Raw genomic sequence first — 127400 nt, 5'->3', positions numbered from 1 at the left:
ATTTTTTGGTGTCTGGCTTTCACTTGATTTTCATTAAAAATATTGTTTTAAAAAGCGTTTTCATAAAACTCACACCACCAGTAAAATCATATTTTTTATCGTTTTTACATTAAAAAATTACGGGTCTTTTGTAACATCTAAAAATTTTATCAAAAATTTTTAATGATTTTTTTTTAAATTCAATTTATCTAACTGCAAACACAGTAAAATAGAAGATTAAAAACCAATTCAAACTTTGGACGGGTTACAATAACACATTAATACACACATCTAGATATAAATATCTTAATTAAAAAATTAATTCAAACCAATACTCAATTAAATTCAGAGTTTAGATGTTTCAATAAAAATCCAACTTAATATAAAAATATCTAAAAAGAAGTTGGATCCCCCAGAAAAGAGGACGATGATGATTCGTAGGATGTTGCAGAGCAATCCGCCATTACACTTGCTCATACACTTTATGGAAAATATTAAAGTATGGAGCATTAATCCACAGCCCCAGTAGGATATACCAATACACATATACATGGATATAACCAAAACATAAGAGATAAGCATTGATACATCTTTAAATAAATAAATAAAATATACAACGCAATATATAAAGTTAAGCATAATTTACACATTCATAATCGGTCATGCTTGCAGTCAAATTTCAAGATAATTATCTTACAATGCATAAATTTGAAAGTAAATAAATAATTCATCTTAAACCCTACAATCATGCACAAACTGTAGTAATGTTAGTGATTCAATACTTAATGTTTTGTTTCTCTCTTTTCGCCCTAAAGGTTACACACTTAGAGCTCTTAACTCTGATTCAACCAATCCAATGAGGTGTCTCTTATGTAATTTATTAGCCTCATTTATTAGAAGAATATGCCAACTTCATTTAGAGTTTTTTACTGGAGCAGTTCGTGACTGAGAGAACTTCCAGTGGTCCATACAAAATTGATTTCTACAATATAGAATTTCAGAACATACCACCTAGGCCACACGGTAGTCTGACCCCTCTACGACCGACGACTGAGGACCAACAAAGATGTCTAGCTTTCCAAAAAGAAACCATGGTCGATCGGTCGAGTGTACCACCACCCTCTCCAATGTGGTCCTGGGTTTCAGTGGGTTACTAGGTGTTATTTAAGTTTGGGCTCATAGATTAATTTTAAGTGTTGTTAGCACAATGGTTCATTAACCCAAGCTCCACTCTTGGGAGACTCCATAACACAAGGTTGCTTTTAACTCATTCAAACTGCTCACAGTTCAAACTCTATCTCTAAGTAACTTTGAGCATGACCTTCTTGAGTTTATTATGTGATTATGTGCATGTATGTCCAGTCTTTTCATTCTTTGGTATTTCACCAGTACCCATAGGTCCCACCGAACTCATGCTCACTCATGAGCTATGTTTATGCTCATACCACATATTAATGATCATCATGCATATACCATATTATATGCTCACATGATTACATACAAGCTTCATACATAATTCATTCGTGACTATGCTCATTCAACAAAATTATATGTGAATTTATATCTATCTTAATGATCATAACTCATGATGCAAAATACACATTATCATATATTTTTAACCTTTATGATTCAACATGAAGAACATGTAGTTAACATGCATATCAAATTACAAACTAGGTTTTAAGTATCACTCATCATGTTTAGTAATATAAAAAACAATTAGGCATTAACACACATATTTGAAGAAATTTGTATCCCTATTTATCTCATTTTAAAAAAATCACAGAGAATAGTTTTGAACTCCAAAATTTAACTAGAGTTGCCCTAACATGTCATAAACACAACCTAAGAAATAAAACTTCAAAATCATTTATAACAAAATTATAACAATTTTGTAACCAAACCCTATTCTGAAAAATTATAGGATGGATTATGTAAACTGCAAAAAATTTTCTCAACTTTGAGAATTTTCTGGGATTTACTGCAAACTCTTTTGACAAAATCATTTTTATAGAATCTTCTTCTATGTACTTTCACTCAGATTTTTCACAATTTGTGTTAAGTCATTTTGAATATATTTCTATCATTTTTAAAACGACAACTCAAAACAATATTACAACTAGGACAAAAAAATATGCTCTGTCGAAACAATCATTTTGCCCTTAATACTAACTCAAATGAGATCAAATAAGATTCTAAAGTCAAGACCCAAATGTTTAGATTATCTCAATATTTTATGATTAATATTTTAGGACATATAATTTTTTTTCAAAACTTGCCGAATTAAAAATGGAAAGAACATAACAGAGATTTCAAAACTCATAATGTGTTCAATATTCAAGATCGAGGATGATATCAAAACATGATCAAGCATAATTACATATATTCTCTATTTACATTGCATTACATCAATTATTTGGGCTTTGTCGTGCTATCAACAATTAAAATATCATCTTGCATGATCCCTAAACCATGGATCTATTTGAATAAACATGTACTTAACCCTTAATAATATGAAATCAATCAAAGCAAACACATCATGAATTTACAAATGTATTAACATGCTGATTATCATTACTAACTTAAACCATATTAACTAACATGCTCATGTGAATTCATTTTAATGATAAAATATCAAACCCCAAATCGATTTTGCCTAATTCTTTCTATAAAATGGTTTTACCTGATTTAACATAGATTTAGGCATAAATAAATTTTAAAATTTAGAACTCATGATTGCACCATACTAATCTAATATTTATACATTAGATATGCTGAAATTAATCAAGATCTATCAAAAATAAATAAAACCTAAGCCTCTACGCACTGATTTTCGTTTAAAGATTTAAAAAATCTAGTTTTTACAAAACCAATTTTTCTCAAAAACCCTATGGTGACATGGATTCACCAAAGAGTTTTTTTAAAAGTGAAAATTCTCTTTTTAAAAATGTTCCAAGGTCTGATTCATATTAGTGCAAATATGAAAATCAATTGTATGCATAACTCATGCGTTTGAATTGATACACATTTACACGATTGATGCACCTACTTCATAAGCAGTTATGAACCGGTGAAACCCTTTGTCTCAATGCGAAAGCAACCTCCAAGCCTCAAACAACTTCAAGGTGCAAGCTTTAATGGCGGTTGGACTAGCCTCCTTGACGAAGACACAAAGAAGAAGGAGATGTAAAAGAAGAAGAAGACTAGAGATACCCCCTTAGGGGTTCCCCTTTTTAGCTTCATGGGCTGAGCCAAAGTTTGTAGAAAGTCAATTCTTTCTTTACACTTACTTTCCAGAAAAAAAAAATTATCTACCTTCTTTCATTCTTTTTATTTTTCTTAATCTTATTTTTTTCTTCTATCTTTGACTTTCTTTGTTCTTTGTTTTATAAATTCTAGAATTCATACAAGTAGGTAGGGACATCCCATGTGAGTCCCTCTACATGCCTTGCTAGCCACATGAGTCCAACTTGGACTCACCACATGAGTCCAACACGACTCCCTTGCAAAGCCTTGACTTCACTTTTTTGGTAAGTTTTTGACATTTTCATTTCTTTCTTTTTCATATTATATTTTAAATGAATTTCAAATAAATACAAGGTTTTAGAAAGTAATGTCCAGCCAAGGAAGTGTGGGCCAACCTAGGAAAGCGTCCCACCCTCTTGAATTAGCTTAATTAATTAATTAATTAGGTTTTATTTAATTTATTAAAATCTCTAATTTCTAATTTGAATTTTAGATCTATTTTAAATCTTGGATTTCATACCTAATCCAAATTCAAATGGTTTCAGACCTAATTTGGATCTAACTCTACATACTAAATCCAAATTCATTTGTAATTAAATCTAAATTTCATTTAAATTCTAATTTGTTTGAATTTAACCTTGTGTTAAATTTGAATTTCATTTTAACTTTAATTAAAGTACCAATTTCTTTGAGATTAAATTTTCAAGTTAATAATACAAATAATTCAAATCCCAATATCTACTTGAATAAATAAAAAAATCATAAATGAGACATAAAAATCATCTTTATTTATTAAAATAATTGCCAAAAAATTACGAGTATCACATCTTAATCAGAACTCGGGTCGGGTTCGAGTCTGATATAAAATTTCACAAACTATACCTCGGTCCATGTATTAATCAGAGCTTTTGGGTCCATACTCAGATCTTCTTCTCCTTATTTATCACGATACCCGAACACTGTAGGGTTTGGTTCGGGTTGGGTCAGGTCCGGGTAAACCAGTCTCATTGACACCCCCTACTTGTAGGAGTGTTTGATGGGACTAATAGCATATGTGTTTGTGTTTTTTTTTTTTTTGAGAAAATGAAAGAAACTTTATTCAGAAATGTGAGAAACAGCTATGCAGGCGTAACAAGAGGATGAGGTATCTTCTGATACTTACATAGTGAAACAGAAGTCTTCAATGCTCAACCCTGATGAAAAGTCAATCCTGATATGATGGCCTGTAGAATCCTGATATGATGGGAAGCTTCGTTACGAAATGTTCTGTTGTTTCGCTCTTCCTACCAATGTTGTCAGTATCGGTAGAAAATTGATACGACAATAACCTGAATCAGCTATTCTTTAATAAATGTAAAAAATGCTTAAAATTAATTTTTAAATATTATTTTAATGGTTTTAACACATGAAACGTCGTGATTGACAGAAAATATTTTTTTAGTATTTTTATTTTATTCAGAACAATTCACCTGAATCATTGGCCAAACTATTTTGACAACATTGCTGATTAGTCTTGGCTATGACAACACAAGAGTCACATATTAACTAATGGCATGTGTTTTGTCATAGTTTGTTTTACTAAAATTCTTGCTTTGGTTCTAATTTATGTGATGTAATTTTTTTTCAATTATTGTTGGTGCACTGTGAGATGACTATTTTCCAGTGTGAAAGCTTGAACAAATAAATAGTTCACTCTTCACTCAAAACATGCAGTATATAGGAAAAAAGCCATGGCGATTTTACCTGTATTTTTAGATTAACAAAAACTTCTTCAATGAAAATATTAAAAAATCAAGTGGGCTAGTAGACATTATACTGCCATCAATAATGTTAAAGACAAACCTATATATATTTATGGGATCACTAGAATATGTCAACTGGAAATATGTGAACTGGTGTATGAACTGAGATTTTCATTTTTTTTTCTTGAATTTCACATTACATATGTGATCTAGATGTTTCTTTTTTTTATAGAAATAGACTCTTGAATCATCCTATTAAGATGCATAACGAGAACCTTTAGGGCTTGACAATCAATGGCTTAAAATTTGTGTAAATATTCAAGCATCCAAAAATCACATTTTATCATCGAAAATACATGATCCAACAATGGATTTCTGCCAAATAGATCACGCCCAATGCATCTGAAGGCTTGAATTTGCAAAAAAACAGGGTCAGAAATGCCTAGTTCACACTCCAGTTTGTTTCCAGTTAACATATTACAGTGACCCAACATTTATGTATGTGAAAAAAATGTTTTTTAATCGCATACATATACCTATTGTTGGACCATGATATCTTATTGCAATATACTCTTGATTTTTAAAGATATGGTCTCCAAAAAAACAAAAAAGCCCGTTTATGCCATGTTTGAGGTGTTTCTCTTAACTATGCTCATATGTTAACTCCAACATTTTGACGGCCTAGAAATTAAATCTTATTACATAATGGTGATGAATAAACTTATTACACAATAGATAACAGTAGCAAAGGTGTCTTCTATATGGTAACCTCTAAACTTTGGTTTCCATGTATGAGCAAACAAAAGAGTGTTCCAACCTATGGTGTAGAAGCTTAAAACGATAATAGACTCTCTCAGTCTCTCTCTATCTGTCTTTTTCCACACACACACACACACACACATATATATATATATATATAAATGTTGTCAAAAATCATTGCTGAAAAAGAGGTCAATTCTACCCCCCCCTTAAAAACGGCAAATTTTGGCTCCAATTGTCTGAATGAGGGTCAATTTAAAGTAGAATCAGCCTGGGATATTTTATTTAAGGTGTAAAATGTTTTTTATTTAACGAGTCTTGAATTGTGATGTATGAACATTCTTTTAAAATTTCATCTTTAAGAATGTTTTTTATATTGACATTTATTATTTTGTTATTTATGCATTTATTTTTCTTAGAAAACCTGTTTTTTTCTTATTTTTTGCTTTTTTAATTGTTTGAATAAAAATCTTCTGATTCGAAAACAATTTGATTCGTTTCTTTGGTCTTTTAAAGAAACTCATTCAGCTAGTGAACCGATTTTAACATTGAGAGAGAGAGAGAGAGAGAGAGAGAGAGAGAGAGAGAGAGAGAGAAGATCAACATTATCACGCATGAAGATCAACAAGATGTTGAACCCATGAATCGAACAAAATAGAAAACAAAACTAAAATATAGAAAAACAAAAGCTAAAGAAAAAGAAACTACAGACAGCTAACAACAAACAACAAAGCCAAGCTCAATCAGGATTCGCTGGATTAGAAGAAACCACCGATGAGTGAACGTTGTTCAGACGGAAGGAGAGGTCTCTAAGATGCATACGGAGAATCGCATATACATCAACCAAGATTTTATGGACAAGATTATTAAGGATGACCGGAATTTGATGGAAAGTAGTATCATTGTGTGCCATCCAAACAAACCACCAAGTAGTAAGCAACCATGTCTTTTAGATCAGTCTCCACCGCTTGCATCGTCTAATTTCAGTAGGGCCCAGGAGCAGATCAAGCACAAAAGACTTCTCTTTGACAATTACGTTCGTAAATCTCCACGTCCTATTAAATGGGGCCACAAAGATTGGGCAAGACCAGAATAAATGAAAATGAGTTTCTTCAGCAGCTTGACACAGTACACACCAACTTGAAAACTGAAAGCCCAACTTATTTAAATAACTGTGAGTCTGAACCCTATCATGCAAAATTAACCAAGCCAAGACCCGAGATCTTGGGGAAGGGCCCTTACCCCATAATGCACACTGAGAGAACTAATCAGTCTCTGGAGGGAGCAACGATCTATACACTTTGTGAGTGTGGAACACACCATTTGGTGCAATCGCCGATTATCATAATTTTTTGCATCCCCATTTTGATCTTTGAAGGACAATAAAGCTCTCAGCCACATGCTTTGCAAGTGCGACGTCGTCAACCCCCGAGTTCCATGACAAAAATGGCATGAAGCAAACAAGCTCAAACATGAGAGAGAGAGACTAATACACTTGCACCATTTCCGGCTGTAACAAGTCTTGAGAAAAAATGAGAGCTCAATGGCCCTGCTGTCACTTTTAGCATTTTATTTTCTGCCAGACAATATATCACCCCCACAGATATATATATATATATATAGAGAGAGAGATCTGATCCCAAGTGTAGTAATTTTAAAATTTTTGGTAAACGTGAAAAAAAGGAACGCTAGCTAAAGGCAGGTCCGGCAGCGAAGGCTGCGACAGTGATATCTCAATTCCCCCTGAGCCTTAACTTGCAGACCGTATGCCGGCTGCCTGTACAAAAATTTATTCTCGGTCCCCTCCAATGGAAAGAGGCGACCCTATATATGTGTAATGGAGGAGATTGAAGGGGAAAACGTCCCCCCAGACTCACTGCCCTTCCCTTCTTGTTTCTTTCTTCTTGATTCCAAAAACCCTTGGTCAGAAAATTCAGAGCAAACCCCTCCCATCTCTCTCTCAAAGAATTTGTTTCTTTCTTGTTCCTTTCTTGAAGACTCTCTCTCTAAAAGAATTTGTTTCTTCTTCCTCTCTCTCTCTCTCGCTCTCGGAATGAAGTTACCATCGACGCTCTGTGGCCGCTCCAGCACCGCCACCGCCCGCACCACGGTGGAGGACTCGTCGCAATCCTTCTTCCCCCACAACCTCACCAAGCAACCGCCGCCACCCAACTCCTTCTCCCACCTCCGCTTCTCCCTCTTCCAATTCTGCTCCACCACCACCACCAGCGCCGCCACCGACGCACCCCTCGATGACCGCCCATCCATCTCCGGCACCACTGTCACCGGCACCTTCTACGGGCACCGCCGAGGCCATGTCAGCCTCTGCCTCCAGCAGGACCGCCTCTCCACCACCCCTCCCCTCCTCCTCAACCTCGCCATCCCCACGAAGCTCCTCGCCAAGGAGATGCTTTCCGGCATTGTCCGCATCGCCCTCGAGTGCGATCGCCGCCAGGAAGGTCCCCCTTCCGCCGAATCTGCCGACGAACCGCCCCTGCACTCCGTACCGGTCTGGACCACGTTCTGTAACGGCCGGCGGCTCGGCTACGCCGTGAAGCGGCGGGTATTGGAGAAGGACCGGCTCATCCTCAAGGCCATGCAGTCGACGTCTGCCGGCGCCGGCGTCATCCCGTCGAAGGACGGCGAAGTCACATACATGAGGGCCGGGTTTCGCCGAGTCGTTGGCTCTTCCGATTCCGAGTCGTATCACCTCATCAACCCGGACGGGACTCGCGGCCAGGAGCTCAGCGTTTTCTTGCTGAGGACAGGGTGACAGGGTTTCACGGAAAGGTGAAGGGCATATCCGTCAAGGAATTTCTCGGTGGCTTCCCTTTTTTTTGGGTTAATTTTGTTACTTTCTTCGTCTCCTCTTGTTGATAAACTCGTTTGCTTCTCTCCTTTTTTTTCCCCCTTTTTCTATAGTCAAGAAAATCAGTGCATATAACTGTAAATGACTATTTTGCCCTTGGAAAATGTGATAGCCTTTTGTATCTTTTGTTCCAATAATAAACCACCGAAAAATGAGCTACTCTGGATCATATTCACAAACTGCATTCTAGGGAAAATATATATAGTCACTAAAATATTTAGAAAAGATGAGTTTCTCTTTGAAATATAATAGTCACTAAAATATGTTTACCTGAGTATGAAATAAGATTTTCGTGAGTTTTTATTTTCTTAAATCTCACCACACGGTGCCAAGCTGAAGGCCTAGGTTCGAATCCCTCTGCCACATGGGGGCTTAAGAGATATATGGTAGGCCTGCTTCATGTATTTTTTATTGTCTCTGGGTATGATTTTTCTTATGGTGGGTCTGATTAAACCTGAGTCCAAACCCGATACGAAACCCGAAAATCAGAGCCAGTTCTAGTTCCACTTGGGTCTGAACCAAACCTGACCCATTGACACCCCTAATCATGATATATGTGAATATGAATTAAGGATAACTGTGGATTTATGGCCGACTTGATCGGTAGGTTTTGGTATGAGTCCAGGCCAAAAGCTGGAGCCCAGTCCAATCATGGCTACATTCATGCCCATCATAATGGACCAAGTACAACAAAATTGGGCCTTAGCTTTGCACGATTGTCTTGGCCATAGTGCCAGATGTGGAGAGATTTATATGAATTTAGTTAGAAATTGATATTTTTCATAAAAAACATTGGCAAAATCACCATCTTTTCTAAATATAATCATCATTTGTTCATTTCGATGAATGCATATGGTATTTTTATGGGCAAGCTTGGAGATAGCCCCATTTGGATTGGAACCCTTATGAACAAAATAAAATTCCAATCGATATATTCACTAATCTTTATTTTTTTTTTTTTTTTGTATTTTTCAAGTTCTTAAATTTGTTTGTTTTTGTGAGGTTTTACTATAACTTAATAAGTCCAAAAATTTTCAAATTACCTTACAATTTCAGGGTAGATAAATTGCTGTTTTAAACTGTTGTCACTACAATTTATACTAGGGTTACAAACTTTTTTTGAGATTTTGAAAAATATCTTGATATTTTTGTGGAGTTTCAAAAGTGCCTATATTTCCAATGCATCTTGATATATTGGAATACAAATATGGCCTAAAACATGGATCTCATATCTTCCAATTTCTTAAAATAAAGTTGGATGATTTGCGAGCGTCCATGGACCTCCTTGGAGATCCATGACATTCAAACACCTCCTTAAGTTTTCTTAATATATTTTTTCAACAAAATTCAATTATCGTGAATCTTCGCCACAGAGAAAAACCCAAGAATGTTTTTTTTTTTTTTCGATTTATAACCTGAAGAAACTGCACCTGGCACAAAGACCTGCTTGTGCTAACTCAGTATGGGGCTCAGCATGCCATACCAATGGTCATTGTGCCGTACGTAGTGTAAAACTCCGAGGCTAGAACCCTTGTTCAAAGGGCCTATGCTGGGCGTCAGCTTGCGCAGAGAGCCGATGGTCGTCGTGGGAATCGAACCTTGATTGCCTATTAAGTGGCCAAGGCCACATCCCACTACGCCACCCCTTGGAGCTAAACCCAAGAATGATATTTCTGACTATGGAACTGATCCAACCCACCTTGATGTTTACCTTTAATTAGCATACTCAACATTTAGATGATCCAACCCACCTTGCGCAAAGCTGGGTGGTCGTGTCCTCAACCCTAAGTTTTACTTTGCAGGTAGGTGAGAGTTCATTCGTCATAAAAAAAAAAAACATTCAGATGGTTTGTGGGCCCTTGATCATACTACCAATTGAGTAGTCTTACTCTTTGAGTTAATGCTAATTGGCAATAAGTATTGCTTTTCTTTGGTATTAAAGGTGTGCAAGTAGGGGCATGTGCAACTGCAGAACTTGCTGTGACATGTGTCCAAGCATTTGCACACATCGTACACCAAGCACACCCAACACAAAGCAAAACTTCACATCAAGCAATAATTATTCATGTTTATTGCCCTTATCTCAATTTTCATGGTTGAAAAAGTTGATGTGGTGGTCTTTGTTAATGGCATAAATGCAAATCTCTTTGGGATACAACATTAGAAAAGTTAGCAGATCCATTAAAAGATATATATTTTCTTTAATGAATGATATATATTTTCTTGAATGAATGAGATTTTTGTAAATAAAAAAAAAAAACTATAAGCCCTCTTTAGAAGGGAAAACATTGATGTAGGTTGAAGAGCAATATGACAACCAGGAGATAAAATATGAGGTTCAATGGAAATCTAAGGAAGGGTTTTTAATGAGAAGTGTATGGGACCAAATTAGAAGAAAGGGTTGGCATTTCAAAGAGGGTATGACACATAAAACCCCCCACCAAGAGCAACCATCACCCTCAGATTTGCAATTGAAGGTAAGTTGCTAACACAGACTCGACTAAAAAAATTAGCCTATCAATTGCTAAGTAGATGTGAATTGTGCAAAAGGAAAGAGGAAACAGAGGAACACTTATTCCTGAAGTGTCCGTGGGTGGGGAAGGTAGGAAAAAAGATGGCCAATTATTTTGGCAAATCTTGGAGGCCAATATCTTGTGTGAAAGTTATCACAGAGGTGGTATCCCATGTGGTAAGCAGGGTCCTGTATCAAGCTGAAGGCCAATGATCGAATCCCTCTGCCACATGAGGTGGTATCCCATTGCAATCGGGGTATGACCTGAAGGGTTCAATTAATATATAGAGCCAAGTATGGTTTGTGAAATTTCATACCAGACCCATGACCAACCCGAGTTCCGACTAAGATCCACAATTTTTTAAAATCGAGTATGGTCGGGTTCTAGTCAGGGGCGGAGCCATTTTATGGGGAGGGTGAGCACATGGCTGACCCTGATGCCCAATCCAAAGGTTCCCCCACTATACCATAATCTCTATCTCTCTTTGCTTTCCTTGAGAGGCTTATCGATCCCACCTCCTCTCTCTCTCTATCAAGGAATTTTCATTTTTCTTATCAAAATAGAGCTGTAAATAGTGTCAGTTGGAGATAATCAAGGTTTTTCTTTCTGCTATCCATTTGTTTTTTTATATAACAACTCCATTTCCAAACAGTGGTATTAGTTTTTCTTTTTGTGGGTATAGTTTGTATTTTTATCCCTTTTTTCTTTAAAACCTTTCCCCCCAAACATGGTTTGTGGGTTAGCATAGAGGGTCTTTATTCTTTTAATTTTCTTTTTTTTTTGTTCTTTGGTGGGTTGTAGTTTTTGAAATCAAGGAGGGTGTTTTTTTTTTCCTTTGGTTGGTGTAAAAGTTTCTAGAGATTTTGTTTGGGGTTGTGGGGTATCTTGGTATCTTTAGTGAGTTTATTTTTTTTGTTGGTGCCAAGATTCTAGAGATTTGCTGTAGGAGGGTGGGGGTCTAGACATCTTGTGTGGGATTCAGAGTGAGATTTTAGAGAGTTGGGTTACTCAACCTTTCTTGTCAAAGTAGTAGAACCATATGTTCTTCCATATTTTTAGTGCCTTCCGATTATTATTTTTTTTACTGTGCATTTGTGGCCACCCTAGCTTAAATTTTTGGCTCCTTTCGTAGTTCTGGTTCATGTAATCCTTATAAGATTCAGCTATGGTTTCTCTTATGGTGGGTCTGATCGGACCCAGGTCCAAACCCGGTACCAGTATCTCAATCAGGTCTGGTTCTACCTGGGTCCAAACGAAACCTTGACCTATTAAGGGTGTCCAACAGTGGAGTTGTCAGCTTCAATCACTAGAGGTTCGAGCCAAAGCTGGGAGACATGAGAGAAACATGATTTGTGACTATGATGAGGATGAACATGTTAAGAATGTCCAATGTTGGAGTTGTCAACTGCAATCAATAGAGGTTGTAGCCGGATTTGGGAGATCATGTAAGAGATTAGTGACTATCAAATTCCGGTCAATTTTCAAGGATTTATCATATCCAAGCTCCCAAACAATGGTGGATGTTGGGGATTTGTGAATCTGCTCAATAATAAAAATATGTCATGTCAATCATCTTCCTTCTATTGATCTTCAATTTCGTAAAATACTTAACCATTGTTAATAAAATCTCTCTTGTTACGTACCAAGGAAAACAAAGGGACAAAAAGCATGTGATTGATGGAATTTTAGCCTTTCAATGTCGTAGGAAAAGGAGCAGCCTGTTCCAATACCCACAGGAAAATCACCATCTTGCTTACCTACCTGAAAAGATGAAAAAGGTAAGAAAAGGACCCTCTCATTAAAACCTTATACTTTTCTTTATCACGTACAGTTTTGAGTAATTTTGGTATGGAGACTGACTGATGATCAATCAAAGTAAATTAATGGTAGAGACCCTCTCATTAAAGCATGTGTTTTTGGTTTGAGAAGCAAAAAAAAAAAAAAAAAGAGAAAAAAAAGTAAAAACTACTGGCTTTTCACATGTGCACATCCTCAATTGGTCTTTCATGGAGACAAATATCTCTATATTTAAAAAAAAAAATACAGAAAACTAAAGTGGTAGTTTGTCACTCATTTTAACTGCTTAGTACATGAAGATATTTTGAAAATATCAAAATATTGTCGATCAAATGAAAATATAGCCATCTTATCACTCCATTTAAAAGTGGGTGATACAAGTAGAGTTGTCAATTACATCCTTGTGAGAGGATATGTAGTTGTAAAAGACACATCAGCTTGATAAGAAGAATTTCGTGTCTTATTTGAATAGCCTTGTATTTATTTTATTTTATTTTATTTTGACCAAATATTTTTTATTTTTAATTGTTTTCTTCTATCATTAAAATGTTTACTATTTTTAATGCAGGTATTTCCCCAATAATGGCCCAAAAGAATGATTTTTTTTTAAAATTATCTCATGAAAAATTCACAACAGAATAATTGTTGTTATAAAACTTTGGTCGCATTGCGGTCCTTCACTCCTTATACTGAAAAGTAGAACGTGGACGGGGGAGAGAAGGGGTCCGGTGGTATTCAAAATCACCACAGGTAGGTGATATTGAAACTCAACCGTTGGGCATTGACATCCGCAGGCTCGGCCCTTGTTCAGAAGAGCTCGTGAGGTGAGTGGGCCCTATTGTGTTATCAATGGTTGAGATTCAATATCACCACTGGTTGGTTGGTACATCGGGTAATGATTGAGACGTGGTAATGGGAGCCAAAAGATCAGGTGCAATATGATTGCACAAATATTTATGCATTAAGCACCTCATCACCCTCCATGTTGGAGACATGCCTGTCAGTTGTGGGGCCCAATACCTGATGGTGGGCCATTAGGTACTTATGCACAAATTTTGTGTCATGCGATTGCACCCGATCCCGACTGGCCAAGCCAAAACATTTTGAGATAAATGAGATTAATGACCATAATCCTGACGGTTTGAAAATAGGACAAAAAGGTCCTTGAACGGTTACTCACCTTTGACTGTCAATCAAAGGCCTTCAAAACCGTCCAACAGCCACAAAGCGCCACAAACTCAATATAAATGCTATTAAAACTTTTCAAACGATCAGATATCTCAAAACCGAAAAGGAAAAATGGACATTTGCGCCTCATATGCACCTTGCACTGCTGCGAGCGTGCGAAGTGCAAAGTGCGCCATCAAAATGTCACATTGCGCCTCAAGCGCCCTTGCGCACATACGCGTGCGCACGCACATGCGCGCGAATGACATATCCGTTGCTGCACGATACACAACAACGTCCGTAAACCACCTAAAGACTTAAGGCATACCAAAGTAAAGAATAGATAACAAACTCTCTATTTAAACCTCTTGAAAAACTTTTCTCTCTTAGATACGAGACTAAACATTTTCAAGGCACTTTTGGTAGTAAACAAAATCACCAAGATTTTAATTTTAAAACTTTTCTAACAATCCTCCACTAGTTTTAAAATATATTTGGCTTGCATAGAAACTTATGCATCAGTGAGAGTGTCTGCAAGACTTGAACCCTCACTTTTTGAAAGAAAATCTAAATTAATCAAGGTGCTAAGTGGACTTACCTTGAACTTAGCTCCTTATATTGTTAACAGAGTTTTTCAATCATACATAGGTTTCCAAAAGTTCAATTGTGTGGATTTCATGTTGGCACATTTAGAGCCTTGTGCTTCCCTAGATTCATGAGTGCTCTAGAGAATTGCCAATTCTCATAAGAAACGACTCACACTTTTATACTCATATAGGTGAGTTTGTCCAGGTGTACTGTAACACACACCCTAGCCTTAAGACCTACAAACTCATTAAGAGCTATTAGCTCAACCCCCACATTAGTTACAGCTCATGAGCATACATCAGTAATGAGCTTACATAGATATGCTCAATATCTGTCATTCACCAATTTATTTTCCATTGAACCTATGCATGTGGGATCTCCAGCGCTCTAGGTTGGGTATCCTTAGGTGATGACTTAATTGACTTAATTACCATTTCCCTCGATGTTTTACTGATGACATCTCTCGAAAGGCCTTTCGTAAATAGGTCTGCCAAATTTTGACATGACTTCATATATTTCAATGATATAATATTGTCATCAATCATTTGTCATATAAAACTGCGCCTTACACTAATATGTCTAGACTTCCCATTGTATTTCATATTACCTGCTTTACATATAGCTGATTGGCTATCACAAAACATTGATATAGTAGGTATAGGCTTCTCACCTAGTGGAATATCCACTAGCATATTCTTAAGCCATTCAATTTCTCTACAAGCATATGCCAAAGCAATAAACTCAGATTTCATTATAGAATGAGTTATACAAGTCTGTTTCTTAGACCCCCATGCAACCCCTCCTCCACGAAGGGTAAAAACCCAACCACTCGTAGACTTGGAATCTTTAAAGTCAGTATTTCAACTTGCATCACTATACCCTTCAATAATAGCAGGAAACTCAGTATAGTGAATTTCATAGTCTAAAGTATGCTTAAGATATCTAAGAATCATGTTTACTGCATTCCAGTGTTGATGACCATGATTATTAGTGTATTTACACACCTTACTCATTGCATAGGCAATATCAGGCCTTGTGCAGTTCATTGCATACATAAGACTACCTACAACACTGGCATATTTTAATTGTTAAACACTTGCACCAATATTAGGAGTCAATTTCATATTCGGATCATATGGGGTGCATGCTGGTGAATTATTAAGATATCCATACTTTGTAAGAATTTTCTCAATATAATGTGATTGACATAATACAATGCCATTATTATTTCTTACAATTTTGATTCCTAAAATAACATCTGCAACACCCAAGTCTTTTATACAAAATAAAGAAGATAAAAAAAAATTTGTTTGATTTGTGCATTCACTATTGTTACCCAAAATAAGCATATCATCAACATATAAACAAATAATAATAATTGAGCTACTATCTACTTTACTGTAAACACATTTGTCAGCATCATGAATTTTAAAACCATTATGTATCAGAGAACTATCAAATTTTTCATGTCATTGCTTAGGGGCTTGCTTTAATCCATATAAGAATTTCTTAAGTTTGCAAACTTTGCTCTCTTGCCCTAGCACTACAAAACCTTCAGGTTGCTCCATATATATCTCTTTATCTAATTCTCCATTCAAAAAGGTTATTTTCACGTCCATTTGATGGATTTGAAGCTTATATATAACAGCCATGGTAATCAGAATTCTAATAGTAGATATTCTGGTTACAAGAGCAAAAGTATTAAAATAATCAATACCTTCTTTTTGTTTAAAACCTTTTGCAACCAAACGAGCTTTAAATTTATCGATTGTACCATCAGCTTTTATTTTTTTTTTGAAAATCCATTTGCAACCAACAGGTAAATCCACTAATTTTCAAATATTATTGGACATAATTGATTTTATTTCATCATTAATAGCTTCTCTCCAAAAGACATCTTGAGAAGACATCGCCTCTTGAAAAGACACAGAATCATTCTCAATTAGAATTGTATAAAAGTCAGAACCAAAATTGGTTGGTTTTCTAATGCGTTTACTGTGCCTAACTTCAGTTTCAGGTTCAGCAGCACAATCATTAAAATATTCAATCATGTCATTAATAAGATGCTCATCTACTATAATATGACTGCCATTAAGAAGAGAATCAAATGCATTTTTATGTTCTATGAAAGATGCATCTCTAGATTCAACAATAACATCATTAACAATGTCTAGAAATCTACATGCTTTACTATGTTCAACATATCCAACAAATGCACATTTAAATGCTTTAGGTCCAACCTTCTTTCTTTTATTTTCTGGAATTTTAACATATGCTAAACAACCCCAAACACAAAAATAACTAAGATTAGGTTTCTTACTAAAGCACAATTCATAAAGTAATTTTTTAGATTTAGAATAAGGAACTCGGTTAAGATTATAGCAAGCAGTAAGTATAGCCTCGCCCCACAAGTTGGAATGCAAACTCGTATTAAGAAGCATAACATTCATCATTTCTACAAGTGTTCTATTTTTTCTTTCTGCTACTCAATTTTGTTCAGGAGTTCTAGGCGTTGAAGTTTGATGGATAATACCATTATCTCTACAGAATTTATCAAATTCTCTTTCTAAGTATTCACTTTTTTTATCTGTTCTTAAATGTACAATCTTTGTTTTAAACCTATTTTGTACTTCAGCAAGTTTGGAAAATGCTTCAGATTTATGTTTCATCAAATAAACATAACAGAATTTTGAGTAATCATCTATAAAGATAATAAAGTACCTATTGCCACCACGACTCAAAACATTATCCATCGTACACACATCAAAATGCACTAATTCAAGCAATTTATAATTTTTTTCTACACTAGGAAACAGGAGTCTAGTTAGCTTTGTTTGAATGCATGTCTCACACTTATGATCATATTTTATTCTAACATGACAAGGAAGAAGAACAAAGTTATTCATATTATGAATGCAAAAAGAATTTATATGTCCTAATCGTGAATGCCAAAGAAAATAGGAGTTAACCATATAAACAGAAGTAGTAGCTTCATTTATGCTCATCTTGAACATACCACCAGTGGCAAACCCTTTTCCTACAAAGATTTTTCCTTTGGTCACATTTACAATCTTAGACTCAATAACAATCATAAAACCATTTCGTGATAGTAGATCTGGAGAGATTAAATTTTTTTGAACTTCTGGAGCATAGTGAACATTCTCAAGTGTTAAGACTTTCCCGGATGTGAACTTAATTTTCACACTCCCTTTTTTCAGCACTTTAGTTGAGGAAGAGTTTCCCATAAAGAGATTGCATCCCTCCCCCACTACTTCATACGACTTGAACAAGTTCTTGTCGTTAGCCACATGAACATTGCTTCCAATATCTAGGTATCGGTCCTTATTTGCAACCACCGTGAAGGTTTTAGAGATTACAGCAACATGCCTCTCCTCTGACTCATTTGGCTTAGGAACAATCATCTTTCTTTCTCTGAATTCTCTAGCAAAATGGCCAAATTTGCCACAAACATAGCAACTAATTTTCTTTTTATCAGTTGGCTTTTTCCCTTTCATGAAATTCTTTTTAATTTTCTGGGTTTTTATGATTTTGCCACCCTTGTTACTAACAAAATTCACTTTAAGATAACCCTCTTTAGGACTCAAATTCTTTTTGTCACGAAGAAGAGTCTTCTTCTCAATTCGGATGTTTTTAAGAAGACCATCTAAAGTGATTTTCTGATTTTTATGTTTTATATGATTCCTATATTCTTTTCAGGAATCCGATAGTTTTACAATGATGACAGCAACTTGGAAGTCATCATCAAGATACATACATTCTCCTTTGATCGTATATGCTAGTATTTGCATCTCATAAATTTGAGCAAGTATAGGCTTATCATCAACAATAGAAAATTTAACATACTAATCTACGATAAACCTTTTATTACCAGCATCTTCTATATTATACTTGCTCTCGAGAGCATTCCACAACTCTCTAGCCGACTCCAATGGAGAATATAAGTTAAAGAGAGAATCAGCTTAAGTGTTCAGAATATGTCCTTTGCATCGGTAGTTGTCAGTATGCCACTTCTCTCGCTCTTTCTTCTGTTCTTCTGTCTCAACTTCTCCAGCAACGACAGTGGAACATGCTTTTTTGAGGACATAGTCGATATGCAGCTCGAACAACAAGAAAGAGACCTTTGATTGCCACCGCTTGAAGTTTGACCCATCAAATCGATCTAGTTTTTCAAGGTCACGGCTAAGCAGTTTGATGGAGTTAGATGTTGAACCAGAGGCCATATTGAAGTTTTAAAATTGTTATTCCAACCTTGTGATAAAATGAATTTCAGTAAACCGATCTCAAGACTAGAGGCACGTTTTTAAGATCACTATCTTTAGAACTTCAATCGCCCCACTCCGGGAATTTTGAAGATGCGAAAAAGGGTTTTGTTACGACTGAGTTCCTAGGATACAACTAGGCTTGAACCTCAAGAGAGTCATTGCTTCGCAAGAACAGATGACCTCTCCCACACATGAACTCTGCAAGCCAAACCAGGAAGAAAGAAAGAAGAAAACTGGAGAGTCAGAAATTCTGATGATCCAAAAGACGAAAAAGAAAGAGATTTATAGACTAGCATGCCAAAATGTTTTGAGATAAATGAGATTAATGGTCATAATCCTGACGGTTTGAAAATATGACAAAAGGTCCTTGAATGGTCACCCACCTTTGATTGTCAATCAAAGTCCTTCAAAACCGTCCAACAGCCTCAAAGTTCCATAAACTCAATATAAATGCTATTAAAACCTTTCAAACGGTCAGATATATCAAAACCGAAAAGGCAAAATGGACATTTACACCTCATATGCACCTTGCACTGTTGTGAGTGTGCGAAGTGTGTCATCAAAATGCGACATTGCGCTTCAAGCGCCCTTGCGCACATACGCGTGCGCGCGCGCATGCACGCGAACGGCGTATCCATTGCTGCACGATGCGCAGCAATGTCCATAAACCACCTAAAGACTCAAGGCTTACCAAAGTAAAGAGTAGATAACAAACTCTCTATTTAAACCTCTTGAAAAACTTTTCTCTCTTAGATATGGGACTAAACCTTTTTAAGGCACTTTTGGTAGTAAACAAAATCACCAAGATTTTAATTTTAAAACTTTTCTAACAAAAACAATATCTGATTATAATCCAGTGCAGATATGGTTTTGAGCTTTTTACCATCCGAATCCGTTTGGACAACATCCAATTAATCGAATATGGTATTGGCCACATCCGATTTGAATCTGATCCGCTTATAGACCCAGTGTTAGGACCCGATCATCGAATTTGCTCTCATAATTGTCAGCCTCACAGCTGAATGTTGTCATCTAACTTGTCGTTTGAGAATTCAAGTCATTGGGTGAATGCAAGCCGTTGGACACCACGAAACTTATCATTTGAGAATTCTTTAGTAAGTTAAGGATCCTTTCAAGAAGCCTGTCCCTCGCCTTTTGCCTATCCAGCCAAGCTTTCGAGGGACATTGATAGAGGACTCATTACCTAAACTCATAAACTATGGATGGAGCAAAGCTTTTTTCTTTTTAAGAGTTAGACCCTCATATCAATCAGAAGGAATCAGTTGGGATGTTTTCAAAACAAAATAAAAAAGCTGAAGATTGTCGAAAAGAAGCCCACAACTTGACATGTGGTGGCAATGTCCTCTAGGATTTATTTTCAAATTCATGATGTGGCCAGAGGGGTTTTAATATGTTGTCGGACATTTCAGGGAAGCAGATCAAGCCCCTTGGATTTTTTTTTGCTTGGAGAAACCGCCTCATGAGCATAGACCTAGCCGTGCGAGCTCAGCCTGTCACACTTACGGTTTCTGTCCATGTTGGTGTAAAACTCCAAGGGCTTACCCTTCAACCCATTTGAGACTCCTGTTAAAAGATTGTTTTCGATCGGATGCCATATATAAAATACCTTGTATTTCAAAATATTTTTCAGGACCAAAGCTTAATGATGGGGTGACTTGTTACATGGAGCCTGTGAGTTTGCGTGACATATTCTGATGTTCTTGATTGGGTGGCTCTGTGTTACAGACTATTTATTTATGTTTTTATGAAATTCATTATATTAGTTAATAAAATTGATTATTCTTTTGATTGATTCAATGCACTATCTCTTGTGGTTTGGTTTATATTAAATTTGTGAGACCCTAGATTCTTGGGTTTTGTTTATGCAATTATTTAAAAAAAATCACTTTTCACGATAATAAATTTGGATCGTTACAGAACCAAACCCCATAGGGTCCGAGTATGATGACAAATAAGAAGACCCGATTAAGATCTGGGTCCAGACTAGAAGGTCCGATTAATACATGGACCTAGGTATAGTTTGTGAAATTTTATACCATACCCGAGTTTTGATTAAGACTCACAAATTTTCAATGTAAAAATGATAAAAAAAATATTATTTTATCAGGTATAATTCGAGTCTGGTTCATGTAGTTCGGTATGGTTTCTCTTATAGTCGGCCCGATTAGACTCTGGTCCAGACCCGATACCATACTAAAAAATCTGGTTGAAGTCTGGTTTGACCTAGGTCCGAACCAAACCCAACCCGTTGACACCCCTAATTGCCGGGTTGCTAGGATGTGCTTAAGCTAAAGGACATCATGGTACTTATTCGTGACAAGATCAAGGTTATAACCTTTATTTTTTTGGATTAACGGGAAACCAGCATGGCTGACTAAGTTCATTGGCGTAAAACCCCTCGGTCTTTCTTGCTCATTAGAGAGTACACCCAGTGTCGGCCTAGTGTGCACCTGTGGGTTTCGAACTTTAATGTTCCATCAGCTTAGTCGTATTCATGATTCATCCCTATCAGATGAGCAAAGTTCTAGAAGGCATGAACATAACCATTTGAGGGCAATGGTGTTTGCTGCTAAATAAGCTTTACAAAGTTTAGAATTAACAGAAAACTAATATTGACAGAAATGACCAAATTGACCAATAGACAACTTATGACCATGGAATGGTTAAATTTTGTGTTTTGACGTATCACCTGAACCGATCTCCTGTCATTGTTGAGCCACCCTACCAGTTTTAATTAGGCTAATCTGACAATTAAATGGTTTTAATAAAAATATTTGATATCCTCAATACTCATCTGTCACTATAAAGGAGATGATGCCTTTTAAATATGAGGGCAGGCTCACGAGCAATCACGTTGTACAAATACAATGTGCCGCTTCTTCTCATCTTCCTCCATCTGGGGTCAGAATAGGCCCAAGATGGAGGATGATCAGGTGCGGCGGCACATTTCATTTGTGCAATGTGATTATACCTGATCCCAAGATGGTGCCGACCATATCAATATCGGCATCACAATTCATGAAAAATGTGGTAAGTAAACTTGGCTATAGACTCAAGTGTACCAAGCCATGTGCACCCATATAGGGATGGCAGTGGACCCCAGGAAAGCGGAGCCCCACCCAGCCTCGTCCCCTTTGGACCGGGGATGAAGGGCATGAAACAGGGATGGAGGTGGGGATGAAGGTTAAAATCCATCCCCGTGTGGGGATGAAGGCGGGGATGGACTTATGTTCCCCTGCTCGTGGGGATGGACTTATGTTCCCCTGCTCCACCCTGTCCCCATCTCGATCCCCACCTTGCCCCGCCCCATCCCCAATCCTTCTAAAGGATGACACTAAACCGAGGGAAAATGGGGTCTCCCCTTGCCTCGCCCCCGTTTGGACCGAGGATGGAGGACATGAAACGGGGATGGAGGCGAGGGTGGAGGTTAAAATCCATCCCCGTGCGGGGATGAAGGCGGGGATAGAGGTTCGGATTTTGAGACGGGGTAGAGGTGGAGACCTTGTCCCCCACCCCGGTCCATTGCCATCTCTACACCCATAGGTTTAGGATGGCAAGTCAGGTGGAATCACATTACACACCTTAGTGTACCACTTTACCCTATCTATGATTGCACAAAAAATTGTGCATTAAGTACCTGATCTCCCTTCATCTGGTCTTGGTCTCACACCTGACAAGCCCTGTTCCCAAGATGAAGGATCTGCACTCCATTTTCTGTTGGGCCCAATAGCTGACAGGTTGTTCATAGATGGAGGACTGTTAGGTGCAGCTGCACACTCAAAGTATGCTATTGCACCTGATCCACCCTTTAGGTTTCAAACTATGACATTCGGTCAACTTGGTGGTGTTACCAGATGAGCAAAAACTTCTTTTTTTTATAGGCAAGCTGGGGTTAGGCAGACCCTCACCAGTTAAACATCCATACCATTTGGGATTTGAACTTGCAAAGTCTCAACATAAGGTTACGTGCACTCACTGCTCCTACCAGACAACTGGAGCCCCCATTGGTCAGATGAGTGGCCAAGGATTAATAGATTTGTGACTTAATGACGGTTGTCCATTTCTAAATTATAGCAATTTGCCTGGCATGTTTCTAATCTCAATAATTTTCTTTATTTAAAACTTTATGTTGTAACCATTATTACCAGCTGTAGTCAAAAATTAGTATCAGGTCCAAAAAAGACAGGAGACCTGTTCCAAACGAGGCAGAGTTTCGAGCGTTAGTTGCCACGTGGCAGGGTCTCTTACCCCCTCTCCACTCACTCTTTGCATCGTCCATCTCCACCCCAATCCTACCTTCTCCTTTCTGCAAAAAATAATACATCTCCATCCCATTCCTACCTTCTTCTTTCTGCAAAACCATCTCTCTCTCTCTCTCTCTCTCTCTCTCTCTCTCTCTCTCTCTCTCTCTCTCTCTCTAGATGTAGAGAATCCTGGACAATGAAACTCAAACATGGTTGCCACAATCCTTCCCCATACATCTTTCTTTGCATTATAGTTGAACAAGGTGTGAATACCATCAAAAGTTTTTTTTTATACAAATACCACATCTAACATGGAACCATGCAATGACAATCCTTCATGCATGCCTTCTTCATCCTCACCTTCTTTACTCTTCCAATTCTATAGAAACCCATTTCTAGTTTCATCTTATATACCACAATTATGATATGGAAAGAGAGCTCATTAATTAAGTGACTCGGTTCTTGGTGAGGGTTTTCCTTAGTGATTAAAAAAAGAAAAGATGAACGACCTATTTTCCGGATCCTTCAGGCGTTACACTGACCTGAAAAAGCAGACAGAGTTGGAGGATGGTCTTGGGATGGAGGTGGGTGCCAAGGATGAGGCCAACCTCGACCACTTTTTCGAGGTGGTGGAGAACTTAAAGGAGGACATGAATGCCATGGAGAGGCTCTACAAGCAGCTGCAGGACACCAATGAGGAGACGAAGACAGCGCACAATGCCAAGACCGTCAAGGCGTTGCGCCAACGGATGGACTCGGACGTGGAGGACGTGCTCAAGCGGGCCAAGCTCATCAAGTCTAAGATCGCCGCGCTCGAGAAGTCCAACGCCGCGCACCGAAACATTCCCGGGTGCGGTCCGGGGAGCTCGGCAGACCGCACCCGCACCTCTGTCGTGAACGGGCTCGGCAAGAAGCTGAAGACTATCATGGATAACTTTCAGGTAGGGATGGCAATGGACCCGATATTCCAAGAGAGCAGATCAAGTAATCTGCCAAATCACTTTTAGAAAAGTGATTTGGCATCTTCACTGTCCACAACGTACACGAGGACCAATGGACGGTCAAGATGTCGAATCACTTTCTTAAAGCGTTTTCTTTCGTGTCATACATGAATTCCAAGCAATCTGAATGCAATTTCATATAAAGTTGGTCATGTGATCCTCCATGGAAGATTCTTCCATGACCTCATATAAGCTAGGATTTTTTGAAGTTTTTTTTAATGGTTTTTTAAAATCAAACCATGTTCTACATGCTTCATTTTTTTAAAAATTAGCCTAGAGATTGTGCAATTATGACATGTATATAGGTTTTTATAAAGTTTGAAAATCAACGTCTCAAATTTGGTGTAAATATTTAAGCCTCAAAAAATCATAATTTTTATTAGAAAAACATAATTTAGGTGTTTATTCATAGCAAATGGATCATGCTGAATACATATACAGAGTCAGATTTGCAAAAAAAGTGCGAGAAATGTCCAGATAATATGCAACATGGATATTTGCATTACCCCATATAAAGTATATCTGATTAGCTAGTTGATGATGCAAATAAAGTATTGTCTTTCTCCATCCCACTTCAATTCCATGTTAGATCAGATTGAATAATGCTTAGGTATGAACCAAATCCCACTTGTTTATGTCACCTACTTTCAGGGCCTCCGGGCGAGGATGGCCGCAGAGTACCGCGAGACAGTCGAGCGGCGCTTCTTCACAATCACCGGTGAGACACCGGACGAGAATATGGTCGAGCGGCTCATCGCGACCGGCGAGAGCGAGAACTTCTTACAGAAGGCTATACAAGACCAAGGCCGGGGGCAGATCATGGACACCATATCAGAGATACAGGAGAGACACGACGCGGTAAAGGAGATAGAGAGGAGCCTGCTGGACCTGCACCAGGTGTTCCTGGACATGGCCGCACTGGTGGAGGCACAGGGCCAACACCTCAATGACATAGAGAGGCAGGTCGCACACGCACACTCCTTCATCGGCCGGGGCGTGGAGGAGCTCCAGACGGCGAAGGAGTACCAGCAGAGCTCCAGGAAGTGGACGTGCATAGCCATGGCTCTTGGTGCTGTGCTCATCATCATCATACTCCTGCCATTCTTAACTTCTATCATGACTTGGTTGTGATGGTAATGGCTGGAGGTGCTGCTGCATGCAAGATTGTTATGTGATGGTGGTACATTGATTCATGCCTTCATGCATCCATCCATCTACGATCATTCGTGCATATTGTAGTAGTTGAAGTGGTCATTTGGATGATGGCGCATCCATTTTGTATGCACTCATGTAACATTATTGTTGTTCTTTAAAGGACACGAAATCGGTGGGGCGCAATGTTGTGAGACTATTTCTGAATCGAATTGGTTTTGCAGAAAAAAAACGTGAATTGTTCCAAATCAAATGGAAGCAAATTGCTTTGAATTGGCCTATTTGAATAAATGGTTTTTTAAATAAAAAAAAAAATCAGAAACAACATATAGAATTAACATTTGGTTAAGTTGACATGACATCTGAATGAGTTTTTTTTTTTGTTTATGAAGTAACTTGCAGATGTGTTCTACATGTTTAGTAAGTAGGACTTTGAACCGTCTGATTACTTCATGTAGGGCATGACTTTATGAACCTTGAAAAATCAATAGTATAGTGTGTGATTTTTTGTTCACTCTTATTTTTTCATTGAAAAAACACAATCCAAGAGAGAGTTGATAGCATTTGGAATATGTTGAATCTAGAGTTATCAGAAGCGCCTATGCTGTAGAGGAAGCATGCTTCCTCGATACGCGTTTCAGAAGCACGAAACACGATGCTTTTGAAATACATGGGAAAGCGCATGTTTATGACATGAAGAGTGTTCCCCTTTCATGGGGTACGCGTACCCCATTAAAGAGAGACTTGTACCCTTCTAATGGGGGTATGCATAGGCGTTTTACCATTTTACCCCTTTTTTAAAAGAAAGATTTTTTTTTATTAAAGGTAAAATGGGAAATTTTAAAAAATCATAAAAAATAAAACTCGAAAGCGGCTTAGGTTTTTTTTTTCAAGCCTCTCTTCCTCCCTCTCTTACTCAGCCGATTTTCGATGACCCTTTACGACGACCTTTCCAGCAATATTCTTGACGTTCGACGACCTCTACCGACCGGTGGTGACTATATTCAGGTACAATTTCTATCCTTACTCACTGTCGATCGCTCCTATCGATTAAATGGTTGGTCCGGTGTCGGATCGCGGTGACGGAGGCGGTTCGCCGCCTACAACATCACGGAAAGTTCACTGAACCTTATCATTTAGAGAAAGGAGAAGTAGTAACAGGTTTCCATAGGTGAACCTACGGTGTTGGATCATGTTGGCTAAGGCTGGCATACTTATGGTTGTTGTTTAGAGGGTGTAAACATGTGGTGTACCCCTTGCCTTAGGGAGTCGCCAAACTTCAACCTAAGCAAGGGACTTCCCTTACCCTCATTTAAGTCAAGGGGCTGATGCCCTTGGGGCTATTCTATTTCTTCGTTTGGAACATGTTGGATTCACCAACAGGGAGGCTCAGGAGCAGTTAGTTCACGTTACATTGTGTTGGAACGTTGTAAGTACAAATCCCAATGGTACGATTGTACATAACTGGTAGGGGTCTGCCTAACCCTAGCTTTCTTTGTCCAAAAAATACATGTTGGATTCAAATAACAAACATGCCCCTAAAAAAATGTCAGAACCATCTTAAATCTTGCGGTGTCTGCATCTAAACTAGGCACATGCCACCAAGGAGATGGCACAAACACACTTTTTGTGCAATATTGTTATTTGTATTTTGTACTAATAACTTGACATGTCATTGCCTAGTCAAGCATTTGCTTCTTGATCAGACCAAAATAGCCCTAACATTGCAGATCCATGAGGCATACCTGTGTTGACCTGTTCATGCTCAAGTATTTGAGCCTGAGCACGGGTCTGCGACTCTGCAAAGCTCACTTCACCTACACCTATTGGTTCTTGAGAACCGAACTACATATTTTTGTTTTGGTCTGGGTTCTCAAAGCTTAAAATTGTTCACAGTTGATTGCTTTGCCCTTTTCCTCAAACAATTTTGAGGTTGTAATCTGTCTTTTGGAATGCATCTGGTTTTATATATGTTTGCATTACTTTGTCAGACTTTATAGATGATTTCAGCATGACATAAATTGATTTTTTAGTGTGTCTAGATTCTAGATTAGCAAAAATGTATTTGTTGAGCCATCTCAGTTTTTTGTTTTCACTTTGTGTGTTTAGAATCTTTAGATTGGTAGCCAATTGTTTGATGGAGACTTCAAAAAGAGTAATTAATGATTCATATTGTTAATTTCTATGAAGAAGTAATGCATTTGCTCCAACAACTTTGCTAGTCAAAGTTTTTCATATTTAGATGAATGACTTCAAATTAATTACAAGTATTAGGTTGAAGGTAACTTGTCTATGGCTAGTAAGAACTGGTACTTGATGTGCTGCACAATCGAGCCCTTTTGTTATCTACATTCTTTTTTATTGTCATCCATTTATCCTTGCGAACTTGTCTCTTTATAAAGACAACCATATATGTTTTAAATTTTAATGGTCTTAATCTGTTGAGACTTGAGATGCATATTTCTGTCTCAAATTACATTTACCGCACCTAATTTCCATTCAGTGTCAATCTGAATTTTGTCTTTCTTCATTGTGATGTTGTCTTTGTTTAACATTTTTTCATAAATGCAAACTTTTGAAAGAACTTCATTTCTTTTCTCTTTTTCTTTTTTTAATTTTGTCTGCTTCATCATAATATATTATAGATCGATTTTTTACCTTTATGAATGATGTTTATCTAAAATTTTAAAGTGTTTTATAGGCTGATTCCTATACTTTTATGATGCAGGTATATTTGTCTGTTATTTGCTTCATTAATGACCATCACAAGCTATGATCATGACAATTATGATGACGATAATGATTCTTTGTATAATTTGGACTTGGAGCATGAATCATTTAGTGGTGTTGGGAATGACAATGCAAGAAAGGGCAAGGGATCTTCTGATTGTCCATATCAGTTTGAGGACAGAAAAGAAAATTGTTTTGATGAGGAAGATGAAGAAGAATATAACTTGGATGACTACTATTCTAAAGATGACCAAGATGATGAACCACCTAACATGCATAAAACAACAGTGTTATGGTGCCATATATTGAAACAAAAGAAAAATGAGTAAGGAAAGCAAGGTGAAACAAAGGTTTTTATGTGTAAGCAGTGCAAAAATATTTATCATGGGTCATATACTCGAGTTTTTACACATCTCATGGGAGCTCAAAAGGGATAAAGTGTTGGGATTACCTTTTATCTCATAGTTGCAAAAAATACAGAATTCACAAGAAAAATTAAGAGGCAAGTTCGACGAGTGGAGGTTTCATCAAGTGCATTTAAGTTGAAGAGATCAAGAATTAATAAACCAAAGCCTATTAGTATGACTACATCTTTTAGTGGAAGCTGAAACATAGTTGATATTCGTGATACCTTTAAAAAGGTAGAAAGAGATGATGTAGATCATAAAATTATCAGATTTTTGTATATAAATGGCATATCATTCAATGTGCTTCTATCATCGTATTGGAAAGAGATGATATCTACAGTTAGTAAAGTGCCAGGATATAAACCTCCATCATATGAAAAAGCACGAACAACGTTGCTTGACAGTGAAAAAGAGTGTGTTTACAAGAAGTTAAATAAATTTCAAGAAAAGTTTGAGGAGTTCGGAGTTTCCATTGTCTCAGACGGTTGGACAAATATAAAGAACAAACACTTGATAAATATACTTGCATCAAATTATTTTGGCTCGATGTTCGTATATGCAAGCGATTTTTCTAATATGCAACAGTCAACTGCAAATATTGTCAAGTTTTTTAATACAGGATGTAAACTTGTGGGGCCTTTTAATGTAATGCAAGTGATTACAGACAATGTAGCAAATTGCAAGTTAGCAGGTAAAGAATTAAAACAAACGTATAAGTATATTTTTTGGTCACCATGTGTTGTGCACACACTTAATTTGATCTTCAAGGATTTGGCATATGAGTTTCATTGGTTGATAGAAATATATTTGCAGAGTAAAAAAATTGTGAAGTATATCACAAATTATTTAAAAACACTAGCAATCTTTAGAAGTAATAAAAAATTAGAGCTAATAAAGATTGCAAAAACAAGGTTTGCTCCACATTATACTTCTTTGAAGCGCTTTCTTGATGTGAGGGAGAACTTGAGGCTCACAGTCATTTTAGATAGATGTAGTAAATGGAAGCAATCATGCACTGATAAAACTATAAAAAAAGGGCCGATACAACATAAACAACTGTTCTTGACGAAGAATATTGGGATTTTGTACGTTTAGCATTATTGATTACAAAACCCATATATAAGATGATTAAATTTTGTGATCAGGAAGGCCCTATAATTGGTGAAGTGTATGAAGGCATGGACAACATGTTGGGAGAAATCAAAGACAATCTAAAAGAACAACCAGATTTGTATGAAAAGATTCATAAGATTGTCTTAAATAGATGGGATAGAATGAATGTGCCTCCCCATAGTCTAGCCCACATGCTTACTCCAAAATATTATGAGTCGGAGTATCTCAAGATCCCAGCAGCAGGAGGGGTCAAACGAGTTTCTCCTGGTAAAAATTTTATTCTATCTATTTAATAAAGTTTAAAGTTTAATGATTTTATTATTTTATTTGCATTTTCTTGTTATAGTTGTTAAACATTTTTTTTTTGCAGAAAAGGATAATGATATCTTAGATGGTGCAATGCTCATGCTTATAGTCATATCTGGTAGAAATGAAGAACTCTCTACACTTTATCGGTCACAACTTATAGCAAGAATAGATGCATTGAATCCTACAATGACGGTCCTTAATTGATGGCATTTTTATGGTGATGATACACCTGAGTTGAGAGCATTAGTCATTTAGGTTTTATCTCAACCTATTAGCACATCTTCTGCAGAAAGAGTGTGGAGCACCTATAGTTATATAAACAATGTTAAACGAAATAGACTCAATGAAGATCGTGTTGATACCTTGGTGTATATTCATTCTAATCTTTGATTGATTGACATATATAATTAAAGTATTGTACTTTTGTTTTGGTATTTTCTTTTTCTCTTTTTTTATCATTGATTATTTATTAACATTCATATTTTATATTCTTGTTATAAAAAGATGCACCAATCGCTACAAAGAAGGACCTAGTCGAAAATGAGATATCAATCTAGAACGTCCTATTGTAGAAGAAAATATATTGAGATTAGATGACATGCACTGGAGAGATTTGAATGATAGTCACAACAATCAAGCACTATTTCCAAATCTAAACCCAAAGATGCACAACCGAGAGCTCTATTGCCTCCAATAATCATTCGTACAAATGAGGTTGAAGATGATACAAATCAATCTAACAGATCTAGTAAAACTTCAGTCTAGTTGCTTAGTTCTTGTAACGAATTTCGCGGATGAAATTCTTTTTAGGGAGAAAGGATGTAAAACCCGCAAAATTTCGACAATTATCAAACTAAATAAAGAATAAAATCCTTTGAAATAAATACAATAAAATGATATTGAGTCGATCCAAATGGATCTTGAATCCAAACTGGATAGAATGGATCCAGTATCTGGATTCGGGTACGACGAACAAATTCAGATCCTGGATGGATCCGAAACTCAATTAGAATCCAATTGGATTTTAATGGATCCAAATATGGTCGAATTTCGATCAAGAGACAAAAATCTAGTTAGAAGGTTCAGAAGATCTAAAATACATTTTTTATCCAACTCGTAATTGAAATTCGTCAAAAAATCAATTCGTATATAAAAGAATTAAACAAGGCCAATATTGCAACTAGAGGTGATGTGGTGTAATGGCAAGAGATCTTGCCCTGTTAAGAAGCAACCTGAGTTCAAATCTCAATAGTCAACCTGATAGATTTTTGAAAGAGGATGTGTCTTTTTGTTGAGAACGTTCGTTCTATGGATTTAGAAGTACTGTCATAAGTGGATAAGAGAATTGAAATTTCAAGAAAGGGCATCTAAAGAAGAGTTGGCACAATGGTTAGGATGTTGCAAAACCACTAGTTTTTTTTTTTTGAAAACACAACACAGAAAGAGAAATGATGAGTAAATTTCGTTGCAAGGAATTGCAATGAAATCACTTATGGTGCAATGGTGATGCTTATTGCCTCTTAGGGAGAAGAACTCTGGTTTGAATCCCCTTGTGCGCCAAATGGATTTGCCAAAAAAATGTCATTTTAGCCAAACATGTAAAAATGTTAATAGAGGATAAAAGAAATAATGTTGCTAGAAATTTCAACAAAACATGCAATAGCATACTTGTGGGACTTGTTACCCCTTGGGGAGGAGAACAACAGTTCAAATCCCCTTGCGCCAGAGTGATCTTTTTACCAAAACATTATTTTGAAATAGGGTTTCGAAATACGAAATACACCATAAATCATGTATTGAAGAGAGCATTAAAGAGTGCATTTTTTTTAGAAAAAAGGCTGGCCGAATTCCCAAATAAGAAACCCAACAATGGCAAATGAAAGGTGGAATGGCCTCTTGATTTTCGGAATGAATGGAGAAGGTTACAAGAAGGCTTCAACGAGGGTAACAGTTGCAAAGAAAAAAAAAACGGATGGAATTGAGGGTTTACAAAAAAAAAGACAATTTTTTTTGGACTCTTTCCCTTTCTCTTCCCCATGCCTACCCTCTCTCAGCCCAGCCATGAGACCTACCTGTTTGCTTCCACCATTTTTCCTCTCTCTTGCCTACCCTCTCAAGTCAGCCGTATGAGCCACTTGAGTCGAGCTTTCCACCATTGCTTCCGATGAGATATTAGTGCGGAAGGATTGAACGTCCACCAGGGAAAAGATCTCACCGTCGGGTTCATGCTCTCACGAGGTAAGGGCATAATCTCCTTATGTTTGGGCATAGCGTTATGCATTATGTGTATATGCTGGATCATCAAATTACATATACCATGAAACCTATAGTTTTGGTTGGCGCAGAATTTCTGTAGATGGCTTCACGAGCATTTGAACTCTGCACTGCATGTTTTCTGAAGTATATGTAATGGATGATATGCATATTTTGTTTTGGATATTATTTCTGCATGTATGATTAATGTTAGAATCTCTAACCTGCGCATTTGAACTCTGCACTGTGTTTTAAATTTTGTTGGGAATAAGATATACAACCTGTTATGAAACTGCGTTTATTGATTGAAGAATGTGGGGCTTGAGATCTTAAAACAGAGGTTGTAATCTAAATTATAAACTCTGAAAGAATTTATGTTATGAACTTATCACGTTTCCAAATTTTTAACATGAGTTTGATTTAATAGTTATTAAGGTATATCTTTCTTTGTATGTTTTAATCGATGGGTATGTAATGACAACAAACCCCTGTATATATATGCCTCATTTGAGTCATTATGGTGGGTGTTTTAAAATCCTTGTAGTAAACATCAAATTAAAAATTTCTGTGATGCTATCAATATAGTCTGGTATTAGCCACTTCATTTTTTTTCCATTGACTGGTTCAGCCCTACCGCACTGGACCAATTCGGTCCAGTGATTAATGGGTATAGGTTCACTGGCTGTTTGAGCAAGTATGTTTTTTTTTTTATAGATTAAGCAATTTCCTTGGCCCACTAAATGTTGTTAGATAACCTGTTAGTACTTGATTTGCCGCACTGGGTCTTGACTGGAATTAATGTTTGGAATATGTTTTGTTGTGACATGGATCACACGTATCTAGTGTACTATATGTATATATGTACCAAATACATATATCCTACCGTGAGTTTCAACCATGACGTGTGTTTCAGCCATGACAGATGTGAGATCTAGTTGGCCTTTAGTGTGTGATTAACAAAATTGCATATATGGCAGTTAGAACTCATGTCATGGGGAATCGATCTAAGCTAATTAAAGGGACCATAGAAAATCTACAAGTAGCAAGTTCGTGTTAATGGATACATATCATAACGTAGAAAAAAATAAATAAATAAATATACAGATGTGTAATGCTAGTTTGACATTTTTGCCATTTTTAATCAGATATCCAAAGTCGTTGAGAGATGCTTGGATTTCTCTTCTCGACAACATGTAGAAAAAAATTCTGGATACATAGGCCGTCTAAATGCTGAATGTTTTTGTCAAATTTTTATGGCATTTAATACCCAAATGTGTGATATGAGAAAGGAACGATTACACTCATCTTAAATATATATATATATATATATATATACATAGTTGGACAGTTTTAGATCTGAATTTCAGTGCACTCAGACTTCATATTAACGTTAAATTTCAATACAAATGTGATGCAAACCTTCACTAACAGTTGAAGCTTGGGTTCTATTAAACTCAAACTTAGCATTAATGTTATCTACCATTATGTTTTGCTACTGGATATGAACACCCTGATGTGAAATCGTGATACTCAAACTCTACCATGAACCGATTAGTTTTCCCTATTGAAGTAGCACATCTCCTTTTTATGTCATTTTAGATGATTACATGATCAAGAGTTGTCTTAGCATCTCTATTGTGACAAGTGAGAAACATGTAAGCATATCCCATGAATCACATGGGTAAACCATAATGCTCACCAACGAAAGTAAGCCATGTGTGTTGTGATTTCTTTTACTATACCTAGAATGATAAACACATTGTGGCATCCAAAGGCAAACAATTTTTTTTTTAGTCCTGTAAAGTATGTCTTAACACAGAGGAGCATAAATGACTGTATCCCTTGAATCTTCTCTCTTTGAGCGACGGAGGTCTAGTGAAATCTTTAGATCATAAATGCTTGAATTTGAAAGATCTCAATTCTTAACATATCCTCATTTATTCGACTACCTAAATTAATATGGGAATTCAAATGGGTGTTGCTATCACCGTGGACACACACACTGGGACATGGTTGTACGTATTGAGAATGTACGTATTGAGGATTAAACGAGATAATAATGATGTAGTCATATTGCCTATGGTTTTGTATGTGGCTTGTTGGAAACACACATGTTTGTTATAATTGCACAATTGAGAAATATTATGAAGGCACGATAAAACAAATTGAAACTGAGCAGGACAATTCTTTGTGGTGCCAAATGGGCACATATAATGCTAAGTGAATTGCATATAATTGAGTCATGATCGATTGTAAATATTATGACATGTCTTGTGCCGATCGATGTATGCTTGTTCTGCAAATAAATGCCTAATAAAGGGCAGTTGTCATGTCATGATCATGTAAGAGCTTAAAATCGAGCTTGCGGTCTTGCGGGACCATCGTAGTGCCATACAAGCACTTAAGAATTGATAAAGTGGAATAATGTTATGTTGCGACGTAACCAGTGGGGTACAATATGTATACCCTAGCACAAAAAAACAAAGGCTAAATTAATACAGGGTGACATAAAGGAAAATTCAGGACTCTGGGTATACCTGAAAGACGGTATATGTTACCAGTTTCTATTTGGGATTCTAGGTATACCTGAAAGAGGGTATATGTTACTGGATTTTCTCCAAAGTTCTAGGTACATTTGAAAGACGATGTATGTTACTGGACCTAAAGAAAACAATAATGAAAATATACGCACATGTAATATAATATGGGAATTCTGGGTATATCTGAAAGATGGTTTGTGTTACTGGTTTCCCGAGATACTGGGTATACCTGAAAACAGTATATGTTACTGGTTTCCCAGGGCTCTAGGTACACCTGAAAGACGGTGTATGTTACTGGACCCATGGTCTACCTTGGAGAGGGTAGATGGTACAAGCTCCGTGGGACAATTTTTGTTTTGTGAGAGCGAGGCATCTCACCCGGTCCCCAGTCCTCGGAGTTAGGGGGTCACGACTACCAATTTGTCCTAGGTGGTAGATCCAAGTCTTCTGCAGAAGTACAGGGTGCATCCTAATTCTTGTTCTAGCCATTGGGGAGTACTCTCTCGGTCGTGAACCGTCCCCTTTGGATATCCGTACGGCTAGTCACACTGATTATAAAATAACAAACCCCCGTGTGGTCTCGGTCCGCTACGATGTCGAATGCTTGTGCGTACCCACATGGTAATTAACAAGATGAAACATAAAGTTAGTGCATTAAGAAAGATCTTCAAGTAGATGCATACTGCTCGATGTTGAAAATGTTGGAGTAAGTTGTGACTCCTGCATGGCATGCTTCAAATTGGTTTTTCCTTTACATGGAAATTGTGATAACTTATAAATGATGTGTTGAACATTGGTTTGTATTTTATGCAAATTTTACAGGGAATGCTTTACTTAAGTCAGATGTACATCCACATAAGTCTAGAGTTGTCATTACTTATATAAATATGGTTTATGGATTGTGCTTTAATGTTGAAGGAATATATCATGAAATGCTTGACTTTAGTGACCTTTACATTTATCAATTGTTAAATGGTTATTAGTTCTATCTAAACATGTTGCACATATACTTGTACACATGACACTGTGCACATTCATATGGATATTATGCTTCTTACTCAGACGTGGTAGTCTGACTCTTTTTGATTTAATATTTTCAGGAAATGGTATGGCAAGCAATTGTGGTCGTCGCTGCAGACAGTGCTATGTGACCATATCTTCTTCGGATGTCCTGAGGATTTCTGACTTGTAATAAATCTTTAAGTTGTAAATGATAACTTGTAGTATTTCAATGCAAGAATTTATTTTACTTAAATGCCTTGAGTCTATGCTATTACTTGTAACCCGCCCAAATAATTTGACTAAGGATTTAATAAAGTTTTTACGCTGTTGTTTAGAAAAAAAAATTATTCTAAAATTTTAAAGCTAAAAATTTGGGACGTTACAAATTATTTATTAGCATTCATATTTTATATTCTTGTTATAAAAAGATGCACCAATCGCTACAAAGAAGGACCTAGTCGAAAATGAGATATCAATCTAGAACTTCCTATTGTAGAAGAAAATATGTTGAGATTAGATGACATGCACTGGAGAGATTTGGATGATAGTCACAACAATCAAGCACTATTCCAAATCTAAACCCAAAGATGCACAACCGAGAGCTCTATTGCCTCCAATAATCATTCGTACAAATGAGGTTGAAGATGATACAAATCAATCTAACAGATCTAGTAGAACTAGTGCAGATATACAAGAGCAACCATCAGTTCCTCAAGGTCGAATTAATCATTTCTTTAGCAGGAGACCTAGGCAAGGTATGCTGATCTTGATACTGTGTTTTTTTACTTTTACTTTCTTCTATATATGTATTTTTTATATTTTAAATTAAGGTTTTTGAATATTTTAATTTTTTAACATATTCATTATAGGAAATGAAGGAAGGAGGATAAGGCATGGTCGTGAAGGACAAGGACGTGATGATGAAGAAAATTTTTGATCTATTGCCGACCTAAAGGAGAAGAAAAAGATGACAAATTATTGATTGTTGACAATGAAATGAACTCTTGATTTCTTAATTATTCTTTTGATGATGTAGTTGGAGTAGTCTAACTTAAAAACTTTTATGTTATTTTTTTTGTTATGGTCTTATAATATTTTGTTGGTTTGATATATACTTTTTATTTTTAATCTTGCATGATGAAGTGAAGTAGTGAATTATGTTAATTTTAAATTTACATTTTACAATTTTGAACTTTATACTTATAGTTTACAGTGTAGGACTTTATAGCTTAAAAATTTAATCATATCTCTATGTAATCTTTGAGTTTATTGATTTCTCATTTTCTACGTTACAGAGATCAAAGGATTTACAACAATCAAGTCATTTGATTCTTTCATTGAAAAAAATATGTTTTTAATCAAATTTATTAGTTTTCTTAATGCATTATTTAGTACTTGCATGCATTTGTTAGATGGTTACAACAAAAATGTGAATTATGATCTTCTCTTGATGTATTATTTTTTAAATGTTTAAAAGTTACAATATGATGCATTTATTAAATAATTGCAACTTATATTATTTATTGTCTTAGATACATATTTTATTTTGTCAATGATGACATAAATCTTATTTTTTGATAAAATAAAGATATATAATTACATTTTTGCTTCCCTTTCAATTCTTATTTGTTTTTCACTCAAATCCTAAGTCACCTCCTTCTTCGCTTCTTAGGTCGCTTCTGGTTCGCTTCCTAAGTCACTTCCGAGACGCTTCCTGATTTGCTTCTAAGTCGTCCCTCGCTTTCTGCTTCCTAAAATTTTAGAAGTGCCTCACTTCTCGCTTTCGCTTTCCGTATCGCTTCCCGCTCCTGCTTCCTCGACTGGCAACTCTATTTAAATCCATCTATGAGTTCGGTTTGGGTTGACATGACTTGTACCTATGATTTCTAAATCATAAAAATGGTTAGGTCAACATGGCTACACATATATACAGTAATAGGCAGGTGCTAAATGATCCATGCCAAATGAGTTTTTTAAAGTTTCTTTGTTTTATTTTTAAATTCTGTTAGCTCTTGAAGTGTTTGATTTTGACACATGGGTGAGTTTTTATAAATTTCAAAAAATCAACGGTCCAAAATCTTTGTAAAATTTTTAGGCTCCAATTATCATTTTTTTCAGTGAAAACACATGATTCAGGTGTGGATTCTTCGTAAATCGACCATGCCTAACATATTTATGGGGTCAGAACTACACAAAAAATACGAAAAGGGCAGAACAATCCATTTAACACGTATCAATTTTGCACCTACCATTACTCTCTCTCTCTCTCTCTCTCTCTCTCTATATATATATATATATAGAGAGAGAGAGAGAGAGAGATTTCTTAAACAATTTGTCCAAACTGTCTTGAGTGCTTAAAATAAAAACAATTGCATATGTTTTAAGTTAATCCTAACCTCTAGATGAGTTCATCATTTGTTTCATTACTTTTATTAAAGCCACGCTTCATATCAGAACAATTTGTTGAGAAACTTTAACTTGAGCTTGTGCAATATGAGAGATTGGTTTTTTATCACTTTAAATACACATCTGAACACAAAAGGTGCTATACATCTCTGAGTTGGGACTAAGCAAACTTTCTTAAAGCGTATGCTTTTGTGTCATACAAGAGTTCGACGTAATCTGAATTCTAGTATATATAAAGTTGGTCATGTGATCCTCCATAGAAGACTCTTCCATGATCTCATGTAAACTAGGATTTTTGGAAGTTTTTTCTAATGATTTTTTTAAAATCAAACCATACATGTGTGTTCTACATGCTTCATTTTTTAAGAATTAGCCCAGGGATTGTGCAATTATGACATGTAGATAGGTTTTTATAAGGTTTGAAAATCAATGTCTCAAATTTGGTGTAAATATTTAAGCCTCAAAAAATCATAATTTTTATTTAAAAAAACACAATTTAAGTGTTTATTTATAGCAAATGGGTCATGTTGAACACATCTACAGAGTCAGATTTGAAAAAAAAGTGTGAAAAATGTCCAGTTCATATGCAACATGAATATTTGCATTACCCCATATAAAGTATATATGATTAGCTAGTTGATGCAAATAAAGTATTGTCTTTCTCCATCCCACTTCAATTCCATGTTAGATCAGATTGAATACTGCTTAGGTCCAAACCACATCCGACTTGTTTATGTCACCTACTTCCAGAGCCTTCGGGCGAAGATGGCCACAGAGTAGTGTGCTTCTTCACAATCATCGGTGAGATGCCAGACGAGGATATGGTCGAGAAGCTCATGGCAACCGGCGAGTGCGAGAACTTCTTACATAAGGCTATGCAAGACCAAGGCAGGGGGCAGATCATGGACACCATATTAGAGATACAGGAGAGACACGACATTGTGAAGGAGATAGAGAAGAGCTTGTTGGACTTGCCTCAGGTGTTTCTAGACATGGCCGCACAGGTGGAGGCACATGGCCAACACCTTAATGACATAAAAAAAACATAAAAAACAACATATATATACATACAAAAAGAGGGAAAACACAATGGGTCATCAGAATCAGGTGACCCCTATTCTTAAATAAAAAAAATCTAGGGTAGGAAGAAGTTTCGAGGCTACCGTTTTCCTCTTTCCATCGACGTCGCGTCTTCCACTACTGCAACGTGAGTGAAGACGCACTGGCAACCCTTCGTCAGCCCTCTGGTATGGGGGTTATTTTTTTTTTCTTTCATCGTTGGCTCATCACTGTAGCCATTATCGTCATTGACTCGTCGGCATCTTCCTCGCCATCTGATTTTTTTTTTACAGAACCACCAAAAGCTTTCTCGCGAAGCTTCTGTTTTTTCTAGAAATGCCGTGCCTCTATACGGTTTAACATGTGATATTATATCTTTGCTCCTGGTCTTTTTCGGTAATTCTGGTCATATTCTTACCAGGTTATAGTACTTTTTACCTCTGGTCTTTTTTAATATTACCGGTCAAGCCCATGCACAGTCAAGTTATAAGTTTGTTCATGCTCTTTGATGTTAATGCTTGTTTTATCCTGCTATAATTAAATTATTGTTTTGCCCTTGTTCTTTATTATTTTTTATGTCTGTATCCCTCAATTACAAAATAGGTCCTTAATTTTTTGGTAATTTCTTAAAAATGCCTGAACTTTGAAATATATCTAAAATAAGCTACATTTTTTATTCTTTATAGAAAACCCCCTGAATTTGTTTTTAAGTCCCATTTTTTGAGGGTTCAAATTTTTTTTATAGTACTCTTCTTTGACTTTTTTGAAATTATAGAAAAGTGCTCAGAGATTGTAGATTGACTCATTTTTAGTTGAAAAAACAAGAACTTGATTGTCATATATTTTTTTTAGTATTTGCATGACACAATAAGTTTGATATCATGAATTTGCTGATTATGAACATGATATTTTATGAGTTGATGGCTAATATTCTCTTATTTATCTACTTGTTGAATGTTGAACTTATATTTATCATGTTTGGCCATCATAAAATACCTAAATTCAAAAAAATGCCAAGTGTGGCTTATGTAACTGAAGTGGCCAAAACTGATAAACTTAATGAAATCAATTTTCATATTTGGAAGATGAGGATTCTTCTTGTTTTGACCTTAGAAGGTATTGAGAATGTCCTCACTACTTAAATGAGGGACCTTGGTAACGAAGCTATCGAAGAAGACAAAATAACTTTTTTCAAATATGAACGAGATAACATGTTGGCTAAAACCATTATACTTACCTACATGGATGAAGATATAATTAGGGTGTTTGAAGATTATCCTACAACAAAGTCAATGTTTGATGTTATTTCAAAAAAGTATGATACTACCTCTGAAACACGCATTCAATTGCTTTTAGCGAAATATAATTCTTCTAGGATGCAAGAAAATGATAATGTAGTTGATCACATGAACAAAATGCTATTAACGGCAAAGGATTTGTTGATAGTTGGAAATATAATTCCTGATCATGTGCAGATATCGACAATTCTGCACAGTTTCATATCTTCATAAAAGATGGTGCAAACTGTTCTTAAACTAAACTCAAAAAATCTATCTCTGGAAGAGCTTCCTGCCCAATTTAAAATTGAGTAGAAACATATAAAATAGGATAAGAAAAGTAAATTACGTTTTTTAAAAGATGCTCCCAACTACAGTGATAGCCCTTCTAGACGCCCACATTTTAAAAGAATTTTTTTAAAGGTAATGACAAATTTGATTAAAGAAAAGGTCCAACATTCTGCATGCCATAGACAGTCGCCTCCCAGGTAAAGTGCTTCAAGTGTGAAAAAACTAGACACTTCAAAAAAGATTGTTAGTCAGACGAACAACAATAATGACAGGAACTACAAAAAATGGGCAGCAAAAAGATAGGCATGATCTAATTTGTGTGATATCAAAATGCTCTTATGCGGACCAGGTTCTTTCTGGATGGTGGGTGGACTCTGGGATGGCACGTGATATAGCAATGAGCAAGGAAGGAATGGTGGACATGATCGAATATAAACCTCGTGAACATCAGGTGTATATGTGCAACAACATCAACTCTGATGTTATGGGTATCCAGACTTATCACATTGAAACCTCTAAAAACAATGTTTTGTTGTCAAATGTCATGTTTGTACCATCCATGAGATGCAATCTAGTATCTGTTTCAGCCTTGTTTGCCAAGGATTTTGAAGTTAGATTTTTACCAAGAAAGGTTATTATGGGGAATTATGGTCAAGTCCTATTTGATGGAGTTTTTAATAAACAAGAGGGTCTGTTCAAAATTTATGATTCTGATTTGAATAATTTTTTTTTTTTATTTCTACTTATATTGGCATTGTCTTTAATGTGGATGTAAATGTCTGGCACCAAAGACTTGTATATATTAACTTAAAGAAAATGAAGAAACTTGTTGAATTAAATCTAATATCAGACTTTAATAAATTTTCATTTCATAGATGTGAACCCTGTATTTATAAAAAATGATAAGAAAACCTTTATCACATAATGTAATTAGAGCATCTAAATTGTTGAAAGTCATACACACTCACATTTGTGGCCCCTTCAGGACTCTAACACATAAAGGAATACAATTTTTATATCTTTTATTGATGACGTTTCTAGATATAATTATGTTTACCTTATAACTTATAAGTATGAAGCATTAGACAAATTTAAAGAATATTGTGAAGAAGTCAAAAACCAACTTGGTAGAAAAATTAAAGTTTTACGGTTTTATCGAGGAAAATAATATGCCTCAAATGAATTTTCTAAATATTGTAAGGCTAATGAGATCAGACCTCAAACTACCTGAAAGATTCAATAGGATCCTTCTCGACATGGTTAGATGCATGTTATCTAATGATTCATTACCTAAAATATTTTGGGATAAAGAAATACATACAACAACATATGTTTTAAATAGGGTTCTTTGTAAAGCTATTGTCTTTACACCTTATAAATCATGGACAGAAAGAAAACCTAACCTAAGCCACCTTCGAAAATGGGGTTCAATGGGTCATATAAAGGTTATAGAGTGATCTAGAGATAAATTTGATACCAGATCTATAAGGTGTATCTTTATTGGATGTCCCAAATGATCCGAAGGTTATATATTTTACCATCCAAATATGGGTTTAATCGAAAGCATAGATGTTATCTTCTTGAAAGATCAAAACATGGAAGAAATTGTTCCTAAAATAAATAGAGACAATCATCTTAATTTATGTTATAATTCTGATGACTCGCAAGAACATTTAAGAAGTGACGAACCCTCAGCAAATTCTTCATTTTCTTCTCATCAGTCTCAGGTTGGGTATAAAAAGTCTAGAGCTCTTCCATATTACTTAGATGAGTATTATGTCTACCTATCGAAGTAACTGTATTATGCTTTAGACATAGATGACATGAAAGATAACCTATCATATAGTGAGACAATAAATTCACGTGAGTCAACAGACTGAGTAAAAGCCATGGATGAGGAATTTGAGCCCATTGATTAAAATCAAGTCTGAAAATTGACTAATTTACCTAAAAAAAAGTCATTGGATCTAAATAGATTTTAAAGAAGAAATTCAAGTTCGATGGTAGTATTGATAAATTTAAAGCAAGGTTAGTAGTTAAGGGTTTTCCTTAGAAAGAAGGATTAGATTATGTTGACACATATTCACCTGTTGCAAAATTTGCCTCGTTAAGGATAATTCTCACTATCGTAGCTTACTACGACCTAGATTTACATCAAATGAATGTTAAAACCGCTTTTCCTAATGGTGAGCTTAAGAAAACCATTTTCATGAAATAACTTAAAGGGTATATAATAAAATGTAAAGAAAATAAAGTATAATACAGACTCAAGCAATCACCACGTCAGTGATACTTAAAGTTTTATAAGACAATTAAATCATTCGAGTTTGTGACAAATAAATTTGACCATTGTGTTTATGTCTAAAAAAGTGAGAGTAAATTTGTTATTCTCTCACTATATATGAATAACATTCTTTTGACTAAAAACCACAATGATGTGATTGTCAAAATAAAGTCATGGTTAAATTCTCAATTCAAGACGAAAGATATGGGAGAAGTATCCTATGTTCTTGAAATTAAAATCACTCAAGGTAGCAACTCTAAACTTTTAAGCTTGAATCAAGAAAGCTATATAAATCATATACTAAAAAAACTTAAAATGAGTGATTGCAAGCTTGTTAGAATACCTATAGTAAAAGGTGTCAAATCGAGTAAGAATGATAGTCCTGGTGATAGACAAGAAAGACTGGATATTTCTTATACACAAGTTGTTGAAAGCTTGATATACGCTATGCTATGCACAAGGTCTAATATCAGTTTTATTGTTGGCCTCGTTAGTCGCTACCGAAGTAATTCTAGTTGATCTCACTAGAAAGCAGTAAAAAGAATATTTTGATATTTAAAAGAGACTATAAACTTGAAATTACGCTGATGCTTTATAATTAACTGAGTATGCTGATGTTGACTTTGCAAGCAACAGAGATAATAGTAAATCCGCTTCTGGATATATTTTTCGCCTTGAAGAAAGCATAGTTTTTTGGTCTTGCAAGAAACAAGGTTGCATAGCTCAGTATACTCAAAAAGCAGAATATATTGCATGAAATGCAATTGTCACATATGTCGTTTGGATAAGTTGCTTCATTAATGATTTGAAGCAAGATATAACCAATGGGTTAGTCCAAATTTATTGTGATAACCAGGTTGTCATCTCTCTTACGAAGAGTGGAGCGAACAATTCTAAAAGTAAACATATAATGGTAAAGTACCTAAAAAATCAAGAAAGATGTTATGGATAATCTTTTGATGAATTTGGGGGCAAGGGGTAAGTGTAATGTTCCTAAAAAATCTAACATTTTAAAACTTTTCCCAAAACCCAAAATTCTCAGAAAATCTAAAAATTTTCATTTATTATAAAGTTTTACATGACTCTTAAAAGTAATGTATTAACGAGTTCATTTAGGGTAACGTTCAAGCTGTTTCAAATACTAGACGGCCTACATAAGTGTAAGCGTAAGCATATATTAGCCTCCCAATATCAGATACAATATGAAACCATTTGTAGGCCCAACTCGACTGATGTTATTACTCTAAGAGAACTCACATATAAAAATAAAGAAGACAAAATTTATTTAAAGATTAAGACAGTTGAGGAGTTATGTAAAAGTTGAGATTTGCAATCATATTTTAATTATTGCTTGAAAGAAAAGACAACATCCATGAGTTTATCTCATTCTTTAATATTTATAAGTCATTAAAATGGTAATGATCTAGAACAAAAGTTTAATGTTTAAAGTCTAAAAAAGAATAAAGTTTGGATTTCCTCTCAGGGATTGTAATGGGTAATAGAGTTTTTCTGAGTATGCAGCAACCCATCGTTCACTCTAATCTTCAAGTATGATATTTGTAATGTGATGAAACATTAATAATGTGCTCGTAGAAACCCCAAAACCAAACTTGAAGAATACAAATTAAGTTTGTAATGGTGTAATTCTCATCGTTTATAATATGAGGGTTAAGGGAATTTACATCATAGCAATCACTCATATTTCATACATTCATGCATTTGTGACATTCATTTATTTATTCTCATGGTATTAATTTATTCTCATGACATTTATTCATTCATTCACATTCATAACATTTATTCGCATAAATGAATAATCATCAAGCAATTAGCATATAATTGCATAAAGTAAATAGGTCAAATCTCATTGAGCATATCTAACGTGAAACACATACACATGTTTTTCAAATAAGTCAGGCATAAGAGTCACTCTCAAACATAACATATACAATTATAAAGTTGCATATGACAAACATGTCAAAATTATATTCGACCATTCCAGCATACTTTATACATGTATGTTTTCAAGTACGTAAAAATGCAAGTCTATGAAAAATAAAAACATTCACATTATTTTCTTAAATGAGCATAAACATAATCATTTCATGACTATAATATGCATTCCTACATTTATGTAAACAATGGGTCAGTTCTTAGGACCATTTATAAACTTTGCATTTTATCATATGGAAAATAGGTCATTTCTCTCGACCTTTCCCGTGTGTCACACATTCATGTAACTCATGTGCATATCTATCAAGTTCATGATTTTAATTATTATGTCAATCACATGACCCTATACATGTCATTTTCATTCACATATATGCTCATATGCAATGATATATGTAAACATTAAAAATTATACATGTCTACTTCTATATATTTATGTACTTGATATTGTAATTCTATGAATCTAATGCATTATTTTTCTTTATTATTTTAAACTCATCTGGTATAATAAATGGTATAGCTGCGCAAAAATAATCATAGGAGTATTTATTATTCTATATACTTTATTTTTCTCGCTTATGACTTTACTAGGTCTATCACAGGCGATCAATCCTATAATGCAATGATTGAGAGATAGATACAAAGTTCTTGTACTAGCATATGTCCGTGTATGTCACCCGAGCTAAAAATAAAAGGAACATTTTTTCTTATTCTGCAAAGTTTATGCCCCTACCCTGTGAATCTTTGGGTGAGCTTGTCCCCATAATCTACATGGGGCAAGGATAAGACACATGTAATCTTCCAACATCATAATACCCTACGAGGTTTGTACCATCTTTCTATCTTTAAGGCATACATGAGATCAGAATGAACTCAACTATCTCTAAGACCCAATTTCACTGGCACCTTATTTAGACCCGTGGTCATAGGATTATCTTTTATTAAAGTCATAGGTCACATTTCAGTGTCATTGTCTCACAGAATAACCCTCTCGTGCCCTTACATATTATTCATGTCATATTTAATTTATTTCATTATGCATGATACATGACTCATTCAAATATGCTTTGATGCATGATATATGTCATTTTTTATTCTTACCCCTACACATGAATCATTCAATTAAAATCCATATGCATAATACATTCATCACATACATGACATGCTTCACATACAAATATTACACAAACATTTAATTCATCCATGCATTCATATACCTGCAAAAGCACTTCATATTTTGCTATCTAAAATCATTTCAAGCATGATCTCCTGAACCTCGATAAAATAATACTTCTATTTGCTTACATTCAAATCATGCTCAACATTATCTCCAAACTTTAATCAATATATTGCATGATGCTTTGCATTATTTTCACTTACTATAGGTAATTACCCAATTTTCATAAATCATTACATATTTAATGTGCTTTGGCTTTTAGTCGCTTGTAATACTTAACATTAAGTATAATTTTCTTTGTGGTACTTGCATGACTATTTATATATTCACAAGGTGCATACATTTAAGCATTCATATAATTGTAAACTGAATTGACATGTGCCTCTATGCACTTTCAATTGCAAATATAAACAATACATGAGTACGTGAACAAAGCTACATTGACGATGTGCGTGTTAACATAGTTAACTATGCACATTCGTACTTGCTTGCATGCATTTTTATGATGTATTTCATACATAATCATACTCATGATGTAATTATGTATAAAAACCTCTTCAAAACCGATTTTCAAATACACATGATTTATATTTGAAAATTGATTTTAAATCACGTTTGAAAACACTTTTAATTTTGAAAAATTTGCTTTCTTAAGCATTTTACCGAACACTTAGTGTGCAACACAATTTCCAAAACATAAACTGGATTTTCAGAATTCTAAATAAGTATTACAAATTAAGTAAACTAATTTAATCATTCTTATTACATGTTTAGTATACAAAATAATTAGATTATAGCATAATCACTTAATTAGGTACCTAGTTTGCTAACACGATGCTACGCTACATGAATCAATCAACATAACCCTAAAAGACACTAGATTGTGATCAAACAACCTAGTTAAGCATTCAACAATTTCAGTTTATGAATCCTATCTTTGTAGACACAAAAATATAATGTTGCAAAACCCAAAAAGCTAAGTGGTTTCACGAAAACTCCAACGAATTGCCGCTTTGGTAATTCATCGAATACTTGGTGTGTGCATTCACCACTAAGGGGAAAACAACAAGTAGGGCTCTACTAGAGCACACTCTCGCTAATGGAGAGTGTACTATAGGACTCTACTAAGATTGATAAAATGTTGAGAAGCGAATCCGCACTTGAATCAACACCGAACAAAGATCGAGTAGGATGATTTTCTCAAAATCAACCCAAATAACTTCACCAATGGCAACACACGACTGAACCTCAGTGGCTAGATGACCTCCACATTTTGCACACATCCCAAGATGTCTGCTATATTGTTGCATAGTTCTCGAGGCACCCAATTCTCAATAAGAACTTGATTTCCTTAGGGAATTCAATTGAAAAACAAGTAAATGGAAGAGAAAAGGAATGGTGTGAATGAAGATGGTGTTGCTCTACATAGAACACAGCATAAATCACGTGGGCATCATTCTTAATGCTTCACAAAAATTGAGAAATCCTACTTTAGAGGGATCAACTAGAAGGGAGAATGCTCAAAAAGCGAGAATCGATGGCTAAGATGATGGAGGAGAAATACATATCTCTACATGTCGAAGGGGTTGTGGGTGGCGCATATCCCCAAGCACAACATGCATGAATCCCAATGCTAGTCGGATAAGGTAGAAGAAGAGGAGAGAAATGGTTTTTTCTCAAGGCCAAAAGGAAAATGAGAGAGGGAATAGGGGTTGTCGACTAATGGGATGAGAAAGAAAAAAAAAGGAGGGGGTTGGGAGTCCTAGTGAACCCCACCAAGCCTCACATTAGTCTGCCTATGCACCCCTTCTAAACTGGATCCAATTTGGGTCTGGTTTACTCTTAACCCTAAATCAGGCTATATAGGAAAAATAAAAAACTATAAAAAAATAATAACAATATTATTTTCATATCTATACATGACATTGCAATTCAAAAATAAAAATAAATGTAAATCTCATTAATCATTAAAAATCAATAAGAACTCAAATTTGGGTCAACCCATTGGGTCCAAACCCATATGGACTATGGGTCCATAACGGAAGTTTGGTGTTACTACATAAAATCATGAACTTTGCTAGATTAATGCAAATTTATTATAATCTTATTAAATTATTGTTTTAGATATTCTTGAATTAGTCAATATCAATATTTTAAATACTCAAATTATTTTTGACCAAAATACTTTTTTGATAAAATTTCTTTCATCAGCTATCAAGATACATTTAGTTAAGCTCAAAACTCTTTAAAAACCCATTGATAAATCTAAGACACACTTAAATCTATAGTTTTAATTATAAATTAACTTTTTTTAATAGTTATTTGTTTGAAATAATTATAAAATACTCATTATACCCTTATTGGCCATAAATGAGTAAATGAACACAAAATTCATCTAAAAGCTAAATTTAAAAGCCAAAAACAAATTTCTAGCTTGAAGATAAAGATGTTTACTTTATTTATTTACAATCCTAAAAAATTACAGGTTTTATAATAAGCCCATAGAGTTTTATGCCACCAAGACAGCACCCGTAAGTATGCCAGTCAAGGCCAGCTTGGCTAGGCCTCTGATGTTAGGGATGGTTTCTTCGTGTAAATATAAAAAATGTTTTAATGAAGATATAACCAAGCTCACCTAATTTTTTGAAGTCAGTCATTGTACATGTATTTAGGCCAATCTTCAAAACTGTTTGGGTGCCTTGAATCCGGAGGTGCGTTGCGGCTTTCTCAACACCCACTCTTGTTTGAGATCATGACTTGTGGTTTCCTTAATATCCTCCTTTGTTTTAGAGCAAGAATACTGCTATAACAGTGTTTCCACGAAGAAGCTTGTTTACATGAAGAACCGAGAAACTACCCATCTGATCAATATTTTTAGATTATTTTATTTTAAATGTGTTTTGTTATTTCAAATAAATTATAAATTTTCATATTAAAATATTAAAAATTAATTTTTATTGGTAAAAATAAAAAATCATGTCCTAGTGTCCTGTTTTTTCAAAGAATTCTTGAATTTATGAGTTGAACCCGTGTTACAAGTCCTCGTATCCACGAATCTTTGTGACATAGTTCTAGATCTAAGTCCGATTCAAATCTCATAGTAAAGTTCATTTGCATGAAAAAAATAATGCCCTATGCATCCACTAAAAAGGGTGCTGAGCCTATTGTTTCTCAAGTTAAAATAAAAAGAGTCAGGTCAGTCCCAATTATGATCCAAACCCAAGAGTATATCTTCACCAGACTTTGATCCGAATCCAAATAAATCTTAATATGTTTGTCTGAGATCCAATCCACACTTTGGAATATACTATCTCGAACTGATAATATGGGTCAGAGCTTTGACCCATTTGCATCTCTCTCTCTCTCTCTCAATAAAAAGCTTCAAGTGGGTCTGTTTGGGCCGTATCTAGACCCAAAAATGGGTCCACGGCCGTTTTTGAAACCAGCTCCAGTCTAGCCATCATTTCTTCCAGATATTTGCCTAACCATAGCCACAAATATCGCCAAGATTTGGAAAATCTCGCGATATTATCGTAATATATTCACAAAACACAAAAACCTCGATAATATTGCGAGATTTTTCCAAATCAGGCATATTTCAAATATATTGTGACATTATTGCAAGTTCATAACTCTTTTAATGTGATGTCTAAACTCGCAATTATGAAAGAAGTTAGAACCTCAATTTTCCTGATTCTTTAAACAAAATAAAATTTTTTAATTTATCGCCAGATTTTCCATTTTGAGAAATCCCACGTTTTTTTTCAGTGTTTTTCCTACGTTCATGAACCAATAATGGAGTTTTAAGGTCTATGGTAAGTAGTACCCAAATCCAGAACCCAAGTGCATCCGAACCGAATCCGAACTTGAATGAGTCTCCAAAATGAACAAAGTGCAAACATCCCAAACCACCCGGGGCTGGCCACCCTTCTTCGTTGCCAAAACCCGCGTTTGGGAAACTCTAAATTTCGTGAAATCCGTGAACTTTTCCCCCAAAAGAGCCCCGGTAGATCGGATCTCTCTCTCTCTCTCTCTCTCTCTCTCTCCCTGCAACTTCCCTCCTCCCACATGCCCTAGATCTCCACCCGGTGAAGCCCATCCGATGGACGAGAACTCTACCTCCAACCCTCCTCTAAACCCTTCCCTCCTCGCCACCAACGCCACCACCACCACCGTCAATCCCCTCCCCATCGCCTCGCCCACACCGTCGATCGACACCCCCAACCAGCAACAACAACAACAACAACAACAACAACAACAACAACAACAACAACAGCTCTCCCTCACCCAGAGCCAACTCCTCCTCGCCCAAGGCCAGCTCCCCACCAACCCAACCGACCCGACCCAGCAGCAGCAGATACTCTCGTCTCAGGCCTTCCAGGTCCAGCAGAGCCTCGCCTCGCCGCAGCCCGCTGGCGCCCATCTCCAGCGCACCGCGTCGTCGTCGCTGTCGCGGATGAACCTCGCCGCCGCGCAGTACGGGATGCGGCAGGGGATCTACGGGCAGCAGCAGGCGATGGGCATGAACCTCGCGCCGCACCTCCAGCAGCAGGCGGCCGCTGTCGCGGGCGGGGGCCTGTCGCGGTCCGCGATGATCGGCCAGGCTCACCTTTCGATGCTTCCCGGGCAATCCACGCAGTTCACCAATTTGCAGTCGCAGCTGCTCTCTCAGGTATACCCTTTTTTCCCCACCCCTGTGGTTGCTCTTGGATCGTGTTAGATTTCGATAATTACGTGTTCGTCGGTCGATAATTACGTGTTCCACTTGTGATTCGGCCAGTAGAGTGATCGTGATTGCGTGCTTTCTTGTTCGATTTGAGTCCAATTCTTGATGTTTGTAATATCTTCAGCATCTCCCTTGTAGTTGCCCTCATCCTCTTTCAGCTTCCTGTTAATTGCTTTCTTGTTTATGTTTATTCCTTTGCCCTAATTCCTTTTATGATTCTTGTGCATCTTGTTATTCATTTTTTTTTTACTTTTTTATTATTTGATTTCTTGTTTATGTCACTCATTTGCCCTAATTCCTTCTCTATTGCTTGTTTAGGTTTTATGTTTATGATTTATGAGTTCATTGAATCAATGCCATTAAATGTGTTTTTTTTTTAATTTTTTCATTAGGTTGAAATGTTATAAAACATGTTTGAATTTGAGTTGAGGGAAATGATGCATTACGTCTGCAAGATCAACATGGGTGATATTGGTCTTAGTAGTATGTCCTTTTTGATCCAGTTTAAACCAATTTTCTCATTTTTATTGATTTTGGTATGTTGGTAGGACCCACCCTTTTGCATCTCATCACTATTGGAAGGCCTTGGCCTCCCTTGCCTATCGGAGTCTGGTCCAGAGGGATTCCATCCACTAGGCACCTTCCACTATTTTAGATAGTATTTATGGTCCTACCTTTTACTTAGCAACTGCCTTTCATGGTTTTCATGTGACAATAGGACTCTCCTCGACCGATTCTTCGGAATAGGGCATGTCTAGTGGAGAGCTCTATTGAGTGGAAAATGCAGAGCGTAGGAACGTGCAATATGCATTGGCTTGATGAGTGATGTGCGGTGGTAGCATGGCATGCGATAGGCAACAACATCGTCGTTGGTGCGACGGTGTGTGGCGGCATAGACGTGGAGCGTTGTTTGGTTAAACAGTGTCAGCGGATCAAAGGATGTTGCCTTTCGGGATTTGATTAAGGACCTTTCGACCTGGATGAGTTTTTCATTCGTAGCATTTGGATGCACGGGGTACGTATGGGTTAGAGCTAATTCCCTCAGGGATCACCTTAGGTGGTTCCAATCAAGTATGATGCCTCGGAGTTAAGCGAGTGAATGCCTAGGGGTTGGCGAACGAGTCTGGGTGGTGCTCTTCGCCATGCCATACAATCATCAACTGATTTTCGGACTGAGGGTCGCAAGGCCTTGTCCCTTTTGTGGCGAGGTTATGCTTTGGAGTGCCCATGGAGTCGCAATACGCTCCATGGCACATGAGGCTAAAACATCCGTTCGCTTGCTAGCTGGTATGTGATGACTATGCACATAAGGGGCATGAACCAGATAGAATACATATTTGGAGATGCGCTTGATCAACTTCTGTTAGGCTGCTGTGCACGAGGTGGTGGGCAGGTCCAATGGAATGATTTAGCACATAAAAAAGTATTGGTGCGCGACCTTTGGCCTTTAGGCTAGCCAGACTGGGTTGTTTGACGTGTCGCAGGTTTGTGAAAAATTCTATGCCTGTGACAAATTGGCATCAAAGCAGAAAGATTCACGAGATCTTGTTGTTCAATGAGTGTGACACTGAAGAAGGCAGTGATGGTTTGTTCTGTTTACTCGAATTTGCGCAGCTAAAGTGTAGTTGACCGAGTGCAGAAGCAAGTTGTTGATAGGGTGGTATAGGTCATCTTGTTGATGGTAAGCAGAAGTGTAAGGTTGTTGTTCAGTTGGCTAAGATAATATGGATAAGCCAAATATTCCTACTGGTTGTGCGTCAGGCTCGCAGGTGGAGCGTGACGTTTGCCTTGTACATGTAGAGAATGCACGTTGGATTTGGCTGGATAGATTTGCACCTTTGAGATGTTAGACTCAATTCAACTTTTATGTTTTCTCTCGAGATTGTGGGTTAGCGGAGTGCCTATCTTGAGCATAATACTTGTTGTTTTGGTCTCTTGAGTTTGGCAGTTCCTACGTGGATTGTGTGTGCGGAAAGAGTCATCGTTCGTAACTCGTTTGTTTGGTTCCTGCGGGAATGTGTTTGCTGGCTTAGGATGAGAGTTGCAGCGTGTTGGCTCTGGATGTGAGTTGCAACATTGGGCAGTGAGTTGCCCCTTGTGTGGACAAGTGACCAAAAAAACACTTTGAAAGACCGCTTTGGGGTGATACGCAAATAGGCGTTATCTACTTGAAGACTAGTTTGGACCATTGGAAAACCGCAAGTTAGTACTTTAAAGGAGTTGATATCACTGCGACATGCATTGGTGGTCGTGCTCTGTGAGAATTACGAAAGGATTGAAATTGCCTTTGTTGGGATTAGAAGGCGCCCCAACCATGAGCATGAAGACGACAAGTTTGCCGTGCAAGCGAGGATGATCCGCTTGTGTATGGGATAACACTGGGGCCCCACGAGCAAAGAATAATTGATGTTAATGGAGTGAAAGATTGTTGTCTAAGTGATTTGAGGCGCGTTGAGGAATGAGACTTAGCGTTCTAAAGGTTGCAGCGATGACGGATAAAAACCATAACAAGTTGAATAGGGTGAAGAAAAGAAGACCAAAGATAAGTGCAAAGGAAAACTGACATATTAGCAAATGTTGTGTTTTTACGTGCACCGACATTGTCGAGGACAACAATGGTTTGGGTGGGGGAGAATTGTTAAAATGTATACTCAAGAACATTATTGTAAGTATAAATATATATACTTATATAGATAGAGATACGTATACATATGTTATATGTATACGTATCTCTATATATAAGTATATATATTTATACATTTTTCTCTTTTTACCCGAAAAGGGTATTTTAGTCCTTTTACATTTTGCGCATATTCCATTTGGAATGTGCTGTAATTTCTCCTTTATTTTTACATTTCTTTTATTTTTTATTTTTCCTTTTTGTATTTACAAAAAGGTGCATTGGGGGTCTCCCCAATAGAGTCGTTGGGGAGCCCCCAACGGTCACAATTGTGACCGTTGGGAGCTCCCCAACGACTCCTTTGGGGAGCCCCCTTGCACCTCTCCTTTCTTGTATAAATAGGGGTGTTCCCTCTTGTTGTAGCACAAGCTTGAGAGTCTCAAGCTTGAGAGTCTCAAGCATTTGCTTTTATTTATGAAATACATGCATTATTGCATGTTTATTATTTATACGCTTTTTGCGTATTTTGTTCAAGTGTTGTGAGAGTGCTTTCGTGCACTTCTTTTATAAAGTATTTGTGCTTGTATGTGTATTATCTCTTCGTAGACAATTTTACATGGTATCAGAGCTCGGTTGGTGATTGAAGATCGTGGGATCCTCTTTTGTTCGAGTGCCTCGAAAACCGTGCCTTCGGATCTTTAGAGATTGAAGTGGTGGATCTTGCTTCTCAAATATTTTAGAAGGATCTTGTGCAAAGTAGAAGTTGAAACATTGTATTGGTACATCTTTTTTCTCCTTCTCTTTACGCCTTAATGGGTGAGAAAGTCTCACTTTGCCCTTGGCTTCAAGTTGAATGGGTCCAACTATCATATTTGGGCCGGGAATATGGAGGCCCACATAAAAGGAAAAGGATTGTGGGGTTATGTGCAAGGAACAATTTCGGAACCGGAACCCAAGATAACCGTAATAGACGGAAGTGAAATCAAGATTCTTGAGGGAGAGGAAATGATCAAAGCTCTTGAGGAATACTCCAAGAAACACGATGAATGGGAAATGAAGAACTTCAAGATTCTTTCTTGGTTCTTCGCATCCGTCGAAACAAAGATTAATGCCAACATTATCAAATTCAAAAGAGCATCGGAAGCTTGGCATTATCTCGAGAAAATGTATACATCAAGAGATCTATCCCATAAGTATTACCTTCAAAAGAAGGCCCTCTCCCTTACTCAAGGTGAAATGTCTATTAGGGAATATTTTGCCGATCTTTCCTCTATTTGGGATGAGCTCTCTATGCTTGAACCAAAATGGAGTGGAGAGGCAATTGAACTCCTCCACAAGCAACTTGAAGAAGATCGTTTCTTCAATTTTTTGAATGGGTTGAGACCGGAATTTGAGCAAATAAGGTCATCACTTCTATCCTCATTTACTCCTCCCTCTCTTGAAGATGTTCTCACCAAATTAAGTGGTGAGGAGACTCGTATGAGTTTATGTACACAAGGATCAAGTGTTCTTATGGTTCCTTGTAATCATGAAGAAAACAATGAGGTTAATGCCGTATCAAGACCCGGAAATAATGTAAAAACCTATCGTCCTCCTCATTTTAAATTCCAAAATCAAGGAGGAGATGGTGGACAAAGAGGAAAGAGGGACTATAGCAAGACTATATGTCATTTTTGTAAAGAACCGGGGCATATCAAGCCCGTATGTCCCAAATGGAAGAAGCTTCTCGCTATGGCCACCACCGGTGCACCACAAAAGGAAGATGCATCATCAAGTGGGTCACTCTCGTTGAACCAAATAATGGAAGCCCTTCAACCTCTTCTCAAGGGAGCTACATCCGGTGTCGCCGTGTCTACTTCTTCCATTCCAGGTAAAGTCTCTTGGCTTTTGGACTCAGGTGCATCTTTTCATATGTCCCCAAACATGCTCTCACTTTCCGATTATTCAAAAAATATTTCTCCATCCTTTGTTTCCACTGCGGATGGAACCTCTCTTGAAATTAAAGGAATAAGTAATTTTGAAACTCAAGATTTTTTTATTCCTAAAATTAGATTTATACCTAAACTTAACTTAAATCTTCTCTCTGTTTCTCAACTCTCGGACCATGGTTGTGATATTAAATTTTCATGTGATAAATGTTTAATACAGGATCGCCTGTTCGGGAAATTGATTGGGGAAGGCTTTAGAAAAGACGATTTATACTATATGGAATCTCTTCAAGTCCAAAATCCTTTTGTAATGTTGCCCGAAACAAAGATATAAATGTGTGGCACAAAAGACTTGATCATCCTAATATCACCAAGTTATCTTATTTACATTTTGCAAAGGACCTATGTAAAAGTTCTTTTTCTTGTAATGACTGTATTCTCGAAAAAATACAAAGTTTACCTTTTGAGCAAAGAACTATGTTCTCATCTAAACCCTTTGAAATTGTTCATTCCGATGTTTGGGGACCCGCACCTGTAGTCTCAAAAGGAGGCTTTTCTTACTATGTTATTTTTGTGGATGATTTCTCTAGATATTCATGGATCTTTTTTCTTAAATTCAAACAGGAAGTTTTCTCGTGCTTTAGAACCTTCCATTCAATGATCAAGAATCAATTTAATAGTAACATAAAGATTTTTAGAAGTGATTCTGGAGGAGAATATCTCTCCAACCAATTTAAAATATATCTTGAAGATCAAGGAATCATTCACCAAAGATCTTGTCCTAAAACCCCTCAACAGAATGGGTTGGCCGAAAGAAAACATAGGCATATCATCGAGACCACTAGAACCCTTCTTATTTCCCAAAACATTCCTAAAATTTTTTGGGCTGAAGCAGCTCTTGCTTCTGTTTATCTGATAAATCGCTTGCCTTCTAGAATATTAAGGAAAATATCCCCTTTTGAGATTTTATATAAACTCGAATCGGATTATAATAGGTTACAAGTCTTCGGGTGTAAGTGTTTTATACTTACAGATAAGAATGACAAACTCTCTCCCAAGGCTATTTCCTGCGCTTTTCTTGGATATTCTGAAACTCAAAAGGGATTTCGATGCTATGATCTTCGAGAAGATAAGCTATATGTCTCTAGAAATGTAACTTTTTTGGAAAATGAAAGTGGATTTGAAAAAAATGTTTCTCAACAAGAAAATTTTGATTATTCCTTTCTTTTTGACTTATTGTCTAGTAATGATGATACATCTAGTGATGCTGATGTATCATCAAACCATGATGAGAACATTGAGAGTAATGTCGAAGAGCATAACCAACAAGAAGGCAGGATTTCAAGTGATCCTATAACATACTCTCGTAGAAACCAAGACACCTTTAGAAGTGCTATTGATCAATATAGTGAACTTGTTCCTGTTCTCGATCACCGAAGATCAGAGAGGAATAGGAGACCTCCCACTCGTTTTGTCTCCTTTGATTCCTTTTCCCCCAGATATAGGGCTTGTCTTAGTGCCATTCATTCTTATTTTGAACCAAGAAATTTTGAAGAAGCAAAAACATGTATAGAATGGCAAGAAGCTATGCAAAATGAACTTAATGCTCTTAAAAGGGCTGAAACTTGGGATTTCCAAACTCTACCCATAGGAAAGAAAACTATAGGCTGTCGATGGGTTTTTAAGGTTAAAACTAAGAGCGACGGATCCCTTGAAAGGTATAAGGCTCGCTTAGTTGCAAAAGGGCATAGGCAAGAGTATGAAATTGATTATGAAGAAACTTTTGCTCCTGTAGCCCGAATGGTTACAGTTAGATGTCTTATCACTATTGCATCTATTAAAAATTGGAATATCTTTCAAATGGATGTAAAAAATGCCTTTTTAAATGGTGATCTTAATGAAGAAGTGTATATGGATGCTCCACCAGGCATGGAGATCCCTAAAGACAAAGTCCTTCGTCTTCGAAAGGCCCTTTATGGTTTGAAGCAGGCCCCCAAAGCCTGGTATGATAGATTCACCAGTGTAATGCTGAAAAATGGTTTCTCCTCCTGTTATACTGACACTGCTCTATTTACTAGAAAATCTAAGGCAGGGATTGTAATATTATTACTATATGTTGATGACATGTTAATTACAGGTGATGATGTTCAAGGAGTCAAGGGTATTAAGTCCGTCTTAACTTCAAAATTTGAGATGTCAGACTTGGGTTTTCTGACATATTTTCTTGGAATTGAGGTTGCCTATTCGCAACGTGGTTATTTTTTATCTCAGTCTAAGCTTGCTTGTGAGATTATTGACAGATCAGGAATTTCTGATGACAAAGTATGCGAAACCCCTGAAGTTGTGGGAGCAAAAATGAAGATTGACGACGGTATTCCTCTAATCGATCCTACTCCTTACAGACAGTTGGTAGGTTCTTTAATGTATCTCAGCATTACTCGACCCGATTTGTCACATGCTATACACATCGCCAGCTAGTTTCAGCATGCTCCTACAACCGTTCATATGAGTCCTGTGCTTCGCATCATCAGATATATGAAGGGAACGATGAATAAGGGAGTATTCCTATCCTCTTCTTCTGAATTAAAATTGCTTGCTTATACTGACTCAGATTGGGGAGGTGACCCTAGTAACCATCACTCCACCACTGGTTTTTGTATTTTCTTAGGAGAATCTTTGATCTCATGGCGATGTAAAAAGCAACAGAAGGTCTCCTTATCATCTACAGAAGCCGAATACAGAGCCATGGCATCTACCACCATGGAAATAATATGGATTCGACGTCTTTTGGAAGATATGGGAGTAGTTGTCAAAGAACCAACAAAGCTTTGCTGTGACAATAAAAGTGCAATCTACATTGCCAAGAACCACACATTTCACGAGCGAACAAAGCATATAGAGATGGACTGCCATTATGTCAGGGAAGAATACTTGAAGAAGGTCATTGATCTACCATACGTGACGTCTGAGTATCAACTTGCGGACTTCTTCACAAAAGCTCTTTGTTCGCCTAGATTTCATTTCCTTCTTGACAAACTTGCGGTTATCACACCGTAAGTTTGAGGGTGGGTGTTAAAATGTATACTCAAGAACATTATTGTAAGTATAAATATATATACTTATATACATAGAGATACATATACATATGTTATATGTATACGTATCTCTATATATAAGTATATATATTTATACATTTTTCTCTTTTTACTCGAAAAGGGTATTTTAGTCCTTTTACATTTTGCGCATATTCCATTTGGAATATGCTGTAAGTTTTCCTTTATTTTTACATTTCTTTTATTTTTTATTTTTCCTTTTTGTATTTACAAAAAGGTGCATTGGGGGTCTCCCCAATAGAGTCGTTGGGGAGCCCCCAACGGTCACAATTGTGACCGTTGGGAGCTCCCCAACGACTCCTTTGGGGAGCCCCCTTGCACCTCTCCTTTCTTGTATAAATAGGGGTGTTCCCCCTTGTTGTAGCACAAGCTTGAGAGTCTCAAGCATTTGCTTTTATTTATGAAATACATGCATTATTGCATGTTTATTATTTATACGCTTTTTGCGTATTTTGTTCAAGTGTTGTGAGAGTGCTTTCGTGCACTTCTTTTATAAAGTATTTGTGCTTGTATGTGTATTGTCTCTTCGTAGACAATTTTACAAGAATGTCTCAGACCGAGCCTTCAGAATGTGAGATGTGCAGTGTGGAGATCTATTGAGTGGAAAATGCATCGAGTGTAGGAACATGCGGTATGCATTGACTTGATCGGTGACATGTGGTGGTAGCATGACATGCGATAGACAACAATATTGTCGTTGGTGCGACGGTGTGGCGGTATAGACGTGTAACATTGTTTGGTTAAGCAGTGCCAGCGGATCTGAGGATGTTGCCTTTGAGGATTTGGTTAAGGACCTTTCGACTTGGATGAGTTTATCATGCGTAGCGTTAGGATGCACGAGAGTGCATGTGGATTGGGGTTAATTCTTTCATGAATCACTTTAGGTGGTTCTAATCGAGTATGATGACTGAGGGCTAGGCGAGTGAATGCCTAGAGGCCGACGAATGAGTCTGGGTGGTGCTCTTCGCTATAATATACAATCATTAACTGATCTTCAGACGGGAGGTCGTAAGGCCTTGTTCCTTCTGTGACGAGGTTATGCTTGGGCGTGTCCATGGAGTCGCGATACGTCCATGGCATGTGAGGCTAAGGCATCAATACACTTGCTAGCCAGTATGAGACTTGCTATGCAGACAAGTGGCATGAACTAAATAGAATACACATTTAGAGATGCGCTTGATTAGCTTTCGCTAGGCAGTTGTGCACGAGGTGGTGGTGTAAAGAGCCTAACATGCAATCAAGTTTCCAACTAACTTGATACTTCAAACATTCACAAGCATATGCTAACACAAAATAGCATTCAAGTATTCACACCACAAACGTGACAAGAGTGCTTCAAATACACTATTTCATTAATGAACATAAGCGAGTAAAAACCTTTTATTTTATGCATTTATAATGGGCTGAAGCCTTTATTTATAGAGGAAAACCATAGAGAGGGAGTCGTTGGGCTGTACCCAACGACTCTAATTAGAGCCGTTGGGTACAATCCCAATGTCTGTTACTATTTGGCAAACTGTATTAGTTGTACACACTCTTTGTCAGTTGCACACAGTCTGTCATTAACTGATGACAGACATAATAAGTAAAAAGAAACAGAAAAATAAAGCAAAAAGTAAAAAATAAAGAAAAGGAAAAAGATTACAAATATATATGTATGTACTTTAAATACATATTTTTATATATATATATATACTTATACATACTCTTGTATTAATAAGAGTATATATATATATGTATACATATATGTATTATTTTCTAACAGTCTCCCTCAAACTTATAGTGAAATCATCGAAAGTTTGTCAAGTAAAAAGTTGAATCTTGGTGAGCACAATGCTTTGGTAAAGAAATCCGCAAGTTGATATTATGATGTTACATAAGGAAGATCAATAGTCTTCTTTAAATATTCTTCACGAACAAAATGATAATCCATCTCTATATGATTAGTTCTTTCATGGAATGTATGATTTCGAGCAATGTATATAGAGCTCTTGTTATCACAGCATAATCTTGTAGGATTCTGAAGATGAATTCTCATATCTGAAAAAGATGAATTCTCATATTTGAAATAGTTGTTTGAGCCACACGATTTTCATGGTAGTAATTGCCATTGCTCTATATTCCGCTTCTATAGATAATAGTGACATCTTTTGTTGTTTCTTGCATCTCCATGAAATCAATGATTCACTTAGAAACACACAAAAACCAGTTGTTGAGCACCTATTATTTGGATCTCCTCCCCAATCAACATCAGAGTATGCAATAAGATCTAAGGAGGAAGAAGAAGATAGAAAAACTCCCTTAATTATTGTACTTCTGATATATTTAATGATTCTTATGATTGCACTCATATGAGCTAATGTTGGAGCATGTTGAAATTGGATGGCTATATGTACAATATGAGCTATGTCAGGTCTTGTAATAGTTAGATACATAATAGATCCCACGAGCTGTCTGAAGGGGGTTGGGTTGTCCAAGGGAACTCCATCATCGACTCGTATCTTCATTCTAAGAGTCTTTGGGGTGTCAACAACTTTATCATATGATAGTATTGGCCTCTCAATAATATCTGAAGCAAACTTTGTTTGTGACAATATGTATCCTCTGTTAGAGTAGGATACTTCTATACCAAGAAAGTATGTTAGGAATCCAAGATCTGTCATTTCAAAAGAATTTTTCAAAAACTGTTTTACTTTCTTGATTTCTTCTTTATCACTACCTGTTATCATCAACATACAAAAGTAAAATTATAATACCTGCAGAAGAATTCTTGATAAATAAAGCTGTATTAGTATAGCATGGTTTAAAACCATATCTTGTAATAACATTGTTAAAAGTATCAAACCAAGCTTTAGGTGCTTGTTTGAGACCATACAATGTATTTTTTAATTTAAGCACTTTACCTGAAGGGATTATCAATCTCGGTGGAACATCCATGTATACTTCCCCATTAAGATTTCCATTCAAAAAAGCGTTTTTAACATCCATTTGAAATATATTTCAATTTTTAATAGCTGAAATATCTACAAGCATCCGAACTGTGGTCATCCTGGCAACATGAGCAAAAGTTTCTTCGTAATCAACTCCTTATTCTTGAGAATATCCTTTGGCAACTAACCTGGCTTTATGTCTTTTCAAGGATCCATCACTTTTGTTTTTTACCTTAAAAACCCATTTACAACCTATGGTCTTCTTTTTGATGGGTAAATTTAGAATTTCTCAAGTATTAGCTCTTCCATATGCATAGCTTTTATCCACTCGGGTAAATGTTTTGCTTCATTGTAACATGAGGGTTCAAAGTAAGAATGAATATCTATAAGACAAGCCTTATGTTTAGGGGGGAATGAGTCATAAGACACAAATTTATTTGGGATCCTTGAGGTTCGTTCAGATCTACGGATAGTCGTTTGTTCTGCCGGTATTTCTAATGCCTCATGATTACTTTGATTTCTATCTTCATTGGTTGCATTTCAATTCCTTCTAGTGTATACTATTGGTTCAACTGTTGTTATATTGTCAATAGGAGGTTCTACACAAATATTTTCATCATTAGACAACAATTTAAAAAAGAATGAGTAATCAGAATTTACGTCTTGTGCCATGTTTCCTTCAAATCCACTTTCATTTTCAACAAAATTAACATTCCTTGAGACGAGAAGTTTATCATTTTTTATATCATAACATTTAAATCCTTTTTGTGTTTCAGAATAACCAATGAACGCACAGGGAATAGCCTTAGAGGCCAGTTTATCTCCTTTATCCTTTAAAACATAACATTTGCAACCAAAGATTCTCAGTCTTTAATAGTCAAGTTCATATTTAAATAATTTTTTAAAGAGAATTTCATTGGACAATGTTTTTGAAGGCATCCTATTTATAAGATATACTGATGTTAACGCAGCTTCGGCCCAAAGATTTTTTGGAACATTTTTAGCAACAAGGAGAGTCCTTGTAGTTTCCATATTGTGTCTGTGTTTTCTTTTTGAAATTTCGTTTTGTTGTGGAGTTCTAGGACATGATCTTTGATCTAGAATTTCTTCATTTTCTAAAAAATGTTTAAATTCATTTGACAAATATTCTCCTCCAGAGTCAGTTCGAAGGATTTTGAGTTTACTTTCAAATTGATTTTTAATCATGTTATGGAATGTTTTGAAGATTGCAAATACATTGAATTTAAATTTAAGAAAGTAAATCCAACAATATCTAGTGAAATCATCGATAAACACAACATAGTAGGACAATCCTTCTTTAGATGCTACGGGTGCAGGACCCTACACATCTGAATGAACTAATTCCAAAGGCATTGAAGAATAAAAAGTTTTTTGACCATAAGGCAAGGCTGTCATTTTACCAATTAAACATTCTTTACATTCAAAATTTTCTTTAGAAATATTCTTGGTAACAGGTACAAACTTTAATTTCTTTATATTTGGATGCCCAAGTCTATGATGCCAACTCCGTATATCTTTTGTTTGGGCAATGTTACAAAATGACTCATTTGAAATATAAAGGAAATCCATATAATAGAGATCTCCTTGTCTAGAACCTTCCCCAATCAATTTATCGGATCGACGATCTTGCACCCAACATTTTTTTGATGAGAAAATGACATCATATCCATGATCCGAGATTTGTGAAACTGAAAGTAGGTTAAGATGCAGTTTAGGTATAAATCTTATTTTTGGAATATAAAATTTGCTATGTTTTGACAAATCATTTTTTAAAGTTCCAATACCTTCTATTTCTACGGCAGTACCATCAGCGGTGGAAACAAATGATGTTTTTAAATTAGATTGACATTCAGATAATATAGAGACTTATGTGGAGTCATGAAAAGAAGCTCCTGAATCAAGGAGCCAAGAACACATACCAAGAGTGAAAGATGATGCAATGATCGCTCATGAGGTAGATCCTTTAAGCATTGGTTTCTATGTCTCCGTCAGTTGAGATAAGGATTTGGTGAGGTCCTTGAGATTCAAAGTTTCCTTATCTTGTTTTGATGGTGCAACGACAACACATTTTTTTTGAGGCCTATATTTGTATTTAGGACATTGAGGCCTAATGTGATCGGGCTCATTACAGTTATGGCAAATGATTTTTGATTCTCCTTTATTCCTGTTAAAGTAAGGCGGCTTATATGGCTTAATGTAATGTCCTGGTTTTTATGCGACAAGAGCGCAATCCTCTTTTTGACCATTGCTAGAGGTAGCAAGAACACAAACATTTTTACTCATGTTTAGCCTAGTTTCTTCTCCACTAAGTTTAGTGAGAATCTCATGAATAGGAGGAGATGATGAAGATGATAGCAAGGAGGTCCTTGTTTGTTCAAATTCGGATCTCAAATCATAGAGGAAGACGAAGAGTCTATCTTCTTCAACTTGAATTCTTTGCATTCTATACACTTACCTTCCCATTTGGGTTCAAATTGGGCAATTTGGGTCCAAATGGAAGATAATTCAATAAAGTAGTCTTTTACATTTTTATCTCCTTGTTTGATATTTTTAACCTTTTTTTGGAGATAATATTTGTGCGCCATATCTTTTTCGGTAAACATACCTTTAAGATATTCCTATGCTTCATTTGCTTTTTTGTAGCATAATAGATTTGAAACAATTTTTGTTTCAACTCCACTTAGCATCCATGAAAGAATTTTTGCGTTTCTCATTTCCCATTCATCCAATTTCTTATAGTATTCTTTCATGGATTTGTTTCTTTCTTCAAGACTAGTCTCAACCCCATTTTCACCTAATGAAATTTTGAGAGTGGGTTCAAGAATAGTACCTCTTACGAATCCCCACAAACCTTGGCCTTTGATGAACGTCTTCAAGTGTCCCACCCAAATGTTATAGTTGCTTCCTTCAAGTTTGAATGACAGAATAAAGTTGAAATTGCTTGTATTGTGTGGAAAAGATTCACCCATGGTGAATTAGAAGAGAAAAGGGAATCACCACCACAAAGTAGAGTAAGCATGCTTTACGAGGTAGCCCACCAATGTACCATTGATCATAAACCTTGCTCTGATGCCATGTAAAGAGCCTAACATGCAATCAAGTTTTCAACTAACTTGATACTTCAAACATTCACAAGCATATGCTAGCACAAAATAGCATTCAAGTATTCACACAAAAAATGTGAGAAAAGTGCTTCAAATGCACTATTTCATTAATGAACATAAGAGAGTAAAAACCCTTTATTTTATACATTTACAATGGGCTGAAGCCCTTATTTATAGAGGAAAACCAAAGAGAGGGAGTAGTTAGGCTGTAATTACAGCCGTTGGGTACAGTCCCAACGTCTGTTACTGTTTGGCAGACTGTGTTAACTGTACACACTCTTTGTCAGCTGCATCTGTCATTAACTGACAAACATAATAAGTAAAAAGAAACAGAAAAATAAAGTAAAAAGTAAAAAATAAAGAAAAGTAAAAAGATTACAAATATATACGTATGTACTTTAAATATGTATTTATATATATATATACTTATACATATACATACTCTTGTATTAAGAAGAGTATATATATATATATACATATTCAAGTATATACATATATGTATTATTTTTTAACAGGTGGGCGTCAATGAAATGATTTATAGCACATGAAAAAGTGTTGGTGCACGATCTTTGGCCGTTAGGCTAGCGCATCGTGGGTTTGCAAAACATTCTATGCTCGTGACAAAGACAATATCCATGGTGTTTGTGTATGGAAGATTATTGTGAGGTTGTTGAGGATGTTGTCTTTGCTAGTGATAAGGTTTGATGACTTGGTAGAATGTGATCTGTGATGGTTGTTTATGGAAGAATTAGCAGCCACTTTAAAATTGCGTAACCTTTGTTGTTCAGATTGTGTTAATTTTAATCCAAAGATTGAGATTTCTCGACTTTGTACCATCTAATTCCAACCTTTGATGTGTTAGGAGGTAATGTAGGAAGGTTAGTGATACCCTGAACCAGGGGTGATCCTATTGAAACTGGCTCTGCAGATTGATGGTTGGTGATATTCGGTATTAAGCTCCTTCTGTGTTGTGGACTGCTTTATTGCATATGGAAGATCAGCTGCCGGTTTCTGCTGGGTTGATGGTGGCCTTTATCATACTCATATGGTCATTGAATTTTGCCTTTTCTTTTTTTATCTATACCAAAATCTTTTAGAACCACTTATTCCAAATGTACAAAAAAATCTTTTAAGAATGGTGTAAACTTGCAAGCCCATTCTTGTGAGGTTGGTGTGATCCATGGCTTGTATATGCATTAAGTTTTGATTCTACTCGAACTGGCATTGAGCATCAGTGTTCTGGTGGGGCCTGCAGTGACAATCTTGAAACCATTATAAATTGATACAGAAGTTGGTTTACCTCTTTTAATGTTCTGTAATATTTGAAAATCCTTAGTTTGAACTGTGGCAGTTTCCTTCTGCAGCCAAGGCAGAAGGCTTTGATGCAGGGTTCTCAATCCCAGTCACCTAATCCTGGACAGCAATTGCAAGGGATGCATGCAATCGGTATGATGAGTTCTCTTGGTTTGAACTCTCCACTGAGATCAAATGGTTCACTTCCTTGTACTCAACAACGTATTGGACCTGGACAGATTCACCCTCAACAATTGCCCCAGCAACCAGCACTTACCTCACCTCAGGTATTGATTTAAATGGAATATCTACATATTTTGATGCCTGTGAATATTGTGAACATGTAAGACTGTCATGTCATGAATGACCGATGTTAGACAATTTACAGATGCCTTGCCTGAGATATAATGTGCTTTAATAGTTGATTGTTCTTTTGTGGCATCATTTCTTTCTTTCGCTATTCATAGCAATCCGAGTAGATAAACTCTGACTTTATCTTGTACAGACCATCACTTTGTTTCCAAACAGCCACAATTATTTTTCTTGGTTGTTTTAAGAAATTTTGTTCCACACCACTGCTTCTTGGTAATTATTGATAGCTCTTATTCTGCTTTGACTTGCTTGTTTTTGGTTGAATGGATCAGCTAAAATATGCTATTCCTTTCCCATGTCCTATCTAAGAGAAATTATTTGTTATTTCTTTTTGCAAACAATGTGTTAAATTATATGTACTATATATATCTATATATATATAGATCATGACACATATTCATATATATATTACATATATATATATATGTCTATGTGTCTATCTATATATTTATAAATATATATATATATATATTTTCTTTTGTAATACCCATTAGGGGTAAATCTGTCTTTTTACTTATTCACGCACATATGTTCTTTTTCTCCTTTTTACTTTTCCTTTTTCTTTCTTTTTTTTTTCTTATTAAATGGACCCAGCATATGGGACGTTGGAGCTTCCAACGCCAACGGTCATATTTATGATCGTTGGAAGGACTCCAACGTCCCATATGGAGCCCTTCCAACGGTGCCTCTTTGTTTATAAATAAAGGGGGGTTTCCCCTTGTAATGTAAGCTTCTTTGAAGCCATTCTTGAAGTGAAATACTTTTATTCCTTCTCACTTTGTGTGTTTTCCACTTTTGTGGTTCATTGTATTTTCGCCCATTAGTGGCTACTTTGTATGTGTGTATGCAGTTGCGTGGCTCATAGAGATATCACATCTCTTCCTTAGCACTTCATTTCACAATGAAGTTGCTCTTTGATGAATTTGTAAATGGAAAATGGGCACTTTGGGACTGTAGAGATCTCTGTAATGTGGTATTTTGCTGTCTCGATTCATTTTCATATTTATTCTGAGAAGTGATTTTTCTTCTAAATATGAACCAAAGTTACTCAATGGTCTGGTGCAGAGGCGACTTATCCAAAGCTGGTATGATCTGACATGAGGCAGTAATTACACATTATTGAATGAGATTCCAGCAGTTCTCAGTAGATCTTGAAATTTGAATCATGAGAGCAATGTATACACAAATTCGAGTGATAGATATATGCTGGGAATATATATATATATATATATATATATATACCCTCTTATAAGAAGGAAAAATCTCTTTGTTTTTACTTTATGTTGAAATCAAACCGTATTCCTTTTATGTATGTGTTAATGTACATGTATATATATGTATGTATGTATTGTCATACATATATATTTGTTTCATATTATATATATATACATATATATTCATATATATATATGTATATATATTATTTATAATAATGTAATAGATAAATATCCTCTACTGGTATTTTCATCATTTTACTCATGTAATAGGGACTCTTCATTAGGAAGAGTTTTCTCTTTTTTATTTATTTTTTCTTTTTTGTAATTTGCCCTTTTAATCAAGGGCTATATGAAAAAGACCATAGAGTCGTTGGAGGCTCTCCAACAATCATAAATATGATTGTTGGGAGCTCCCAACGACTGTTGGGAGATCCCATTTGGTCTCTCTCTCCCTTGTAATGTGTATATAAAAGGGCTTTGTTCCCCCTCAATTGTTAATGCTTCTCTTAAGTATTTATGCTCAATAAAGCTGAATATTTTTTATATTTTATGTTTTTCTATTTAGTTCCTTAATGTTTTATATGCACTTAGTGCTTGTGTTGTTGCTCTTGTTGGCTATTGTTTTGTCCTATAGTGGACTTGTGCCTATGCACTTTTGTAATCATATTCTTGTAAAGCCCTTAGTGGCATTGTTTTTGTATTTTTCGCTATTTCATTACATGGTATTAGAGCCAAGAAATTCTTCTTGTCATTTTGCCTCTTTTGGGTCTTGAGATTCTTTGGTTCGGGTTCGTGCTTCGTGAATGATTCATGATCGTTGTGTGGCTTGGATTCAAGGAAAATATAGACTCGTTTTGTATATTATATTTTTAAGTATTTCTTGTGTTATTTATTTCATTCATTATGCATGAGAAAACACTTAATTCCTTATCTTTAAAATATATATATATATATATATATGTTTGTTATTATTATTAAAACAAAAAAATCTCTTTAATTTAGTTTTTAATCATCGTTGGACTTGTTTTTTATTAAATATGTTATAAGACTTATTTGATTACTTTTGAGAAATTAGATATATGTATGTTTTGAAATCTTTTTGAATCTTAATTTTTCAAAACTTGCTTTATTTGATATATATGTATACAATTGTGTATGCTTGAGCATGTATTGTTGGCATTTAGATGCTTTATTTGAACAAGTCATGATTATAAATGTCAAATCATGTTCATATTGTTGAACTTGATTTTATTTTATTTTTTGATAAATTGTTATATATTTTAAAATAGTTCGAGATGTTTTAAAATAATGATGTTGTGTGTATTTCACAAGTATAATTTTATGAAATTTTGCTTGAACTTGTGTTTAATATTTTTCTTTACTCTTAATGTATTAAAAATACCATATGAAGTGTTAAAGATTATGATCTTAACTTATAACATAATTTTTATTGATATTTGATCCTTATGCACTTATGACTGCCTTACATAATAAATAAAATTGTTTGTTCGTGCATAAGGTATTGAGCATAATTTCTTATGGGAAGTCATTCACTTTAATAAATGTCTTTGATGAGTCTTTTGTGGGACAATAGTTATGATATTAGGTGTTTATATTGTTGATCCTTTTTTTGGTACTTATGATTATGTTATTGGTCTCGTGGCATTATTTTACACGCTTTGCATGTGATTTAAATATTTTGTTGCATACATAGTTTTTAATAAAATATTAAGCTGAGAATCATAAGAAAATTCTGTATTTTTATGAGTTATATGTGTTTCTCTCACGGTTCACTTTAGTACTTGTCCATTATTGATGAATGTGTTTGTCCACTTAGATATTTAGTGGACATGTGTAAAGACTTGATTCATTGCATACTTGTTATTTATAAAATATAATTTTTTATATTGTGCCCTTAGTGCCTTAAATCTATCACTTGCATATATGCTTAAATTTGTTTCTATGCATGTATTTTGCATAAGATATGTGGCTTTAAGTTATTTAGATTGTTGCATATACATGAGTTCTTTTGATTTCTTTGTGAGAATCCATGATTAGTTGTACTTATGTATGCACTTGGTTTTTATATGGTTCTTTGAAAATCTCTATATATGTTTTGGTTATCTTTAATGACATTGATTGTCTCATAGTAAACTTGTAATCTAGATTGAGCTATCCCTATATATAACTTGCTTATATTAACGATGCTTATGATTGCACTATATTGAGTCCAATTTTTCATTTACCGTTATTGAATTTGATTTGAAACTTTGTTTTTTCAAATTGGTTCTTATATTTGAACTCACTTGTTTGTAAAATGATTTCCGGGAGTATTTATTGCTTTCTTGTGGCATTTGTTGTGTCCGTCACAGAATTTTATATGATATATCATTTCTCTTGGCCTTGTTATTTTTTATTTAGAGATGTTGGGGTGAGTTGTGTGCTTCTCGTTTTTATGTTAGTTTAGATTATCAATTTATGGTTTGACTCTAAATGATAGTTGTTTGATCTCTGGATCCAAGTGTGTTGTATCACTCATTTGTTGTATGACCATTGTTATTATGGACGCTTGTAACTCTGTTTATGTGTGATGGCCATGTATTTTTGAAACCATGGTGTTTCGAAAGATGGTTAAAATTGATATTTTATTGATAACATTAGTGTGCTTTTCATTACAAGCTCTCTTACCTTTTGTGTTTTCTCCTATTATGATTCTTATCTAAGTGGCATTATATGTAGACAAGAAATATTTGTTCACACATTCGTGTGTGTTTTTAGCCCATTGTTAGCATTGCGACTATACTCTTGATATAATCACTGAAACACTTGATTTTTTAGTATTATTATATGTTGATGAGAGATGTTTTTTCACACCTTATGTGATTTTAGCCCATCGTTGACATTATACTCTTGATTTAGTCGATGATACATTTGATTTTTGAGTGTCATTATATGTAGACAAGAGATGTTTATTCATACCTTCGTGTATAATTTTAACCCATCGTTGACATTATGATCTTGTTCAGTCGCTGATACATTTATTTTTAAGTGTCATTATATGTAGACAAAAGATGTTTATACGTACTGTGTGTCTTTGGCCCTTTAGTGGCATGGTGATTATGCTCTTGTTCTAGTCATTGATACACTTGATTTTGGGGTTTGGAGGCCTAGTGAGGTGATTGCTTGTGTTGGTCAAACTGTTGTTGAAATTTGCAAAATATCACTTCTTGATATTTGTGAGAATTTAAATCTCTTCATATTTTTCGTAAATTAGCATTAATTTGCAAATATCATTCTCATTGTTATGTGTTTTTTTTAAAAATCTTTCTTTGAAATTTCTAATCTTTTACTACTTTTTTTTTCCTTGTATCGAATATGTTTATGGATAAAAATTTCAAAGCATTTTTTGCATACTTCTGATGTTTAATAAAATCTTATTCTTTATATTGTGAGCATTCTTGCGTGTGCCCCTTTGTGGGTGTTGAGGGTATGTTCCTTATGAAAACACTTGTGTGTTGTCCACTTAATTGATGGACATTTTTGTTCGTAATTGAAGGATATTTGATTTTGTATATTAAAATCATGCATTTTATTGATAAAAATAGCTATTTTTATTATCGTCTTATGTGCATAAGATATGCTTTAATTGCATATTGGATATATATGTGTGTTTCACATTGATTATCTTATTTATATTATTGTATGCATGAAGTTAATTAACTCTTTTTTTAGACCTCTTTTATTTATTTATTATATGCATGATTGAAATGCTTAGGGTATTATTTGTGCATAATTGTTTATCTCTTCTTGCTGAATCATATGTCCTTTAATGATCAATTTTTCTTATGGTCAATGTTATGTTTTCTTGAAAAATAAGTTGATTTTATGATTATGGTTTGATTTCATGAAAATTCATCATTTGAGGAATACTCCTCTTGTCTTTCCTAATGATTATCTAATGTTTCTAAAAATTATTACTATTTTGTTTGAAAATTTTATTCTTATTTTAAAATATATTGGTTTTAAAATTTTATAACTATTGGGCTAGGATATTTTTCTTGTGTAGTTGGAATCTTTTGGCTTGTTCTCTCTAGAGGCTCTTAAAGATTCAATGGATTGATAAAGGACATCCTCGATGCATCATGTCGTGAAGATGGAGATAGCCGATGCATGCATATGAGGATGATCACCAATAAAGGCATTTGAAGATTTAGATCTTTTCCATTGATTCTTTGTTGTAATTTCAAAGTTTCGGTAAGCTTGAGGAGGAGTGTTAAGATGAACATGTATATATATTGTCATATTTCATATATATATATATGTATGTATTGTCATACATATATATTTGTTATATATATTATTTATAATAATGTAATAGATAAATATCCTCTAGGGGTATTTTCATCATTTTACTCATGTAATAGGAACCATTAAGAACAAATTTTTTATTTTTTATTTATTTTTTCTTTTTTGTAATTTGCCTTTTAAAGCAAGGGTTATATGGTCTTTTGACCATAGAGTTGTTGGAGGCTCTCCAACGGTAGTAAATATGACCTTTGAGAGTTCCCAACAACTTTATTGGGAACTCTCATTTGGTCTCTCTCCTTTCTAATGTGTATATAAAGGGGCTTTGTTCCTCCTCAATTTGTTAATGCTTTTCGTAAGCATTTATGCTCAATAAAGATGAATATTTTTTACATTATGTTTTTCTATTTAGTCCCGCACTTAGTGCTTGTGTTGTTGCCCCTTGTTGGCTATTGTTTTGTCCTGTAGTGGACTTGTGCGTATGGACTTTTGTGATCATAATCTTGTAAAGCCCTTAGTGGCATTGTTTTTGTATTTTCCGCTATTTCATTACAATATGTTGACATTTGTTGTTTTTCTTCTATTGGTTCTGTATATGCTGTTCATATAGAATGTCCACCACTTAGATTATTCATATGTGCCACTATTCCACATTCGACAAATATTTCTTGAACTATTTGTATATAGTTTCATTTTAACATTTCGTTTTTTGTTGCTTGTAGAAACTACAAGCTCAAGGCATACCAAGGGCCCGATCACTGGCATCTCTGAATGCACAGTTACCTGGATTGCCTCAAAATGGGCAATCTGCAATGATGCCAAACTCTTTGTCACAACAACAGTGGTTGAAACAGATCCAGCCAACAATGTCTACTCCAGGGTCCTCTTCATATCACCTTAATCAACAGCAAAGACAGGCTTTGTTACAGCAACAACTTTCATCAACATCTCAGTCAAATCGGAAGCAGCCTTTGACCCTGAACCAGCAGCAAGTATCTCAATTAGTACAACAATCACATCAGGCCACCCAACAACAGACACTTCATCATAAGCAACAATCTGTGCAACAACAGCAGCTTGTGCAACAGCAGCTGTCACCTAGAGCATCTGGATTGACCATTCAAAAGTCAGCGAATTTCACTGGATCACAGCCAGGTACTCCAGCATCAGGTGTAGTAACAGGCGGGAGTGCAAGCCAAGGAGGAGAGACAAACATGCAGTTGCTAGGGAAGAGAAAGATCCAGGATCTGGTGTCACAGGTCTTCATTAACTTTATGCTACACTATTTTCTGGTTGTTTTTGGGAAACTTTTAAAATGCACCTAAAGTTTTGGCAATAATAAAAAGTACACGGAAGTTTCAGATATTGTTCAAAACACACCTGAATTTATTCATAGTTAATTGAAAAAAGGCCACACGTTACTTCCATCAATGTTGCTGTTAAATGTGTGCTAAAATTACCATTTCCCCTCAAAATGTGTCTTCAAAAAAGCACCTAACTTTTTTTAGAAATTTTAAAAAACACACCTAGTTTTAGAAAATTTTAAAAGCACAACTAAAATTTTTCATGATTACTTAAGCATGTTTAAGTTACCGTTTTAACCTCAGAAGTGCTTTAAAAAAACCAGCTAACTCTTTGGCATTTATAAAACAGCTGACTTACATTTTCAAATTTTAGATTGTCTCCTAAATTCTTCATATAGGATTGACACCTAAACATATCTAAATCTGAGTTGATGATTTGGTCAAGTTGGTCAAGGTCAAAATCAGGTAAATAAATATATTCAAAACTAGGTCTTATCCATATTATCAATATCTAAATGAACTTATCCAAAATTTAAGTGTGTTTTTAACAATATCCAAAACTTAAGTGTGTTTTAGGTGTGTTTTTGAATTTATTTTAAAAGGTTAGGTGCTTTTTTAAAAACACGTGTTTAAGGGCAAAATGTGTGTAAAGGTAAATCAATAATTTTATCCTATTAACTCAACTTGGATTAATGATCGCCCAAGTTAAATGGACGAAAATGTATTTTTGATTAACGGAGCATAAACTTAGGTGTGTTTTAACAATATCCAAAACTTATGTGTGTGTTTGAAATATTCTTTCCCTCCTTTTCCGAATTTGTTCACAATCTTGTTTCTTCTCCTTTTACTGATATATTAGTAGTGGATAGGGTTTCCCATTTCAAAGCATATTATGCAAGCAGCTTCATGTTTAAAAATTTTAAGTTAACTATTGTTCTCTATTTATACCATAGTTGTTGGTCTTTGCACGAGGTTTGGTGATCTCTATCAACCAACATCCATTTTTTTTTAAATACATATAGGATGGTGACAGATAGTAGGGTCATCCATCAATCACTTTTAAGTGTTTACTGCATATTGGGTAGAAAGAAAGAAGATAAGCACCATGGCTGTCTATCTAGTCTTTGAAATTCCATTTGAAGAGTTTAAAGTGGTTAGGAAACACTAGAAAATGTGTAAATCTTACCATCTGGCTGTTATGTACGTTTAATTTGATCCTTTCTCAGGCAATCATCAGTTCTCATACTCTTTATTTCATTAGATATATATGATAGATATAGAGAATGCATAAGAGGGAGAGAGGAAGGATGAATTGTTGGCATTCAGTTAAATATGGTGGCTTGTCATCACATTATCTTAAAACTAGGGGTGGGTAATGGGCCGGCTCGGCCCGGCCCATTCGGATAACCCAGGCCCACAGCCTGCCCATTAGGCCCGTGGGCGTAATCGGGCTGATTATATATATATATATATATATATATATATATATATATATATATATATATATATATATATATATATATATATACTAACGGGCTCGAGCCTGGCCAAAAGCTCGGTTTGGGCCTAATTTATAGGCCGGCCCGTTGCCCACCTCTAAAAACAATATATATAAAAAAAAACTTGTTGAATGCATGAGGGCATGAGGGAGGGATCTTGCTTGTTATCAGAAGGTTGTAGCATGATCAAAGCATAATAAAGAAACATATGACCAGTGCCTATGTTCTAGTGAATTTGGTCTTAATCCTACATTATGAGCACACGTTTGGAACTCCTTTGAGTGCTCAACGTTTGCCATCCATATCATTATGCTTATCCCATATCAAAATGTTGGAGCAAGTTGATGAGCTCTAAGATTGCGAGTCTTGTAATGAAATAAGAGTATGCACAAACAGATGCCACTAAGGGCTACACAATTGTGTGCTCAAATACAAGAAGCCTCTTATGGGAAAAACAATCACCAAAGATGGCAAGAACACAAGCCATTCAAGGGTTACGACACATAAAAAAATAAATAACTTTATTATCTAAGAATGCTTAAGAGAAGCATAAAATATGTGGGTTAGCTCCCCCCCCCCCCCCCCCCCATATATATATACAAGATACTAAGGGAGGGAGGGAGTTCAACTAGCCATTGGGCTAGTCCAACAACTAGCTGAGCTAGTCGGACTAGCCCAACGACTATAACAAGAAGTACAAAAGTGCCCCTAAGGGCACTACCTATTACAAAAATACTAAAAATAAAAAACAAAGTAAAATATAACAAAAGAAGAAAATACATAAATACCTTATATATATATATATATATTAGGTATATGAATCCCATAATTCACTTCTGAATACAATATCTACAATTTCTCTAGGCTTTGTTTTTGTTCTTGGGGATATGCATTTCACTCATCTGATTAAAACATTTTTTTAGTGCAACTTTATTCTTTACTAAACTTTGCACTGTCAAAAAATTCGTAGCAAATCTAGTATCTACGAATCAACTCAGCACCACTAGTGTAATTTCTCATTAGGCTCCAAACCCATGCATGATTATAAATAAATTTAGTAATTTCTTAGTAGCATTCAACTGTCTGATGTATCTTATCCATGTTGCCAACATTTTTAAGCATGAGGTCTATGCAATGGGCCGCACACGGGGTCCAAAAGAATTAACTAAATATTTTTGCCAATTCTTTACCTGTACAATGTTTTGAGGCTGAACCTTTTCCACAACCTGGTAAAAAACCCTTAACAATACATCTGTTGTCTTGGGCATATCAGACAAATTAATTGATTTAAAAAACATGGTTCCTTTGGGGCAATAGACAAAAAAAATTATCAAGGTCCTCAACTTTTTATATGTCCACCCATCTGCCATGATGCTACACCCAATCTCTCTCGATGACTGTCTCATTTCATCACAATAAGCCTTTACTTCATTCACATTAGCATCTAAAATCTTTCCTCTTAAAGAATGATATGAAGGCATCTTGTATCCAGACCCGATACTGTTATGACATTTGCCATGACCTGAAAATGAAATAAATTTGCCGCATTGAAAGAAATGCAGGCATTATAGAACTATCTTCCAACCATGACATCCGCCTGCTCGACTAAATGTTGAGTAGTCATAGCAGTATGAGTGTCGGGCTGCGCATCACAGGCAGTCCTAGGAGGGAACAAACTTCTAATAGAACCTCTAGCTCTACGTCTTGGTTCTCCTCTCGAAGAATTCCCTCCTTCTCTTCTTCTTTCTCCTCTTTTTTTTTTGTGCCCGCGACACTACTACTAGCACCAACCACACTTTGTCCCTTCGTTGCATAACTTCTTACTTCTGATCCTATGCTATGGGCTCTAGGATTAGAAGTAGGGAGCTCATATTTGTAATACACATCCTTTCAAGGCTCCGCATACCTCTTTTTGGCCTCATTTATCTATTTTATGCCTTTTCCCTCTCAGATCACTAAGTAATTGATGACATTGCCATTTTACAACATCCAACAATTTCCTTGACATGCATACGACATCATTATGATGTGTCTCGGCTAAATGATGCTTCAACCAAGTGATACCACCTGAAAAATTATTTTGGCAATAGTTGCATTTGATTCTTAATCGGTTTTCACTTGTTACTTGAGTGTACCATTGCCATGCCGGATCTTTCGATGCCATCTTCCTCAAATAAGACTCAATAACAAGCAAAGAATAGAGGTTTTTTACCTTAACCCACTTCCTTGATTGGAAAAATGAGTGGAAATGCACTGTTGAGAAAATCACAAAAGCCCTCTCCCTTGCACACGAATCGACCCCCAAATCGATATCACGGAACCTAAGGTTAATGGATTCCCTTCCAAGAGCCTCTACACATGTGTAGAAGTCAACCCTTAAGAGGGCTTTTAAACCAAAAATGAAAAGACTTGTTTTTGGTTCTTTTTAAGTGTGCCATACTTGTATTGTACGATACAGGGTGTATTTAATGATAAGGGGTGTATCGTATGATACACACTCGTATCGCGATATGAGTATGTATCATATCATTAGACCAAAAGGTAACAATATGTATCATGCCATATCATATGATACGAACAATCTTGGACGTAACCACCTTTTGAGACAACAAAAGCTGAACCTCAAACATCTGAGTGCAATTCAAGTGGTTTAGTGGAGAAAAAAAATCTTTTTTTTCAAAAAGTAAAACTTTCATTTTATCAAGAATGCAACTGATACAATAAAATCTTTCATTACAAATTTTTTTTTCAAATAAGGTACATTGGATAATTTGTATGTGCTAGGATGTTATAGCCTTTGATGCCAATTTTTTTCCATATTTTGTATATTATAACAAAAAGTGTCTTTTGGAATAATCAACCGATCCATGTAGTAGAGATCCCCACCCCTATGACCTTCTCCAATCTACTTCTCGGACAAGAGATTCTGCATTAAACATCAGTTCGATGTGAAAGAGATACTACAATCATGATCGACAATTTGTGAAACAGAAAGTAAGCTCAAGTTAAGTTTTGAAACAAATCTAATTTTACAAATAGCGAAGTTTGATTTTTTTTTTGAAATTCCTAATTCCTTTTATGTCAAGAGAAGAACTATCGATGGTAAAAACAAGTGTTATTAAAAATGCGTCTCGCCTCAAGGCGAGGGGCTTTATGCCTTGAGGCGTATGGGTAAAGCGTAAAAGTTTCGAGGCGTGCGCCTCATACGCCTTGAGGCGCACACCTCGATGTGCACGCCTCGAGGGGAGGCACATATGCCTCGTTAATTTTGGTCAAATGAGGGTAAAAACCCTCATTTGACCAAAAACTAGGGCTTAAACATAAAGGGGTCGGGGGCCCTTTATGTTTAAGCCCCTCGTTTTTTTTTTCTCACCCCACTCTCTCTTTGTTTTTTTTCTCACAGCATTCTCTCTCTCTCTCGTGGTGGAGCTCCGAAACAAGTACGCTTTCTCTCTCTCTCTCTCTCATTTCTAGTTTTTTCTCTTTCTCTCTCGTTCTCTTCTTCTTATCTCTTCTCCTTCTCAACGCATTTACACGTCTTCCTCAAGGTAGCTTGTGCATGTAAGTCTCGTGCTACCTTTATCACTCATTTCCAAATGCTCATCTAGCTCTGAGTTGCTGTTATATCCTACTAGAGTCCTTACCAAAAAAAAAATCTTTTCGTCCAGTCAAATGTCACCAGAAATCTTGTGCGCCATCTAACTTGCTTGCTGAGGGTAAAAGCAGCCATAGTATAGGCCAAACACTACAAACATTTGTAGGCAGAGACAGAATGCACAAAGAATATATTTCCAGCAAAACCGGAAGTCTAAAAATAATTTAACTAATCCATGTAGCTTGTGGATAACTTGCTGATGGCAGAAGCATAATGCACAATATATAGAAGAATTGGCTATGTCAAATCTTAAGACTTTGTTGACAGTCCGCGGTTGCACTTCCTATAATTTCTCCAGTCTCATGATATAATTGCAGAGACATGATGAGTGCCAATAAGCCCGTCACAGATAGGTTGATGCTGCACCTTCTTGTTGGAAATATCTTCAACTCATCCCAGCAAGATCCTAACGCTATACTTTTCCATGGAAGGTTTATATAAGCACAAAAAGGTTTCTTGATGCTGGGGAATTCTTGGATTGACATTCACATTATTCCCAAGTGTTGTCAAAAAGTCTTTCCCCTATTAAGCCCAGCCTTATTAAAACCAGGTTTGGGGGCAAAGCTGGAGTGTGCAGTGTTTGGGTGAACCAGGTTTGTCAGTCAAGACCCCCTGAACACCTACCCTCCCCTTTCTACCATCATCATCAACTTCCATGTTTCAGCAGTTCCAGCAGTCAGTAGCCTTTTTTTTACAGGAACATTCAGCCATTTTACGGTTGGCGAGTGGCTAAAATGGCCAACTTCTTTTTGTTGTGTGTGTGATGAATGTCCAGCTAAAACCTGTTGTAGAAAAAGTTTGAATCCATTAGCCTTGTTCCATTTAACTCTTTTGGCTTGGCTTAGTTCACATTTTTTGGTTAAAGAAGATCTTGTGCACTTATTGGTTTCTCACTAAGTCACAGGGATTCGGCTAGCAGGGTGCCGCACCCGCGTCGACGTGACTCGATGCGGGTGCGGGTGCGGCACCGAGTGTGGTCAACCCGACCCTGGGTGCGTTGACCGCACCCAGAGTCATTTCGGTCTATTTTTTTGAAAATCGAAGGGGGTGGGGGTAGGGATCCAAGAAAAGAAAGAAAGAAAGAAAGAAAGAAAAAAAAGTCCTTACTTTTAAGAGCATCAAACTCAGTTCCGATCTCGGTCAGGAAAGCAACTCTTTCATCATCAACACCAAAATCTTCCTCCAGATTGAGGACAACATCCTCTTCCTCTTGTTGGTAGAACCCCTCTTCGAGCCAGTAGTCGCGGAAGCAAGCGGAGGACTGGATGAGGTTGTTAAAATGTATCTCTCTTTATGTAAATATTTACATATATATATAAAGAGAGATACATATACATATATATATCACGTATATATGTATATGTATCTATCTTTATATATATATATGTAAATATGTATGTTTCTTTTCTTTTCTTGTAAAACCCGCAAGGGTATTTTAGTCATTCACCTTTTGCGCATATTCATAATTATGAATATGCTGTAATTCTTTTTGCTTTTTCACTTTTATTCTTTTTCTTTTTTCTTTTTCATTTTTTGTCTTTTTTTTGTGTTGACTCAAAGTCAACTTGGAGGGCTCAACACTAGCTGTTGAGCCTCTCCAACGATTAGAATTCTAACCGTTGGAGGGGCTCCAACAGCTAGTGGAGCCCCTCCAAGGCTTCCTTTCTCATTATAAATAGGGGAGTTCCCCCTTTGTAATACTCACTTCTTGGAGCTTTTGTTCTCCAAGCTTCTCAATAAAATTCTTTATATTTTGTATGCCTTTGTGCATTTGAGTTTCTTTATTGTACCTTTGTGTACATTTGTTCTAAGTGTTCTTGTGCATTTGTGCACATTGGTGGTGTTGTGCTTATCGCACACTTTATCTCTTTTTGAGATATTTTCACATGGTATCAAAGCTAGGCTTAAAGGAAAAGAAGATCGTGCTCTTTTTTCTCTTCATTGGAATACCTCGTAAAGCGTGCCATTAAGTTGTGGTGGTTGAAGTGAAGACTCGGCTCTTCATTCTATATTTTGGAAGCTTCCTACATCAAGAAGGGACTCATTTCGCATTGTGGTACGCATTTATTTCTCTTTGTATCCTCTCTAATGGGCAAAAAGGATTCTCACTTCTCTCTTTGCTTCAAATTGAATGGAACGAATTATCATGTATGGGCCGGGAATATGGAGGCCCATATAAAAGGAAAGGGTCTTTGGGGATATGTTCAAGGAACTATTCCCGAACCCGTACCAAAAATTACTACCCTTGACAAAGGGGAGATCAAGGTTCTTGAGGGAGAAGAAAGAGAAAAGGCTTTTGAAGATTACAATAAGAAGCATGAAGAATGGGAAATGAAAAACTACAAAATACTCTCATGGTTCTTCTCTTCGGTTGAGACCAAAATTAATGCCAATATTCTAAAGTTCAAAAAGGCATGTCAAGTATGGGAATATCTTGAAAGAATGTATACTTCAAGAGATTTGTCCCATAAATACTATCTTCAAAAGAAGGCCTTAACCCTTCAACAAGGAGAAATGTCCGTTAGAGAGTATTTCACCGAGTTATCCACTATTTGGGATGAGCTTGCTCTCCAAGAACCTAAATGGAGTGGTGAGGCTATTGAATTGAGAGCCAAACAATTAGAAGATCATTTCTTCAATTTTTTAAATGGGCTTAGACCCGAGTTTGAACAAACTAGATCCTCTCTCTTGTCTTCTTTCTCTTCCCCTCCGTTGGAAGATGTGCTTACCAAATTAAGTGGAGAAGAAACTAGATTGGGAATGAATAAAACCAATCTAAGTGTGTTGGCCGTCCCCTCTAAAGATGAGGATGAGGGTGCTTATGCCGTCTCAAGACCGGGGAATAATGTTAAAATCTATAACCCCCCTCATTTTAACAAAAATCAAGGAGGAAGAGAAAATGGTGGGCATTATGGAAGGAGAGATTATAGTAAGATCATATGCCATTTTTGCAAAGAACCGGGTCACATTAAACCGGTATGCCCTAAATAGAAGAAGATGGTGGCTATGTCTACTACTTTCCAATCAACCAAGGAGGAAGGTCCTTCTACTTCCAATCATGCTACTTTGACTCTCAATCAAATCATGGAAGCTCTTCAACCACTCCTCAAGGGATCCGTTTCCGGAGCCGCCATGACCACCTTCTCTCCTCCCGGTAAGACTCTTTGGCTCTTAGACTAGGGTGCATCCTTTCATATGACTCCAAATGTTTTTTCACTTTCTAAATACTCAAAAAATTTGTCACCCTCTTTTGTCTCCACCGCGGATGGGGCTTCTCTTGAAATAAAAGGAATTGGTGATTTTGAAAGACAAGGTTTTTTTATTCCAAAAGTTAGATTTATACCAAAACTAAATTTAAATTTGCTTTCCGTCTCTCAACTATCGGATCATGGGTGTGATATCAAATTCTCATCAAATAAATGTTGGATACAGGATCGCCGGTCCGGGAAGTTGATTGGGGAAGGCTCTAGGAATGGAGATCTTTATCTCATGGAGTTTGTTCAAATTCCAAAAACCTCTTTTTGTAATGTTGCCCAACATAAGGATATAAATGTTTGGCATAAACGCCTTGGGCATCCAAATATTGTCAAGCTTTCGTATTTACATTTTGCTAAAACCTTATGTAAAGACAATTTCAATTGTAATGATTGCATTCTTGGTAAAATGAGAAGCTTACCTTTTGGACAAAGAACTATGTTTTCAACCAAACCTTTCGAAATTGTGCATTCGGATGTATGGGGACCGGCACCCGTTGTGTCTAAGGGAGGTTTTTCATATTATGTTATTTATGTGGATGATTTTTCAAGGTATAGTTGGATATACTTCCTCAAACATAAACATGAGGTTTTTTCTACTTTCAAGATCTTTCACATGTTAATACAAAATCAATTCAATAGTAAGTTACAAATTTTTAGAACCGATTCCGGGGGAGAATATCTCTCAAATGATTTCAAAAGTTATATTGAAAATAATGGGATTGTTCATCAAAGGTCTTGTCCCAAAACTCCCCAACAAAATGGGTTGGCCGAACGTAAACATAGACACATAATTGAAACTACAAGAACTTTACTAATTTCTCAAAAAATTCCAAAAAGATTTTGGGCCGAAGCGGCTCTTGCATCGGTTTATCTCATCAACCGACTTCCATCCAAAAACTTGAATCAAATATCTCCATATGAAATCTTGTATAAAAAAGAACCCGACTACAATAGGTTAAGAATTTTTGGTTGTAAATGTTTTGTTCTCACCGATAAGAATGATAAATTATCTCCCAAAGCTATTCCTTGTGCTTTTTTGGGATATTCGGAAACTCAAAAAGGGTTTAGATGTTATGATATTAAAAATGATAAACTATATGTTTCAAGAAATGTAACCTTTTTAGAAAACATAAGTGGTTTTGAAGAACACAAAAATCATGAAGATAATGCCGATTATTCTTTTTTGTTTGAACTATTATCTAGAAATGAAGATTTTTTTAGCGATGATGAATTAAAAGAGAATGAGGATATAAGTGAAACATTCCTCAAACCATTCATGATGAAGAAGAAATGATAAATGAACCCATTACCTATACTCATAGAGATAAAGGCACTTTTAGAAGTGCAATAGAGAAATATAGTGATCTTAGTGAATCTTCCAACAATTCTCGAAGAACTGAAAGATCTAGGAAAAATCCTTCTAGATTTATATCCTATGAGTCTTTTTCTTCAAAACATAGGGCATGCCTTAGTGCCATTCACTCATATCAAGAACCTAGAAATTTTAAAGAAGCTAAGGAAATGATTGAATGGAGGGATGCCATGGACAACGAACTTAGAGCCCTCAACAAAGCCAAAACGTGGGTTTTTCAATGTCTTCCAGAAGGAAAGAAAACAATAGGATGTAGATGGGTTTTTAAAGTCAAAACCAAGAGTGATGGCACTCTCGAAAGATATAAAGCCCGTCTTGTCGCAAAAGGATATAGTCAAGAATACAACATCGATTACGAAGAAACCTTTGCTCCTGTTGCACGAATGGTTACTGTAAGGTGTTTGATCACCATTACATCTATTAAAAAATGGAATATTTACCAAATGGATGTTAAAAATGCATTTCTAAATGGGGATCTTAATGAAGAAGTCTACATGGATGCTCCTTCTGGTATGAACGTACCAAAGGGGAAAGTCCTTCGTTTGTAAAAAGCGCTTTATGGTTTAAAACAAGCCCCTAAGGCTTGGTATGATAGATTTAATGATGTAATGGTTCAAAATGGTTTTTCCTCATGCTACACTGACACTGCTCTGTTTGTCAAAAAGTCTGATGCAAGAATTGTGATTTTACTGTTGTATGTTGATGATATGTTGATAACAGGTAGTGACATAAAGGGCATCAGAAACATTAAAACCACTTTAAAAGAAAGGTTTGAAATGTCAGACCTGGGTATCTGACTTACTTTCTTGGTATCGAGGTAGCCTACTCTCATAGAGACTATTTTTTGTCTCAAACTAAACTTGCCTGTGAGATTCTTGACTGATCAGGTATTACTGATGATAAAATCTGTGAGACCCCTGAAGTTGTGGGATAAAAAATGAAGATCGATGATGGGAAACCTTTGGAGGATCCTACCCCCTACCGGCAACTTGTGGGATCTCTAATGTATCTTAGCATCACAAGGCCGGACATCTCTCATGCCGTGCATACTGCAAGCCAATTTCAGCATGCTCCTACATCCGTTCATATGAGTGCCGTTCTCCGAGTTGTCAGATACTTAAAGGGAACTTTAAACAAGGGAGTTTTCCTTTCCTCTTCTTCTGAGTTGAATTTAATTGCATATACTGACTCTGATTGGGGAGGTGACCCAAATAACCGTCACTCCACTACAGGCTTTTGCATTTTCTTAGGTGAATCCCTGATCTCATGGAGATGTAAGAAACAACAGAAGGTGTCTCTATCATCCACCGAAGCAGAATATCGAGCCATGGCGTCTACAACTATGGAGATTGTCTGGATTCATCAGTTGTTGCAAGACATGGGGATTCCAATTCAAGAACCCACAAAGTTGTGTTGTGATAATAAGAGTGCAATCTATATTGCTAAGAATCACACGTTTCATGAGCGGACAAAGCATATTGAGATGGACTGCCATTATGTCCATGAGGCATATCTACAAAAAGTCATCGACCTTCCTTATGTAACGTCAGAATATCAGTTGGCAGATTTCTTCACCAAGGCGCTTTGCTCTCCAAGATTCAACTTTCTCCTTAGCAAACTTTCGGTCATTGTGCCCTAAGTTTGAGGGAGGGTGTTAAAATGTATCTCTCTTTATGTAAATATTTACATATATATATATAAAGAGAGATACATATACATATATATATCACGTATATATGTATATATATCTATCTTTATATATATATATATGTAAATATGTATGTTTCTTTTTGTTTCTTTTCTTTTCTTGTAAAACCCACAAGGGTATTTTAGTCATTCACCTTTTGCGCATATTCATAATTATGAATATGCTGTAATTCTTTTTGCTTTTTCACTTTTATTCTTTTTCATTTTTTGTCTTTTTTTTGTGTTGACTCAAAGTCAACTTGGAGGGCTCAACACTAGCTGTTGAGCCTCTCCAACGGTTAGAGTTGAGCCTCTCCAACGGTTAGAATTCTAACCGTTGGAGGGGCTCCAACAGCTAGTGGAGCCCCTCCAAGGCTTCCTTTCTCATTATAAATAGGGGAGTTCCCCCTTTGTAATACTCACTTCTTGGAGCTTTTGTTCTCCAAGCTTCTCAATAAAATTCTTTATATTTTGTATGCCTTTGTGCATTTGAGTTTCTTTATTGTACCTTTGTGTACATTTGTTCTAAGTGTTCTTGTGCATTTGTGCACATTGGTGTTGTTGTGCTTATCGCACACTTTATCTCTTTTTGAGATATTTTCACAGAGGTCCCACCACTCCTTGGAGAAGTCCTCCATCGCTCTGTACGCCCACGGCACGAACAACGGCGCGTTCGGGTTCAGCAAAGACGTCGCCAGCCTCGATATCACCTCCTTCACCACTCTCAAACCCAACCCAACAGAGATGCACCCGTTGCATGCTTTAGACAACATATATTTATAGATCAAAACTGAGTGGCCTTTTTTTATTATGGGAAATGAACCTTTTATATTGAGGAAATTACGTTTCTGGGCTCCAGTTCACCTTCACCCACAATCCTTTCATGCACAATTGCTCCTCGGCCTGCTTTCATTATATGACCAAAAAACTGGTGTCATTTATGGTTTTGGTAAGGGTTATTTTAGTCAATATTCAATAACGCTGGTCGGTTGAGTTTTTGTGCTTTTATTAACCGTGGTTTGTAAACCAGGTGATGCAACACTTTAAGGGTACGAATGGTGAAGGGACACGTCTTCGTTCTCATCTCTTTTTTATCAGACGTGACCATGTGCGTGGTGGGCCCCACACATAATTATTAATGCTTAAAGTCGCAATGGGACTGAGTTGTGACCACGCGCGCCGCCTCCGACTCAACCTGGCCGGAGGTCCTGGACCCGGAGCACTAGGATGAATCAACTCGAAGACTCGGGAGATTCAGTTATTTACTGAATTCGGCCGGAGCGAGGTGGATCCGAAACATGAATCGACTTAGGGTCAGGGGAATACAGATCTCAAGAACCCGATGGGTTGCACAACCCACGCTGGGGGAACCCCTTATATATATATTTATATTTTTGCCCCTGCTTCACCCCCGCACTCGGGTTTTTTGGAAGTGCCGAATCCCCGCACCCGCACCTGCACCTGCACCCGCACCCATGTGACATAGGTTTCTCATATACACAAGCATGTATGTATTCATTATTCAGATTGCAACTGCTATTAGTTTATTGTTTGTTTGTACATTTGCTGATTATTGAATCATAAAATATGGCAAAATCTGTTTCTGTTATTTTGAGTCTTTCTTTTATCAAAGAATGATACTTGTAATCTAATTTTCTGTGTTAATATATATTTTCTTATATGCATTTTTGCACTTGAACAATGAAAAAAGATGTAGGATGGGATCATGAAGCTAAAGTTTCAAATCCCACTAAAGATCCCAAACTCGTAGGACATGTCATTTGCAATTACTGTCATAAACAGACTACAGGAGGCATCTATAGGTTAAAACATCACTTAGCAGACACAAAACATGGTATAAGCATGTGCGAAGCTGTTCCACCTGATGTGAAAAGTTTTTTTCAGAATCATCTAAGGGATTAGAAGCAAAAAAAAACAAACAAGAGGAAGAACAAAACAAGTTGGATATCGGGAGGAGTATTTATTTTGGATCAACAGGCGATAATGTGAACAAAGAAACCAGTGGATCATGTAGTGATGCAAAAACAAGCACAGGTGGTCCTATGGACCTCTTTGTGAATAAAGAAACACGATAAACCACAATAAACACTGCTTTCAAAAGTGATGAAAGAAAAAATGTATGTCGTGCCATTGGTAGATTTTTTTATTCAAATGCTTTATCATTTAATCTTTGCAACAGTCCATATTTTGGTACAATACTAGAAGCTATTGCAAATTATGGACGAGAGTTCAAACCGCCTTCTTATCACGGGATAAGAACGTGGATTTTGAAGGACGAGGTAGATTGTATTCACGAATTTTTAAAAGAGTTAAAAAAAAGAATGACCAAATGTTGGTTGCAGCATTATGACAGGTGGTTGGACAGATGGAAAATGAAGAAACTTGATTAATTTTCTTGTGAACAGCTCATTTGGGACAATATTTTTGAAGTCCGTTGACATCAACGACATGAAAAAAACTGGTGCAAATTTGTGTAAATTGTATGAAAAAGTTGGTGAAGTAATGTGGGGCAATTCATTACAGATAATGCATCAAATTATGTGGCAATTGGGAATATGTTAACAGTAGGAAAAACATGTTTTTGGACACCATGCGTAGCGCATTGTTTGGATCTTATGTTAGAAGATATTGAAAAAATATCAATTTTTAAAGATACAATGGAAAATGCAAAAAAATTTACAAGATATATTTATAGTCATGCATAGGTATTAAATTTGATGAGAAAGTTCACAAAAAAGAAAGAACTTCTACGTCCAACCATCACTCGTTTTGCCACAACATATCTCACACTTCATAGTATTGGATGTTATAAGAAAGAGTTGAAGTCAATGTTCTTATCTTCAAATTTTAGATCATCTAATTACTATAAAAAATCTGATGCTAAGAAGATTTCTTATATTGTTCTTAATGATCATAAGTTTTGGTTTGCCATATCATATGCAATTAAAGCTACATTGCCTCTCGTGAAAGTGTTGCGATTAGTTGCTGCAGATGAACCTGCAATGGGATTTTTGTACGAGGCAGTGGATAGAGCAAAAGAGAAAATTGCTTCAAACCTTGACAAGGTTGAAAGAAAATATAAACCTATTTACGATATCACTGATAGACGATAAGACTTGCAACTTCATAAGCCTTTGCATGCAACTGTCTATTATTTAAATTCACATTTTCATTATGCTGACCACTTCAATCCGGATGGAGAAGTTATGAGTGACTTTTATGATTGTGTTGAAAAATTAGTTTCTAATCCAAATGTTCGGTTGAAAATTACAACACAAGTCGATGCATTTAAAAAAGCAAAAGGGTTGTTTGGTAGAGAGACAACTCTTACAACAAGAAAATTAAAAAGTCATGGTAAGTTTGCAATTATGTTGTTTGTTAATTATGACATTCTTAATGTTTTTATCAATTTTGTATTGTTTTATTTGAATGCAACTGATTGGTGGAGTTCATTTGGGCACGAAAATCCTGGGTTGATGAATTTTGTAATTCGAATTCTAAGTTTGACATGCAGTGCATCGGGCTGTGAGAGGAACTGAAGTATTTTCTCATTGGTTTGTGACTTTGTATTTTATTTTTGAAATACATTTTTATAAGTGTAATTATCTTATAATTGATTATCAATTATTTGAAATTATAGGTGCATACAAAACGAAAGAATAGACTTGAACAAGAGAATATGAATGCATTGGTTTTTGTAATGTACAATATGAAATTAAGAGAAAGAAATACGAGGAGGAGGGCTACCAAAGACCCTATATGTCTAGATCATATAGACTCAAACGATGAGTGAATTGTAGAGAAGGAAGATTCAGTGTTGCCTAGTGATCCCAATTGGTTGGAGGATTCATGGTTGGATCCGAACTTCGACATAAATACCATTGAGCATGTGCCTATTGAAAAAGTTACTTCACCTCATGATTCACAAGCTGGTTCTAGGCAAGACAGGTCTTCAAGAGATCGAAGTAAAGCTAAATTCCTTTTACCTTGCTATGAATATAAATATATTTTTTAATTACATAAAATAAGTATTTAATACATGATTTTTTATTACAGAAAAAAAAGCAAAAGAAGTGACCGAGGATGTGGAGGAAGAAAGTGCTGATGATGAAGACTCACAAAATTAAGATGAAGGCGAACCTATTTATATGGATTCCTCAGATTATGACATTGAAGACTTAGATATTGATGATGACAAGACATAAGAAGAGCCTAGGCTCTAATTCATATCATAGACTTATGGGCATTTATATATTTTTTTAGGTCTTTCAATTGCAATTGTGAATGCTAACAGTCTCATTTTGAAGAGTTTTGGACAAATATATTAACATTTGGTTGTTAATGCTAACATGCATTTTCTAATTATGACATTGTATTGTTAATGCTAAGATGCATTTCGTTGTTAATGTTAATTTTTAATTTAATGAATGCCCATGTTTTATTTTTTTAGATACTTACATAGATCAAGTTGTTTCATTAATGTTACTTTTACATTTTAATCTCATATTTTTCAGTATTTATTTGAGATTTTTTATTTTCTGTTGGTTGTTGCTTCATCAATAAAGTTTTATTTATTTATTTATAATTTTAGATATTTTTTATAGCTTTTTTAAGTTTTAATTTTTTTTTTAATGCCTCGCCTCATATTTTGGTGGAGCGCCTTGCTACGCCTCAACGCTTTTTACAACACTGGTAAAAACATGAGTTCTACTTGAATTAGTGCCATAATCGAAGAACAAAGAATCATTTGTAGTCATATGAAAGGAGATTTCAGAATCCAAGAGCTAAAAAATCTTACCAAAAGGAAAGGAGGAAGAAACCGCGACACCCCTTGATGAAAGATGATGAGGTTTTGAGAAGCGATTGTAGAGTTTCCACCAATTGGGACAATGTCATGGTTTCAATGTATTTGGAATCTCCATTGGTTCCATTCTTGTCCTCTTGGAAAGCTTCTACTAATGTCACCTTGTTTTTATCCCTTCTTTTGAACTTTGGGACATAGGGCTTGTGCCATGTTTCTTCGTAACCATGACAAATGAATTTTTTGCTTTCATCATCATTATGTTGCCTCCCAAAATGAAGCTTGGTGAAATAAGGAGACCTATGTTAAGATTAATGTAATATAAGTATATATATATGTATACGTATATATATTGTTTAATATATATATATATATTGTAATAGTATATATTATTATATATATAATAATATTATATATATATATATATATTGTAAATATATATAATATATTTGGGAGTTAAGTCAAAGCTAGTTTGACTAGAATTCTAGCCATTGGGGGGTTTCTTGGTCTTGGTATCTTATTCGTCTTTTAATATATGTTTTTGTGTAAGCATGTTTACATGAAATATATGTTTTGATTATGAATATGTATATGTTTTGAAAAAAGTCATGAAAATTATATTTTACATGAGTATGTGGTTTTCTTTAAAATCTTAAATACTATGCTTATATGTTTTTCATGTTTGCAAAATACTAAGTTTTGTTGTATGTATTTTGTTTTATTGTAATGATCATTGGTACCCTTAAGTATGTATCAAAGCATGATTATTATGTATATTATGTGAATTTTATGTTAAATAGTTCCTCGAGAATCTCTATTAATGTTACATGTCATTATTGTCTCGTAGTAGACTTATGATTTGAATCTAAATAGCTTCTTTCTAGATCATATATATGGTTCTTATTTTCTCTTTGAGAGTCATTGGATCCTTTGTATGTGATATGCCTTAGTGCACTTATTCCTTGATTGATGTATTCATGAATTCTTTTTTGAAGAATTGCTTATATTAAACATGATTCTTATTTGCTTATTAAAGATTGTAAAAATTGTCATGGGACATATGATTGCACTACATTCATTCTAAGATTTCATATTCTTTATTGGATTTTTTGATTTGGAACTTTATCTTTTCAAATCGGTTCTTTTTATGAACTCACCTATTCGAAAAATAATTTTCGTGAGTATTTATTGCCTTTTTATGTCATTTATTGTGTCTATCACAAAATTTTATATGATGCATCATTTCTCTTAGCCTTGTTATTTTTTATTCAGAGATGTTGGGGTGAGTTGTGTGTACCTCGTTTTATGTCAGTTTAGATTGTTAACTTATGGTTTGGCTCTAACTTTTAGCTGTTTGATTTCTAGATCTGAGTGTGTTGTATTAATCATTTGTTGTATGACCATTGTTATTATGGATGATTGTAACTCTGTTTATCTATGATGACTATCTATTTATGAAACCATGGAATTTCGAAAGATTGTTAAAATCTTTATTCTTATTGATAACATTAGTTTATCATTACAAGCTCTCTTACCTTTCCTCCTATTGTGTCTCTTATCTAAGTGTCATTATATGTAGACAAGAGATATTTATTCACACCTTCGTGTGTGATTTTAGTCTTTGTTGACATTATGCTCTTGATCTCGTCGCTCATACACTTGATTTTTTAGTGTCATTATATGTAGACAAAAGATGTTTATTCACACATTCGTGTGTTATTTTAGCCCATTGTTGGCATTATACTCTTGATCTAGTGGTTGCTACACTTGATTTTTGAGTGTTATTATATGTAGACAAGAGATGTTTATTCACACATTCGTGTGTAATTTTAGTCCTTCGTTGGCATTAAGCTCTTGTTCTAGTCGCTGATACACTCTTTTCAAGTGTCATATGCAGACAAGAGATGTTTATACAAAACTTCGTGTGTGTCTTTGGCTCTTTAGTGGCATGATGCTTATGCTCTTGTTCTAGTCATTGATACACTTGATGTTTGAGGGTTGAAGGCCTAGGAGGTGATTGCTTATAGTGGTCAAACTAGTGTTTTAATTCGCTAAATTCATTCATTATGATGAATGAGATTTTTAAAATCTCTTTATAATTTTTCCTAAACTCATTTGCTCTTTTATGAGAAATGGTTTTTGAAATATTTTCATGCATTTTGCATTATACTTTAGTGGCATGAGTTATTCCATGATTGATTGTCTTGCATAATTTGTATAAGTTTATGCTTTTTCAAGCATATATTCATTAAAAAATATATTTTTTACTTGTTTGTGTTGCCCTTCGTTGGCTGTTTGTGTTGTCCCATAGTGGACTTGTTCTTTTGCACTTTTGTGCATATATTATGCCTTCGTGCCTTTGTATTGTCCACTCTTGGACTTGTATGTGCTTTTGCACTTTGTTTTTGTAATTTTGCATATTTCATTACATGTTTTTCTAAGCATTTCATTAGTGAAATCTCGTATGTGTATGCCCATAGTGGCTAATGTGTGCATTTGATTGTTCTTGAGATTGATCTCACTTTGTATTACTTTTTCGTAAAACTGGTGCTTGGGCACTTCTATTGTATTTGTGTGGATCTTTATTGAGATCCTTTTTTTTTGCTTATTTCTATGCATGTGTTCTTGAAAGATTATTTATTGTTATTGGTCCGTATGTGACCTCTTCATTGGTTCTAAATTATTGCATGGTTCATTCATATATGCATTAGTTGTTGGTTTAAATATTTCTTCTAATTAATCTATGCCTATTTATATCTTCCGCTGTGTAAAGATGATTTGTTTTTGAGTTATTTCTTCGTAGTATTTATAGTGATGAAAATCTATGATTATTATACATTAATGTCTTTTGTGATAGATATATATGTGCATGATTTTTATAAAATAACTTTAACATTATTTGCATCTCTTTTAATATTATTCTATTATGGTCGAGTTTGTCAATGATTATCATGTTTGTTTGTAGTTAATGACGGTTCAAAATAATTCTTTAAATAATTTTGAAAAATGTTAAATTGATTTATTTTGTACATATCTTATGATTGTGTGCTTGACCATCCTCTATCTATAATATATGAGTATAGTTATTTCTTGTTACATTGCTCTTGTTTTGCTCTCTTTATAAGTTCTTTAAATATTAGCGGTATGGATGATTCTAAAAATATTTCGAGAATATGAAGAGTTGATGATATTGAAGATCTTTTATATAATAGAGCATATGATTGAGCACCCCTTGAAGAGGCACAAAATGGAAGAACTTGATGAAGTCTACGAAGACATCTTGTGTAATGGGTTTCTTTTTTAAAACTCACAGTGAGACATAGTAAGTTTGAGGGGGTGGTGGTGTTAAGATTAATGTAATATAAGTATATTTATATATTATTTAATATATATATTGTAATAATATAATATATAATATTATATATTATAAATATATATAATATATATGGGAGTCAAGTTAAAGCTAGTTTGACTTGTTCCCAATGGCTAGAACTCTACGAGAGAGGTCTTCCAATCTTTATTCCATTTTTTATCTTGTTCTCTCCACTACTTTTCTCTATAAATATTGGTGGGTGTGTGCCTTTGGAAGGTGAAAGAGTGATGGGTAGTTCTAGATATTTTTGAGTGTTCTTGAGTGCATTTTGTATTGAGGTTTTTATGAATTTATTTTTTTATGTATTTTATTATTCATTATGAATGAAATCATTTATTTGCAAAACTTGTATTAGTTTGTATCTTGTTAATATTCAAATATATTTTGATTTGGCATTTGGATTACGATTTGGAATGTCTTGGGTTCCACACTATTTCATTATAGCTTATACGTGTTTGTATTGGCTCCAGGTCTAGAAACAACCAATACATTATCTTTGATCTTCTTGGATTCGAACATGGTTCTCAATCTTGTCTCCTCCATGCATACTTCGGCCAAAACTTCTTCTAGAGGTGAAATTTTCTTGCGATGGATGATAGTGACTTTCACTTGTTCATACTCGGTCCTAAGACCCTTCACAAATTGAAAAAAATAATCTTCAAGGATTTGATTTTTCCTTTGAAGAGAATTATTGGGAGCCTCCCAAATAAGCTCCAACTTGGCCGTTTTTATCCCAAAGTCTTTTAAGAGTACCATAGTACTCTAACAGATTTATCTCGTTGTTTGCAATTATGGATGTGGTCTCGTAAATCTCATTTATTTGCGACATCCTTTTGAGTGTAAGATTGTTTGATAAATACCCATGCTTCATGGGTTCTATTAAATTCAAGGTTGATGACACATGGTTCTTTATTAATACTTCTCATGAAAAGAGAAAAGAACCTTGGCATGACCAACCCAGGGTTACCGGAAGCGCCTAGCTAAAAGGGGAAGCGCGGAACGTCGCGCTTCCGAAGCGTGGGGGGAAGCGTCTCCCTTTTTTGGGAAGCGCGCTTCCCTTTAATGGGGGACGCGTTTCCCTTTAATGGGGGACACGCTTCCCTTTAATGGGAAGCGCGCTTCCCCCTCGCTTCCCCCACGCTTCCCCCTCGCTTCCCCCACGCTTCCCCTGTTTTTTTCAATTTTTTTGTATTTTTTATTTTTTGTTTTTGTTTTTTTCGCTTCCCCCTCGCTTCCGAGACGCTTCCTATGTCGCTTCCGAGACGCTTCCTAGGTCGCTTCCGAGACACTTCCCGAATCGCTCCTAAGTGGTCCCACGCTTCCCCGCTTCCTAAAATTTTGAAAGTTCCTCGCTTCCCGCTCCCGCTTCCCGTATCGCTTCCCGCTTCCTCAACTGGCAACCATGGACCAACCTCTCATTCTTTATGAGCTTTCTTGTAGTCCAATAGTTTTTTTTTTTTTACTTCCTTTAAAAGTCTCTTCATTTGATGAACCGTTTTCTCCCATTAGGGATTTTGTGAGAATAGGTTGAGGTTTCAGTGTGGAACCATCAACATATTGCCACAATCTTTGCCAACTAAGATTCTCTTCACTGTTGATGCGTTCTAGGTGGGCTTAGGTTAGCTTTGGGGTTTAGGTGAGCTAGGTTAGTTTTAGGTGTATTCAAAGTCAAAATCGGGTTAAACAGGGTCGGTAAACTGACATGTTTTGGTAGGAAAATTGGTATGCTTAAATGATGTGGAGGAAAAATCCCAAATTTGGAGGGATTGTTTTAGACACTTGAAGGTGCTAACCAAATCTCAGGGTCAGGCGACACCAGGACAGGTCTGTACGAATTTAAGAATGGGACGGATAGTTCAGATATGGCAGGGTCTGGTTCAGTTTGGTTCTGACAGTGTTTAGGAGAAAATTCATTTTTCTCAAACTACCGCAACCAAAATTTAGGGCAAGGATCTAGACACATGGAGGGAGGTTTTGTTAAAATCTCAGGGCTTAACTCCATTGGGTTCGGGAGATATGAGCTTGGGAACAGGCGATAGGGTTTAGGGTTTTGGACTGGGTCGGGTTGTAATTGAAAAATCAGTTCTCCCTACTGGAATGAAGACAAATGCTGATTTTTGGAGTGGTAGGCTGGGAACACGTAGGAGAACCTAGGGTTAAAGTTTCAGCCCTAGATCAACTTTGGTTAGGAAAATACGCCTCGAGCAAGTTGGGTCAGATTGTGTTGTTTATAACAAACATAATCTAGGCTTAGGACTAGGTTCAACGGTTTGGGAGTGGTCTAGGCTTAAAAGAAGTATTGGTCTAACTTACTTGGTGTGTCTAGGCTTAGTCCATGACTTGGGCAGGGGTTGAGGGTCTGCAGAGCGTTAGTGGTTGGCCAAGGTTCAACGTGCAAGGCTGGGTTGGTAGAGTACACTGAGAAGTTGATGCAGTCCACACGAACCAAGAGTAGAGACAAAGTCTACTTTATACTTAGGCAATTTCAGACCCAATGTTGGTCTGAACCACCTTTAGTTGATAAAGAGAAGAACTCTTAGAGAAGGGTGAACGAGTCAGAGGTTAGGGACTCACAGGGGTAAGAAAGGAGAGAGAGAAAAACATCCAAAGAGGGGGATGCCTAAGAGAGAGAGAGAGAGAGAGAGAGAGAGAGAGAGAGAGAGAGAGAGAGAGAGAGAGAGAGGCATGATCAATTCTCAATTCTGAATTCATTCTTCTATATGATATCATATACTACAAAATGAGCCTCTTATATAGGCTAAGGAGGCTACACAATCTACGAGGTATAATAATTAGAAAACACCTAAAATAGATAAACCTACTCTCCCTAGATAGAACCTTCACTTGGCTAATCAATGTAGAACCCAATTCACAAGATTAGAGAGGGAACCCAAAGGGCTGCACAAGTTCCATGAGGAGGACCTTTAAGAGGGCTGCACGATTCACCGGGGCCAATAACCATGGCTGGGGTGCCCAAGGGGTGTGGCCCACACGTCCTTCCAAGGCCTTCTAGAGAGAACGCCCTATGTGGGTCCCACTTGCATTTAATGCTCCAAGAGGGTGGGGGTGCCCAAGGCCAGACCTCATATTGCTAATGTGGCTGCTGGCTAAGGTGGCTTTCATGGCTGATGTGGCAACACTTGGCTTAGGTCCTACTTAGTGGAGGTGGGTTGCTTTAGATGAAGCTTGGATCTAGGGTCCGAATCTGCCATACTTGGATCCGTTTGTAAGATTTGGATCCTTGAAGTTGGATCTAGACTCTTCCACCACTTGGTCCATATCAAGGACTTAGGTAATGGATTCAGAGTGGGGTCTTCAAGAATTTGGTCCGCATCAACCGCGGTGGCCCACATGTTATAGTTGCTTCCATCAAACTTGATGGGAACAATTGTAACGACTTCTTTGTCGGCCATCTAGAAGGAAAGAAAAAAGGAAGGAGGTGAAGAAAAAGAGGATAACGAGGTGGATGACGAATGATTGAGCTTTGTGAAGTTACGATCCCACGATATCATGAACCATCGACACACGATCCACGATCACACAAACCCACAATCTCAAGAGCCCAAGGCTTTGATACCATATAATGACATAAGAGTGTGCACAAATAGATGCCCGCTAAGGGCTACACAATTACAAATGTGTGCACAAATACAAGAAGCCTCTTATGGGCAAAAACAAAATCACCAAAGATAGCAAGAATACAAGCCACTCCAGGTCTACAACACAAAAAATAAATAATTTTATTATCCAAGTTGCTTAAGAGAAGCATAAAATATGTGGGTTAGCTCCCACATATATATACAAGATACTTTGGGAGAGAGGGAGCTCAACTGGCTGTTGGACTAGCCTAACGGCTATAACAAGAAGTACAAAAATGCCCCCTAAGGGGTAGTACCTATTACAAAAAAAATCAAAATACAATAAAAGAAGAAAATACAAAAATACATAACTCCCTAATATATATATATATATATTAACATATATGTACATATTTAATGTACATACATAATACACACACACACACACACACACATATATATATATATATATATATATATATATATATATATATATATATATATATATATATATATATATATGAAAGACTAAATTAACAAGTCTAGCATTCACATGGTACGAAGAGCTGTATTGAACTGGTTTTAGGATCATTTGAGTTTCATCATAGATGTTTTCTTTGTTTCTGTACTTTGTTGGCTTCTAAAATGTGCACACTTGTATATGTGATGGTACATTATTCATTTGCTTCCATTGTGTTGTTTTCTTAAAAATGTAGTGATATTATCTTGGTATTTTTAAAATATTGACAATTTGATAATACCACAACATTGCTTGACAATATCATGATATTAGCACAGTATATTTAATCTTTTCTATTTTATTAGTTTTATATTTTAATGCCATTTGGCTTTTCATTTATCTATTTATTTTTTAAAAAAACTTTCTATGTTTTGTGTTGTAAAATAATTAATAGAGCCTATTTTTCTTGTTTTCTCTATTACTCTGATTTTTATTGGGTGAGTCTAAAGGCGGTGCACCGCTAGGTAAGGATACATCGTGGTGGAACGAGGATGTCAAATTAACTATTAAGGTTAAAAAAGAGTGTTATAGAAATCTAAGAGTCGTGATAGTGAGAATTTGAAGAAGTATATGATAGCAAAGAAGGAAGCTAAAAAAGTAGTTCGGAACGCGATGGATAAGGTATATAAGGAGGTTTATGACAAGTTGGATACCAAAGAGGAAGAGAAGGATATTTATAGGCTTGCAAAGATGCGAGATAGGAAATCGAGGGATCTGGGTATGGTTAGATGTATCAAAGATGAAACGCAAAGGGTTTTAGTCAAAGATGAGGAGATTAAGGAGAGATGAAAAGATTATTTTGATAAGCTATTTAATGAAAGTCATGCTCAGGATCTTGGAGACTTCTCTGTTCCTTTTCATGAGATAAATCGTGACTTCATGCGCAAGATTCAAAAGAAAGAAATTGCAGAGGCTTTGAAGAAAATGAAATCAAGAAGGACAGTTGGCCCAGATAGTATACCTATCGAGGCTTGGAAGTGCTTGGGAGAGAAAAGTTTAGAATGGTTGACAAATCTTTTTAACAAGATTTGGCGGACAAATAAGATGCCTGATGAGTGGAGGAAGAGTACTTTGGTGTCTCTATATAAGAATAAGGGTGATATACAAGATTGCATAAACTATCGTGGTATAAAACTCATGAGTCATACTATGAAACTTTGGGAGAGGGTGATTGAGTCTAGGTTGAGGAAGGTTGTCATGATATCGGAGAATCAATTTGGTTTTATGCCTGGAAGATCAACTATGGAAGCTATACATCTTCTTAGACAACTTATTGAGAGAAATAGAGAGAGGAACAAAGATTTGCATATGGTTTTTATTGATTTGGAGAAGGCATACGATAGAGTACCAAGGAACGTTCTCTGGTGGACAATGATGAAGAAAGATGTTTCTCTCAAGTACATTAGTATAATTAAAGATATGTATGAAGGAGTAATAACCAATGTTCGTACTTGTGGAGGGGTGACAACCAATTTTCCTATAACGGTTGGGTTACATCAAGGATCTGCTTTAAGCCCTTTCCTATTTGCTATAGTGATGGATGAGCTTACGAGATCAATTCAAGAAAATGTACCGTGGTGTATGTTGTTTGCTGATGATATTGTTTTGATTGATGAGTCTAGAGCTGGGGTTAATGCTAAGTTAGAATTATGGAGACAGACATTGGAAGCAAGAGGTTTTAAGTTGAGTAAGAGTAAGACAGAATACATGGAATGCCGGTTTAGTACGCAACGAAGTAGTGATGGGAGTGTAGTGAAGCTTGGTGAGCAAGAAATACCGGTGGATGATTGTTTCAAATATTTGGGATCTATCATTCAAAAGTATGAAGAAATTGATGAAGATGTAAATCATAGGATAAAGGTTGGGTGAATGAAATGGAAAAGTGCAACTGGAGTGTTGTGCGATCGTAGAATGCCATTGCGGTTGAAGGGAAAGTTTTATAGGACGACTATTAGGCCCGCTTTACTATATGGTACGGAATGTTGGGCTGCCAAGAGACATCATATTCAAAAAATGAGTGTAGCTGAGATGCGTATGCTGAGATGGATGTGTGAAAATACAATAAAAGATAAGATTCGGAACGAGGAGATACGTAAGAAGGTAGGTGTTGCACCCATTGAAAATAAGATGAGAGAGAATCGTTTACGTTGGTTTGGACATATTCGGCGAAGGCCTAATGATGCTCCAGTTAGAAGGATGGAGAAATGGGAAAATATATTAGTTAAAAGAGGTCGGGGTAGGCCTAGGAAGACATGGATGGAGGTGATAGGAAAGGATATGCATGCTTTGAACCTCACCGAGGACATGGCATTGGATAGAAATGATTGGAGAAGGATTCATGTGGACGACCCAGAATGATTTTCTTTTTTGGTTCATATCGCCGACCCCAATTGTTTTGGGATGAAGGCGTAGTTGTTGTTGTCTCTATTACTCTGATTTTTATTTTTTTTCAATGCAAAGACTTTCTGAAGATAATTTTTGAGAAATATCAGGAAAACTATAATATCCTGAGATTTTAATTCAAGGATATAGCTGTGACTAATGTAAATGATTATGCTCTAAACAAACTTGTGTTTTCTTGTCAAATGCTCATTCTGATAAGGTTACATTCTGTTGTAATTTTGTTAAGCTAGCCTGTACCTCAATTCCACTTTTGTTGCTATTACCTTGGTATTTGGTAATCCCATGGTACTGTATCTGAATTCTGGGAAGTCAGACCATCATCAAGTTTTCTTGTTTAATAGATTTATTATTCCCAAAACACTGCCACCGATTGGTCTGGTGATAAACATGGACAAAGGCTCCAGACCACGCAGACAAGCTTGGTTATAGGAGCTTAGGCGCTCTGACTTTGGGCCCTTCTTTTGCATTTGAGTTTGATTGATCTTATATTGTTGATAATTGTATTTGAGTTAGACCTGGAGTCTCTTCTTTTAATGTGTGCATGAAACTTGATGTGGTATCTTGATTGATTGGTTAGGCGCGTGCTCAATCTCAATTTCATGAAGTCTGAAAGCCTTCTGGGACCTACTGGAAATAAGATTCTCTAACTCCAACCTAGTTACTTCTGCTGGAGGAAATGTGGACAATGATAATTATCTGAGAACTTTGAAAACCTTTTCCTGAATGCACCTTCCTGCTATCTGGAGATGGTAGAGTAAGAGAGGACTTGGTAGAAGGCCAAATCTTTTAAGGTGACCTACTGGTCAAAGTATGGTGCTTAGCTAGTTAGTCTTGGTTTACGTATCTTATCTTCTACCAATTTCACATATGAAGCACATGGGAACTCTTTAAGGGGAGGTCAAACCAAAGTGTCTTAATGATAAGAGGAGTTGTCTCACACTGGAGTACTGCACTGGGGAGGTGTACCTGATGGGTGTTGATACTGAAGGGTGTTATGCTACAAATTCTTAGGTTTATACTTGAAGAATATAAAGCTATGTTATCTGTTACTTTGCTTGCCTGATGCCCTTGGTATACCTTTTTGTAGACTATTATATTGCAAGAACAAGAGTAAAATCAAAGATATTATCAACTCTATAGTTGTGTTACATGAGTACAGGCACTTTGATCTTGTCCACCATTCTGCATATTCAGTGTTTGTTTTGGGTATCATTTCACTAGTCTAACCTTTAGTTATGACTGCATGCGGCTTACAAATCTGAGACTTATTGTCTCATATTGGCTTATTTTACTTTATTTTATTTGTATGCTTTAGATTATTTTGAATGAATGATTGCTTTTTATTAATTAATGCTATTAGTTCTTGGTTTTATTATTTGATTATGGCATGTTCATTCTTTCTTTTAGTATAATTTGCCATCATTCATTTATGGTTACCTCTTGCATGCACGTACAGGTTGATTCAAATGGAAAGCTGGACCCTAAAGTTGAAGATATCCTACTGGAGCTAGCCCATGACTTTGTAAATTCGGTGATGACCATAAAATACCTTTTCTATATAAGGCAGGATGATCTGTGTCTGTGGAGTGGATTTCTTAAGCAAAATTATTTAGTGTTCTTACTTGCACAATGATGTGACCCCCATCTTAAATTTTGCCAAGAGTTTGTGTTTTCGGCCAATGTCTTATCAAATTTCATATTTATAAGCTCTTACTGTACTTTTCAAATGGAAGCTCTAGCTGAAATAATGTTGCCTATATTTTGTATATCTGAACCAGTTAAATACATCGTTGGCCTCTTTGTTTTATCATGTCATGCTGGCTACTTTCTTTTAGGGTATGCCTAAATGAAAGATATTTTGTTGGATATCACTTGTTGATTTTTTTGTCATTAACTTGTAGCGAAGCCACAAAAATTAGTCTCATGCAAAATTGGCAAGGGTTTTTCCTGAGAGAATTTAAAAATAAGTTTTTCTTGGATTACCTCTGAATTTGTTTTACTAAAATTTGATTTTTTTGAAAAATGAATTTCTCAAGATGATAAGATTACTTTGGTGTTTCTTTTTTATTAAATTTCTTGCAAATGCAATGTAACTAAAAAACCCAATATTTTTTACTATGGTTTGTCGGTGATGTACATGGTTATTAGTTTATTGTCTTGCATGGTGATGTCCTTTCGTTTTATAAAATGATTTTTGAATGAAAATTCATGAAAGCCAGACACCAAAAATAAAACCGGCTCGCACGAGTGGTGGGGTCCGGGTCAATCTCAGGGAACGGGGGATACTTCGTATTCAAACACACAACTAATCTAAGCTTTATTGCCAAAAATAAAAGGAAAGAACTAATTAACTGACTACAACAATACGACCCTACGTAGAGAGCTTAAACAATTATTAGAAATGGTTTTATTACAAACCCCAAATTTAAATTAAATTAAAAACTTCTTAATCTAAAAGAAAAACAAATATCTTCCGCGCTCGCGTCTCCGTGTCTCATCTCGAAGGCGTGCTTCTAAGTCTCGCTCGCTCGTCTCCACGCTTCCCTGCAAAACACAAAACCACACAAAGCAACAGAGGCGCGAAATGCAATAATGCAAAAGTAAAAAGAAAACACAAAACTAAAATGCAAAATGCACAACAAGGGAAAATTAAAAATTCGTAAAATATGCGTAATGTAAATGAGACAAAAATGAATGTAAAATGCAATAGGGAGTTTATGCGCAAACTTAAACACTAAATGCAAACACGCAAAATTGTAATCAAGAAAATGAGAAAAATAAAATGCAAATGCGAAACACTAAAGTGCAAAAAATAAAAGATAATGCAGGATGAAATGTGATATGAAGATGATGCCAAAAAAAATGAATGAAATGCCGATGCACAAATGCTATACTAAAATGAATTACGATGCAAATTACAATTGCAATGTAATGCACATGCTGCGATGTAGTTTGATGCAAACAAAAACACACGAATGTAATGAGATGCAACGTGAATGAAAGAAAGAACAAATTGTAACAGGGAAAATTAGATGCAGATGACAGATGCAAAGGTGATAATGCAGATTAGGTGAAAATGAAAATGAAGTGCGATGCAGGATTCCGAAAACAGATGCAGATGAAATGAATAGATCAACACACGCAGATGATGAAAATATGTAAATCACGATATCCAGAATGCAAATCACGGTAAACAGAGGGATGCGATGCTGAGGTTGCCGATTTAAATCAGATGCAGAGTGGAGATTGATGCAATGCAGATGAACACAAAGATGCGGGTGGAATGCACAAACGATGCAGGGATGAGTGAAAACACGACAAAGATGATGCTGAATTGAAAACTATGCAGATGCAGGGTTAAGAAAGGGGAAATACACATGAAATGCAATGATGAAATGTAATGTGACGTTGGAGGATGATCTATGATGCAGATGATGAATATATGCAGTGAATGAACAGATGCACAACACGGTGAATGTAAAAAAAATGCAGGTGAACAAAATGAAGCGATGAAGAAGCACTAACCAAATGCTAATGCGATGCAATGAAATTGATGAAGCACGATGCAGATTGACGCAATAACACAATATCCAGCGATGTAGAGGATGCTGCGATGATGCTGTGATGCATAGATGATGCTGAACATGCAAATCAGAAATGCTAAAATGTTAAAACGCAGCAAGATCAGAGAAATCTAAAACGCAGATTGAAGAAAAAGGGAAGAAGAAGAAGGAAGAAAACTTACCGGACGTTGGAGTAGGTTGGGAAGAGAATGGCCTCTCCCTTGCGTCGACGTCGCCCATTGAGGAGAATTTCACCGGCGAAAGAAGGGTTGAGAGAAAGAGGAGAAAGGAAAAGAAGGGAGAAGGAGAAACCGGTGGAGAAGAAGGGTTGAGAGAAGAGGGGCTACATTTTCTTCAAGGGAGGACCCTCTCTTTGCCCTCTACGTGAGTTTTTAAAGGGGCTTTTTAGGGTAGTTTTGCAAGTTTTCCAAATCCTTCCTTTTTTATTTCAAAGAATTCCAAAAGAAGGCTTGTCAAAATGAGTAATTTCTCTAAAGTACTAAATACAAATCTATTTAATCAAAACTCAAGATAAAACTATTTTTGAAAAATTTTCACCTCTTTATTTCTCTAACTTAATCTACTAAAATAATTGCAAGTGACAAATTTCAAAATAAATCTCAAAATAAACTTGCTATTCATGCATTTTTCAAATTTTATCTTTTTTGCACGTTTTCTCGAAACTAACAATAAACTTGGGATTTTAATGTGATTTCCTACCGGATCATGCATAATTTAATATGAATTAAATGCTAAAATGTATGCATGATCACATGGCTATGTTAGTGAGTGTAATGTTGATAGTGAGATTTCTGGCTGCATGTTATGCTTTGCTGTTTTAACATACTATAGATGGTGAGGCTTTAGAAAACACTTTCAGTGTAACTGGCTCTTACATATGCTTTTTTGCTTGTAACTGTATGTGCAAATTGGCTTGTAACCAAGTGGTTTACCATTTTATTTACCACTATCCTGTTGTTTCTGATATCCCTCTATTTAGGTGACTACATTTGCTTGTGGTTTGGCAAAGCATCGGAAATCTTCGACATTGGACTCTAAGGATATACTGTTACACTTAGGTCTGTACTCATTTCTAGCACAATTGCTGTTTATGTGTCTTTCTGGCATCAGATTTTCTCAGGAAAATATGAACACAAAGTAGAAGCTACTTTGTCAGGAAAATATGAACACAAAGTAGAAGCCAAAGTCTTATCTTCCTATTTCTTCTTATATTATGTGGGACATTGCAATCTAATAATGGTAATTATCATGCAGAAAAAAACTGGCAGCTGACTATCCCTGGCTTTTCAAGTGAGGAACCAAAGCATCATAGAAAACCTGTAAGCACTGCTACTTCTGTTGCCACAATTGAACAGGTCCATCTGGGCAGAAGTTCTTCAATCTTTTCCACCACCTCCTAAACCTCCCCTACCTTGAGAAGACACTGTTTTCTCTTCCTGCCTGTGTTAGCACCTGTCATAAAGGCATTGAATGGAAACAGCCTGATGATCACGTTTTATTTTTCATTTGATTTCTTTTTGTCCTTTTCTCTTGTTTGTCTGTTGGTGTGCATGTTTCTGCATCTCTGTACATGTTCGTAAGAGAAATTTAACATATTTTGTAGGCTGACTTGACAATCATGTGTCTGTGCACACAGATGCACACCATCACTCTCCATAGAGTAGCTTAGCTACTGAAATGACTGTACATAATGAAACCATAAAAACCAAAATATGCTTATTTAGAATGGCAGGTTTTGTACTGGTTGGCAACTGTCACATGCTCAACTGATCTGAACAAAATTTAGAGGCATCCTCCCAGTATTATGACTTTCAAGAATGTGCCTATATGCTTCTGATCAAGTTTTTGTTTCCTTCCTTCCCAAAACACCTTTATGGTCAAGTTGACCTGGCATAATTCTAACTAATAGAAAAGAGCAAGATTATCTTTTCATTGATGCCATTTATGGGAGCAAGCTATTCGTACGGTCCTGATCTAGAACGTCTACCATCTGATCCTTAGCCTGATCAGTTCCCCTTAGGTTTAAAACTGGTCTAGCTTTTGAAACCGGCCAAGGGTCCAATCTTACAGCCTTGATCTCTGACTAGACGTCTGATATGCATTAAAATTATATGTATACAAATACCCGGCAAGGGTATTTCTGTCTTTTTGTATGTAGTACAGTCCACTAGGGACTTAAGTGTAATATTCCTTTTTTTCTGTTTAGTTTTTTTGTTTCTTTTTAAATCTTTGTAACAGTCATATTATGACCGTTGGGAGACAGTCCGACTAGTCGTTGGACTGCCTCCCACTTCTTGAGTGAGGCTCTATAAATAGAGCCTCACTCCCTAATTGTTTTTCAATGCTCTTAAAAGCATTTTGTGTGTTTATATAAAATCCTTCACATATAGGCTTTTGTGCCTTTGTGTTTTCTATCTTTTTATGTGATTGTAATCGGTCCATTAGGGATAGAGGCTTTGTTGTGCACTTGTGTAGCCTTTGTTGGCATTGTATTCGTGTATCCTTGATTCATTTCATGGTATCAGAGCATGGCTCTTGAGAGAAGGTGAATCACGTATCTACTTCACACGAAGAAGTGCTCTTCAATCCTTTGATCATTCCTCTACTCAAATATTCAAGTATTCATCATGGGATAAAGAAAGTCCACCATCGTCATCACTTACAAGCTCAATGAAAACAATTACTTGATGTGGGTAACGATGATGAAAAATCACATCAAGGGTAAGAAATTATGGGGTTTTGTTAGTAGTTCTACTTGTGAACCATAACTCATTTTGACAAGAAAAGAAGGAGATCAAGTCAAGGCCTTGTTCGAAGAAGAAAAGGAGAAAGTTTTGCAAGAATATCAAAATAAAATGGAAGTTTGGAAAGCAAGCAATGCACAAATACTCTCATGGTTTATGAATACCATGGAGTTTAAAATCGCCATCAATATCAAGTTCAAGAAGGCATGTGATGTACTGGGTTTTCTAAAAAGTACCTTTATCCAAAAGGATGGCTAGACTCTATTATTTCCAAGATAAGGTGCGTAATTCTAAACAAGGAGATAAGAGTGTGAGAGATTTTTACGGTATCTTATCCTCTATTTGGGATGAATTAGCTATGTTGGAACAAAAATGGAAAGGTTCAGCTATTGATATGAGAAGATCCCAAATCGAAAGAGAAAATCTTCTCTCTTTTCTTTATGACTTTCGACCAGAATTTGAGCAAGTAAGATCTTTCTTACTTCATAAGGCCACTACTCCTTTTATAAGTGAGGCTCTTGCTCAAATTTGTTAAGAGACAAGACTTGGAATACACAAGTCTAATAATGAGGTTCTTGTCATGACAAGACCTGAAAACTTTGTTAAAACATATAAACCATCTCACTTTGAGAAGAAGTTCAATGGGGAAGGACATAATGGAGGTGGATACAAAGGTAAAATTATCTGTCATCATTGTAAGGAACCAAGACATATAAGACCGGAGTGTCCAAAAATTAAAAAAGTGACCGCCTTAAGTGAATAACCTCAAGAATCAAGAAAAGGGAGCAACTTCAATGAATTAAACCTTGTTCAAATAGTAGAGGCAGTCTCACAAATTCTCAAGGCCACTCCTTCTACATCCAATGCTGCTATCTCTTCCTCTTCTCCTCCAGGTAAGACTTCTTGGATTTTAGATTCGGGTGCCTCTTTCCACATTACTCACAATGAATCTCTCTTATCCAATTGCACTGAATCATACTTTTCATGTGTGTCAACTGCCGATGGTACCTCTTTAAAATTCAAAAGCATAGGAAACCTTGATGATATTTAAAAAAAAATTGTTCCAAAAGTGAGTTATTTCCAAACTGGATTTAAATCTTTTTTTCGTCTCTCAAATTTCTGACTACGGTTGTAAAATATTCTTCTCATGTAAGTCTTGTTGGGTGCAGGATCTTCAGTCAGGAAAGCTGATTGGGCAAGGCCATAGACGAAGAGACCTTTACTACATAGATTCCCTGTGTTTACCAAAAAACTCATTTTGTAATCATGTCAATGACATTAATTTGGATCTTTGGAATAAAAGATTAGGACATCGAAGTATATCCAAATTATCTCTTTTTTCATTTTTGGAAAATTTTTGTAAAGATAAAAATTTTGTATGTGAAGATTGTATACTTGGAAAAATTCAAATAATACCTTTTGGATCTAAAACCTCTTTGTCACATGAAAATTTTGAATTAGTGCATTCTGATGTATAAGGTCCCGCTCCTATTATGTCAAAAGGTGGTTATTCATATTATGTTACATTTATAAATGATTTTAGTAGACATACTTGGATTTACTTCCTAAAACTCAAATCCGAAGTTTTTTTATGTTTTAAAAACTTTCATAATCTTGTTAAAAATCATAAAACAAACATTAAAGTCTTCCGCTCCAACTCTGGGGAAGAGTTTCTTTCAAATGAACTTCAACTATATCTAAAAAATCATGGAATTATTCATAAAAAATCATGTCCTAGGACCCCTTAACAAAATGAGATTTCTGAAAGAAAACATCGTCACATCATTGAAACTACTAGAACTCTACTTATTTCAAAAGAAATTCCAAAACAATTTTGGGTCGAAGCCGCCCTAACCACAGTTTATCTAATAAATTGAATGCCTTCTCAAACATTGAAAAACAAATCTCCTATTGAAAAACTCTTCAAAAATTCTTTTGATTTGAAAAGGCTGGGTATTTGGCTGTAAATGCTTCGTGCTTCTTGAAAAATATAACAAATTCTCTCTCAAAGCCATAAAATGTGTCTTTCTTGGTTATGTTGATAAAAAAAAAATATCGATGTTATGATAAAATAAATAATAAACTTTACGTTTCTAGAAATGTTACTTTTTTAGAAAATGACAATGGATTTGATTTTGAAGTTCCTAAGGAAGAATCCAAGTATGCTTTCTTATTTGATTTATTACCCAATAAAGGTATTGGTTATGATATTAAATCTTTCGAGTCTATTAATGACTCAAGTAGCGAGTCATCTCATGATCTTCAATACTCCAGACAAAATAATGGGGAGCATCCATGTGCCCTTGAAAGATATAATCAACTAACAAATACTGAAGAAACTAGTGTTAGAAGGTCGGAATGAACACATAGGCCTTCAAGTAGGTTTGTCTCATACGAATCATTCTCTCTAAACTATAGGGCTTGTCTTCTAGCTATTCATTCCTATCATGAACCATCCAACTATAATGAAAAAAACATAAAAGAATGGGTTGAAGCCATGAAAATTGAATTAAATGCATTACATAAGGCTCACATTTGGGCAATTCAACCTCTTCCTATCGGAAAGAAGACAATATGGTGTAGATGGGTGTTTAAAATTAAAACAAAAAGTGACGGGTCTCTTGAGAGATATAAAGCAAGGTTAGTTACAAAAGGATATTCTCAGGAATATGGTATAAATTACGAGGAGACTTTTGCCCCAGTAGCTTGTATGACTACAGTTAGGACTCTAATTGCAGTAGCATCCATTAGAAAATGACCGATATATCAGTTATATGTTAAGATTGCATTCTTAAATGAAAACTTAAATGAAGAAGTATACATGGATCCCCTTCTGGTTTGACTATTGAAAATGACATGGTTCTTCGTCTTCAAAAGGCCCTATATGGGATTAAACAAACCCCCAAAGCATGGTATGATTGGTTTAGTGGTATGATGTTAAAACTTGGATTTAAATCTTATTACACTGACACTGCTATTTTTGTGAGATCTACATGTATCTCATTGATTATTCTTCTTTTGTATGTTGATGATATGATCATCATTGAAAATGATCAAAAGGAAATTGAAAATATTAAAATTTTGCTTAAAAAATCCTTTGATATGACTGACCTTGGTTTTTTGAGATACTTCTTAGGAATTGAAATAGTCTATTCACAAAGAGGATACATTTTATCTCAAATCAAGTTTGCAACTGATATTGTTGAGTGTTCGAGAATCACTAATACAAAATATGCTGATACTCTTGAAGTGATAAATATGAAAATGCGAGCTGAAGATGGAGTGTTATTAGATGATCCAACTCCTTGTCGACAACTTATTAGATCATTAATGTACATGTTTAGCTAGATATTGCGCATGCCGTATACTCTGTGAGTCAATTTCAACATGGCCCACGACGGTCCACATAAGTGCAGTATTAAGAATAGTTTGATACATCAAGAAAATCATATCTAAAGGGCTATTCTTATCCTCTTACTCATTCTTAAATCTTATTACTTATACTGATTCTGACCGGGGAGGAGATCCCAATAATCGTTACTCAACTACTGGCTTTTGTGTATTTTTTAGGTGATTCCTTTATTTTTTGGCGATGCAAAAAGCGTTTTCAAATCTTCAAAACTATGCTGCGATAATAAAAGTGTCATCTATATAGTCCGCAATCACACATTTCATGAGCGAACAATACACATTGAAATGAATTGTCACTATGTTCACGGAGAATATTTGAAGGGGACTATTACGTTGCCATATGTCCAGTCCGAAATTCAGATTGCAGATTTCTTCACCAAAGCTCTTCCACTGCTCTGATTTTGTATCTTCTTAGCAAACTTTCAGTGATCTTACCGTAAGTTTGAGGAGTGTTAAAATTATATGTATACAAATATCTGACAAGGGTATTTCTGTCTTTTTTACATAGTACAGTCCACTAGGGACTTAAGTGTAATATTTCTTTTTTTCTGTTTAATTTTTTTGTTTCTTTTTAAATCTTTGTAACAGTCATATTATGACTGTCATTGGACTGTCTCCCAACGGTCATAAATATGACTGTTGGAAGGCAGTCCAATGACTGTTGGACTGTCTCCCACTTCTTGAGTGAGGCTCTTCCCTAATTGTTTTTCAATGCTCTTAGAAGCATTTTGTGTGTTTATATAAACTCCTCATATAAGCTTTTGTGCCTTTGTGTTTTCTATCTTTTTATGTGCTTGTAATTGGTCCATTAGTGATTGGGGCTTTGTTGTGCACTTGTGTAGCCCTTTGTTGGCATTGTATTCGTGCATCCTTGATTCAATTCAATATGTTGGTTATTGTGAATTTTAAGAAACATGCAGGGAAGCAGCTTTCTTTGTGTTGCCTCATTGCATGACACCCTTCAGATTCAGTCAACTAATGTGGCAACTTGGCCAGTTGGCTTGTCTTAGACCCTTACCATGTCCCAATCCAATGCTACTCAAAATAACTGACTCATGGATGGCCAACATTTTGCTGAGCCAGTTTTGTGTCTGTAAAATTTAGTCTCTTTGGGATATTATTAAGGTTTACACTTTGCGGTGTTAGAGTCCGATTCTTTTAATTTCGTGACCTAATCTCGGGTCTAGGAACCAAGCATTTGATGGTATCAGTAATAGCAATTTTTTTCGGTGGTAATGTTCTGTTGATTATATTTTAGTCTCATGTTATCTATTACTTTTACTTTTTGCTCCAAATACACACACATACACATGTAGATTGAATTGGAAACTTTAAAAATAGACTGGTATATTCAATGTTCTTCGGTGTAACAATTTTGACTCTTGGTTTTATCTTAAATTTTCTGTAGATGGGGAGTGATGTGCACCAGAAACAGCTTGCCATGGTAATTATGGAGTTTAATGTATTCTTCTTGAGAATTTGGGTGATTACTTTTGCCTTTCATTTTTTTCCCAAATCATGTGGGATAAGTTGTGTGAACTGCAAAACCAGATCCAGAGATTGATGGATACATCGTGCTCTGCAACTGAAACTGTGAAGGAAATTAACAACAATTCTGGTGTTATGGATCAATCAATAAAAGTTTCACAAAGTTCGGAAGCATTATTTTCTCCTTCCTCTGGTTCTCCAATGTTGCAGAAAGTACCACGATTTTAGTCAAGTTTTCATCAATTATGGGGGTTCTCCTTTGAGATTTATTCTCATCATCGGTGGAATCAGGTGATCAAGCCCTTGCTCTAATTTTAAATTAGATGATTTACTTTTACTTCCTTTAACTAGGAGGTGAAAATCTTATTATATTATGCGTTGGATCATTGACACTCAATAGGCTTTAATTCTGGAAAACCATGTAATGAACCAATTTCTCAGCAAGTGCTGAAGCCACATTCTATAAAAGATGGTTTAAAGACACATGATTGCTGAGCTTATAAATCCCTCTGGCTGGGGACTTTCAGGGATTTTATATTTTGGAATGGGTTGGGTGTTTTCCCCCCATTTCAAAGTGAAATGTGTGGTTGGCGTCTTCCACCTAGCATTACTAAAGATTGTTTTTTTTTGTTTATGTTGATATGTAAAAGCCATAGACTGTGGTTGTCTACGTCATGTAGGCACAGAATTAGGTATGGGATACAACATGGACATGGTTGGAGCGATGTGATCTCTGTAAAACTAGGACACGAGACATGACAGCATTTGTGCACACTGCATGCACAGACCCAGAAAATGAAATACTAAGATAGCTTTTTGCGAAAATTCCTGCATTTAAAGTCCAAGCTGTTGATATGCCATCCCCTTTAAACACCAAGAGCTATGATGGGCATGGTACTGTGCCTGGGTCATGAAACAGAGATTCTCATTTCCAAACTTTTCACTTTACAATCATGTGTATTCTAACATGGAATGATAAGGAGTGGTTGTCCTCTTAATTAGATATGCGACAGGGATTCTGATCCTTTTGGAGCAGCATCACAGAATTTATTTTTTCTGAAAGGGAAGCTGGGGTTAGGCAGACCCCTACCAGTTATACAGTTTTTTTTTCTAGTAAATCAATCATGCTGAACACATCTGTGTGGTTGAAATTACGAAAAAACACCGGAAATCCAATAGCATGTTTCATTTAGCACCGTGCCCATTTCTTTCTCTCTCTCTCTCTATATATATATATGTAATTATATAATTAACTAAGCATGCTTTCATCATTTCACAAAACAAATCACAAAAAAACACAAACGTGTATAATTATATATATATATATATATATACAAAAAATTAACAGAATACATGTAATAATAATAAAAAATGACTAAACTGCTCCCACACCTAGGGAAGGGCAGCTTAGTCGCTGACTAGGTGCCCTAGGCAGCAAAGGTGGTACTTTTTAAGGTACCCACCTAGTAATTGTAAAGCCTTGGCATTTTATTTATGCCTAGGCTGACTAGTTGGTGCCTCGTCTGTGCATTTGGCTACATAGGTTTGGCATAAATGGGGTTGCTTTTATACGATTGCATGTGTAAACCTTAATGAAGCTAATTTTTGCTACCACAAACTATGGGTTTTAAATTTCTAGGTGGAATTATTTCCAGTCCTTCCATTAACTATTTAATGTGCATGTGATCTGGGTTTGTTTATTATGGAAAAGGCTGTTTTGTGTTTGTGCATCTTCTCAGATTTCTTCGTTAGGTAAAATTATTGCCTGTTGATAGAGCTTTTCTAAAAACTCTCGTAGTTATTTATATATATGTTTGTCTTGTTATTTATTTAGCTTTCTCAATGGCTCAACCTAATTTTAGATTTGCTTATTTGTTCCTGTTACATGTTTTTTACAAATTTTTAGTTTTTAACAGTTTAAATGATTTGCTTACGCTGTTGTTCTTATAGTTTGATTCTTGCAATTAGCCTTCCCAACCATGATATCGTGCAATATTTACAACAATGTGCTTGACAAGCCCAAAAGTCTAGGATGGATGATGCATTGTTAATTGAGAAAATTTCCATTTTCTTGATTGATTATGAAACTTGGGTCAATGCAGATTACCATCTCATGTACAGAAAATTTCCATTCAGAAGAATCAGAAGCCGTGGATGTTTGGCAGCTTGTGTGAATACTAACTGAAAAACATTCAGGCTTCAGGTTTCTAACCGTACAGGGTTGCAAAATGGTTCTGCAGTTGAATGGTAAAATGATCTACACCACTCAGGCCCAAGCTATCTTCTGTCAATTGTTGTCATCATGATCATGTTTAACACATTGAAAAATAAGAAAATGTCATGAATTGCTGTGGAATGATTCTCTCCTGGTGCATATGTAAATAAATTTTTATTCTGAAGTCACCCTGTTATCTCTGGAGCAGTGCAGCTTGTCTGATGAATTGAAGCGTCTCTGCAAAGACTATTCTTCTTTTTTGCATCATAGTTCCTTCTTGAGGTATAGTCATCTGCTATAGATACTAACGTTGCCATTCATCTGAAAATAGATGGAGGTCAACATTCATGCATGTGTGGACCTGATGCCAAACCTAAACTGACTTTGCCAATCTGAGCCAAAATTAAGCAATGAAAAATCATGTAAATCACTATTTTTGCTTGGCTGGGTGCTTCAAGAAATGTTCCAAGAGCTTGATCGGATCTTCATTTATCGGATAAACTCTGCTGTTAAATGAAGTATGATGTTGAATGAGGCTGTTTATTGGGAAATAAGGATCATGATGCCACTGGATCTGTGACTTTTATCACTCGTTTATTTTTTCCATATCCATAGCCTGTCTATAATTTATAGATTTAACTGCTAATTGAACTGATGTCACTAATTCCATGAGCCTGATCCTAGAGTAACAAATGGCTTCAGTTGTTCTTATAATAAATGCCACCATAAAGATGTTAATCATTTGTTAACATTATCTTCTTTATGTCCAGCATCTCAGAAGATTAATATTTATTAGAGTGCTCTTATTTGCGGACCATCGTTGGCAGAGAGAGAGAGAGAGAGAGAGAGAGAGAGAGAGAGAGAGAGAGAGAGAGAGAGAGAGATGGGGGTTTGGGATCCTTCCGAGTCTGATATCCTCATCTGTGGTGTCCCCTGTATGTAGGGATGTCAACGGGTTGGGTTTACCCGGACCCGATCCAGACCAAACCCTATAGGGTCTGGGTATGGTGACAAATAAGAAGACCCGCCCGAAGGTTCGATTAATACATGGACCTGGGTATAGTTTGTGGAATTTTATACCCGACCTGGGCCTGACCCAGAGTTCCGATTAAGACCTGCAATTTTTAATATAAAAATGATAAAAAAATATTATTTTACTGGGTATGGTTTGGGTCTGGTTCATTTAGTTCTTATCAGTCTGGGTATGGTTTCTCTTATAGTAGACCCGATTAGACCTGGGTTCAGACTTGATACCATACCCGAAAATCTGATCCAAGTCTGGTTTCACTTGGGTCGGGACCAAACCCGATCTGTTGACACCGCTACCTTTATGCAGGGCCTTACGTCTCTTTGAATTAGCAAGCTTTGCTTGGGGGGGGCTCTGCGTGGTTGGTAGTAGCTGTCAGTGCACGTCTCGGACGTTGCAGGTTCAAACCCCCAGTGGTACGTTGAATAATAAGTGGTGGTGGTCAGCCTAACCCCAGCTTGCCTTTAAAACAAAAAGTGCAAACTACCTGACCCAGCTGCCTAACAAAACCAATCCTATCCTACATCTATGTTGATCCTAACCGTCCAACTGATGTATCTGGATAGCTAGGATTAGTCCACGTGAGAATTTTAAATAATCTTAGGTTGGTTTAAAAACTTGGATTGAATTTAGGATGGCGCCCATCATATGCTGGATGATGAGATCCGTATTTCCCAGGTGACATACATATATCAGCCGCGATATCATGAAAACAAGGATATCTTAACATACTTATAGAATGTGTTAATAATATCATTATGTTTTCAAAATCTTATGATATTATCAGTTAGCTGAAAATATCAAGAGTTTATCATAATATTTATGCTTCTGTAAGCAAAACATCAAGGAAACATGTATTATAGTTTTTATTGTTTATTGCATCTGATATTTTAAAATATTCCAACGAAAACGCATGAAAACAAAAAAAAACAAAATCTCATATGTAATTCACGGCTGAATAATTTGCCTTTTTATTCATTTGACCAGCTTGCCTTTTTATTCATTTGTATTCTGGGTCTTGGACCCAATTTATTTTTGTCCAAATCGACCAGGTTATGTTGTCTCTCTCTCTCTTTTGAATTCAGTTGGTCTTGCACCTCAAAATGAGCACTTTGCACGTCGAGCAACGCCAGCCACCAGTGACAAAACGTTTTTTGGTGAATATTGACGGCCAAATTCTCGTGATAAATTGATTTTTTTTAATTTTCTCACTTTTTATGGCAAAAAATGGCAAAAGTTAAATTAAAAAATCTAAAAACCATTTTTACAAACAAAAATTTGGAAACAAATAGAAATTAAAAATTAATTTTTGACCTATGTTTTTATTTTTATCAGCTGGGTAATATTTCACTTTTTTTAATTTTTTGAGGAAACATCGATATTTGTGACTATGCCGGCCACACTATGATATAGGGCTGTCACCCGACCTGTTAGGGCATATCTGAGCACCCCTAAATAACAAGTCACCGGTTTCGGGTTTTGTCAGGGTCACAAAAATGAAATCCCAGATCCGGACCCGCATAATTTTAGAATTTTTTAATTAAAAATACATATAAAATACTCGGGTCAGGTACCCGGTACCCAAAACCAGCTCACATATTTCCCAGGTTGTATTCAGGTCAACCCACATATTATTCGGATTGGCATTTTTCAGGCCCATACCTGGGAATTCGGGTTCAGATAGGGTTGGGTACCCTATACAAACCCGTCCATTTGACAGCCCTACGTACTGTGATTTGCAATTTTGCAGTATAAGTCAAATAACTTAACACAGCGGATACATCATTATCTATACTAAATTATGCAATTTAGTTGTGTAATTATCAGCAAAGCTACTATGATAATTAGATGTTTAAAAGATAAGCTTCATGGGTAGGTGGCATAAAAACAAGTGGGCTATATCAAAATCAGCATCACTAAAATGATTGATGTTAATTAAGCTATTTGTTGCATTATGCAAATCATATTTAAGAAACATACAAGGGCTTTGAGCCTTTGCCAATGCTAATATTGTATATGAAAGTGACTCTCTTAAAGATAAGCAATTCATTTAATTGGGGCTGTAAAATTACACACTTTGAAAAGTAGATGACGTAACCCTAATTATGGAGCCAAATTAGAATACTAAAGTATATGCTCACCTTGGTGAAATGTCACTATTTGTCTGATGATGATTTGTTCGTATCTTAAGGCTTTATGTTGGGAGGTCTCAGCTAGGGTTGTCAACGGGTCAGATATGGTTCACTCTGGATCTGTCTTTGAAGTGCAGGTATCGTGTTCGGGGCCAGGTCCGATCGGATCCATCATAAGAGAAACCATACGAGCCCTATAGAGATTACATGATCCAAACTCGGCCTGTATTGGTAAAATAATATTTTTAATCTTTTTTATATTGAAAATTTATGGGACTTAATCGAAACTCGAGTTGGACCCAGGTCTGATATGAAATTTCACAAACCATACCCAGCTCCATATACTAATCGAACCTTTTGGATTCGATTATCACCAAACCCTAACCCTATAGGGTTTAACTTTTTATGTATTGGCGCCTAATGTATGGTATGTTTCCGTTTAGCGACCTCAAGTTTCCAATATTTAAGATGAATCCTAACTTTTTTTAGAAATTACTTACACTGCTTGTGTTACTTTTTTATTCACTTAGAGATGTCAATGGATTGGATTTTATCAGATATCTGACGGAATCCTACTCCGTTTAGTCCGATTCTGTAAGCCAAAACCAAATCTGATTATAAATGGATTAGGATATGGCTTTGAGTTTTTATTATCGTATTGGACCGATGCACAAAATTGATAACATGTAAAAAAATGGATTTGGTATAAATCTTTGCCATCCAAATCAGTATCAGTTTATCCAATATCCCATTTTTTGAATCTGGTATTCAGAGCGTTTACATCCCTACATTCACCTAACTCAAATCTTTCTTTTTTTTCTTTCTTTTTGGATAATCTACTCAAGTTAGTTCTTAAAAAGAGGGGGCTCCCCTTGTCTGGTAGTAGCAGCTAGTGCACGTCACCTTGTACTGAGACGTTGCAGGTTCAAAACCCAATGGTATAGTTGTATAATTGTCTTGAACAGGACAGGACAGAACATGGTGTACTTGTCCAAAGCTGTATGTGAATCAAACATCCGCTAAAATAACAAGTGATATCAATATTAATTGCTATGTCAAGGATGTACAAAATTATAAAGCCTAAATTAGTTTTTCTTTTGGATAATCCAAGGGAAAACCCACCAATTACCTACCGCATATTCGCTGGCCTACCCTTGAGGTCCCCCCTGCCCACTGGGGAGTACACCGAGCTTCGACCTTGCGGCAAGGGATGCCATCCGTGGGTTTTGAATTTGAGTCGTCTTGTCAACTTGGTGGCATTCACAAGTGGCTCCTACCAGATGAGTGAGCCCTTGTGGACTAAATTATTTTCTTGTTAAAAGAAACATTTATCTCATGTTTTAAATATTCTGAGACATACCAACCGTTATAATACATCATCATTGTGTTCTGTAATTAATTAGAAGGGGAAGAAAAACAAGTAAAATTAACTTCCCATTATTGCAGGCAGTTACATGATCACGTGGACTCCAACAGGTTTGCCAAAGAAATTTACAGCTAATAAATAAAATATTTATGTTGCTTAGTGAAAATTATTGCTCAAGTTATAAACAAAGTTCTTCATATTTAGGGGTCTCTTGAATTTAGTATAATTAATAAAATCCTGATGGCTAGTAAGGTTAAACATGCAACATGAAAACTTTAATGTGCCATAAACAACTGAGAATCCAAATTTTCAACTTTGATCACTAGATCTCTCCACTTGCCCCAAAGGGGTTTGGTCTTAGTGGGATTGGACCTAGGCCACTAGGCAGGTGGTCTAGGTTCAAATCTCATGAGCATCACCCCCACGGACAAAGCCAGCGTGGTTTCTCAGTGTAAATATAAAAGAAAATCTCTTTCCACTTGCATGTGTGCTCACGTTTACACAAGTTTTTTTTGTTTGGAAAGAAAATAAGATCAGGTGTAAGATTTATTTATAAATCTAACCAATAAAAATGTAGATAGCATTACCCTTTCACTACAATACCCAGATTTGCCGTGAATTAGAAAATATGACAAATCCAGCCAATTGATTTTTAGACATTTTTTGTGGCTTGAAAAATTGGACACCTTTGTCAAAATCATTTTTTCTAATTATTTTGCCTGAAAAAAATAAGCTGCCATGTGAGTTCTCACCTGAAAAGTGAGATGCCTTCATCGAAAAAATTACATGCCATGATAGGACCACTAGGCAAGTAGTTTCAAGTTTCAACCAAGGCAACTGATTTTCCTGGCAATAAAAAGGCCAAACTGTCAAGAAAAAAATTAATTGGCGAGATGTGTCATATTTTTCTAGTTCGCGGCAAATTCTGATATTGTACCAAAAGTTAGTGCCATCTAAAAAACAATATCATGTTTGCTGTTTAAAAAATCTTAGAAGAATTGTTATCACGGGTCTACTTTTTCAATAGGCCAGTGCGACGCGATGGTCCTTCTTTACCGCTGCAAGCCTTCCTGTCGCTTTGTCATGGGTATAGAATTTTCGCAAACCCGCGATGGTGTCAAACTGCCCAGTCTCGCCAGCCTAATGGCCAAAGGTTGCGTACCAACACTTTTCTATGTGCTGAATCATTTCATTGGCTATGCACACCACCTCGTGCGCAACTGCCTAGTGGAAGCTGATCAAACACATTTTCAAATGCAAATTTCATCTTAGTCCATGCCACTTAGTGCATAGCTGTCCTATACCAGCTATTACTTCTGAAAAGAGCACAAACTTGCCTTAGCTTTGCGTGCCATGGAGTGTATTGCGACTCCATGCGCACGCTACAACCAAACCTCGTCATTGAAGGAACAAGACCTTTCCGCCCTTAGTCCAAAGACCAGTTGATGATTGAACACTATAACGAAGAGCACTAGACTCATTCACCAACACCTAGGCATTCACTCGCCTAGCTTCGAGTCACCATATTCGGTTGAAGTCACCTAAGGTGATTCCTAGAAGAATTAGCCCTAACCCACACGCACTCTCGTGCATCCAAATGTTATGCGTGGGAAACTCCTACAAGCCGAGAGGTCCTTAACCAAATGTCTAAAGAAAACATCCCCTGGTTTGCTGGTACTATTTAACCAAACAACGCTCCACGTCCGTGCCGTCATACAACGATGCACTAACGACGATACCATTGCCTATCGCGTGTCGTGTTACCACCTTACATCACGGATCAAGCCAACACACACCGTGCATTCATACACTTAATGCATTTTCCACTCAGTAGAGCTCTGCACTACACCTGCCCCATTCCAAAGGCTCGGTCCGGGACTGTAATACCCAAAATTTTGTGAGTCTTTTTCTTGAATTTCTAAAATTTTCTTATTATGTGATAAAATAAATTTTAATTTTTAGCTAGAAATACACTAGAGGGTTTGTAGGGTTTAGTTAAAAATTTTAAATATGGAAAAACAATAATAACCCCTACACACCTAGGGTTTTCTAGAATTTTGAAATATATCTTCCTAAATAGTTTTGAAAAATTTGATTTGACTCTTAGGAAAATTAATTAAAATAAGTAATTTAAATACTTAAGATTTTGGAAATGTATCACTAAAATTTAATTAGGATAGAATTAATTTAGATCCCATGCATTTACATTTCATGTGAATTTGCATTTACATTTATGAAAAGCTTCATTTGAATTTAATTTAAATTAAATTAAAATTTTATTTGGTAGAATGAAATTAAAAAATTGATTAGATTAGATAATCCTCTAGGACTCCATAGGTGGGCCATCCCATCCTATGTGTCATAATAAATTAAAGTTTTAAAATGATAAAAACTAAAATACACTTTAAATTGAGGTTAAAATAAAACTTACCAAAAAACACGACAATCTTTTAAAAAGTCAAAACTTGCCTTGTTGTAAAACAAGTCTTCTATGAATGGTGCCAACCCTAGAGGTTTCTAGAAGAGGATGGACCATGGAAAGAAAAAGGAAAGAAAGAGAAGGAAGAAGAAAGGAAAGAAAAAAAAAAGAAGAAAAAAAGAAGAAGAAAAGAAAGAAAGAAATGACATGGTAATCAAGTTGCCATTTTAAATTTTAGAAAGGGGGCCAACCATGGGGGTCGACCTACCCCCTTCCTTAGAGATTTAATTGCATTATAAAATATATATACTAAATAATGTATATAGCATACATATCATATAATATGCTAAAAAATAAAATAAATAAGAAAAAGACTTAAAAAACAAAACAAAAAGGTAAGTAGCATACCTTGAGATTTAGAAACTTATTCAAGATTAGATCAAGAGCTGAGGTTAGCCCCAGCCCTTGACCTAATTCAAGAGCCTATAAAGATAGAGGAGGGGATCAAACCCCCTCCATTTTGCCTTTTATTTTCTCTCTCACCGCTTCTCAAGTCCCTCTCTCTTCTCTCTCCCTTCCCTATGCCCCTTCTATAGGGTTTTCACCCTTAGAGAGGTCTTCACGTAATTCAAGGTAGTGTTAGGAGGTTAATTTTAGGTTCATAGCTTATGTGAAATGATCAGATCGTGTGAAAAGGCCAACTGACGCATGTAGGAGCAGATTTGTTGCCAAAAGGTAGGAGGATCTGTGCTTCTCTTGCGAAACAAAATTCATAGCATAAATTCCATCGATTTTTTATAAGCATAGACCCTAAACCAACCCTCACATATGTGGGTTTGGCTTAAGACTATCAAAAGAGGAAAAATAAATGGTTTTCCAAGAGAAAACTCCTTTGAAAATACATTTTTACCAAAGATTGGTTCTTTAGAAAAGAAAACCATAAATTTTCAAAATATGTAGCTTAGGCTATGATTTTTTTGCAAATCTTGTTTTGGGTCAGTAGTGTATGATATTATAGACATCTTGTAAAAATTTGAAGGATTTCCATGGTCAAAATCTTTATATTTTATGAATTTAGTCTTATAGGGTTTTTTCAGAATTTTTTTTGGTAAATTTAGAAAAACCCATAAATTTCATAATTAAATCTATACAATATTTAATCATAGTTGGTATAATCAGTACATGTGGATATTCTGTAAAAAAAATTTATATTTTTTTGATTTCTAATTATAAAGAAATTCTATGATTTAGTTATTAAATGGTGTATTTTATCGAATTAATTTCTGAGAAAGTAAGGCATGTGTAATACGAGTCTACTTTTTTGGCCAAATGTCTGAAGAAAAATAGATTTGCCTATTGTGGATTATGATGAATTTGATAGGAATATTTTGATTTAATTTTTTAAGTTAAATTGCATAAAAAATACAGATGCATGGATTCGGGTGACTCGGTTTGGCCTCACCTAAATGCATAGACCCAGTATTATAGTTTTCTTGCCAAACATCCAACCAATAAAATACTCATAACTCTCTCATCTGAAAAAGTTTTGATGAGAGGTTTATTGTGTTGAAAAGCTAACATAATTTCACACCTAATATGAAATTTTGAGCTTTGTTCATGAAGTGAGCAAAGTTCTGTGATAGTCTGAACAAAAAAGTATATGTCTGTGGTAAAATATTTGTAACTTCCTCATACAAACAAATTTTTACAAACAATTTGTGGCTATGGAAAGATGACATTTTTTTTTCAATCTGTGAAAAATTCATCTCTATCCACCAAATAAAAAGTTTTTTGGTAACACTGTAACAATCAAACAGAGTTGAGAGTTTCGCAAATTAGAACCGATCTAGGGACCGAACTTCAATACTTGTCTAGTTACGTATGCTTTGCATAAATTTTCTTTGTATGATCAGTATCCAGAATGTGTATGCATGTATAGGTCTGACTTTATGCAGGGTATGATATGCCTAACCTAAGGCATGAATGTATATTGAAATGATAAGACATGTTTGTATAAAGGACTATCCATTAAGGGACCGAAGAGTCCAAAATATAAAATGTGTTGTTTATTTTCAAATGTTGGTTTTGTTGCATGACTAATCATGTTATGATGATGATGATGATGATCTTCATGTTGCAATTATGTGGATGCATGCAAGTTATTTTTATTGCATTGCCCATGTACTTGCATATGTGTTAGCCAAAACATGGGAATAAAAGTATAATCGAATGCAATGCTTCAAAGAATGTATTCATTATCCCAAAAGTAGCCGGATCTTTATAACGGATTCAATCATGATATTGTATGTAAGCCATTAAAGTAATTAAGTAAAATATGTGACATTAAAGTAAGGGCTTGCAAAAAGAAGGCAAGCGATACATCTAGCTTCGTGAAACTTTGTCTGAGCACGAAAGGTTGCTCCTCCTTACCCATGAAGATGGGAGAAACCTCTGCAATAAACTACAACGTAGAGGGTAAGAAACTCATGAGTGAATAACACCCCAAAAAATTAACTAAAAATTTTTGGAATAAATTTTTGTTTGATATCACAGTGGAATATTAATTAACTTATTCGGTCAAACAATTGGGTGAGTTACAAGGTATAATCGAGGATACTTTAGCAACATTTATTACCATATCATTAAATGAAAGTCCAAATCAATTATTACATAATTCACAAATAAAATATCATAATGTTTATTAGAGTATGCAGGATCACAAATATCAAATCTCATGGCTCTACCCACGATGACGTTGCAATATGCCCATGTACCTCATTCACTTCCTACAAAAATAAGAGAAGTAGAAGTGTCAGACTACAACCAGTCTGAGTAAGTGACATTATATAAATGTATAGGTGCATAGTGCCGTGTGTATAGGTAAACATGCAACAATCCATGAAAATAAAAAGTCTACATTTGTATATACTACATAAACTACAAAACAATAACTATTCACCAAGTTCTGATCCCAATATTTACCATCTTGAACAATCAACAATATAAAAGTAATAGGGTAAAGATTTAGTTTTGTCTTATTAACTCGCATTGTGAGTACACACAGGCTAAACATCGTAGCAAACCGAGACCACTCGAGGGTTTATTAAATTTCATTAGGTGACCCGAGTGACTGACCGTACGAATACCAAAAGAGGATGGTTCACGATCGAGAGAGTATTCCTCAATGGCAACAACTAGAAATAGGATGCATCCTGCAGAAGACTTGAACATACCACCTAGGATACATTGGTAGTCCTGCCCCCTAACTCCGAGGGATAGGGACCATGTGAGATGCCTCTCTCTCACAAGCACAAAAAGTCCCGCAGAATTTGTACTGTCTACCTCTCTATATAGACTACGAGTCCGGTAACATATACCATCTTTCAGATGTACCCAGAACCCAAGGAATCTAGTAACACATACCGTCTTTCAAGTATACCTAAAAATCTTGGATTTTTTTGTTAAGAGTGTTCTTTTTATAGATTTGTATATTATTTTGTTTTATAACACGATACCTGATGGGGCACCAAACTTCCATCCCTCACCCGAGTGGTGACAAGTACAAGCGAATCTGTCGTGGTGTAGGTAAGCACCCGAACAATTATCAGCAACCACATGCTTATATGTTTTCCTAACACTCTTTTATTAACTGTTAAGTCATTTTAACAACTCACATGCACATGATATGCTATAGGCTTATGGAATTTCCCCATTCCAATTTCATAGACCTCCGTCGGTCTATCACTGGACCGAACCCGAATGAGTGTCAACTCATTCCATGAAACCAAAAAACTTATTATCATACTTAGTTTTCATTTTTTTTCTTTCTTTTCTAGCCATGGCATATAAGCAAGGCGGTGTATCCTGATGGTAACTCGAGATTTACGAGATGAGTCAGGTTGACACATCTTGCTGGATGCACCACTAGGGTGAAACAACAATTACCATTGCTTAACACAACATAACAACAATACGAGGCTGCCATTCTTTAGCAGTTGGTTGGGTCAGGAGGCCCAACCGGCCTACTATGGCAGTGGCGCAGGCTATCAAAGTGCTGACAGTAGTTGGGGTCGAGATAACCATGTATGTATATTTATTTATTCTTGTACAGATCTAAAGTAATTCAATGGTAACTCGATACATGAAGGTTTATTTTATGTGCATCAATGTGGTGATCCTATCTAACATGCAACAACAATATGATCTGATCACACTTTAATTTTCTTATATATATTTTTATCTAAACTAAATCGCATAGTAACACGAGGATTCACATGTTAAATCACATAATATAATCCGATCATACCCATTTGCTTTCTGTTTGTGCAGCTTCAAAATAAATTGTGTGATAACATGACGATCACTATACTATCTAGAATTTGCAAATGTATATCCTTTTTTATATAGATGCAAATTAAATTTCATGGCAAAACGAGAATCCCTATATGGTCAAAAAATGCAAGATTATTTTCTATTGATATAGATTTAAACCACTCACATGAGGACATGATAATCTTTACATGCTCTAATACCATAGATTTAATTTTTTTTGTTTATATAGATTTTAACTAATCACATGAGAGGGCTTATGTTATTTTTTTTTATAAAAACCATGATTCACTTGGTATCATTCATGCCACTAGTCTCGTGAATATGTATTAGTGTACATATCTGGACTGTCAGTACTTAAGTGTATCACACGTTCCTAAGCAACTATCCAGAAATAAAATGCCCCATATCTCTTCTGACGATTCGAATCACCGAGCACTCTCGAGCGGCGTGGCCTATTCTAAGCTTGAAATCCTTCCTCTGGTGGCTCCCTCATCCAACACTCCACTAGGTTTGATGGCTTGGCAGGACTGAGGTAGTAGGGAAGAAAGGGAAGGGAGGAAAAATCGTGGAGAATAAGAGGGAAGAGAGAGAAGGAGAAAAAATGCTCCAACACTAAAACTATGTGTTGTGATTCCAACATTTTTTTTCTTATTTCTTTTTACTTTCTTGCCAAAAATATTCTGAATGCCCCATTCCACCTTTCTTTATTTTGATTTCTCACTATCTTTTTTCAAAAACCTACCTTTTAATTCTCTAACCAAGCCAAAAAAGGTAACCCTATCTAAAAAAAATCATGATTTGGAAGCAGAGGGTCTAGCTTCCTTATTTAAAGTTTTAACCTCACCTCTATTGGAAATCTAATTATTACCTATATGGAAAAAAATGTATTTAAATAAGGAATTTATTTATGTTTCAAAAATCCAGATTTTGAATTTTAAGTTTCTTATTTTAGAATTTTCGGCTAGTCTATCCCTTGCATAATTAAAACATGTAATTAACATTTACTTCCAGATTTTTCGTAAAAAAAATGAAATCAAAGTATGAAAAAAGTAAAAACTTGTGTGTAGTGGGGGATTTAAACCTAGGTCCCTCCCAAAAGAGGCAGTGAACCTCTCCACGACACTACAATTTATTTCATTGCAATTGAGGTCTTTTTTAATTTACTTATGTGTGTATAAGCGTTATGCATTTTGGTCAACAAAAAAAGAAATATAATGTTTCTTCGTTAAGCTATGCACATGGGTGTGGTGAGATTTGAACCTGCATCAACTCTCAAAGAGGCAACAAACCTCTCCACAACACCACATCTTATTTCATTGCAAGTTTGTCTACTTTAATTTATTTATATATATACAGGTTTTCTAAGGGATCTTGGATCTGAGTTAGATCTTCCTAACATTTTTTTATCCTCATGGACTTTCCAACTAGACTTTGGATCTTGATGGAGGTTACACCATATTTGGATATATTAAAAGTCTAATCAAACTTTAACTGGGTTTCAGATCCATATAGAATCAAAACCCGCTTGCTATATCCAAATCCTCATATTGGACCCAATATACCCATATTTGGATCCAATATATAATATAATATTATATTATCCTCCATTTTGAAGATTTTTTTTATTTATTTCTGAAAATTTTGATTTTTTTTTGGGTTTTACATCCTTCTCCTCTGAAAAGGAATTTTGTTCCCAAAATTCGCTACACATACTAATTAAATAATTGAGGGTACTTGTCTATCATTGCCGCCTCAGGTTCCCACATACATTCTTCTAGGCCATAGTGTTGCCATCATACTTTAACCAATGTGACTATCTTGTTTCGCATTACTCATTCTCTGCGATCCACAATCTCGACTGGTCTCTCCTCCACTGTCAGGTCTTCTTGCACCTGTATGTCTTCAAAATGAATCACATGCGAGGGATCTTGTATGTAGTTCTTCAACATCGATACATGGAATACATTGTGAATATTTGCAAATTGAGGAGGTAATTTCACTCGGTACGTCGTTTCAACAATCCACTCTAATATGATGAATGGTCCCATATATCTTGGACTCAATTTTTCTTTCTTACTGAATCTAAAAACACTTTTGGTCGGCGATACCTTTACAAACATAAAATCTCCCACCTTAAAAGTAAGCTCCCTGCGCCATTGATATGCATAGTTTTTCTGCTGACTTTGAGCAATACACAATCTATCCTGTATCATTTAGATCTATTTGGTATAATGTTGGAGTACTATTGGTGACTCCACTATCCTCTTGCCAACCTCGTTCTAATGTATTGGTGATCTGCAGGGTCGCCCATATAGGACCTCAAACAGAGCCATTCTGATGCTTGCGTGGTAGGTATTGTTGTATGCAAATTTGGCTAATACCACATGAGCATCCCATTCTCCCTTCCAGTCCAACATACAAACGCATAATATATCCTCTAATGTTTGTATAGTTCTTTTGGACTGACCATCGGTCTGTGGATGAAAGGTAGTGCTGAACTTCAACTTTATGCCCAAAGCTGTCTGTATTTGACTCCACAGTCGAGAAGTGAATCGAGGATATCTGTCTGAGATAGTCAAGATAGGTACTCCATGTAGCTGCACTATCTCCTTAATATATAAATCAATCAAAATTTTTAGGGGTTGTCCCTTCTTCATCGTTAGAAAGTACGCTGATTTGGTAAGTCGATTGACAACTACCCAGATAATATCATGATTTCTACGGGTTTGCGACAACCCCATTACGAAATCCATCGTGATATGCACTCATTTCCATCAAGGAATCTCCATCAACTGCATTCTTACTCCTAGTCTCTGATGTTTGATCTTGATTTGTTGGCAAGTTAAGCATTTTACGACAAATCCAGCGACATCCCATTTAACTCCATTCTACCAGTACCTGCATTGTAGGTCCTTAAATATCTTGGTACTGCCCAGGTGAATGATGTATTTATTTTTGTGTGCCTCTTCCAACAATTCCTCTCTTAATTTTGAATCATTTATCACTCAAAATCGTTCTCTCATCCATATGCTCCCATCCTCTTTACGCCAGAATGCAGTATCCTCTTGTTGTGTCAATGCTTCTATCTTTTCATACTGTGGATCTTCCTTATGCTTAACTATTATTCTTTCTTGTATTTTCGGATGTGCTGTCATACTTGCTATTTTGATCGTGCCTCGATCATTTGAGAAGGGCTTCCATTCTGCGAAATCAGTCACCAACTTCCATCCTATACTTATCAGGTTGGCCAAATCACCTCCAGTCTTGCGACGAAGGGCATCAACGACCATATTTGCTTTTTCAGGATGGTAAAAAATAGTGAACTCATAGTCCTTTATGAATTCAAGCTACCTTCTCTGTTGCATGTTAAGCTCTTTCTGTGAAAACAAATACTTTAAACTTTTATGGTTCGTAAAGACTTCGAA

The 127400-nt window shown here is 35.9% G+C and overlaps 3 protein-coding genes and 1 pseudogene across 6 annotated transcripts; all 4 read left to right on the top strand.

Moving 5' to 3' along the window:
- The first annotated feature begins 7581 nt into the window (after window positions 1–7581).
- On the top strand, window positions 7582–8662 carry LOC149821400 (protein MIZU-KUSSEI 1-like). The gene has a single exon (XM_089982571.1). The coding sequence runs from the start codon at window positions 7780–7782 to the stop codon at window positions 8497–8499; it is 720 nt and encodes a 239-aa protein (XP_089838697.1). The 5' UTR covers window positions 7582–7779; the 3' UTR covers window positions 8500–8662.
- A 15046-nt stretch (window positions 8663–23708) lies between these two features.
- LOC149821399 (syntaxin-124-like) lies at window positions 23709–25340 on the top strand. Its single transcript, XM_089983536.1, has 2 exons — window positions 23709–24149; window positions 24861–25340. Exons 1-2 carry the CDS (start codon window positions 23709–23711, stop codon window positions 25338–25340), a joined length of 921 nt encoding a protein of 306 aa, XP_089839662.1.
- Window positions 25341–38927: 13587 nt separating this feature from the next.
- Window positions 38928–43721, top strand: LOC149821398 (syntaxin-124 pseudogene; annotated as a pseudogene).
- A 6354-nt stretch (window positions 43722–50075) lies between these two features.
- Window positions 50076–113853, top strand: LOC149821397 (transcription initiation factor TFIID subunit 12b-like). 4 transcript variants are annotated; one of them, XR_016426501.1, is made up of 9 exons: window positions 50076–50831; window positions 65966–66181; window positions 72511–73047; window positions 100714–100788; window positions 103821–103899; window positions 104096–104160; window positions 110405–110440; window positions 110548–110775; window positions 113031–113853. XR_016426501.1 is itself a non-coding variant. In XM_089982734.1 (8 exons), the coding sequence occupies exons 1-8, from the start codon at window positions 50262–50264 to the stop codon at window positions 110710–110712; spliced, it is 1743 nt and encodes a 580-aa protein (XP_089838860.1). In that variant the 5' UTR covers window positions 50076–50261; the 3' UTR covers window positions 110713–111309. The 4 variants fall into 4 exon arrangements, 1 of the variants encoding a protein (XP_089838860.1); XR_016426499.1 differs by lacking the exon at window positions 113031–113853 and adding an exon at window positions 112908–112943; XR_016426498.1 differs by lacking the exon at window positions 113031–113853 and adding an exon at window positions 112587–112883.
- The last annotated feature ends 13547 nt before the right edge of the window (window positions 113854–127400 follow it).

The sequence above is a fragment of the Nuphar pumila genome, chromosome 12, assembly GCF_984573655.1.
Source record: "Nuphar pumila chromosome 12, dmNupPumi1.hap1.1, whole genome shotgun sequence".
NCBI lineage: Eukaryota > Viridiplantae > Streptophyta > Magnoliopsida > Nymphaeales > Nymphaeaceae > Nuphar > Nuphar pumila.
Note: the sequence above shows the minus strand (reverse complement) of the source record. Positions and strands in the feature narration are given on the sequence as shown.

Coding starts and splice junctions, on each gene's coding strand:
- LOC149821400 (XM_089982571.1), top strand. CDS start 7,780: ATGAAGTTACCATCGACGCTCTGTGGCCGCTCCAGCACCGCCACCGCC.
- LOC149821399 (XM_089983536.1), top strand. CDS start 23,709: ATGAACGACCTATTTTCCGGATCCTTCAGGCGTTACACTGACCTGAAA. Junction 24,150..24,860: donor CTATCATGGATAACTTTCAG/GTAGGGATGGCA, acceptor ACCTACTTTCAG/GGCCTCCGGGCGAGGATGGC.
- LOC149821397 (XM_089982734.1), top strand. CDS start 50,262: ATGGACGAGAACTCTACCTCCAACCCTCCTCTAAACCCTTCCCTCCTC. Junction 50,832..65,965: donor AGTCGCAGCTGCTCTCTCAG/GTATACCCTTTT, acceptor TTCCTTCTGCAG/CCAAGGCAGAAGGCTTTGAT. Junction 73,048..100,713: donor TCCAGGATCTGGTGTCACAG/GTCTTCATTAAC, acceptor ATGCACGTACAG/GTTGATTCAAATGGAAAGCT.